Consider the following 144,179-nt stretch of genomic DNA (forward strand, 5'->3'; position numbering starts at 1 on the left):
GTAGTCGACCTTACGAGGGCTATTGAGTGTCGATAGAGGATCATCCACTCTCGGCATCATGAGAGGAATATCCCATGTGTTCTTGCTCAAACAAATCCCTGGCCAGGGTCATTCGGGTTGAGAGAGAAAGAGTTCTCCGGGAGAATCCGATTAGAGCGAGACTCGAGTAGAAACCGTATGGGTCTGACAGCACCATGCTCGATATACGGTCTCTGGGATATTAGATGGATGAAGGACTATAGGTACATGGTAATTGAGGACAGACAAGTCCAATGCATTGGATTCCCCTGTATTGTTTGGGGACTACGGCATAGTGGCATAGTACGTCCGTAGTCGATGAGTCGAGTGAATTATTACAGAGATAATAATTCACTGAGTTAGAAGGAGTTCTGACAGGTATGACTCACGGCCAGCTCGATATTGGGCCTAGAGGGTCACACACATATGGTAGGCATTGCGATGTGTAGAGGTTCGGATATGAGATATCCGACGGAGCCCTTGTCTTATTGGATGCAGATCCAATACCCACTAGGGAAGGACCCATTAGGGTTTGACACGGGATCTCTATAAATAGGAGGGATTCACAGCCTCATAGGCTAGAGTCTTTGCTTGCCTTTCCTATTCTCCTCTCCCTCTCCACCTTAGAGGCCTGGAGTTTTGAGGAGGGTCGTCGCAACCCTGCTGTGTGGATCACCGCTAGAGAGGAGGACGCTTGACCTCCTTCACCCTCTCCTAAGGATCTGCAAGGAAACAGGGATATACGATCTCCCTAGGTAACACAATCTCTATACGCAGATTTATGTTTTGCGGATTTTTGCACACCAATCTTCGCACGACGACGAACATTTTTTTGGGAATCGAGGATTTTTGTTTTCTTGTTCTTCCGCTGCGCATATGATGTCGCCCCCATGATTTCCCAACAACTTTAACACATTTAGTAAGACATATTAAGCACAAATATCATATTTTTCAATATATCTAATAAAATAATCAAAATTATGATTAAGTATATCATATTTACCATAAAATTTATCAATTTTATTAGATTTGATAATTTTAACATTTCTATTCAATTATCTCTTGACTTTATTTATATACATCTATAGTTATATCTTAATAGGTTATCTATAAAGGTGTAAAATATCTCTCTTCACTAAAACTAAGAACATGAGGTGACCTACATATATAGGTATATATAATCTCAAAGAGTTTATGAAACTATATTTTATTCTAATATTCGTTTAGAGTTTATAAAACTATATTTTATTTAAATATTTTATTACAAGATCATTGAAATATAATATTCATACTAATTCTGTATAAAACATCATATAGAATTAAAAAAATGATTTTTATTAAATTATAATGAGTTTACCTCCGTCAAAAGAAAATTAATATCCTAATAATTCTAGATAAAGAACTCAAATTTCTAGATTTGTAAGAATATAACATGCATTCTTAAAATTGTTGAATCTCGTATTTTGATGATGAAACCAATTGAAAGTGTTTATGATTTTATCTGCATTTTGAGTGATGTGGGATGCTTTGATTAGGATGAGACAATTAAAGCAGGAAGAATCATGTTGGCCAGAGGAAAACATGTCAAAAGATTGGACGTCGGGCTGGAGGATCGGTCGACGTATCGACAGAAGGCTTCGGGCATCAGGCCAAGAAGAGCAGATATTGCACCATGGATATTTGAGTTGTGGAGTCCACTAGCCAATTGGGCAATAGGCTGCAAGAGAGGACGATGCGTCGAAGAATCGAGCGAAGCGTTGAGGGACCAATGACATGCCAGACAACAAGATTAATGCTTAGTATTAATTGTCTAGATCAAAGTGTGTTTTACATGTGCAGGATTAACTACGATAGCAAGGCATGAAGCAAAATGAAGTCTCGGAGTCAAGGATGTGATTTCGTTGGGAGTTCTAGAGTTTGTCGTAAGTTCTGTCGAAATCAGTTGAGAAGTCTCAGAGCTTGCCAAAGAAGCTTGTCGGAACTTACCAAGAAGATCGTCGTGAAGTCCAAGAGCTTGCCGGGAGTCCGCCATAACATTGTCGAGAGATCGTCGGAAGTTCGCCAGAAGAAACCAAGACATAGGGACTTATTTAGCTTAGCAAATGTCTTCAGAATCATAGTTAGTACGTAATTGGGTTTGGATTTGGGCTAATCCAATTAGGGGCTAGCTAGGCCCATGTATGGATTGTGTTAGGCCCAATGAGAGGCCCAAACAGTGCCCCAAGAAGTGACATCGTCGTGGCACAGTCTTTGAGACCGTGTCAAACGGTGGAACCGCTAGTTTGGGTTGTTGTACCACCCCTGATAGGGTGCCAAGTGGTGGTACCGCCAGTCTGGGTGGTGGTACCACCTAGCACAGCCCCCCAAGTAGTGGTACTACCAGACTGGGCGGTGGTACCACCCAGTGCAGTGTCAGTGTCAGACTGACATTGGCGGTGGTATCGCCTGTGCTTGGGAAACCCGGGATGAGATATTTTTAGACTCCAAGTTTGAATCAACTTGAAGCCTATAAATACCCCTCTCATCTCTAGTTAAAGCACACAAGAACAGAGTATTCAAAAGTGAGAAAATGCTGTTGCAATCTCTTTAGAAATTCCCTCCTCCACTCTAACTTTAGAATTATGTAAGAGGAGTGTGAGTGCTTATAAGGGTTGTCTCATAAACCTGTGAAAATGAAAAGAGCGGTGTAAAAGGTGGTTGGTCTTTTCCTATTGAAGGAAGACCGATAATGGATGCCGGTGGCCTCAACGGAAGAGGAATCGGTGAAGTGGATATAGGCCACGACGACCGAACCACTCTAAAATCTGGTTTGCATTTCTTTGAGCAATTTACTTTATCTACAAACCTCCTTACTTGCTCTTTAATCCACTACTCTCTTATGTACGCTTTCAAAGTATTACCTTTTCGAAACGATTTTATGTTGGAAATGGTTTTAATCGAAACGAAGTTTTGAAGACGTGATTTTACCATAGCACTAATTCACCCCCCCCCCCCCTCTCTTAGTGCTGACCCCGATCCTAACAATTGGTATCAGAGCCTTGTGATTTCTCAATTGGTTTAACACCTACGAGAAATGACTCTTTTCGGCTTTCAAGAAGGTCACTCTCTCATTCATCCTCCATTTTTCAATGGGATATACTACACATATTGAAAAACTCGAATGAGAGTTTTCTTGCTTTCTTTAGATTTGAACTTATGGAACATTATCGAATCTGGTTTTCAAAGATCTTCTCTTTTAATGAACCATTGGAATGATTTGGAGAAGAAGGCTTTTTCTCTAAATGCAAAGGCTATGAATGTCTTATTTTGCGCCTTAGACAAAAACGAGTTTAATCAGGTTTCTACTTGCGAAACAGCTTTCAACATTTGGCATATTCTTGAAACCACTTACGAAGGCACAAGTAGATTAAAATATTCAAAAATTAATTTTTTAATGCATGATTTTGAACTTTTTCGAATGAAGCCAAATGAAACCATTGTTGACATGTACACCTGTTTTACGAATGTCGTCAATGGTTTAAAAGCACTTGGTAGAAATTTTTCGAATTTTGAACTTATAAACAAAATTTTACGTTCTCTTAATAAGAGTAAGGATCCGAAAGTAACCACAATACAAGAGGCTAAAAACCTAAACAATCTACCACTTGAAGAACTAATTGGGTCCTTAATGACATATGAAATGACTAATGTGGTACTTGACAAATATGATAACTACCTTCCAAAGGACAGGAAGGATTTCAGACTTAGAACACATGAAGATCACTCGAGCATAAACTCAAGTGATGGTGAACTTGAACTCACTAAGAAATTTAAAAAGTTAATGAAACAAAAATTAAAGAACAAAAAGAACACAACTACCTGCTTTGAATATAAGAAGAAGAATACAAATTGGGATGAATCGAGCTCCTCCGAAGATGAGGAGAAAATCAACAAAGGCAAGGTGGCAAGCTATGCCTTAACGACATTCGACGATGAGGAAATCAAAATGCCATTAATTTATTTTAAAATTACATGATGCTTTTAATGAGTTATTTCTAATTTAGTTTAATTATTTTTCTTGAAAATTACATGTTTAATAATGTAATAAAAATAAAAAAATTAGGATCATACTAGTAATTTTGAAAATAATAATGAAAATTACATGTTTTATGATAAATAAACAAATGATTTTGAATGCCTAATGAAATTATGCTTGATGTTTTAATGATGTAATAATGCAATAAAATGTTAGATTAGATATAAATCTAATACTTGTACACCTAACAAGATGAGTTTAAGAAGCATTAATGTGTATCTTGATGATTTTATGATTTTGATTGAAGATGATTTATGTTTAATGAAATCATGCTTGATGATTTTATACTATGCATGAGACTTTGAAGTTATTCATGATGAAATGTTGCTTTTTCGGTTTTAAACAAGATGGATGGTTTTCATACAAAAACTTGAAGATTTATGATTTGAAATCATGTTTAATAGTTTTATAATTCAAAATTATGCATGATAGTTTTGCAATCTTTTGAAAGTTCTTTTTCAGTTTTTTTAAACAATTGATGCATGTTTTTATTTGACATAAATGAAAAAGGACATGTATGAATGAAATAAATCACATGAATTGAAACAACTAAAAAGAGGAAAGGTTTCTCCTTGAAAATTTTATTTTTCCTATTTTATCATGTTTTCCAAAAAGGAGATTAATGAATCTATTTGTATCACTTTTGTGAATCTCTTGAAAATAATTTTGATGATTTGAATTTAAATGAGTTTCATCAAAATCATGATCTTGATTTCTTGGAATTACATGAGATTTCTTTTTCAAGATCTCTTCTTTGTACACCTATAATTTTTTGACATTTTATTTAAAGAAGAGATTTACTATATGAATCATGTCTTTTATAATTTAAGAGGTCTTATTTTTCATGATATGATGTCTTTGTATTTATGGCTTGTATGCCTTGAAATGATTTAGAATAATGCATGCAATACTATGATTTTTTTTTAAATTATGTGAAAATCAATAATTATAATTTTATGAAATGATACTCTAGAATGATGATTTGGAATCATGCAAGTAATGATGAAGGTTTTGAACATAAATGTTTGTATCATGTTTGATGATTTTACATTTTGAAATTATGCATGATGAGTTGAAGTGATGTTGGTTTAAATGTATGAATCAACAATATTTTTGTCAAATGAATCATGATTTTGTTGTGAATTCTTGAATTATAACTTGAGTCTTCTTTTTGAATCAAGATTGTTTCCTATCATGCTTTCTATTTTCAAAAAGAAGAAACTTATAAAAAATGATATATGATCTTTCGACATTCATTTTTGTTGTTTACCTTTGTCATGATTTGAAAATTATCGGAAAGGGAAAAAGATATGAAAAATTATAGTCTTCCTTTCTTTTTGACAATGACAAAGGGGGAGATAGCTAGCTTGCATAAGTCTAGAGAAGATGCAAACGTATTTCATGTAGCTTACTTCATGTAAAACATTCTCTTGCTAGCTTGTTATCTTGCATTTTGCTAGCTTGCACTTTGCAAAGGAAGCAAAAATAGCACTTCTCAAAAGAGAAGAAAGAGTTTGATATCTTGAACATCACTATCTTACTTATCTCAAGAAGCAAATATGCCAACTTGCATATCTTTAAATTTGCTAGCTTGCATGTTGTAAAACTTGCATATCTAAACCTTGATAGCTTGCATGTTCTAATATAATATAGCACTTGCTAAATTTTTGCTAGCCTGCATGATGATAAAAATGAAAATTATGTTTATCATGCAATGAGTTAAACTTATATTTCCAAACACATTGAAAGTTGCACTTCTCCTTTTTGTTGATGACAAAGGGGAAGAAGTATGATCATGTTATACATGATGACGTATTACAAATATTCTTGATGAAATTTGCAATAACTTGAATTCAGCTTGAATTCAAAATTCAATCAATATGACATATTGATAGGGAGAGTTAAGGTTAACTCCGTTATCGATTGGTTATCATTATCAAAAAGGGGGAGATTGTTGAATCTCATACTTTGATAATGAAACCAATTGATAGTGTTTATGATTTGATCTGCGTTTTGAATGATGCAGGATGCTTCGATCAGGATGAGATATGCTCCTCTTCACTCTTACTGTACACTAATATATCATCAAAGTAAACTACAATAAATATTCCAATGCATGGCTTAAGTATGTGATTTATAAATCTTATGAAAGTGCTAGGAGCACTAGATAGCCCAAATGGCAAAACAAACTATTCATATAAGCCTTCTCTAGTTTTAAATATTGTTTTTCACTCATCTCCGGGCCTCATTTTTATTTGATGATAACCACTCCTCAAATCAATTTTAGAGAAAATATAAGTATCACACAATTGATTAAGTAAATCATCTAACCTTGGAATAGGAAAACGATAGTCCACTATGATTTTGTTGATGGTGCGGTTGTCCACGCACATTCCCCAAGAACCATCCTTCTTAGGCACCAACAAGGCTAGAACCGCACAAGGACTCATGCTCTCCCGAATTAACCCCTTCATCACTAATTTATCAACTTGCCTTTGAAGTTCTTCATGTTCTTTGGGACTCATTCTGTAAGTCGCCTTGTTAGGAAGAATAGCCTTTGGAATAAGATTAATATAATGCTAGATGTCTCTCAAAGGTGGAAGGCCATGTGGAATCTCTTCCGGGATAACATCTTGAAATTCCTCTAGAATTGGTTTCATGATTGCCGGTGTCTCCTTATGTTATTCATTCTCCTCTACTACCACTAGAGCCATAACATGACCACCCTTTAATAATTCTCCTTTGCATTCACTATAAGATATAAAAGTGCTAACTTTCTTCTTTGGTGCTCTGATTTCGGAAGGTTGTAAGGGAGCTAAGATAATCTTCTTTTCATTCACCTTAAAAGAATAAGTATGTTTATAATCGTCATACAACACCCTTCTATTATAATGCCATGGTCTTCCCAACAGCAAATGACAAGCGTCCATAGGAGCAACATTACACCATACTTCGTCTTTATAATATTTGCCAATAGAAAATGAAACTAAACATTTTTAGTTACCTTGATGTCATTTTCTTTTTGCAACCAACATAATTGGTACAGATGTGGATGAGGGATTGTGTTCAACTTCAGCTTTTACACCATCCCTAAAGAAATCACGTTCTCAAAGCTGCCGCTGTCGATGATCACCAAGCACACATTGCTAAGAGAAGTGCATTTAGTGTAAAATATATTTTTTCTCACCCAACTTTCATCCTTGGCCATATAAGACACTTGTAAGCTATGTTACAATACAATAGACAAACCATAATATGCATAAGTAACCTTTTCCTCATCTTCATCATATTTTGGTTCATCGTCGGCTTCAAATTCTCCTCTATCACTATGATCTTCAACCAAAGTTACTGACATGGGAGTGTCTAATTTATTACAATATGCTCATATGGACCTTACTGATAATATGATATTTTTTTCAGTCAACAATATTACCTCATAATCTTCAACTCAACCCACTCAAATAAGACAGCTCATCAGCATATTCCCTGCACAAAGGTAAAGCTGTTTCAAGGTGCTTTTCTTCATGGCTAAGGAATGCATTAAAGGAGTTGGTTAGCAGTTGTAAAATACTTAATTTCGAAATTTCCTATGCATGAAGGGTTGTTTCATGCATTAGTATTTATTTTGGTGTTTAGGGCTTAGAGAGGACTTTAGAAACTGATGATATCATGGCAGAAGCTCTCTTCGAGAACTCCCTTAAACTCTGTATCTCTAGGATGCGTCCTTGAGTGGTGAGTCTTTTATTTTTCAGTTCTATATCCTCGTTTATAATCCTTGGGGTAGTGAATTTCTGTATCCCTTTGTGATTTAACTTGGTGGTGAACTATTTTTCGATCTTATTTAAGTTTTATCGTGAGTTCGTACCTTTTCTATTCAAAACACTCATTCCAGCAAATACAACTACACTGTGACTTTTCTTCAAAAGTTTGTTCCTTATCCACTATGACATTTTCTATCTGAAAAATTATTCCATCGATTTTCTTTCGAAATCCATTCTGCATTTTACCCTCCCCGGTATTAGTTACAATCCTCCTATTTGGACAATCTGAAGCAATATGCCTAAAATATGACATTTGAAGTATTTTCGACCACTTGGGGTAAAAGAATTATGTGTTTTTTTACTGCCAGTAGATTCTTCACCCTTTTCTTACACCTTCGATACCACCCTGCTTTGAACAGTAGGCTTGAAACTTTCTCCTTTTGTATATCCTTCTTTTGAACCATTCCGATAACTCTTTTCAAACTTCTGTTGTTTTTCAACCTTGAATAACAACTTGCACATATCATTTAAAGACCAATATGGCTGCAGTTGAACCAATTTAGCAATCTCATATTTTAGACCTCCTAAGTATCTTGCAATGGTTTGCTCTTCCGGTTCCATAAGCTCTCCTTTTAACATCAGATTATCGAATTTTGTAGTGTACTCCTCCACACTAAGATCTTTTTGCTTGAAATCATGGATTTTGAGAAAGATCTCTTGCCTATCATAAGAAGTAAATTCATTGAAATTATTTTCATGCTGTTTGTGTCTACTTCAAAGTTTTTCAATTATTTCATCTTTTTCTTGCAGACTACGCAACAATCTTCGTAGCTGCAGCCTCAACGATTCAACATCATCTTGATGGTCACTACCTTCACCAACAATATCTTTTCCATTCCACCTTGCAATAATTTATTGCCTTTAGCTCTGATACCAAACTGATACCGGTGTGATACAGAATGGGGGGGGGGGGGGGGGGGGGTAGGGGGGTAAAGTAGAATAGATGTTGAATGAAAACCGATAGTACAATTTTTCGGATAGAAAATGTATGAATTCAATAAAATAAAAAAAAAGCTCACCATGCAGTTCAAAATCACAAAGGGATACAGAAAGTTCACCACCCTAAGGAAATTAAACAAGGATACAAAATTGAAAATAAAAGACTCACCACTCTAGGAAGCATCCAAGGGATACAGAGTTTAAGCAATAACTCCAAGAGAGCTTCTACAAAATATCATCAGTTTCTAAAGTCCTTTCTAAGCCCTAAACACCAAAATAAGTACTAGTGCATAAAACAATCCTTCATGCATAGGAAATTTCGAAATTAAGTGTTCACAGCTATTAACCAACTCCTTTAATGCATTCCTTGGTTATAAAGAAAAGCACCTTGAAACAACTTTAACTTTGTACAGAGAATATGCTGATGAGTTGTCATATTTGAGTGGGTTGAGTTGAAGATTATGTGGCATCATTGCTGGATGAAAAAAATATCATATCATAATCAAGGTTCATATGATCATATTGTAGTAAATTAGACATTCCCATGTCATCCTTGGTGTCTCAAGTCTAAGGACCAAATATACCACTAGGACTATGGAATCGCTGTTTGATAATAAGACATCATCAACCATCCTGCATTCCGTAAATGGATCAATCAATGAACTCATTCCCCAATGAGCACATGTATTGTATCCCTAGTGTCCCCACATGAGCAGCTATGAGACCAACTGCATCCATCATATGGATGGGTATACAACACACTAGTCTATCAGGTTATCTCGATGTCCCACTCGAGCAACCTATGACCAGGATTATTTAGGATCTGTGTTTAAAGGTGAATCAATCTCATTATCATGATCTTATCACAATATGATTCCCATTACACTGATCCAAGGGCATCACAATATATATATATATATACATATATATATATGTATATATATATATATATACATATATACATGTATATATGTATATATATATACATGTATATATATATATGTATATATATACATGTATATATGTATATATATATACATGTATATATATATATATGTATGTATATATATATGTATGTATATATATATATATGTATGTATATATATATATGTATATATATATATATGTATATGTATATATATATATGTATATGTATATATATATATATACATATACATATATATATATACATATATATATATATATATATGTAATAAGTAATATAAAGTGATAAATTCTAAAATATAATGAGCAAAAAGACTACGTGTCAAGTCACATGTGACATCACTCACATGATTGGCTTGTTGGGCACCTATGACTAGCAATCTATCACTTAACCTAAAGTCAATCACCTATGTGTCTGATCCCCATCAGACCCCTGTGATGCTCAAAGACAACCTGAGAAAGCGGCTTTGTTAGTGGATCTACAATATTATCTTCGGATGGAACTCTTCCACTACTACATCTCCTTGGGTCATGATCTCTCTGATTAGGTGGAATCTTCTTAGAACATGCATAGATTTCTAATGAGACCTGGGTTCCTTCGCTTGAGCAATCACTTCGTTGTTGTCACAATATAAGGAAATTGGCTCCTCACTACTTGGCACGACTCCCAGATCTATGATGAACTTCTTCATCCAGACTCCCTCCTTTGCTGCCTCTGCTACAGTAATGTACTCTGCCTTTATGGTCAAGTCAGCAGTAGTATCTTACTTAAAACTTTTCCAATATACTGCTCCTCCATTTAAGGTGTACACATACCCCGAATTCGACTTACTATCATCGACATCGGACTGAAAACTCAAGTCCGTGTAGCCTTTAACCCTAAGGCTACTACCTTCATATATTAGTAAAAGATCCTTAGTCCTTCTCAAGTACTTAAGGATACACTTTACTACTTTCCAGTGCTCCAAGCCTAGATCCGCTTGATACTTGCTCGTGACACTCAAAGCATGCGCTATATAAGACCTGGTACATAGCGTGGCATACATGATAGACCCTATTGCTGATGCATAGGGTATCATATCCATATTCGCCCTTTCTTCAGGAGTCTTTGGGGACATACTCCTAGAAAGCGATATCCCATGTCTCATCGGTATGAGACATCTCTTGAAATTTTTCATGCCAAACCTTTTAACATTGGTGTCTATGTACCTGGACTGGGATAATCCAAGTATCCTCTTGATCTATCTCTATAGATCCGAATCCCCAAGATATAGGATGCTTCCCCTAAGTCCTATTGAATCTCGGATTTTGATGATAAAACAAATTGATAGTATTTATGTTTTGATCTGCGTTTTGAGTGATGCAGGATGCTTCAATCAGGATGAGACAATTAAAGCAGGAAGAATTATGTTGGGCCGGAGGAAAACATGTCAGAAGATTAGACATCGGGCCGGAGGATCGGTCGACGTATCAACATAAGGCTTCGGGCCATAGATTCGGGCATCAGGCCAAGAAGAGTGGATATTGCGCTATGGATATCGGAGTTGCGGAGTCAACTGGCCGATTGGGCAATAGGTCGCAAGAGAGGATGATGCGCTGAAGAATCAGACGAAGCGTCGAGGGACCAGTGACATGCCGGACAATATGATTAATGCTTAGTATTAATTGTCTAGATTGAAGTTTGTTTTTACATGTCTAGGATTAACTACGATAGCAAGGCATGAAGCAAAATAAAGTCCCAGAGTCAAGGATGCGATTTCGTTGGGAGTTCGGGAGTTCGTTAGAAGTCCGGACATTCGTCGGAAGTTCTGTTAGAACCAACTGAGAAGTCTCGGAGCTTGCCAAAGAAGCTCGTTGGAACTTGCCAAGAAGATAGCCATGAAGTCCAGGAGCTTGCTGGGAGTCCGCCGGAACATCGCCGAGAGATAGTCAGAAGTTCGCCGGAAGAAACTAAGACATAGGGACATGTTTAGCTTAGTAAATGTCTTAGGAATTATAGTTAGCACGTAATTGGGTTTGGATTTGGGTCAACCAAATTAGGGGATAGTTGTGCCCATGTAAGGATTGTGTTCGGCCCAATAAAAGGCCCAAATAGTGACCCATGAGGTGGCACCATCATGGCATAGTCTCTAAGACTATGTCAAGCGATGGTACCATCCAGACACAACCTCCGAGAGGCTGCAGGTGGTTTTACCGCCAGTTTGGGTGGTACTTGGGCCGTGATACCGCCCAATGCAGTGTTAGTGTTTGACTGACACTAGCGGTGGTACCGCCCAGCGCAGGCGGTGGTACCACCCGTGCTCGAGAAACCCGGGATGAGATATTTTTAGTCTCCAAGTTTGAATTAACTTGATGCCTATAAATACCCCTCTTATCCCTGGTTAAAACATACAAGCACAAAGAGTTTAAAAGTAAAGAAACGCAGTTGCAATCACTTGAGAAATCCCTCTTCTAGATCTAACCTTAGAATTCTGTTTAGGAGGAGTGTGAGTGCTTGTAAGAGTTGTCTCCTAAACCCGGTAAAAAGAGAAGAGGGGTGTAAGAAGGAGGTTGATCTTCGCCTATTAAAGGAAGATTGATAGTGTATGCTGGTGGCCTCGACGGAAGAGGAATCAGCGAAGTAGATGTAGGTCATGATGACCGAACCACTCTAAAATCTGGTTTATATTTTTTTGAGCAATTTACTCTAACTGCTGTTAGGACCCTTTTTTTGAGCTTTTGAATAATGTTTATTGAGTCTATTTAGTCCAATTGTTTATTGAATCAGTTTGGTTCAGTTAGAGTCAAGTAGAGGTTTATTTAATATTTATTTATTATTAGAGTTCAAGTCCTGATGGACTCCGGGTGAAACACTATAAATAGGGATGTAACTGCTCTTTTCAGTTATCTATGAAAAATATTATTCTGTCTTTTGACAAACCCTAGGAGGGCCGATCCCCTCGAAGCGATCAAGGAGGGCCGATCCTCTCGAAGTGATCATCCCCTTTCTCTTCTTCTTTTTTACGATAAGACTTAGGGTCTTATCATTTGGTATCAGAGCGACGATAAGACTTTAGGGTCTTATCACTTGGTATCAAAGCGACGATAAAACTTTAGGGTCTTATAATTTGGTATCAGAGCGGCGATCCTTGGCGTTCTCGCTGTAGGGTTGCCGTAGCTATAAAAAAAAAAAAGAAAAAAAATTTGTGTGAGGAAGGGTGAAGCTGACAACCACGAACCCCGATCCTCTCAACCAAGAAGGAACATTTGCGTCTTGGTTAGCGACCACTGTTGTCCCTTCTCCACCACCGTCGCTATTGCCCAGCCAGCAGTCGTCACCATCGCTGCTGCCCCCTTGCTGCAGTTATCTTCATCTTCAGGAAAAAAAAAAAAAGCCGCAGCCACCCCTGCTTCCGGCCAGCCCAGCCGCCGCCGCTGCTTCCCGCCCGAGGGATCACCACTGCCGCCACTGCCCCCACCCGGCCATCGACCTCTCCTCCTCGCTTCCCCATCTCACTCGAGCGAGAAGGACTGCCGGCGCTAATCACAGCCAGCGGACCACCCCATCGCCGCTTCTACCGTCGGCGACGCTGTCATAGTCCGCCATCGTGCTGCTCCCCCCCCCTTGGGTCGCAGCCGCAGCCGCCGGTTGTCACAGCCCCTCCTTGCAGCGGTTGCAGAAACAAAGTTCCTCTGTTGCCGCAGCCCCTCGTCGATCGCAGCCCGTCCTCCACCAGCCGCGCCTCCTCCAGCACTCCTCTTCCCCTTGAGCGTCGTCGTCGCCCAACCGACCCACCACCGCTGCCAGCCATCGTGCGACGACCGCCGCTCGCCTCCCAGCCGCCGATCCTCCTTGCTCTGCATCCGTAGTGACAGAAACAGGGCAACTCACCGTTGCCCTTGTTCCCAACCATGACACCGCCGACTCCTCCTTCTCCACCGCCGCCGCTGTTGTGGCTACTGACACTAGTTGCCCTTGCTCTGCATCCGTGACACCGGTTGCCCATCTGGTCGAAAGTGGCCCCTGCCTCCCCTGCTTTCGGCCAGCCCCACCGCAGCCGCTGCATTCCGGCCAGCGACCACCGTCACTGCTGCTCCCCGGCCAGCAGCCTTCCCTCCTTGTTGCTCCACCCTGCTTGAGCGAGAAGGGCCATTTCCCGGCCAGCGGACCAACCCCCTCGTCGTTTCTATCGTTGATGACGCTGCCCCAACCGCGCCACCATCGCTGCCTTCCCTTGGGTCGTAGCTGTAGTCGCTCGACCATCCCTGCTCGCGGCCATCAAACCAAGGCAACCACGACCGCTGTAGCCATCGCCGTTTCCTCATCCAGACGAGATCCCTCGGCGTCACCAACGCCTCCTTCCGTAGTGCAATAGAGACAAAGCAACGCTGCCTTCCATCAACACCATTGCAGCCACCGCAGCGGTGAGCCCTTAGCGGCGCTACCCCAGTCACACCATCACCACAGGTTGCCATCAACGTAGCCTCAGCCCCACTGCTCGGCGATCACCCCTTGGGTCGCAGCAGCTGTAGCCACATCGATGCAGTCACCTTCTAGCCCCGGCACTCTCACCTCACGCAGCGATAGAAACAGGGCAGCAACTCTTCCTCCAACGCAGTGACCGCAGCACTGCCCTCAACATCCACCTCCTCGGTAACTTCGCATCAATAGTGTTGATGCCCTTGACCGATTCCAAAAACATGAGTTGAGATTACAGATTTGCAGTCTTATGCAATGGCCACTAATAACTCGGTGAAAGCACAAATGGAAGCATTGGAAATCAAAATTGAGAAATGACTGTAAGAAACACTTAATGATTTCAAAAAGAGCCTACCGGAGAGCCTCAGCAAATTTCAACAAAATGGGGGCTCAAGTTCTACATTGCACAGATCTGAAAATACAGGAAAAGAGCCCCAAGATTGTGACACAAATTACTCACACATGAAGATGAAATTTCCGAGATAGAAAGATGGAGATCCGACCAATTGGATCTCTAAGGCAGAAATTTTTTTCCGTTTTCACAGAACCTCAGAAGAATCCAAGGTAGAAGTGGCCTCAATCCAACTCGAGGGAGATGCACTCCAGTGGTACGATTGGTATGAAACTTTCCACGGATTTCCTTCGTGGGAGTAGTTCAAAAGATGGCTTCTTGTTCGCTTTGGCCCATTCGAATATGAGAATATTGATTGCCAGCTCGCCAAAATTCGTCAGACTTCTATAGTGTTAGAATATCAGAGTAGGTTTGAAAGATTATCAAATCAAGCTAGAGATTGGTCAGACCGACAACTTCTAGATACATTTATTGAAGGGCTTATTCTAGAGATCCGATGTGAAGTTAAGGCTCGTCAACCCCGCACTATGATAGCTGCGATCTCATTTGCAGATCTACATGAGAAAAATATTTGCAAGGAAAGATCAGCAAGGGGTTTGTACTATGATAAAAAATGGAGTATAGAGCACCGATGTAAATAAGGGCAACTTCTGATGATTGAACAAATTGGAGAGGAGCCGAAAACAAAGAATGTGGAGTTCGATCATGAAGGTATAAATTTTAATAAAGATGTTGAACCTACTGTACATACAATGCATACATTAGCCAACTACTCTAACCCGCAAACTATGAAAGTTGCCGGAACTCTAGAGCATCAGCCTATTATAGTTTTGATTGATACTGGTAGCACTAATAATTTTATGGACAGTGAGACTGTTGAACGATTGGCCCACCACATTGAAGACTATGACAGATTCGAAGTAAAGATCGTTGATGGACGGATTTTCACTTGTGATAGCAAAGGTTCAAAGATAAAATTGATTATATAAGGTCAAAAGTTTCAAGCAACGATTACTACACTGAAAGACTAACCTGTTGCTTACACTATCAAAAAGTGGCTATTATACTTACTTGATCAACGGGTTGTGATGCGTTGCAGATAGTCTATGGCTAAAGTGCTGAAAGAGAAGCTCCTTGAGATTGATGCTACTTAGCCTTGAGGACAAGGCTGATTTGAAGAGGGAGGAACTGTTAGGACCCTTTATCTGAGCTTTTGAATAATGTTTATTGAGTATGTTTAGTCCAGTTGTTTATTGAGTCGGTTTGGTTTAGTTAGAGTCAAGTATAGGGTTATTTAATATTTATTTTTATTAGAGTTCAAGTCCTGATGGACTCTAGGTGAAACTCTATAAATAGGGATGTAACTGCTTCTTTTCAGTTATCTATGAAAAATATTATTCTATCTTTTGACAAACCCTAGGAGGCCGATCCTCTCGAAGCGATCAAGGAGGTCGATCCCCTCGAAGTGATCATCCCCTTTCTCTTCTTTTTTTTTTTTTATGATAAGACTTAGGGTCTTATCAATTGGTATCAGAGCGACGATAAGACTTTAGGGTCTTATCAACTACAAACCTCCTTACTTGCTCTTTACATCCACTACTCTCTTACGTACGCTTTCAAAGTTTTACCTTTACGAAATGGTTTTTCGTCTTAAATGGTTTTATCGCAACGAAGTTTTTAAACCGACGTTATTTTACCGCTGCACTAATTCACCAAGTCTTTAATGTAGAAGTATTTAATGCCAACCACTACTCTCTTAGTGCCAACCCCGATCCTGACAAGTCCTTCATGGAGAAGTATTTAGATAACCAAGTCTTTAATGTAGATAGTATTTCTACATCATTCCTAATGATCAGGATATCATCCACATATAACACAAAAAAGGTGATAGCGCTCCCACTTACCTTCCTGTACACACAAGGCTCATCTTCGTTCTTAACAAAGTCATAAGATCTGATTGCCTCATCAAATCTTATGTTCCAACTTTGGAAAGCTTGCTTTAGTCCATAAATGGATCTAAGCAACATACACACCTTATTTGGGTAGTCCTTGAACACGAATCCCTCGGGTTGTTTCATATACACCACGTCCTCAAGGTTCCCATTGAGGAATACGGTTTTCATATCCATTTGCCAGATCTCATAATAAACGACATGTGAGATAGTTATGTTACCTAGGAAGATCATATATCCTTAAATTCCTGCATATATGTGGGAGAGGATGAAGGAGATCAATTGTTCTCCTCTCTAGTGGTGATCCACATGCTAGGGACTGTGAAGACGCTCCTTGAATCACTGCCCAAATCTTCACATGCCCCAAATAAGGGTTGTTTGCTAAGGAGAAGAAGGGAGAGGAGAATAGGAGGTGATAACAAAAAAAGGCCTAGCCTATGGCCCTTTAGTTCTCTCATATTTATAAAGGCTCCCTATCAACTTAACCATAATGGATCTTGCCCTATTGGGTATTAGATCTTCATCCAACTAACCAAGTCTATTAAATTAGTAGATCTCTATCCAATAATCTCTTATTGGCTCTTATTGGATCTCATCCATAGGATCCATTAATTCAAGGGATTATTGGATATTCAATAAGATAGGGCTCCAGCGGATATCTCATATCCGAACCTATACTCGTCGCAATACCTACCAATTGTGTGTAACCCTCTAGGCCCAATATCAAGCTAGCCATGAGTCATACCTCTCAAAACTTTTTCTGGCTTAGTGAATTATTATCTCTATAATAATTCACTCGACTCATCGACTACGGACGTATTAGGCCACTATACCACAGTCCCCAAATGATATAGTTGAATCCACTCCATTGGATTTATCTGTCCCTAGTTACTATATATCTATAGTCCCTTATCCATCTAATATCTCAGAGACCATATACCAAGCTTGATGTTGTTAAGTCCATATGGTTTTTACTCGAGTCTCGCTATAACTGGATTTTCCCAAAGAACTCTTTCTCTCTCAATCCAAATTATTCGAAATCGAGGGCAATATCATATGCACAGCGAAAGAATAGAAAATAAAATCCTAGAATTTCAAGCAAAAAAAAAGTTTCATCGTCGTGCAAAGATTAGTGCGTAAAAACCCGTAAAACTGAAAAACTACATATACAAGGGAGATTATGTTACCTAGGGAGATCGTATATCCTTGAATTCCTATAGATCTATTGGAGAGGATGAAGGAGGTTGATTGTCCTCCTCTCTAGCGATAATCCACACGGTAGGGGCTGTAAAGATATTCCTCAAATTGCTGCACAATCCTTCTCGCTACATGCATCACGTAATCAAAAAGAGGCTATCCCTTCTTGCTGTCCACATGCCCCCAAATAGGGGCTGCAGATTGAGGAAGAGAGGGAGAGAGGAGAATAGGAGGTGGCAGCCAAAAAGAACCTAGCCTATGGCCCTTTGGTTCCCTCTGATTTATAATGACCCCATATATGTTAGTGAAATCTTGCGGGTGACATCACATGTGCAGCAGAAGAATAAACTGCGTATATAATATATTATATTACCTAGGGAGATCGTATATCCTTGTTTCCTTGTAGATCTGTAGGAGAGGGTGAAGGAGGTCAAACATTCTCCTCTCTAGCAGTGATCCACATAGTAGGGCTGTGACGACGCTCCTCAAAACTCTAAGCCTACTTTGAGGAGGAGGAGAATAAGAGAGGCAACCAAAGGCTCTAGCCTATGAACCACTGAATCCCTCCTATTTATAGAGGTCCCCTATCAAACCCTAATAGATCCTCCCCTATTGGGTATTGGATCAGCATCCAATTACCCAAGCCTCTTAGATTAGTAGATCTCTATCCAATAATCTCTTATGAGCTCTTATTGGATCTCATCCATATGATCCAATAATTCAGGGACTTATTGGATATCTAATAAGACAAGGGTTGTAGCGGATATCTCATATCTGAACCTCTACTTATCGCAATGCTTACCATACGTGTGTGACCCTCTAGGCCTAATATCGAGCTGGCTGTGAGTCATAACTATCAAAACTCCTTCTGGCTCAATAAATTATTATCTCCATAATAATTCACTTGACTCATCGACTATGGAAGTACTAGGCCACTACGTCATAGTCCCCAGACGATACAGGGGAATCTAATCCATTGGACTTGTTTGTCCTCAATTACTATGTACCTATAGTCCCTTATCCATCTAATATCCCAGAGACCGTATATCGAGCATGGTGTTGTCAGACCCATACGGTTTCTACTCGAGTCTCTCTCTAATCAGATTCTCTTGGAGAACTCTTTCTCTCTCAATCCGAGTGACCCTGGCCAGGGATTTGTTTAAGCAAGAACACATGAGATATTCCTCTCATGATGCCGAGAGTGGATGATCCTTTTTCGACACTCAATAGCCCTTGTAAGGTCGACTGCCACTCCCAATGACCAGCTGTACTAGATCTAGGACATCCAAACCTTTAAGTCTGGTATCAAAGAATGGAGCACGCATACAGGAGATCCTTGGTGTCTTAAGTCTAAGGACTAGATACATCACTAGGACTACGAAATTGCTATATGACAATAAGACATCATCAACCATCCAACATTTCATAAGCGGATTAATCAGTGAACTCATTCTACAATGAGCACTTGTACTATATCCCTAGTGTCCCCAAACGAGCAGCTATGAGACCAGCTGCATCCATCATACGGATGGGTATACAGCACACCAGTATGTCCGGTTATCTCGATGTCCCTCTCGAGTAACCTATGACCGGGATTATTTAGGATATGTTTTTAAAGGTGAATCAGTCACATTATCGTGATATCATCACAAACCGATTCCCATTGCACAGATCCAAGGACATCACAATATATATATATGCATATATGCAATAGTCAATATAAAGTGATAAGTGCCAAAATATAATAAGCAAAAAGATTTCATTTCAAGTCACACGTGCCATCATTCACGTGATTAGCTTGTTGGGCACCTATGACTAGCAATCTCCCATTTAAGCTAAAACCAATCGCCTATGTGTCTGATCCCCATTATCATCGGATCGAACTCTTTCCACTACTAAATCTACTCAGGTCATGATCTCTCTAATAAGTTGGAACCTTCTCAGAACACTTATGATGAGACCCGGCTTCCCTTATTTGAGTAATTGCCTCGTAGTTATCATAATATAAGGAATCAGCTCCTCCCTAGTTGGCTCGACTCCTAAATCTATAATGAACTTTTTCATCCAAACTCCCTCCTTTACTGCATCTGTTGCAGTAATGTACTCCGCTTCTACGGTTGAGTTAGTAGTAGTATCTTACTTGGAACTCTTCTAACATACTACTCCTCCATTCAAGGTGTACACAAACTCTGAATTCGACTTACTATCATTGACATCAGACTAAAAACTCGAGTTTGTGTAACCTTCAACCTTGAGACTACTACCTCCATATACTAGTAAAAGATCCTTAGTCCTTCTCAAATATTTAAGGATACACTTTATTGCTTTCTAGTGCTCCAAGCCTAGATCCGCTTGATACCTACTCGTGACACTCAGAGCATACGCTTTATCAGGCCTAGTACATAACATGTCATACATGATAGACCCTTTCGCTGAGGCATAAGGTATCATATCCATGTTCGTCATTTCTTTAGGAGTCTTTGGGAAAATACTCCTAAAAAGCAATATCTCATGTCTCATCGGTATGAGACCTCTCTTGAAATTTTTCATGCCAAACCTTTTGACAATAGTATCTATATACATGGACTGGGACAAGCCAAGCATCTTCTTGGATCTATCTCTATAGATCTGAATCCCCAAAATATAGGATGCTTCCCCTAAGTCCTTCATGGAGAAGTGTCTAGATAACTAGGTCTTTAATGTGGATAGCATTCCTACATCATTCCTAATGATCAGGATGTCATCCACATATAACACCAAAAATGTGATAAAGCTCCCACTTACCTTCCTGTATACACAAGGCTTATCTTCGTTCTTAATAAAGTCATAAGATCTGATTACCTCATCAAATCTTATGTTCCAATTTCGAAAAGTTTGCTTTAGTCCATAAATGGATCTAAGCAACCTGCACACCTTATCTGGGCAGTCATTGGACACGAATCCCTTGGGTTGTATCATATACACTTCCTCCTCGAGGTTCCCATTGAGGAATGTGATTTTCACATCCATCTGCCAGATCTCATAATCATAATGTGCTGCAATAGCCAATAGAATTATAATGGATTTTAGCATTCCTATAGGTGAGAAGGTTTCATCATAGTCAATACCTTGCCTTTGACGATACCCCTTAGCCACTAGCCTTGCTTTATAGGTCTCTACCTTTCTATCTACTCCGATCTTTTTTCTTAAAGATCCACTTACAACCGATGTGTATAATACCTTCGGGTGCATCAACTAGGTTTCAAAACTTGTTGGAGTACATAGAATCCATCTCAGAATTCATGGCTTCTTGCCACTTCCCAGAGTCTATACTCATAATAGCCTCCTCGTAGGTCTAAGGATCAATATCCTCAACATCTTCTCCTCTAATATGTCCCACATATCTCTCGAGAGGATGAGATACCCTGCCGAACCTATGTAAAGTGGAACTTGTGTATTAAGTACTTGAACAGACTCGAACTATAGAATGATGCTTCAGCTAGGTTCTCCAACCTCGCTCAACTCTATTATGCTCCCACTATCTTCGCCAAGAATGTGTTCCTTCTCAAGGAACACTGCTCTCTTGGCTATAAAGACCTTTTGGTCCTCGAGATGATAGAAATAATACCCATAAGTTTCCTTAGGGTATCCCACGAACTTACACCGCTCTTTCCTCGATTCCAACTTATTGGGTTTGTGTCTTTTAACGTGGGCAGGGTAGCCCCAAATCTTAACAACCTTAAGATCGAGCTTCTTCCATTTCCATATCTCATATGGTGTAGATACTATCAACTTAGTTGGAACTCTGTTCAGAAGGTAAGCTGTAGTCTCTAGGGCATATCCCTAGAATGAGATGAGTAGGTCAAGGAAACTCATCATGGACCATACTATGTCTAACAGCATAAGATTCCTCCTTTCAGACATACCATTGAGCTGAGGTATATAAGGAGGTGTCCATTGGGATAATATCCCATGGTCCTTGAGGAACTGAGTAAACTTTATACTTAAGTACTCACCTCCTCGATCTGATTGAAAAGTCTTAATGCTCTTTCCAATCTAGTTCTCCACTTCATTCTTATACTATCTGAATTTCTCAAAGGCCTTGGACTTGTACTTCATTAAGTATATATATTCATACCTTGAGAAATCATCAATAAAGGTAATGAAGTAGGAGTAACCACCAATGACATGAGTTAACATGGGTCCATATACATCACTATGTATGAGTTCCAACAGCTCAGTGGCTCTCTCTCTATAGTTCCACTAAATAGAGAGTTTGTCAGTTTTACATGAAGGCAAGGCTCACAAGTTGCATATGACTCATAATCGAATGGATCTAGATATCCCTTTAGCAACTTTTGAATCCTTCCCTCATGGATGTGACCTAGCTTACAATGTCATAAGTATACACTGTTCACCTCATCTCATTTTCTCTTAGACACACTTACATTCATGATATGTGGAGTAGTGTCTAATATAAATAAACTATTATGCAATGTTACTTTCGTGATGATCTCATCATCTAATAATATCGAACAACCATTGTTCTCAAAAACTAATTTATATCTACTAACTGTCAAACATGAAATGGAGATAATATTTTTGATAATATAAGGAACAAAATAACATGCATCTAATACAATAATAGCTCCACCAAGCAGATGTAGAGCGATCTCGCCAATAACTACTATAGTAACTTTTGCTCCATTGCCCATCTTGAGGTCCATCACGCCTCTCTCCAGTATCCTAGGCTTTGCCAGAACTTGCAACGAATTGTATATATGATAAGCACTACCAGTATCCAATACCCATGTGTTATCATAAGAGTTTGACAAATGGAGAATGATAATAAATGTACCTGAAGCTTTTCCAAGCTTCTGTTTCGCCCTCTCTACAAGGTACTCTTTGTAGTTTCTCTTCTAGTGCTCATCTTTGCCATAGTGGAAGCACTGGCCTTTGTTCTTTGTTGGGTCTTTCTTAACAACCTTTGCTTTACCTGGCCTACCCTTACCCTTACCCTTCTTAAGGGACTTTTCTGCTTTCATTTTCTTTCTGGTTTCACTAGTGTAGAGAACTGGCTTTTCTTTCTTGATAGTGCTCTCTACCTCCCTCAACATATCGAGGAGCTTTGGGAGAGTCACCTCAAGCTTGTTCATATTAAAATTCATTATGAACTGTGAAAAGGAATATGGTAGGGACTGAAGCACAATGTTCACACACAAGTTATCCTCTAGGACCATTCCTAGACCTGTGAGTTTCTCTATCCACTCAATCATCTTTAGGACATGGTTCTGAACTGGTGTCCCCTCAGTCATCCTAACGCGGAAGAGGCTCTTGGATATCTCATATCACTGAGTCCTTCCTTATTCCTCAAATAATTTGCGGACATGTAAGAGAATGGATTTGGCATCCATCTTTTCATGTTATCTCCGTAACTCAGGAGTCATAGAGCCCAACATATACTACTGAGCAAGACTAGAGTCATCAATGTACTTCATGTAGCAAGCGATCTCATCCTCGTTTGCCCCTCCTCGGGCGTAGGCACCACTATATTAAGGACGTATGTGATTTTCTCCCTCATGAGAATAATTCTCAAGTTGCGGAGCCAATCCGTATAATTTGGACCAGTGAGGCGGTTGACATCAAGTATGTGTTGAATCTCAGATTTTGATGATGAAACTAATTGATTGTGTTTAGATGTTTAACTGCATTTTGAGTGATGCAGGTCTACTCGATCAGGATTAGACAGTTGATGCAAGAGGAATTGACGTTGCGCCGGAGGAGATCACGTCAGGATATTGGATGGTAGAAGGCTTCGGACGTCGGGCATCGGGCCAAGGAGAGCAGAATTGCGCCAAGGATATCGGGGTTGCGGAGGTCAATCACCGATTGGGCAACAAGCTGCAAGAGAGGATGATGCGTTGAAGAATCAGACAAAGCGTCAACTAATGACGTGCCGGGCAACAGAATATCAATTCACGTTATAATAATTGTCTAGATCAGAGTAGAGTTTTAGTTTGTGTGTGCAGGAATAACTACGATAACGACAAAGACATAAAGCGAAACAAAGTGTCGGAGTCAAGTGCGAAGGATTCGTTGGGAGTTCGAGAGTTCGATGGAAGTCCGAAAGTTCGTCGGGAATGCTGCCGGAACTAGCCGAGAATGAGTGGGGAGCTTGCCGAAGGATTTTTCGGAAGCTCGCCGGAAGGTTCATGGGATGTTCACGGAGCTCGCCGAGAAAGATTGAAGCTTGCCGAAGAAGCTCGTTGGAACTCACCAAGATCAAATCGTGAAGTCTAGGAGCTTGCTGGGAGTCCGCAGAATGGTTTCCGAGAGTTTATCGGAAGACCACCAGAAGTTCGCTGGAAGCTCACCAAAAGAAGTCTTGACTTACAGACTTTGTAATAGCTTAGGAAATATCTTTAAATGCATAGTTAGCATGTTAATTAGGGTTAGGATTATGTGTTAATCCTATAACCCAAGTAGGGGCCAATTGGGCCCGAGTTCGGACTGGTTTGGGCCAAGTTTGGAGCCCAACCAGTGAGCTGAAATAGTGTAGGCGGTGGCACCGCTAGATTAGGTGGTGGCACAGCCCAGAACCCGAGAACTGAGAGGTGGCACCGCCCAGCACCCGAGAGGTCCGACAGTGGCAACGCCACCGACAGGCGGTGGCACTGCTAGCCTCGAAAACCCAAGAGAATTCAAAATTTTGAGCCCAAATTTGAATCCTCTTGGGGCATATAAATATCTCTCAATTCTTAATTGAGATCAGAACCTTTGAGAAGTAATAGTTTGAGATAAGAGCCTTAGAAAAGTCTTAGCAAGTCTTGTTTTTCAAATTGCTTGAGTGTTCACCTCCTCCCATCTTGTTGAAAAAAATTGTGAGAGTGTGAACCACTTGTAAAGGTTGTAAGAGGGGTATTAGTCCTTCCCCTTCAAGGAGATTTGCTAGTGGAAGTCGGGAGCCTCTTCGAAGAAGGCTTCGTAAGTAGATGTAAGTCATTTTGACCGAACCACTTTAAAATTGTTGTGTTCTCTGGTTTGCATCATATTCTTTCCATTTACATGCTGCAAACTACTTAGTCACTACGCTTCCATACGCTTCTAAGTTATCAAGCTTCCAAAATTGGTTTTCATCGATATTGGTTTTTATCATACGAAAGTTTTTTAAACCAACATTAGTTTACCGTTGCACTAATTCACCCCCCCCCCCCCTCTTAGTGCTGCTCCGATCCTAACAATTGGTATCAAAGCCACGATTTTCTACTTTGGTTTAACACTCAAATAGAAATGGCTCTTTACGGCTTTCAAGAGGGTCACTCTCTCATTCGTCCTCCCTTTGTCAATGGGACGGACTATACTTATTGGAAATCTCGAATGAGAGTTTTTTTACTTTCGTTGAATCTCGAGCTTTGGAATATTGTCGAAAATGGATTTAAAAAATCTTCTCTTCTGATGAGCGAATGGGATGAATCGGAGAAGAAAGTTTTTGCTTTAAATGCAAAGGCTATGAATGCCTTATATTGTGCACTTGACAAAAATGAATTTAATCGCGTTTCGATTTGTGATTCGGCTTTTGATATTTGGAGAACTCTTGAGGTCACTCATAAAGGCACTAGCCGAGTGAAAGAGTCCAAAATCAACATTCTTGTGCACTCTTACGAACTTTTTCGGATGAAACCAAGTGAGTCCATCGGAGACATGTACACCCGTTTCACGGATATCATCAATGGACTCAAAGCTCTTAGTAAAAGTTTTTCTAACTTTGAACTAGTCACTAAAATCTTAAGACCCCTTCCAAAAAGTTGGGATCCAAAAGTTACGGCTATTCAAGAGGCCAAGGACCTTAAAACATTCATTCTTGAAGAACTTATTGGGTCTCTAATGACCTACGAAATGAACAATATGACAAAATGGAAACTCGAGAACAATCTTCCAAAGGACAGGAAGGATTTGGAACTTCGGACAAATGAATACCACTTGAGCGATGACTCAAGTGATAAGGACAATGATGAACTTGAACTTCGAACACTAAATCTTAATAAGTTTATTCAACAAAAATCTAAAATAAACAATGAACTTGAATGGAGGAAGAGGCCAAAGAAGAGGAATGCAACCAAGGATGAATCAAAAACTTCCAAAGGTGAAATGACGAATTGGGCTTTGACGAGCTTCGACTACAAGGTAAGTAACTCAACTCTCTTGAATTATTTTGAAATTACATAATACTTTTCATGAGTTATTTTTAATTTAGTTTAGGATTAATTTTCTTAAAAATTACATGAAAATAAAAAAATTAGAAATCATGCTTATCATTCTAGTAATTTTGAAAATAATCATGAAAATTATATGTTTATGATAAACAAAATGATTTTGATTAAAAATGCTTTATGAAATATGATATCATGCCTAATAAATTTATTTTTTGAGGCTATGCATGATGATGATGAGTTTTGGGTAATTTATAGTTTATTGATTATTGATGATTTCCATAATGATCTTTTACGATTTATGGATTATCGATTTATACCATGATGAAAGTTGCTTTCGAAAATGATGCATGACTTTTGTATGCAAACTAAGCATGAAAAGATAGATTCACCTAAAAAGAAAAATGTATGACTACAACAAATAACAAATGATTTTGGTTAAAAATACTTTATACTCAATGAAACAATCATTGATGAATATGCTTTATGTTTAATAGTTTCTTTGGCTTATAAGCTCTATTATGATAAATATCTTGAAAATAAATGAAATCATGTTTCATTTGAAGTAATGCATAATGATGATGCTTAATGATGCATTTTTTGATTTGACATAAAAGTGACTTTAAAAATGATGTATGTTTTGATTTGACATAAATGAAATAGGCGTGCTTATAGGAAATAGTGAAGTATCATGCTTGACAATTGTATACTTAATGATTCATAAAGTTGTAATAAAAATATTAATATTTTAATACTATAATTTGATGATTTTATGCATGATATTGTAAAGTTATATATAATGATGCATAATGATGAAATTGTGTAATAAAAATATTAAACATTTTGAAACCATGTTTTAGTGTCATGCATATTGATAATGCTTAATGAATTTTGAAATTATGCATGATGAATCTTACGATTTATGGATTATTGATTTTTACCATAATCAAAGTACCTTATTGATCTTTGTTGTAATAAATCTTACTATTTCAGTTTTAAACATGATACATGTTTTTATTTGGCATAAATGAAACAAAATCATATGTTTTGAAACAATCGAAAAGAGGAAAACATTCTTGAAAATTATTTTGCTCAATCTTATTGATTTTGATGAATCCATTTGTATCATCTTTGTGAATCTCTTGGATTTTGATAATGATTTTGATGATTTAAATTTGAATAAATTTTTATCGAAATCATGATCTTGATCTCTTGAAATTTATAACATGAAATCCTTTATGAATCAAGATTGTTTTCTATCTAAAATGAGATTTGTTGAAATGTTTCATAGTCTTTTAGTATTCATGATCTTGATAATTATGTTTTGAAACTTTATGTAAACCAAGAATGTTCATCATGATTCTCTCTTTGAATATTTAAATAGGAGAATTTTCTAGATGAATCATGATTTTGATAATTGAATATTTGATGTGCATGAATTGAGATCTTGCTCTCCTACTATTCTTTTTGCTATTCACCAAAAGGAAGACTAATTTTAATAAACTATGATATGCTATATGAATTTTATTGCATTCATGAAGTAATATCTCATCACTAATTTTTGTTTATATTCCTTCATGTGATGATATGAATGTATGAAACACTTATGATATAATTTTTTATACAATTCCATGTATTCGTGAAATATTTATCTCATCACCCAATTAATTCCTCTTGATACTCCTAATGTGATAAAGTGAAATTATGCATGAAATACAAATGGGAAGAAGTTTTGATCATGCATGGTAGGATATAATTTGACAAATTGATACCATCATGATATGAAACATTTATGATTTGCAATGATGTATGCAATACTTGTGCCTTCTAATTATGATGTGATGTATTACATATGATGAAAATCATGATTTAAAATACTATGAGTTGTTGCTAAAATGATATATTATAAATATTGATTTAATGTTTTGTATCATGAATACTCAAATGATGAATGTTTGGTATCATGATCAAAATATTGACAAATAGTTAAAAATTTTAGTATCATGTATGATATCCTCATAATGTTGATCGATTTATTCAATATCGTGCATGAATGAATATAAGATTTTTGAAAATATACATATTCTAATTTGAAAATATGATGATGCACAAATAAGATTGATACTTACCTTTGTCATAATTGATGTAAAGGGTCTTCCCTTCTTTTTGACAATGACAAAGGGGGAGATAGCTAGCTTGCACAAGTTAAGAAGATGCAAAAACTTGATTGCTAACGTGCCTATCTTAAGTAACAAATATTGCTAACTTGCTTATTTCAAGAAGCAAAAGTTGTCTTCTTGAACATCACTATCTTGCCTATCTCAAGAAGCAAGACTTGCAACCTACACATTACAATAGGAAGCAATAATTGATAGCTTACACACTTCAACAAAAATGCTATCTTGTATTTGCTTTCGAAATTTTTGCTAGCTTGTATGTTGCAAAACTTGCTCACTTTTTCAAACACTTTGCTAGCTTGCACTTTGTAAAAGAAGCAAAAATAGTACTTCTCAAAAGAGAAGAAAGAACTTACTATCTTAAACATCACAAAAATTTGCTACCCTGCATGATGTAAAATTTGCTAAGATCATTATCTCAAAAGAGTTGCTATCTCAAAAAAAAAAAAAAGTGCAATCTTGCCTATCTCAAAATACAAAACATGCTAACTTATTACGGAAGCAAAATTGCTAGCTCAAACATTGCAAAGGAAGCAAAAATTTGCTCGTTTGCAACTTGCATATCATGAAAATTGCTAGCTTGTAGTCTAAAGAGAAGCAATTAGTTGTTATCTCAAGAAAAGCAAACATGCTAAACTTACACATCTTTAATTGCTAGATTGCATGATGATAAAATTTGATACTATGTTTTTCATGCAATGTATGGAACTTTTTATTTCTAAACACATAAGAGTAGGTACTTCTCCTTTTTGTTGATGACATAGGGGGAGAAGTATATTGATGACTTCATGCATTAAATTGAATATTTTATATATATTTGCATGATGGTTTAAATGTTTTTCATAACATGTGATGAATGTTACTTGGATTTGGGATAATCCAAGTGTTCTATCAATGACATATTGATAGGGGGAGTTTCGTTAAACACCGGGGAGTTAAGGTTAACTCCATTAGTCATCAATTAGTTGTCATCATAAAAAAGGGGGAGATTATTGAATCTCGGATTTTGATGATGAAACTAATTGATTGTGTGTAGATGTTTAACTACATTTTGAGTGATGCAGGTCTACTCGATCAGGATTAGACAGTTGACGCAGGAGGAATTGATGTTGCGTCGGAGGAGATCACTTCAGGATATTGGATGGTAGAAGGCTTCGGACGTCGGGCATCGGGCCAAGGAGAGCAGAATTGCACCAAGGATATCAGGGTTGTAGAGGTCAATCGTCGATTGGGCAACAAGCCTCAAGAGAGGACGATGCGCTGAAGAATCGGACGAAGCGCCAACCAATGACGTGCTGGGCAATAGACTGTCAATTCGCGTTATAATAATTGTCTAGATCGGAGTAGAGTTTTAGTTTGTGTGTGCAGGAATAACTACGATAACGACAAAGATATAAAGTGAAACAAAGTATCGGAGTCAAGCGTAAAGGATTCGTTGGGAGTTCGAGAGTTCGACGGAAGTCCGAAGGTTCGTCGGGAATGCTGCCGGAACTAGCCGAGAATGAGTGGGGAGCTTGCCGAAGGGTTTTTCGGAAGCTCGCCGGAAGGTTCGTGGGAAGTTCGCAGAGCTCGCCGAGAAAGATCGGAGCTTGCCGAAGAAGCTCGTTGGAACTCACCAAGATCAAATCATGAAGTCTAGGAGCTTGCTGGGAGTCTGCAGAATGGTTTCCGAGAGTTTATCGGAAGACCGCTAGAAGTTCGCCAGAAGCTCGCTGGAAGAAGTCTTGACTTCTGGACTTTGTAATAGCTTAGAAAATATCTTTAAATTCATAGTTAGCATGTTAATTAGGGTTAAAATTAGGTGTTAATCCTATAACCCAAGTAGGGGCCAATTGGGCCCGAGTTCGGACTGGTTTGGGCCAAGTTTGGAGCCCAACCAGTGAGCTGAAATAGTGTAGGTGGTGGCACCGCTAGATTAGGTGGTGGCACAGCCCAGAACCCGAGAACTGAGAGGTGGCACCGCCCAGCACCCGAGAGGTCCGACAGTGGCAACGCCACCGACAGGCGGTGGCACTGCTAGCCTCGAAAACCCAAGAGAATTCAAAATTTTGAGCCCAAATTTGAATCCTCTTGGGGCATATAAATATCTCTCAATTCTTAGTTGAGATCAGAACCTTTGAGAAGTAATAGTTTGAGATAAGAGCCGTAGAAAAGTCTTAGCAAGTCTTGTTTTTCAAATTGCTTGAGTGTTCACCTCCTCCCATCTTGTTGAAAAAAATTATGAGAGTGTGAACCACTTGTAAAGGTTGTAAGAGGGGTATTAGTCCTTCCCCTTCAAAAAGATTTGCTAATGGAAGTCGGGAGCCTCTTCGAAGAAGGCTTCGCAAGTGAATGTAGGTCATTTTGACCGAACCACTTTAAAACTGCTGTGTTCTCTGGTTTGCATCCGACTCTTGCCATTTACATACTGCAAACTACTTAGTCACTACGCTTCCATACGCTTCTAAGGTATCAAGCTTCCAAAATTGGTTTTCATTGATATTGGTTTTTATCGTATGAAAGTTTTTTAAACCAACATTAGTTTACCGTTGCACCCTCTTAGTGCCGCTCCGATCCTAATAGTATGCTACGTAAGGGATTTGAAAGCAATATTTTCTGAAAATAAAGATATAGCAGAAATGAATAACATGCAGATTTTGCAAGAAATAAACAATCAAGACATGGACTTCTATCTTAGTGTAATCTCGAGGGACTCGACCAACCACACTGAGCCCAAAAGGTAGGCAACTCTTGCCGATCACAACTCCTTGTGATTCTCATCCTATTCGACCTCCGAATCACCATGGTCTCGAGGGACTCGACTAACCATGATGCTCGGTTAAGTCAACACCATCGTTATAAGATAAGTCTGATTCGATGATATACCCTCGAGGGACTCGACCAAGCATACCATATCCTCAGGTCACCGGTGACATCTCTATGTCATAAGCAAGATAACGAATCGCGATATAGGTGAGCCTCGAGGGACTCGACAAACTCAACCTACATCGGGAATCGATCCCTACCTATAACGATGGAAGGCCACGTGGGTCAATCTAATTGCCTCACATTTATTGACTTAATATTATCGAGAGAGGGATTTTTATGATTTGGTCTCCTAATATGATATATCACACATATATATATATTTAATATATATCCACATTGCATGCAAATATATATACATATCTAGTAGGTGTATAAGCAATCACACCAGATGATCATGGACCACAACCTAATATGATCAGGCCTGAGCCAATAGGCCTAATCACTCACATCAAGATCTATGTGTGCAACAGTGCATCTCCATGCCCTGTGATTATTCGTCTCATCCTCGTCGGTTCCGTCGACATCTCGATGCATCTTCATGCATCGCGATCGTCCGTCTCGTGGGTCCCGCTATCATATCCACACTCCCGCTGCGCCTCCTTATGTGATTACAACTTAATCATAAGCACGTAGGCCTGACAATAAATGAGAAATATAATAGAGGCTCGCAGGCCCCAATAATAATAATCACAAGTACACACATCACACGGTCCATAATCATCCATCCATACATCATACATCACATGTATAAATCATTATCATGTACGACTACTAGATAATAATAAAAATAATAATCAATTAAACTTTTTAATTAATTAATATTTTTAAATCAAGGACATGTAGGGAATTTTTTTAATTATAAGGGGGTATTTTCATAATTTGGATAAAAAAGATAGAAATAAAATTTCTTAAATTTTGAGGGGCAAAACTATCTTTTGCTTAGAAAACCTAAGCCCCCTTTCTCCCTTTCCCCGGTTGCAGCCATCGTCGCCACCCTTCCTGTGGTAGGCTATGCGACGGAGGGCGGGGGTGCTGCCCTCGCTTGCGGGCGGCATGCCCGCTAGCGGTGCTGCCCCTACATGTGGGTGCCCCCGTGGGCGTTGCCACCTTTGCAGGCGGTTTTGCCCACGCGGCAATGCCCGCAAGCGGTGCTGCCTCGTCGGGCGATCGCCCCTAAGGGGGGTTTTGCTCGCGGGAGGAGCGGTCGCAGGCACCACTACCTTGCGGTGCCTCACCTCGCAGGAGAAGCGGCCGCAGGTGCTGTTGCCCCGTGGCGCCTCTGCCTGCGGGGTGCCAGCCCCACCGACTGCAAGCCAACTATAGGCACAGCGCTTGCACATGCACCGGCGCTGTGCTGCCTAGCTGCGGTTGCCGCTGAAGGTGGCTGTAGGCATGTAGATCGAGGGTAGCAACTGTTGTTGCCCTTTATTGCTTTTGCGTCAATGATTTTAACGTCAAAAGTTTCTCTAAAATAAAACACATGTAGTTCAAAACCAATCTATCGCACGAACAACTTGGCTCTGAAACCACTATTGATGAAATCTTGGGGGCAACATCACATGCATAGCGAAAGAACAAGAAACAAAATCCCCAATTTCCCAAAAAGATGTTCGTCATCAGGCAAAGATTGGTACGTAAAAATCCGTGAAACAAACTACGTATAGAATATATTGTGTTACCTAGGGAGATCGTATATCCCAGTTTCCTTGTATATCTCTAGGAGAGGGTGAAGGAGGTCAAGCGTCCTCCTCTCTAGCGGTGATCCACATAGCAGGGCTGCGACGACACTCCTCAAAACTCTAGGCCTGCTTTAAAGTGGAGAGGGGGAGGAGAATAGGAGAGGCAAGCAAAGGCTCTAGCCTATGAACCACTGAATCCATCCTATTTATAGAGGTCCCATATCAAACCCTAATTGATCCTCCCCTATTGGGTATTGGATTTGCATCCAATTACCCAAGCCTCTTAGATTAGTGGATCTCTATCTAATAATTTCTTATGGGCTCTTATTGGATCTTATCCAATAATCTCTTAGATTATTGGATCCAATAATTTAGTGGCTTATTGGATATCCAATAAGACAGGGGCTCCGGTAGATATCTCATATCCGAACCTCTACTCATCGCAATGCCTACCATATGTATGTGACCCTCAATACCCAATATTGAGTTGGTCATGAGTCATACTTGTCAGAACTCCTTCTGGCTCAGTGAATTATTATCTCAATAATAATTCACTCGACTCATCGACTACGGATGTACTAGGCCACTACGCCATAGTCCCTAAACAATATAGGGGAATCTAATCTATTGGACTTGTTTGTCCTTAGTTACCATGTACCTATAGTCCCTCATTCATCTAATATCCCAAAGACCATATATCATGCATGGTGTTGTCAGACCCATACGGTTTTTACTCGAGTCTTACTCTAATCAGATTCTTTTGTAGAACTCTTTCTCTCTCAATCCGAATGACCCTAGCCAGGGATTTGTTTGAGCAAGAACACATGGGATATTCCTCTCATGATGTCGAGAGTAGATGATCCTCTATTGACACTCAATAGCCCTCGTAAGGTCGACTACCACTCCCATTGACTGGTTATATTAGATCTGGGATATCCAAACCTATAAGTCTAGGACATCCTTAGTGTCTTAAGTCTAAGGACTAGATACACCACTAGGACTATGAAATCGTTGTCTGACAATAAGGTATCATCAACCATCCAGCATTCCGTAAACATATTAATTAGTGAACTCATTCTCTAATGAGCACCTGTACTGTATCTCTAGTGTTCCCACATGAGCAGCTATGAGACTAGCTGCTGTTAGGATCGGAGCGGCACTAAGAGGGGGGGGTAAATTTGTGCAGCGGTAAAATAACATTGGTTTAAAAACTTTCGTATGATAAAAACCAATATCGATGAAAATCGATTTTGGAAGCTTAATAACTTAGAAGCATATGGAAGCGTAGTGACTAAGGAAAGAAGTTTGTAGTATGTATATGGCAAGAGTAGGATGCAAACCAGATAACACAATAGTTTTAAAGTGGTTCGGTCAAAATGACCTACATCCACTTGCGAAGCCTTCTTCGAAGAGGCACCCAACTTCCACTAGCAAATCTCTTTGTAGGGGAAGGACTAATACCCCTCTTACAACCTTTACAAGTGGTTCATACTCTTACAATTCTTTTCAACAAGATGGGAGGGGGGGAACACTCAAGCAATTTGAAAAATAAGACTTGCTAAGACTTTTTTAAGACTCTTATCACAAACTATTACTTTGCAAAAGGTTATGATCTCAACTGAGAATAGAGGGGTATTTATAGGCCCCAAGAGGATTCAAATTTGGGCTCCAAAATTTAAATTCTCTTGGGTTTTCGAGGCTGGCGGTGCCACCGCCGGACCTCTCGAGTGCTGGGCGGTGCCACCACTCAGATCTCGGGTTCTGGACGGTGCCACCGCCTACACTATTATAGCTCACTGGTTGGGCTCCAAACTTGGCCCAAACTAGTCCGAACTCGGGCCCAATTGGCCCCTACTTGGGTTATATGATTAACACCTAATCCTAACCCTAATTAACGTACTAACTACGAATTGAAAGATATTTTTTAAGCTATTACAAAGTTCGTAAGTCAAGACTTCTTCCGGCGAGCTTCCGGCGAACTTATGGCGGTCTTCCGATAAACTCTCGGAAACCATTCTGCGGACTCCAAGCAAGCTCCTAGACTTCACGATTTGATCTTGGTGAGTTCCAACGAGCTTCTTCGGCAAGCTCCGATCTTTCTCGGCGAGCTCCGTGAACTTCCCACGAACTTTCCAAAAAACCCTTCGGCAAGCCCCCTACTCATTCTCGGCTAGTTCCGGCAGCATTCCCGATGAACCTTCGGACTTTCTTCGAACTCTCGAACTCCCAACGAATCCTTCGCGCTTGACTCCGCACTTTGTTTCACTTTATGTCTTCATCATTATCGTAGTTAATCCTGCACGTGCAAGCCAAAACTCTACTCCGATCTAGACAATTATTACAACGTGAATTGACATTCTGTTGCCCGGCACGTCATTGGTTGGCGCTTCGTCCGATTTTTCAGGGCATCATCCTCTCTTGCGGCTTGTTACCCAATCGGTGGTTGACCTCCGCAACCCCAATATCCTTGGCGTAATTCCGCTCTCCTTGGCCCAATGCCTGACATCCAAAGTCTTCGACCATCCAATATCCTGACTAGATCTCCTCCGGCGCAACGTTAATTCCTCCTGCGTCAACTGTCTAATCCTGATCGAGTAGACCTGCATCACTCAAATTGCTTTTAAACATCTAAACATAATCAATTAGTTTCATTATCAAAATTTGAGATTCAACAATCTCCCCCTTTTTTATGATGACAACTAATTGATGACTAACGGAGTTAACCTTAACTCCCCGGAGTTTAACCAAACTCCCCCTATCAATATGTCATTGATAGAATACTTGGATTATCCAAAATTCAAGTAACATTCATCACATGTTATGAAAAACATTTAAACCATCATGCAAATATATATAAAATATTCAATTCAATGCATGAAGTCATCAATATATTTCTCCCCCTATGTCATCAACAAAAAGGAGAAGTAGCTCTAGCTATTTTAAAAGATATACAAGTTTTTGTAACATGAAGCTAGATTTTCATAACAACATATAAGCACAAAAGCATCGCAAGATTCTTAAGTTCAATCATGGCAATTCTTTGCTTTTCTTTGCATGTTCTAACTAGCAAAAGCTTTCTCCCCTTTGTTTTTGTCGAAAAGAAGGGAAGAGTATAAGCTAGCCAACATTTGCCTTGAGCTAGCAATCTTTATCCCCCTATGTTATTGCCGAAAAGAAGAAGAGGTACCAAGGATTTAGACTTTTACATAAATTATGAATTTGCATCAATCAATATTTCAATCATCACATGATACATACAAGACAAATATGCAAAGAAATCATTTCATGAAGGATATCAATGTAAAAACTCACTAACGATCACATGAAACAATCGCAAATCATGATATCATTATGCAATACATTATGAGATGATAATTTATCATATCAATGAAAGATATCAATTGTTAAAGATATCAATTGCGATACATTAAAAACTTTATTGTGATGCTTTTAAGGATATCAATATATTTTTGATACAAAGCATGGCAAAAGCAATTTTGTTGCAAGTTTTCTAAGTTTTGTACTTTTTGCTTCTTTCGATAGGCACTATCTTTCTTCTCTTTTTGAGAAGTGCAAGCTTGCAAGTTTTACTTTCTTAGCATGCTAGGAAGTTTACTTTCATTTTCAATGCTCAAGCTAGTAAAACCTTCTCCCCCTTTATCAAAGTCAAAAAGAAAGGGAGGACTCAATGGCTAAAAATTTCAACCATTCAATAAGCTAAATATGCAAAGAATTCATGAACTATATCAATAAGGATCAATTCATGAATACCAAAGATATGATTCATGGTTTATTAAAATTCTTCTTAATAAGTTCACGATCAAGATTCATATAATTCATAATAAAGCAAATTGATGTACAATCATCACATAAGGCATACAAGGCAAAGAAATCTTGTTATTTCTATATTATGAAATATATGATATCAAGGCTCATGATTCATTTGAAAAGATATAGCACAAAGAGCAACTTGAAACATTCTTATCAAGATCACATTTTAAAATATTCCAAGTATCAAGTGTTTAGAGATAAAAAGTTCAATACATTGTATGAAAAAAATATAATATCAAGTTTTATCATCATGAGGTGTAGCAATTAAAGATGTACAAGTTTAGCATTTTTGCTTTTCTTGAGATAGCAACTGTTTGCTTCTCTACGAGCTAGTAATTTTTATGATATACAAGTTTTACTATATACAAGCTAGCAAATTTAAAGATTTACAAGATAGCACATTATCAACTCTTTCTCCCCCTTTGTCATTGGCAAAAGGAAAGGAAGATTCAAGTCATGAATATCAAAATAATAATTTTATCATGAATATTTCATCATTGCGTGCATCATTATCATACGTTAAAGTATTGCATACATAATACCAAATCATCATTCATATTATTTCAATCATTGTTTCAATTATCACAATAACTCATCATGCACAAAATGTTGTTAGGATCGAGAGCACTAAGAGGGGGGGGGGTGAATTAGTGCAGCGGAAATCTTACAGCGATTTAAAAATGAAAGCTGCGTTTGTCCGATAAAAAACGATTTCGATATAAAAGTAGAATCACAGTGCAGTTTGTGTCTAAGCGCAGTTTGCGTCTAAGCGCAGTTTGCGTCTAAACACAGTTTGCTTCTAAACACAGTTTGCGTCTAAGCGCAGTTTGCGTCTAAACACAGTTTGCGTCTAAGCACAGTTTGCGTCTAAGTGCAGTTTGCGTCTAAACTCAGTTTTACGTCCAAACGCAGTTTTACGTCTAAACGCAGTTTTACGTCTAAACGCAGTTTTGCGTCTAAACGCAGTTTTACGTCTAAACGCAGTTTTGCGTCTAAACGCAGTTTTACGTCTAAACGTAATTTTACGTCTAAATGTAGTTTTGCGTCTAAAAGTAGTTTTGAACCTTGAAAAGCGTTTTACGTAGAAAGCAATTTGCAGTTATAAATGGAATCCGAATGTAAGCGTAAGCTGCAGTGTGAAGATCGTACGAAAACATGATTTACGTTTGAATGCAGATTCTGAAAGATCAGAGCTTAGAAACTTGTTCGTAAAGGCGCAGAGGGCAGTAGCAATGTAGGAGGTTTGCAGTAATGATAAAGTGCTCAAAGTAAAAGCAAACCAGAGATTTAGAGTGGTTCGGTCAGTCTTGACCTACTCCACTTTTGGCTTCCTCCTCCGACGAGGTCACCGACGTCAACTAGCTGCCTTCCTTCAATGGGCGAAGGCTAACTGCCCTTTTACAGTTTCTCTCCTTTTAACAGGCTCAGGAGACAACCTTTACAGATCCTTTCTCTCCTCTCTTTACAACTCAAGACTTGAAGAACAGAAGGAGGAGAACTTTAGGACTTTACACAAATTTGAGCTCTTAGAATCACTGAAAAGATCAAGAATTCGGTGTGGATCTATGTTTTTTCAGTGCTGAATGGGTGGGGTATTTATAGGCCCCAACCCAGTTCAAATTTGGAGCTCAAAACGATCAAATCGATCAAATCCCAGAATTCTGGGATCAGGCGGTTGCACCTCTTGACTGGAGAGGTGGCACCGCCTGGCAGAGCTCGAAGACTGAGCTCAGGCGATTGCACCTCTCTGCCAGGGCTCGAAGACTGAGCTTGATGGTTGCACCGCCTGGCAGAGGTCGAAGACTGAGCTCGGTGGTTGCACCGCCTGGCAGAGCTCGAAGTCGGAGCTCGGTGGTTGCATCACCTGGCAGAGCTCGAAACTGAGCTCAGGCTGATGCACCTCTCTGCCAGAGCTCGAAGACTGAGCTCGGTGGTTGCACCGCCTGGCAGAGCTCGAAGACTGAGCTCGGTGGTTGCACCGCCTGGCAGAGCTCGAAGTCTGAGCTCGGTGGTTGCTCCGCCTGGCAGAGCTCGAAACTTGAGCTCTGGCGGTGCTACCTCTTGACAGAGGAGGTTGTACCTCCCAGTCTAGCTCGAAGACTGAGCTCTAGGCGGTTGCACCGCCTGGCTGGGGCGGTTGCACCGCCCAGTCTAGTTGGGAGACGCAGCCCTGGCGGTTGCACCTCCTGGCTTGGGCGGTTGCACCGCCTGGTGCAATCAGGGTCCGAATGGTTCGCTCCATTCGGCCCAATTTGAATCTTTTCAGGGGCCTAAATGCCCCAAGATTAAGCTAATGGGATCACCTCCCATTTTCAAGCTTAATCATCGTGCTAACTACGATTAAATCTAAGACAACTTCTGCAGCTTTGCTCCGATGCGTCAATCGCTTCTTCTGGCGAGTTTCCGGCGAACTTCCGTCGATCATCCGATAAACCCTCGGTGATCCTTCTGCGGACATCCGGCATACTCCTGGACTTTGCGACGATCCACTTGGCGAGTTCCGACGAGCTTCGCTTGGCAAGTTTCTAGACTTCTCGGATCTGTTCTCGCTGAACCTCCGACGACCGTCCGAACTTCCGTCGAACTCTCGAACTCCCAACGTGATCATGAACTTGACTCCGGCGCAACTCCTGCTGCTTGTCTTACTCTCATCGTAGTTAATCCTGCACACTTATCTCAACACATAGATTAGATAACAAATGACAATTGACTTCATCATCAAAATCCGAGATTCAACAATCTCCCCCTTTTTGATGATGACAATCAATTGATAATGGAGTTATCCTTAACTCCCCCTATCTATATGCCATAGTTGAGATAAGTCAACCTTGAATTCAAGTGATGTATTGATAAGTTAGATCAGTTAAACTTATAAATGCTCCCATCATAATACCCATCATGATGTATCTCTTCAAGAATGATGTCAAGGCACGACATACATCATCAAGTTTGTATGATAGTGTTTGTAACTATTCATCATGTAATCATATAAAGCTACGAAGGACTTTTACATGATGCACACATTTGAGATTTTCTAGCAAGTTTGCATTTACTTCACAAGATAGAATATCAAATCAAGACATGATGCAAACTATAGCACATGTTCACATATCTCTTGGTGATGCAAGGATGGCATAACTATAACATTGTTTATAGCATCACTCAAGTATTTGCAACTATGACATAGACATGATGCAAACTATAGCACATATTCACATATCTCTTGGTGATGCAAGGATGGCATAACTATAACATTGTTTATAGCATCACTCAAGTATTTGCAACTATGACATAGACATGATTATGGCAGTTCGGCTATGACATAGTGTTTATCAATTCATATGTTTCTCCCCCTTTGTCATCAACAAAAAGCACGATAGCATTATCAAGCACATAAAGGAAGTCATGACACATATAATACTTTGAATATCTCTTTATTGTTTGTTGCTTGAAGGAGGAAAGTCATTTTTCAAAAAGTTTTCATAAGAGTGTACAGGAAAATCCCATTTTTAGCACTCAAACCGAAAAATGAACTTCTTACATGCATTTGGTTAAAAATATTTGTCACATAATTTGTAACATGTTATTTGATCAAGCGATATCAAGGCATGTAATAACATCCGAAAAATAGTTTTAACTAGTTTAAGTATTCGGACACATCAACATTCCTAATTCTCTTCTTATATAATCAAATTGTTCTTCACATAGGGGTTTTGTAAAGATATCAACTAGTTGATGTTTGGTATCAATAAACTCTATGGTTACATCATGATTAGTGACATGATCTCGTATAAAGTGATGTCTAATATCAATGTGTTTTGTTCTTGAGTGTTGTATAGGATTTTTAGTTAAGCATATTGCACTCGTGTTATCACATTTAATGGGAATATCTTTAAGATTCACTTTGTAATCTTCTAAAGTGTTTTTCATCCATACAACTTGTGCACAGCATGCACTTGCTACAATGTATTCAGCTTCGGTTGTTGATAGAGCAACCGAGTTTTGTTTCTTAGATGACCAGGATACAAGGGCATGTCCTAAAAATTGACATGATCCTGATGTGCTTTTTCTATCTAGTCTACAGCCAGCGAAGTCCGCATCAGCATAAGCTGTTAATTCAAAATTTTCTGATTTTGGGTACCATAATCCTAGATTGGTAGTTCCATTAAGATATCTGAGTATTCTTTTGACTGCTTTGAGATAAGATATCTTAGGGTCTGATTGAAATCTAGCACAAAGTCCTACACTGAACATGATGTCTGGTCTGGTGGCAGTGAGGTAAAGTAAACTTCCTATCATACCCCTATAGGTTTTTTGATCGAAGCTTTCTCCATTCTCATCAATTTCTAACTTAGTGGAGGTGCTCATAGGAGTGTCAATGGCTTTTGAATTATTCATTTTGAACTTCTTTAGCAAACTCACAGCATATTTGGTTTGACTAATAAAGATGTCATTGCTTAGTTGTTTGATTTGTAGGCCTAAGAAGAATGTTAACTCTCCCATTAGACTCATTTCGAATTCACGACTCATAGTTTTCGCAAAGGATTCACAAAGAGATTCATTTGTAGAACCAAAGATAATATCATCAACATAAATTTGAACAATGAGAAAATTGTTTTCAAAGTTCTTGATGAATAATGTAGTATCAACCTTGCCTTTTATGAAATTATTTTCAATAAGAAAAGAACTAAGTCTCTCATACCAAGCCCTAGGAGCTTGTTTTAAACCATAGAGAGCTTTAGTTAATCTAAACACATGATTAGGGAGACTATTATTTTCAAATCCAGGAGGTTGTTCAACATAGACTTCTTCGGAAATAAAGCCATTAAGAAAGGCGCTTTTAACATCCATTTGAAACAACTTAAAATTATTACTGCTAGCGTAGGCAAGGAGCATCCTTATGGCTTCCAATCGTGCCACAGGAGCGAAGGTTTCTTCGTAATCGATACCTTCTTCTTGGTTGAAACCTTTGGCCACTAATCTAGCCTTGTTTCTAACCACGATACCATTTTCATTTTTCTTGTTTCTGAAGACCCATTTAGTACCAATAACTAGATGGTCATTTGGCCTAGGAACAAGCTTCCACACTTCATTTCTCTCAAATTGATTTAATTCATCTTGCATTGCGATAATCCATGAATCATCTTTCATGGCTTCATCAACGCATTTGGGTTCAATTTGGGAGAGAAAGGCGGTATTTGCACAAAAGGTTTTAAGAGAAGATCGTGTTTGAACTCCCTTTGATGTGTCTCCTAAGATTAGCTCCTTAGGATGAGCATCTACATACTTCCAATCCTTGGGTAAGGAAATCTGAGAAGTGGATGCATCCAAGTTGCTAGTTGGAGACGGGGTCTCGTTTAAATTTAAAGAATCAAAATTAACATCATCGTCAAGATCATTTTTCGTGATTTCAGAAGTCTCATTGAAAACAACATGAATGGATTCTTCAATAATTAGAGTTCTTTTATTAAAGATACGAAAGGCTTTAGAAATTGTAGAATAACCAAGAAAGATTCCTTCATCGGATTTAGCATCAAACTTTCCTAAGTTGTCTTTTTCATTCAAGATAAAACATTTACACCCAAAGACTTTGAAATATGAAACGTTGGGTTTTTTATTGTTCCATAACTCATAGGGAGTTTTGGTTAGTAGAGGTCTCACTAGAACTCTATTTAAGATATAGCATGCAGTATTTACGGCTTCGGCCCAAAAATATTTGGGTAGGTTATGTTCATTCAACATGGTTCTTGCCATTTCTTGTAAATTTCGATTTTTTCTTTCTACAACTCCATTTTGTTGAGGGTTTCTAGGAGTAGAGAAATTATGGTTGTATCCATTGAGTTCACAAAATTCTTGGAAATCATGGTTTTGAAATTCACCACCATGATCACTTCTAATTGACGAAATCATAGAACCTTTCTCATTCTGAACGAGTTTGCAAAACTTGGTAAAAGATCTAAGGCATTCACTTTTCTGTTTTAAAAAGTAAGTCCATGTGTATCTGCTATAGTCATCTATGATGACGAAAGCGTATTTGCTACCTCCTAGGCTTGATGTGGAGATGGGTCCGAACAAGTCCATATGGATCAATTGTAAGGGCCTAGAGGTGCTTACTTGATTTTTAGATTTGAAGCTACTCTTAATTTGTTTACCTAATTGGCAGGCATCACATACATTATCTTTGATGAACTTGATATGAGGAATTCCTCTTACAAGTTCTTTGGATGATATTTGAGTGATTAGCTTCATGCTAGCATGACCTAATCTTCTGTGCCATATCCAAGTATTCTCATTTAAAGCAGAAAAACATGTTTCATTACATAAATCATTGATGTCAATAGTGTATACGTTATTTTGTTTTAATGCAATCATAGATATGTTTTTGTGAGGTTTTTCAATGACGCAAGCATTAGATTCAAATCTGATAATATATCCTTTATCACACAATTGACTAATGCTCAGGAGGTTATGTTTTAGACCATCAACTAGCAAAACATCTTCAATAGAGAAGTTGGATTTGTTACCTATGGTTCCTTTGCCAATGATTTTACCCTTGTTGTTGTCTCCGAATGTGACATATCCTTCGTTTATGCTAGTGAGCTTAGAGAATTGGGATGAATCTCCGGTCATATGCCTTGAGCATCCACTGTCAAGGTACCATCTCTTGCTCCTAGCTTGCGATGGTTTAGTTTTCTACAAGAAAGGATGATGTTTAGGTACCCATTTGCTTTTGGGTTCCTCACAAATAGATCTACATTTTTTATCATGTTGCATAGAATTTGTCATGAACCCAAATCAATTTGTTTGGACTCAATTTCCTGAATGGACAATAATGTGTCCTGTGTCCAAACTTGCAACAAAAGTTGCATTTGCTTCTAACATGTAAGATGGGGCCTTTTACAAAGGTAGTTGGATTTTGGTGAGGACTCCTCAGAAATCCAATCCCACTTTTTTTGGGAGCATGACCCTTGTTTGTAAGGATCATGTTTAATGACTTGCTACCAACCTCGAATTTCTTCAAGGTGTCCTTAAGTAGCAAGTTTTCTTTTTGACAGATTTCTAGATCATGACATTTTATACATGAATTTAAACTATCATGATATTCGATTTTAACTTATTAAAATCACAAGTAAGACTATCATGTACCTTTTTTAGCAATTTGTATTTTCTATTTATAACTTTGCATTCATCAAATAAATCATGGAAGGCATTTAATAATTCATCGAAAGATAAATCAGCATCTAATAAATCTGTTACCTCCTCTCCGATGGCCATTAAGGCGTAATGAGCAACTTGCTCGGTGTTGGACTCCTCTTCTTCAGATGCGCTCGAGTCATCCCATGTTGCTTGAAGAGCCTTCTTCTTTGATGTTCTTCTTTTGACTTGGGGACAATCATTCTTGTAGTGTCCCGGCTTTTTACATTCGTAGCAGATCACTTGGTCCTTCTTGGGTTCAAGTTTATTTTTCACATCGTTTTTAAACTTGTTTCTTTTGAAGAATTTCTTAAACCTTTTTGTCAAAAGTGCTAAGTCATCATCACAGTCCTCATCACTTGAGTTTTCTCTCAAGTGGCATTCAGAAGTTTTCAGTGCCATATCCTTCCTGTTCTTTGGAAGGAAGTCTTCTTGCTCTTCATGAGCTTTGCAAGTCATTTCGTAGGTCATTAATGACCCGATTAGTTCTTCAAGAGGGAAGTTGCGCAGATCTTTTGCCTCTTGAATAGCAGTGACTTTAGGATCCCAACTTTTAGGAAGGGATCTTAGTATTTTATTTACGAGTTCAAAATCCGAAAAACTTTTTCCGAGTCCTTTTAGACCGTTGACGACATCCGTGAAACGGGTAAACATGTCGCCAATGGTTTCACTCGGTTTCATTAGGAAAAGTTCAAAAGAATGCAGCAACAGATTGATTTTTGACTCTTTCACTCTACTTGTGCCCTCGTGGGTCACTTCAAGTGTGTGCCAAATATCAAATGCAGTTTCGCAAGTTGAAACACGATTAAACTCGTTTTTATCAAGTGCACAAAATAAGGCATTCATAGCCTTTGCATTAAGAGCAAAAGCCTTCTTTTCCAACTCATTCCAATCGATCATTGGAAGAGAAGACTTTGAAAATCCATTTTCAACAAGGTTCCACAGTTCAAAATCCATAGAAATAAGAAAGATCCTCATTCGGGTCTTCCAGTAAGTGTAGTCCGTTCCACTGAACATGGGTGGACGTGTAATAGAATGCCCCTCTTGGTTTCCGGCGTATGCCATCTCTCTTGGGTTTTAATCCTTTAGAGAGTTAACCTTGCTCTGATACCAATTGTTAGGATCGAGAGCACTAAGAGGGGTGGGGTGAATTAGTGCAGCGGAAATCTTACAGCGATTTAAAAACGAAAGCTGCGTTTGTCCGATAAAAAATGATTTCGATATAAAAGCAGAATCACAGTGCAGTTTGCGTCTAAGCGCAGTTTGCGTCTAAGCGCAGTTTGCGTCTAAACACAGTTTGCGTCTTAGCGCAGTTTGCGTCTAAACACAGTTTGCGTCTAAGCGCAGTTTGCGTCTAAGCACAGTTTGCGTCTAAGCACAGTTTACGTCTAAGCGCAGTTTGCGTCTAAACTCAGTTTTACGTCCAAACGCAGTTTTACGTCTAAACGCAGTTTTGCGTCTAAACGCAGTTTTACGTCTAAAAGCAGTTTTACGTCTAAACGCAATTTTACGTCTAAACGCAGTTTTACGTCTAAACGTAATTTTACGTCTAAATGTAGTTTTGCGTCTAAAAGCAGTTTTGAACCTTGAAAAGCGTTTTACGTAGAAAGCAATTTGCAGTTATAAATGGAATCCGAATGTAAGCGTAAGCTGTAGTGTGAAGATCGTACGAAAACACGATTTACGTTTGAATGCAGATTCTGAAAGATCAGAGCTTAGAAACTTGTTCGTAAAGGCGCAGAGGGCAGTAGCAATGTAGGAGGTTTGCAGTAATGATAATGTGCTCAAAGTAAAAGCAAACCAGAGATTTAGAGTGGTTCGGTCAGTCTTGACCTACTCCACTTTTGGCTTCCTCCTCCGACGAGGTCACCGACGTCAACTAGCTGCCTTCCTTCAATGGGCGAAGGCTAACTGCCCTTTTACGGTTTCTCTCCTTTTAACAGGCTCAGGAGACAACCTTTACAGATCCTTTCTCTCCTCTCTTTACAACTCAAGACTTGAAGAACAGAAGGAGGAGAACTTTAAGACTTTACACAAATTTGAGCTCTTAGAATCACTGAAAAGATCAAGAATTCGGTGTGGATCTATGTCTTTTCAGTGCTGAATGGGTGGGGTATTTATAGGCCCCAACCCAGTTCAAATTTGGAGCTCAAAACGATCAAATCGATCAAATCCCAGAATTCTGGGATCAGGCGGTTGCACCTCTTGACTGGAGAGGTGGCACCGCCTGGCAGAGCTCGAAGACTGAGCTCAGGCGATTACACCTCTCTGCCAGAGCTCGAAGACTGAGCTTGATGGTTGCACCGCCTGGCAGAGCTCGAAGACTGAGCTCGGTGGTTGCACCGCCTAGCAGAGCTCGAAGTCTGAGCTCGGTGGTTGCATCACCTGGCAGAGCTCGAAACTAAGCACAGGCTGATGCACCTCTCTGCCAGAGCTCGAAGACTGAGCTCGGTGGTTGCACCGCCTGGCAGAGCTCGAAGACTGAGCTCGGTGGTTGCACCGCCTGGCAGAGCTCGAAGTCTGAGCTCGGTGGTTGCTCCGCCTGGCAGAGCTCGAAACTTGAGCTCTGGCGGTGCTACCTCTTGACAGAGGAGGTTGCACCGCCCAGTCTAGCTCGAAGACTGAGCTCTGGGCGGTTGCACCGCCCAGTCTAGCTGGGAGACGCAGCCCTGGCGGTTGCACCTCCTGGCCTGGGCGGTTGCACCGCCTGGTGCAATCAGGGTCCGAATGGTTCGCTCCATTCGGCCCAATTTGAATCTTTTCAGGGGCCCAAATGCCCCAAGATTAAGCTAATGGGATCACCTCCCATTTTCAAGCTTAATCATCGTGCTAACTATGATTAAATCTAAGACAACTTCTGCAGCTTTGCTCCGATGCGTCAATCGCTTCTTCCGGCGAGTTTCCGGCGAACTTCCGTTGATCATCCGATAAACCCTCGGTGATCCTTCTGCGGACATCCGGCATACTCCTGGACTTTGCGACGATCCACTTGGAGAGTTCCGACGAGCTTCGCTTGGCAAGTTTCTGGACTTCTCGGATCTGTTCTCGCTGAACCTCCGACGACCGTCCGAACTTCCGTCGAACTCTCGAACTCCCAACGTGATCATGAACTTGACTCCGGCGCAACTCCTGCTGCTTGTCTTACTCTCATCGTAGTTAATCCTACACACTTATCTCAACACATAGATTAGATAACAAATGACAATTGACTTCATCTTCAAAATCCGAGATTCAACAAATGTAAAATCATTTAACATGATACAACCATTTATTTTCAAAATATTTATCACTATTTTCATGTATGATAATAAAGTATTCATGATACAAATTATATGCATATATCATCACAATAAAAACCAATTGCATGCATAATTTCAAATCATAAATGTTTCAAATCATGATGATATTAACTTGTCAAATTTCATCCTACCATTCATGATCATAACTTTTCATCAAAACAAATTAATGAATATTTCATGTATTCATATCATCACATAAGGAATATCAAGGAGAAAATAATTGGGTGATGAGATAAACATTTCATGAATACAAGGAATTACATAAAAATCATACCATAAAATATTAGAATATGTGAATACCAAAAGACATGATTTCTTTTTGAAAAGCCTCCTCATAAATAATCAAAGGAAAATCTTAGGAAATCAAATAATAAGAGATTTTTAAATCAAATTTTAAGTCAAGAATTTTCAAAAAAGATATTCTCTTTAGTAAATCACAAAAGGAAACATAAGAGAAAAAGATTTCAATTCATGCATAAGAACACTTATGATTCATATTGAAAATTTTTTCAAAATGTAAAAGAATAAAGAGTAAGAAATCTTGATTCATAAAGGATTTCATGTTATAAATTTCAAGAGATCAAGATCATGATTTCGATAAAAAATTATTCAAATTTAAATCATCAAAATCATTATCAAAATCCAAGAGATTCACAAAGATGATACAAATGAATTCATCAAAATCAATAAGATTGAGCAAAATAAATTTCAAGAATGTTTTCCTCTTTTCGGTTGTTTCAAAACATATTATTTTGTTTTATTTATGCCAAATAAAAACATATATCATGTTTAAAACCGAAAGTGTAAGATTTGTTACAACAAAGATTAATAAGGCACTTTCTTTATGGTAAAAAATAATAATCCATAAATCACAAGATTCATCATGCATAATTTTGAAATTTATTAAGCATGATCATTATGCATGACATAAAATCATCAAGATACACATGCATGGATTAATCCTAAGCATTATCACATATCATATAATTATCATATCTAATGTTGCATACATCATTCAACTTTTCAAAACATAACATGCATGAAACCTTAGCAATATACTTTTTATGATCAAATTTTTAATTTTTCAAAGATGCTGAAAAGAAAAACATGATATAATTTTTAAAAAATAATTTTTTATTTCCTATTCCTACTATCTAAATTAAGCACTCATGAAAAACTTCAAGTAATTTCAAAATAATTGAAGAGAGTTGAGTTACTTACCTTGTAGTCGAAGCCCGTCAAAACCCAATTCGCCGTTTCACCTTTGGAAGTTCTTGATTCATCTTTGGGTGCTTTCCTTTTCTTTGGCCTTTTCCTCCGTTCAAGTTCATTGTTAATTTTAGATTTTTGTTTAATGAACTTATTAAGATTTAGTGTTCGAAGTTCAAGTTCATCATTGTCCTCATCACTTGAGTCATCGCTCAAGTGGTATTCATTTGTCCGGAGTTCCAAATCCTTCATGTTCTTTGGAAGGTGATTTTGTTCATCATGTTCATCATGTGCATTGTGCACCATTTTATATGTCATCAATGAACCAATTAGTTCTTTAAGTGGAAAAATATTTAAATATTTTGTTTCTTGTATTGCGGTTATTTTAGGATCCCACCTTTTTGGAAGGGATCTTAAGATCTTGCTTACGAGATCAAAATTCGAAAAATATTTACCAAGAACTCTTAGATTATTGATGACATCCGTGAAACGGGTATACATGTCGCCTATAGTCTCGCTTGGTTGCATTCGAAAAAGCTCAAAATCATTCAATAAAATGTTAACTTTCGAGTCTTTGACTCTATTAGTTCCCTCGTGTGTGATTTCAAGTGTTCGCCAAATATCAACAGTCGTTTCACACATAGAAATCCGATTGAACTCATTTTTGTCCAAAGTACAAAATAAGGCATTCATAGCCTTTGCGTTTAAAGAAAAATACTTCTTCTTGAAGTCCGACCATTCGTTCATCAATTTAGAGGGAAGTTGAAAACCGTTTTCAATGATATTCCATAAATCCAAATTCATAGAAATCAAGAAAACTCTCATTTGAGTTTTCCAATAAATGTAGTCCAATCCATTAAACAACGGTGGACGAAAAACCGATAAGCCCTCTTGAAAGCCATAAAGAGCCATTTCTCTCGGGTGTAAATTTGAAATGAGAAATACCGGGCTCTGATACTAATTATTAGGATCGGAGCGGCACTAAGAGGGGGGGGTGAATTTGTGCAGCGGTAAAATAACATTGGTTTAAAAACTTTCGTATGATAAAAACCAATATCGATGAAAATCGATTTTGGAAGCTTGATAACTTAGAAGCGTATGGAAGCGTAGTGACTAAGTAAAGAAGTTTGTAGTATGTATATGGCAAGAGTAGGATGCAAACCAGATAACACAGTAGTTTTAAAATGGTTCGGTCAAAATGATCTACATCCACTTGCGAAGCCTTCTTCGAAGAGGCTCCCAACTTCCACTAGCAAATCTCTTTGTAGGGGAAGGACTAATACCCCTCTTACAACCTTTACAAGTGGTTCACACTCTTACAATTCTTTTCAACAAGATGGGAGGGGGTGAACACTCAAGCAATTTGAAAAACAAGACTTGCTAAGACTTTTCTAAAGCTCTTATCTCAAACTATTACTTTGCAAAAGGTTATGATCTCAGCTGAGAATAGAGGGGTATTTATAGGCCCCAAGAGGATTCAAATTTGGGCTCCAAAATTTGAATTCTCTTCGGTTTTCGAGGCTGGCGATGCCATCGCTTGTCGGTGGCGGTGCCACCGTCGGACCTCTCAGGTGTTGGGCGGTGCCACCGCTCAGTCCAATAGTGCCACCACTCAGATCTCGGGTTTTGGGCGGTGCCACCGCCTACACTATTACAGCTCACTGGTTGGGCTCCAAACTTGGCCCAAACCAGTCCGAACTCGGGCCCAATTGGCCCCTACTTGGGTTATAGGATTAACATCTAATCCTAACCCTAATTAACATGCTAACTATGAATTTAAAGATATTTTTTAAGCTATTACAAAGTTCGTAAGTCAAGATTTCTTTCGGCGAGTTTCCGGCGGTCTTCTGATAAACTCTCAGAAACCATTCTGCGGACTCCCGGCAAGCTCCTAGACTTCACAATTTGATCTTGGTGAGTTCCAACAAGCTTCTTCGGCAAGCTCCGATCTTTCTCGACGAGCTCCGCGAACTTCCCATGAACCTTTCGGCGAGCTTCCGAAAAACCCTTCGGCAAGCTCCCTACTCATTCTCGACTAGTTCCGGCAGCATTCCCGACGAACATTCGGACTTCCGTCGAACTCTCGAACTCCCAACGAATCCTTCACGCTTGACTCCACACTTTGTTTCGCTTTATGTCTTCATCGTCATCGTAGTTAATCCTGCACATGCAAGCCAAAACTCTACTCCGATCTAGACAATTATTACAACGCGAATTGACATTCTTCAGCGCATCATCCTCTCTTGCGGCTTGTTGCCCAATCGATGGTTGACCTCCGCAACCCTGATATCCTTGGCTCAATTCCGCTCTCCTTGGCCCGATGCCTGATGTCCAAAGCCTTCTACCGTCCAATATCCTGACGTGATCTCCTCCGGCGCAACGTTAATTCCTCCTGCGTCAACTGTCTAATCCTGATCGAGTAGACCTGCATCACTCAAAATGCTTTTAAACATCTAAACATAATCAATTAGTTTCATCATCAAAATCTGAGATTCAACAGCTGCATCCATCATATGGATGGGTATACAGCACATCAGTTTGTCCGGTTACCTCGATGTCCCTTTCGAGTAATCTATGATCGGGATTATTTAGGATCTGTGTTTAAAGGTGAATCGGTCTCATTATCGTGATCTCATCACGATCCGATTCCCATTGTACAGTTCCAATGACATCACAATATATAGATGCATTTATGCAATAGTCAATATAAAATGATAAATGCCAAAATATAATAAGTAAAAAGATTCTGTGTCAAGTCACACATGTCATCACTCACGTGATTAGCTTGCTGGGCACCTATGGCTAGCAATATCAACTTAACCCTAATGGATCTTGCCATATTGGGTACTGGATCTCCATCCAACTACCCAAGTCTCTTAAATTAGTGGGTCTCTACCTAATAATCTTTCATTGACTCTTATTGAATCTTATGCATAGAATCTAATAACTCAGGGGCATATTGGGATCCAATAAGATATGGGCTTCAGCAGATATCTCATATCCAAATCTCTACTCATCACAACACATATCATATCTGTGTGACCCTTTAGGCCCAATATCGCGCTGGCAGTGAGTCATACCTGTTATAACTCCTTCTAGCTTAATGAATTTTTATTTTCATAATAATTCACTTGACTCACTGACTACAAACAAACTAGGCCACTACGCCGTAGTCCCTAGACGATATAGGGGAATTCATTCTATTGGACCTATCTTTCCTTAGTTACCATGCATCTATAGTCTGAGTGTCAGATTGGAAATTGAAGTTTGTGTAGCCCTCAACCCTAAGGCTACTACCTCCATATATTAGTAAAAGATCCTTAGTCCTTCTTAAATACTTAATAATACACTTTATTGCTTTCTAGTGCTCCAAGCCTAGATCCGCCCGATACCGACTCATGACACTCACAACACGTGCTATATCAGGACTAGTATATAACATAGCATACATGATAGATCCTATCACTGAGGCATAGGATATCTTATATATGTCTGCCTTTTTCAAGAGTCTTTGAGGACATACTCCTAGAAAGCGATATCCCATGTCCCATCGGTACGAGACCTCTCTTGAAATTTTTCATACCAAATCTTTTGATAATGGTGTCCATGTACTTGGATTGGGATAAGCTAAGCATCCTTTTGAATATATCTCTATAGATCCGAATCCTCAAGATATAGGATGCTTCTCTTAAGTCCTTCATGGAGAAATGTCTTGATAACTAAGCCTTTACTATGGAGAGCATTCCTATAATATTCTTAATTATTAGGATGTTATCCAGATATAGCACCAAGACATTGATAGCGCTCCCACTTTCCTTCCTATATATATAAGGCTCATCTTCGTTCTTAATGAAGTCATAAGATCTGATTGCCTCATCAAATCTTATGTTCCAAATTCGAGAAGCTTGCTTTAGTCCATAAATAGACCTAAGTAATCTACACACCTTATTTGGAATTTCTTTAGACACAAATCCCTCAAGCTATGTCATGTACACCTCCTCCTTGATGTTGCCATTAAGGAACACGATTTTCACATCCATATGCCAGATCTCATAATAATAGTATGCTGGAACAACCAATAGAATTCGGATGGATTTTAGCATAGTTACGAGTGAGAAGGTTTTATCATAGTTAACACCTTACCTTTGACGTTACCCCTTAGCCACTAGCCTTGCTTTATATGTCTCTACCTTTTCATCTACTCCGATCTTCTTTTTGAAAATCTACTTGCAACCAATGGGTATAATACCCTCGACCGCATCAATTAGGTTTCAAACCTTCTTGGAGTATATGGAATCCATCTCTGAATTCATTACTTCTTTCCACTTCCCAAAGTCTATACTCATAATAGCATCTTCGTCGGTTTTGGGATCAATATCCTCAATATTCTCTCCTTTGATATGCCCCACATATCTCTCAGGATAATAGGGTACTCTATTATACCTACATAAAGTATGAACTTATGTACTATATAATTGAATAGACTCTGGCTATGGAATAGTGCTTGAGCTAAGTTCTCTAACCTCGTTCAACTCTATCACACTCTAACTATCTCCACCAAAAATGTATTTCTTCTAAAGAAAAATTGTTCTCTTAGTTACAAACACCCTTCGATCCTTGGAGTGATAGAAATACTATCAATTGTTCATTATGTTTATTGGTTTACACATTGAAGTTGACCGGGCTGACTAATGTTTATTGAGCCACACGTGATGTCTGTCTTTTTTTTATTTTTTTATTTTTGATTAATCATGAAAAATACTATATACATGTTTTTTTGCATCTACCTCTTCCCTATGATGTGATCACACGATATCAACATAATGATCCCTATTATTATTTTTGTCCCCGCAAGATACCAATTATTTGTACCACTCATATTGTTCATGTCCCAAAAAGGTACAAACTATTTGTACCCAGTCATATTGTTTATGTCTCATCAAACTACCAATTATTTGTACCCTATCCTGTTGACTGTCCTGCTAGCTCCATGGTGAAAAATAAGTGTGATATTGTCGAGGTCCACTATTGTCGAGGTCCACTTTCTAAAGATGTACTATAAAGACAAAAAAGAAATAGCGCTGTTTTAGGTTTGATTTTCCATTTTAATCTCAATCATAGGGTTAAGTGATCCTTATGGTTTAGATTGCATACTTCTCCATAGTTCAGATCATATCTCGCTCTAAATTTAAGATTATCTTTATTACTGTTCTTCAAAAAACAGTCTTTGATTCACTTATTTTTATGGTTTTTAAAAATTATAATTTGATAGGGCATATTCTGGCAACCCGCCCTCCAACCACTATTCATAACCACATCAGTATCGAGGTCAACATAACAAACCACGTCCCCCTGGTCAACGTCGCCCCGCAAAGGTTGGGATGGCGCTGATTGAGTATGATGTCGCTCCACAAAGGTCAGAACGATGCCGACCGAGCACAGTGTCGCCTTGCAAAGGTTGGGACGGCGCCGACCGAGTACAGCGCCATCCCGCAAAGGTCGGGATGGCGTCGACCGAGTACAATGTCGTCTTGCAAAGGCTGGGACGACGCCACCTGAGTACAACGTCGCTCCGTAAAGGTTGGGACAACACCAACCGAGTACAACACCATTGTTCGATGCCATAACATTGATGACGCCCAATATCTACTCAAGGAGTAAGCCCGTCACTCGACGGGTTGGCAGCCATAAATATGACAGCTATGGCTGGTCCCCAGGTAGAGGGATAAAAACCCATCGCGAGGCCCGCGATGGGGGGATCTTTTTTTGCTTGTTTTCCACTCGGTTCTAACAAAACCTTTGGAGGGGTCAAGTCAAGAAACCCCCTTCCCGACCTGACCTCTGTGCAGGAACAGGCGATAGAGAGGAAGGCAGCCGACCAAAGGGGAAGTCTCTAGATCCCGAAGCCGAAGTCCAAGCACGACCCCACCAGACGATGCCTCCTGCTGCCCGAGTGTCGACACGGACGATCTTACGCACCCAGGACCGAACCAAGCCATGCCGACCCCTCAGCCATGGTGTAAAGGATCTTGATTATTTTGACGCTAGAAGGAGGGCCTAATGTCGCAAGATCATTCCCAACCGAGCAACATGGTCGAACACTTGGGCAATGAGCGCCTCCCGACCCACTCAACTCTTGGGTTCGGGGAGCAACTTCCACCTCCCCCTAAGTAGGAGGTGAACGGCTCCATAGCGACCCTGGGGCACTATTGGCGACTGTTCACTGACTCGAGGTTGTCGCCCCTAGGAATGGCTACTGCTCAACCTTCCATCTCCGCTAAGGCATTCCTCAGCCTAACACACCAAGTTCAAGCTTTCGGGGGATGATGCAAATTATCATTCCCCTTGTTTCTCACCTTAGACAACTCCCGACACTCCCGCCAATGCCACAGCGGGAGTCACCGCCCCCTGCTCCCATGCAGCCTCCACCCTCTCCTGCACCGCTCCTGGTCCCCAGATAACCCACGATGATGAACATCGCCTCGTCGCCTGATCGACAATTGAGTTTGAGGCCAATCCCCGTGCATAGAGCATGGAGCGTCCGGCACCCCTGCTCCAGCAGTCCCGAGCCCGACACACTATCGTCTGACTTGACAGATTCTCTTTTAGCATAGTTGTGCTCGGTGAATCGACGTCTAGACGAGGTTCAACGTGAGTTTCATATGTCCAAAGAAGAGCTTGGCGAGGCTTCTTCAGGAGGATCACCCTTCACACCTAAAATCCAGGACAAGCCAGTCCCTCTAATCTTTCGCCTCCCTATTCTTAAAGCCTATGACGACAGCTCCAACTCGACGGAATATGTCACCGCTTTTGAGCCCAGATGGCCTTGTATGGCACTTCAGATGCCCTCATGTGTAGGGTGCTTCCCACATCACTCCGAGGCCTAGCTCGGATGTGGTACAACCGACTCAGACCGGCCTCGATCGCCTCCTTCGACCAGTTGGCCAAAGAGTTCGAGCTCAACTTCCTGGCCATCATGTGACTAAAGTTGTTTGTGGCTCTACTCCTCGGTCTCAACCAAAAGGACGACGAGCCACTTTCTCATTTTGTGACTCGTTTTGCTACTAAAATATGAGGGTTACCCGATGCTCATCCTACTTTGATAATGCAGGTGTTCTTAATGGGACTCTAGCCCAAAAAGTTCTCCTAGTTGCTGGTGGAGCGGCCACCGATGGCTATCCCCGAAATACTTCAATGTGCCAACTAATACATAACCGCCGAGGCATTGATGATGGGAAAGCACGAGAAGCATAAAAAGGCCGCGAGCAGAACCAACCCGAGGGCAAGCTTCAGTGCCACCAAGAAGGAGGATCGACTGACCCAATGCCCCACTCTTGAGGCATCCCCTCCCGCCATTGAATTTCTCCAGGATGGAGATATTCTTGCCGATCAGGGAGAAGAGACTCTTAAGGCCCCTAACCCGATGAAGTCCCCATGAGAGCTCAGAGACCACTCGAAGTACTATCGGTTTTATTGCCACTACAGACACGACACTGAGGAGTGTCGCGACTTGAAGAACCAGATCAAAGAACTCATACGCTGGGGGCACCTGGGTTACTACATTAGGAGGTCGCGCGAATTGTCGCCCCGTCCATCAGGCCTGGTCAAAAATAGATTGATATAATCAACAATAGCTCAGCATCAGGTGGAGATAGCATGGCAGGGCGGAAGGCTTATGCCCGAGCAATCGTTGAAAAACATCTGAGGCAACCATAAGTGCCCGAGATCACCTTCTCGGCAGGAGAAACCGAGTACCCTGAGCATGACGACGTGTTGGTCATTTCGACCAAGATTACCAATGCTCGGGTTAAGAGGATCATTGTGGACATCGGGAGCTCCGTTGATGTCTTGTACTTTGACGCTTTCTGAAAACTCGACCTGGCCAAGGAAGACCTTACCCCGATGCAATCGACGCTTACTGGATTTACAGGTGATTCCATTTCATCCCTCGGCACAACCATCCTACCAGTCACCCTAGGCGAAGACCCATAGACCAAGACGGTCATGATGACCTTTATGGTAGTGGAACTCTCCTCGGCATACAACGCCACCCTTGGCCGACTGACCCTCAACAAGCTCAGGGTGGTCATCTCCACATACCACCGGGCAATAAAATTCCTTACCCAGGTAGGGATCGGGGAAGCAAGGAGCAATTCTCGGGAGTTCTGACAATGTTACCTGGCGGCCATCACATTACCTAAGAAGCTGAAGCGCAAAGTAGTGACCCTACTTGAGCCACGTCCTCAGTGGGCCTAAGATGCGATATCAATCGGTGGAGAGATTGGCTTTAGCACTCGTTCAGATAGCCAAGAAGCTGTGACCCTACTTCTAAGCCCACTTGATCAAAGTAGTGATCGACCAGCCACTGTGACAAATCTTGTCCAAATTTGATGTGCCCTGATGGATGCTCAAGTGGTCAGTCGAGCTCAAGGAATTCCACATATAGCACATCCCGAGGATGGCCATCAAGGCTCAGGCAATCGCTGACTTCATCTCGGAACTTACTCCCCTTGAAAGCAGTAACAACAAGCGCATCGAGTAACAGTGGAGCTTGCATGTCGACAGCTCAGCAAACGCAAAAAGGGGCGGGGTTGGCCTCATCCTAAAATGTCCCAACGGCAGGTCGTTTAGTCACGCACTCCACTTCCAATTCAAGGCCACCAATAACGAAGCCGAATACAAAACACTCCTGTCCAAGCTGAAAATGGCCCTCGAGCTCCAAATCAAAGACATTGCGGTTTTCACCGACTCCCAACTGGTGGTCGGCCATATCAATAGGGACTATGAGCTTGGGATGCTACCATGTCAAAATACCTATCCGAGGCAAAGAAACTCACTAGCTACTTCGCCATAACAAGGGTGCCATGGGGGCAGAACACTCAAGCTGATGCCTTGGCAAAGTTTGCCTTGGGTGAAAGCACCAAACTACCTCCAGAAGCCTAGTAGCTTCCTTACCCAACAATCACTATCAAAGAGGTGGCCATGATCGATACAACCCTGACGTGGGTACAAGAGATCCTCCACTACAAAAGAGACAAGACACTACCAACCAACAAGGCAGCCTCCCGACAGCTTTAGCGTAGGCAGGTATGGTATTACGAGATAAACAGATGACTCTATTGGAGGTTGTTCACCCAACCGCTCTTGCGTTGCCTGGATCCCGCAGAGGCCTGGTTAGTTTTAGCCGAGGTCCATGAAGGGATCTGCAGGGAGCACATTGATGGTCGGGCCCTAGCCTTCAAAGTCCTCCAACAATGATATTACTGGCCGACCATGCGTCGAGATGCCATAGCATACGTACAGCGATGCCGATAGTGTCAAAGGCATTCTCGAGCACCACATCAACCCGCGGTCCCGATAACCCCCTGGATAGCACATGGCCCTTCGTGCAATGGGGGATGGACCTCCTCAGTCCCTTCCCACCGGCCTCAGGGTAGCAAAAATTCCTCATCGTTGGAGTGGATTACTTCACCAAATGGGTGGAGGCTGAACCGCTGGCGTCCATCACCGAGAAGTAAGTCGAAGGATTCATATGGAAGAACATTATTACCTGATTCAGCATCCCCAAAGGCATCATCACTGATAATGGCACATAGTTCAACAATGAAAGGTTCAAAAGATTCTACTCGGGCTACGGGATACAATTGAGGTTTAGATCGGTAGCCCACCCACAAACCAACGGCCTATCCGAGGTAACCAACCGGGCGATATTAGAAGGCCTGAAGAAAAGAATCATGGGAGCTCAGGGCACCTAGGTTGACGAACTCCCAAGTGTACTGTGGGCCTCCCGGACAATGCCAAAGATAGCCATAGGGGAATCACCTTTTAGCTTAACGTTTGGTATCGAGGCCGTGCTTCCACCCGAAGTGGTCTTTCCGACTCCACAGGTCGAAAACTTTGATGATATCGCATCAAAGAGTGGGCTACGAGCCGGCCTAGATCACATCGAAGAATGGAGAGCCGATGTGCACCTCCGAGCCTTCTCTTATAAAAGAGACATCGTGAGACTCTACAACCGAAGGGTATGACCTCAGTCGATCAAGCTCGGTGATTTAGTCCTACGAAAGGTCGAGGTCAGTGACCTGACTCACACCCAAGGCAAGCTGGCTCCAAGCTGGAAGGGCCCTTACCAGGTAGCAACGATGGTCTGAGATGGTACTTATCGCTTAGCGATGCAGGAAGGATGACCCGTGCCGAGGACATGGCACATATCAAATTTAAAGAAGTTTAATGTCTAAAAAGCATGTCGGGTAGAAGCCCTATCGCCAAAGGAAAAGAAGAAAAAACATGCCAAAGTGGGAAAAGGAGTTTCATTAATAAAGAAAAATTACACCACCCGACTGGTCACGGCAGACAAGACAAAATAGTAGCAAGCGACCATCAAAAAAAAAATAAAAGGGAGACGCAGCCTAGGCCTCGGGAAGATCCATGTTGTCATCAAAATGAACTTCATCGGACATCTTGACGTTGTCGTCCTTGGGAAGACAAGAGAAGGGATCTTCATCAAAATGAAGTTTGGGAAACTGAGCCCAAAATCGTGACACAACGACTCGGTATCCGTATTTCATGCGTGACCTATCCCGACCTCTGCAGCCCAAGCTGAAACCCGCGGGACTCCTTGTATTCTCCAATCAGCTTTTTGTTCCTTGTAGGGGTCGCTTGGGTTTCCTTCGCGAGAGCCTCCTCGGCCTTCTTCAATGATGCTCAAGCCTCCTCCAAGCTCCGGGATAGGTCCAGCAGTTCGCCTTCCATTGAGCGAACCCGTCTGTGGGACTCTATCAGTTGTTCCCGAAGACCCGCCTGCTGTTGCCCAGCATTCTTAAGTTCCAGCTTTAGCCATGCAACCTCCCCCTCCAAGTTGGTCGCCCATTGTTCAGCCATCGCCCCTGCTTTTAGTTCTTCGATTTGACCACGGATCTCGGCAATCTTATCGTCCAGACTATTGATTATCCAACCAACGTCCTGGACTTGGTCCACAAGTGCCATGTAATAATGCTAGTTCTATGCAAAGAAGTAATCAAGAGTAAGTAAAGAAGGCCAACCGAGAACCGAAAGGGAAAAAGGTATCTATACCCAGACTAAAGACCTAGTAGCCTTCTTGATCAGCACCTCAGATGGTGAACTGTATAGCTGTCTAGTAATGTCTGGGATGAGTGCCCCCCAGACATAAGTTGCTAAGGCCACACCATCCATCCAGACTCAGCTCCCGAGGGTCAATCCCAGCCAATGTATCTCGAGGAGGTCGGACACTTCCCCTTCGGGTAGCTCCCCCATAAAAAGAGCCTAGGAGGGCTCATCCTTGGTATGGGCTCAAGTGCGGCAGAGATCACGCACCATGACAGGTCGGGCTACTTTGACATCCTTGACCTGCCCACTCCCGACAGCCTCCCCCCATGGGTAGGTTCATGAGACTGCTCCCCTGGGACACCATCGGCTTTGGCAGCGAACATTTGAGCCGCGATAAACTCGAGCATTTTTTATGTCCCGATCTTCGGTTTCTTACGCCGATGGTCAGGTTCAGAGTTCCTCGACCGGTCTGAGTCTCCCACAGACTTTGCGACAGGATGGTTAGAAACCGAAGAAGCTCGGGGCTTCCCCCTTAGTTACTTGAGATTCATCATATCTGCCCACGAAATTAAAAAGTTATCAATAACGCCAAACAACGACAAAACAACTAGAAAAAAGGGGGATTGGCCTGAGCCATACCCCGGGGAGCCAGGCTAAAGCCGACCTTGACCAACCACTCCTTGGTCATGTCCCTGACAGCCTAGGAGGTAGAGAGAATCTTCTTCAAATGCCCTAGCTGCTCGTACTCATCGTCAGACAACCCGAGGCAGTTATTATTGATCACCCGAGCTGACCATCTGAGGCTAAACCCCCACCCCCCGACTATAGCTAACAAAAAAGTAGCGGCTCTTCCACCATTTGTTATTAGAAGGCACCCCGCTCACCCCAAAATCGTCGCGAGATGATAGAAAATAGCCACCAAACCCCTTAGAAAGACGGAAGCAAGACATGAAAGGAGATTGGGTCGGGGTGATAACTACTCCTTGGCATTCCCTGAGGAAAGCCACCATATACCTCCATGAGTTCAGGGCCATCTGAGATGACGAGATTCGCCACCAAGAAAGACAAGCCTTGACCACCGGGTGTGAAGGAAACCTAAGCCCGACCTCAAGGGCATCAAGAGTTAGTCCAAACCCACCCAGGAACGAGTTGTATGCTTGTTGCCCAAACCGAGGGGCATGTAACTCGTATTCATTTGGGATACTACAGCGATCCCTGACGCGGCCAAGCAACGCCGTAGTCACGATAGAATCAAAGTTGTGTAGGGATTTCATGATTTCCAAGGCCCGAATGACTTTCTCGCTCATAGGAGATGCCCCACCCGATGATGGATCACTACAACCTTGGACCCCGACCTACCAGATGAAGAAGAAGAAGAAGAAGAAGAAGAAGAAGAACTAGTAAGTGACCTGAGATATTTACCGACCAAGGAGGAAAGGGGGAACAGGGGCCCGAAGCACCGTAGTGGACTTAGCAAAAAACTAGTAAGCGAATAGAGAGAAAGGGAGGGGGGCTTTATAGGGCAAAGTCCCACCAACCGAGGCAACCCTTCACCTCCCCCCATAAGGCAAGCGATCGCTCCCCTCGCTATAATGACCCCTAAAGAAACACAAGTCCCAAAGCAAGCATTCCCGCTAGGGCAGAAGTCGGTTACCAGGGTGGAAGTTTCTTGCCAAAACTACAAGGCGAGAAGACTCCCGTCCGATTAATTTAGGCCGCAAGCAAAGCAAGGTCTCTCGGTCACATCAGTATTTAGTGCCCGAGTCATATCGCTCGATCACATCAGTCCTACAATGCCCGAGTCGTATTGCTCGGTCACATCAATTGTTAGTGCCTGAGTCATGCCGCTCGATCACATTAGTCCTACAGTGCCCGAGTTGTGCCGCTCGGTCACATCAATCGTTAGTGCTTGAGTCATGATGCTCGGTCACATTAGTCCTATAGTGTTCGAGTCGTACCGCTTGGCCATATCAGTCTTTAGTGCTTGAGTCATGCTGCTCGGTCACATCAGTCCTATAGTGCCCGAGCCATGCTACTTGGTCACATCAGTCTTTAGTGCCCGAGTCATGCCGCTCGTTCACATCAGTCCTACAGTGTCGAAGCCATGTCCCTCGACCACATCAATCTTTAGTGCCCAAGTCATGATGCTCAGTCATATCAGTCCTACAATGCCCGATACTTGCTGCTCGGTCACATCAGTCTTTAGTGCCCGAGTCATGTCGATCAATCACATCAGTCCTACAGTGTCCAAGCTGTGTCGCTCAACTACATCAGTCTTTAGTGTCCGAGTCATACCAATCAGTCACATCAGTCCTACAATGCCCGAGCCATTCTACTCGATCACATCAGTTCTACAGTGCCCCCGAGCCGTGCTGCTCAGTCACATTAGTCTTTAGTGCCCGAGTCATGCCGCTCAGTCACATCAATCCTTCAGTACTCGAGTCGTGCTACTTGGTTACATTAGTCCTTTAGTACTTGAGTTGTGCTGCTCAGTCACATTAGTCTACAGCACCCAAACTATGCCTCTCGGTTATACCAATCTTCAATAACCTAAGCCATGATACTTAGCTATATCGATCCTTTCGTATCCAAGCCAAGGTGCTTGCCAGCTCTAACTGAATTGTTATGCCCAATATCAAGCAACGTCGCTCATCCAGTCAAAATCCCGACATTCATCCCCAACAAACCCTATCTACGACCAATCCTCGTTCTCAGAAACCCTTGGCCGACCACCGGCCATAACACTAATCGTTACACAGGCAACCTGACTTATGAGACCACACCGCACCATGCACCAGGCCCCTCGGAGAGCAACCCAGTGCAAGCTGCTCTCTAAGGAGGGGAGAGAATGATATGACACATTCTACTAACCTGCCCTCCAACTACTATTCACAGCCACATCAACATTGAGGCCAACATAATAGACTACGCCCCCCTGGTCAACACCACCCCGCAAAGGTCGGGACAACGCTAACCGAGTATGACGCCACTCCGTAAAGGTCAGAACGACATCGACCGAGTACAGCACTGCCCCGTAAAGGTTGGGATGGCGCCAACCGAGTACAGCGCCGCCCCACAAAGGTTAGGACGGCGCCGATCGAGTACAATGCCATCCCACAAAGGTCGGGACGGTGCTGCCTGAGTACAGCATTGCTCCATAAAGGTTGGGACGGTACCGACCGAGTACAACACCGCTATTCGACGTCATAATACTAAGTGATTACCGAAAGATTTCCTCTGATAACAGAGAGATTTTCTCAATTGCATAGCAGATGAGATTTCATCAACTACATGAGGAAATCTCTCTGCTCAGTTAAAGAAATATTCTCTTTCGCCATGTATAAATAGACTTCATATGATGCTAATTGAAATGTGCTTTTCTCTTTACCTTTACAATTTCATTCTTTATTCTCTCATTTTATCATGGTATCAGAGTCGCTTGCCTAGAGCAAGCTCTCTTCTCATTGCTGACTCATCACTGTTGCTTCTTCACCTCCGATGGCAAAAGAAAAGGCTATCTACTACTGCTTTTCCATCGTCGGTGCAACAAATCTTTCCTCCTCGGTGGTGACAACTATCTTCTCCACTGCCACTCTATGCCAACGTCTGTTCCCTTCTGCTGCGGCATCTCTAGTGCTACGCTCACTAGCACTGCCCCACCTTTCTTCCTCGCTGTCTATCAGCGCCTCCCCTCCTCAACAGTGAAGAACTCTTTGTCAACAGATCTCGATTGAGATCTATTGCTGCTTCTCTTCCTCTGGCGGTTGCAATTCTCTAGTCGTAGGCTGCTCTCTACTGCCCAAATTCCCAACTACAGAACTACTGCACAGAGATCTACAGCTTTACACAATTCACAAATCTTCTCCTTCAACGAAGACCTCATTTGCCAACAACCCACCTTCTTCTCCTTCAACGAAGACCTCATTTGCCAACAACCCACCTCATGTGACACTGATCTACACCAACACCTCTTCCTCCCTAATCATTGTCATCGCTACAGATTTCTAGTTGCTCCCACATTTTGGTACATATTCTCCATATGTCCTCATCATCTACCTTTGATGCTCTAATTACTGTTCCCATAGGGAACCACAATACTTTCCTACATATAGACCTTATCTCCATAAATGCAACAACCCTTATCCCTTCAAATTATCCAACAGTGGCAACTACGCATCCTGGCGTGCTCAATTCTTTAATCTATTATTTGGCTATGATCTTCTAGGCTATGTCGATGGCTCTCTTCATTGTCCACCAACGATGCTCAACATCCCAAGCGCACCTAGTCTATTACCAAATCCGGACCACAAACTATGGTTACATCAGGATTGTCTCATCCTTCAAGTAATTCAGGTATCGGTCGTTGGTTCCCTCGCCCCACTCATTTCTTCATGTGACATTGTTGCCGAAGATTGGTGCAAGTTGCAAACTACCCTGGCCAATCGTTCGTGCACTCGCATGCTTAGTCTTCTATCCAGTCTCATGAAGATAAAATAAGAGGGAAGTACTATTGCTGATTATCTACACAACATAAAGATTATCATCGATAACTTGGCCTTGATAGGTCATTCCCTCAATGATGAAGAAGTTACTATATGATCTTTAGAACTTGTCTATCCATAACAACTATAGTGGAAATGAGGATATCATCATCGATGATAGTAAATGAATTCCTATTACTCATACTGGTTCCACTCTACTTAATTCACCTACCATAACTTTTACACTCGATGATGTTTTGTGTGCATCTCACATTAAACAAAATCTCATTTTTGTTTCTTAATTTTGCAAACAAAATAATACCTTTATTGAATTCTTTCCTAATTCTTTTCTTGTCAAGGATTTGAGCACGGGGGCATCCTTGGTCCAAGGTCAAAGTAAAGACAATGTCTATGAATGACTGTCAGTTCCACAAATAAACCAGCCCATTGCTTACTCAATTGTAGCTCCAATTGATGTGTGGCATCGTTGTCTCGATCATCCCTCTCTCTCTATCCAAAATAAATTACTTTCTCGTTATTCTCTTCCTACTATTATAAATAATAGCGTTCTTACTTCTTATAATGCTTGTCTTAGTAATAAAAGTCATAGACTCCCTTTTGGTACTTCCTCCATATCATGTTCTACACCATTTGAAATTATCTATACTAATGTTTGGGGCCCTTCTCCCGTCACTTCTTTTGACAAATTTAGATTTTATGTTATTTTTGTAGACTATTTTACTAAGTACATATGGATATACCCTCTTCATCATAAATCAGAAGTTTCTACAATCTTCACCAACTTTAAAAAGCTGGTTGAAAACTTCTTTCAATCTATAATTAAAACAGTCTACTCTAATGGTGGAGGTGAATATCAAGTCCTCACTTCCTACCTCTCAACCTATGGCATCCAACACCTTAAGTCACCCCCACACACTCCTCAATTAGTTAGCTCTATTGAACGTAAACATCGATATATCGTAGAAACTGGTCTCACACTTCTACATCAAGCCTCCATATCAGCAACCTTTTGGTCTGCTGCCTTTCAAACTGTCGTCTACCTTATTAATCATCTGCTCACTCCAGTTCTCCAATACCAGTCTCCATTTGAAAAATTATTCTCCAAATCCCCAAACCTTTAAAAACTCAGAATATTTAGTTGTTTATGTTATCTGTGTCTTTGTCCCTATGCCCCACACAATTTAGCGTCACGATCTAAACCTTGCATCTTTATAGGGTATTCTCTTGAACATAATGCCTTTCGGTGCTACGAACCAAAAACTCAAAAGGTCTTTATTTCACGTCATGTTGTTTTTGTGGAGTCTACCTTTCCATTTCAAAACAATGAGTCTTCTATCATGTAGGCCACTCCAACAAATATACATTACTGGAGTATACCATCGATCCCCTCGGATGAACCTCTTCCCACACCATCTAGTCCTTTTCTTAAAGATCCACACTCCTTTGTTCTCCCGGTTCAACAGCTTCCCACTCCCTCCATTCCTTCTCATCTTCCTTCTTCACAAGCCTCCCCTACTACTGACATAATATCCTCAGCATCACAATAACCTTCTTTACCTAGTACCACTAATGTATCTCAGCCTATCTCGACCCCTGTCGACGCCTCTCCACCACCCATACCAATAACACAACTTCCAGTTCCTAGACATCAAATGAAAACACGCTCAAAAAGTGGTATCTTTAAACCACGTCAGGTTCTCGACCTGCATGCTATCACCAAATCCTCTCCCAAGACCAGTGAACCCACCACAATTACTCAAGCCCAAAAATCTCCTCACTGGCGTAAAACCATGTGTGAAGAATATGATGCTCTTCTCTATAACTCCATATAGACTCTTATACCTTTTCATCCTACACAAAATATCATCGGGTGTAAATGGGTCTTCCGAATTAAGTGGAATCCCGACGGGTCCGTTGCTCGATATAAAGCACGATTAGTAGCCAAAGGGTTTTATCAACGACCTGGAGTTGACTTCACAGAGACTTTTAGTCCTGTAGTTAAACCTATAACAATTCGGCTTATTCTAAGTTTGGCCATCTCCAGAGGTTAGCACTTACGATAACTAGACGTTAACAATGCTTTTTTATAGGAGACTCTAACTGAAGATGTCTTTATGTAGCAACCCCCTGGCTTTGTTCATCACCAGTATCCGAGACATATCTGCAAATTACAAAAAGCCATTTATGGACTCCGTCAAGCTCCAAGAGCTTGGTATACTGAACTTGGATCGTTTCTGATATCAATTGGCTTCATCAACTCCAAGTATGATACCTCTTTATTCCTCCGACAATAATATGAAAATACAATATATCTTCTAGTATATGTAGATAATATTATTGTTACAGGTAATGATCCCTTGGAGATTCAGACATTTTTAAAGAAATTGGCTGATCGATTCTCCCTCAAAGATTTAGGACCCTTAAGCTACTTTTTGGGAATGGAAGCAACATTTACATCCTCATATCTCCTCCTCTCACAGAGAAAGTATATTCAAGACTTATTATCAAAGATAAATATGCAGGATGCGAAAGAAGTTGCTACTCCTCTCTCTACTAGTGAATCACTCAAATTATGTGATGGCAGCCCTACCACGGACTCAACTCAATACCGATAAGTACTTGGCTCCTTATAGTACTTAGCTCTGACCCGTCCAGATATCTCATTTGCAGTCAATAAATTATCTCAATACATGCACCAGCCTTCGACTATACATTAGTCTACGGTTAAACGAATTTTGCGGTATCTTAAAAGGACCCTTAATCATGATCTCTTTCTTTGCAAAACCACTCAACTTCATCTCCATGCCTTTGCTGATACTGATTGGATGGGAAACTTTGATGATAGAACCTCCACATCATGGTAGGTCATCTTTCTTGAGTCTAATCCAATCAGTTGGAGTTCTAAGAAGCAAAAGACAGTGGTCCGGTCTATAACTGAAGTTGAATATCGTGCTATTGCTACCGCTATTGCTGAACTTAATTGGGTCATAAATCTCCTCAAGGAACTCAAAGTCAGCTCTACCCATACTCCTATAATATATTGTAACAATGTTGGAGCTACCTACTTATGTGTCAATCTAGTGTTCCACTCACGCATGAAACACATTGCCATCGATTTTCACTTCATGCGAGATCAAGTTGTCAGATATCAACTTCGTGTCTCTCATGTCCATATAGCTGATCAACTAGCAGACTCACTCACGAAGCCTCTAGCTCGCAAACTATTTTTGTTGCATCGATCCAAGATCGGTATCTTGATAGGAGCTCGATCTTGCGGGGGCATGATAACCGAGAGATTTTCTCTGATAATAGAGAGATTTCCTCAACTGCATAGCAGATGAGATTTTCTTAACTGCATGAGGAAATCTCTCTGCTCAGTTAAAGAAATATTCTCTTTCATCTTGTATAAATAGACTTCATATGATACTAATTGAAATGTATTTTTCTCTTTACCTTTATAATTTCATTATTCATTCTCTCATTTTATCACTAAGGACGCCCAATATCTACTCAAGGAGTAACCCACCATTCGACGGGTCGGTAGCCATAAATATGATAGGTACGACTTGTCCCCAGGTAGAGGGATAAAAACCCATCGTGAGGCCGACAATGGTGGGATCTTTTTTGGCCCATTTTCCACCCAATTCGAACAAAACTTTCGGAGGGGTCAAGTCGGGAAACCCTCTTTCTGACCCCGACCTGTATGCAAGGACAAACGATAGAGAGGAAAGCAATAAGATAAAGGGGAAGTCTCTAGATCCCGAAACCGAAGTCCAAGCATGACCCCACCAGACGACGCCTCCGGTAGCCCGAGTGCCGACGTAGACGATCTTGCGCACCCGGGACCGAACCAAGTCATGCCGACCCCTCAACCACGGTATAAAGGATCTCGATCAAATTCAAAAGTATAACCTAAGACAATAGATATTGAAACCATTAGTATCAGACATTTATGACTGCGGTTATAAAAAACCTAGGAAGCCTTATCTGCAGCGTAGTCACTGTTGTTGTAGTATAGGGTTCATTGTCATGGTCATTATTTTCTCTCAACTACTTGACCCAGGTGGTCGGCTGTCTTCGTCTGCAACACGTAATTCTCGTCATTTTTATTTTTACGATCAATCATGGACTCTACAATAGAACTACACCACCACCACCTCTCCGTGCTCTTAAACATGGAGCCATCGGCTGCAACAAATGCCTGCGTAGTAGAAGTTCTCCACATGGCTTCGGGCGGTAATGACAACGATAACCAGGTATGTGCAGCATTCCACAGCTTCATTTCGATGAGTGCTGTGGGATTCATCTCAAAACATGGAAGAAACCCACCTTGGATCTCTTTATTCACGGAACTAAATGGAACCCAACTGCATGTCCGTCTAGATACACACAAATGTTATAAATGCATGTATGATTTGCATATCCTTCTTCGTATCTGAATTCACTTGTTCAAATATGAACATATTCCAAAATGCTAAACTATCTTGAACAACCTGAATTATATTATTTGATCTTCTAATTACACTTTTAACATGATGAGAGATGCCAAGAGTCTTTTGTGATCGAATATATTTGAGACTAGAAAACAAATTCTAAGATAGTTATGAATTAATAATATTTTATAGATATGAATATTGAACTATTAAAAAATAATATATACAAAAAAATTATGTGGTTGAGATGAGAATATTAAGATGAGTGTGTGGAGTTATTAGAAAAGAAAAAAATATTTTATTCATGAATAATCAGGTATCGTTTTGATGGAGGATACTATGAGATAAAATCATCTAAGATGATATGAACATATACTTACGAAACCTTTGGATGTGATAATAAAAAAATATGAAATGATTAATGTTAGTGACATAAAAAAAGATAGAGGATGACCTAAAAAGATTTTAATATAAATTATAAATAAAAATTCAAGCATTCTAAACTTAACTAAATATATAATTTTTTACATATCTGAGGTAAAAGATGCATGTAGTTGGGATTAGTCATTGATCTTTCTAACTGCACTATATGTTCTATCTGTAGTTCTTTTACATATAACATTTCTTTAAGGAATTAACATGATCTGCATGTTTTAGTTCTTTAATTATAGGTACAGTTTATAAACCATCTCAATAACAATAAAACCTATATGAACCTTTCAAATTAAGTTTATTATCACCTTTGGAAAATTTGAAAATTGGTCCTTCTCACTCTGCAATTTTAACCCCTCCTTCGCTAAACTATGAGAAGAGATTAAAAACTTCGATAACTTCCAAGTAACTAGACTTAGCAAATGATATATATATATATATATATATATATATATATATATATAGGGGATAGGGAACAGCTAAAACCTACACAAGAATCCACACAAAGTATTAGCTAATCAGCAAATCCTACATAGTTTTATTTACTTTAGTAATTGGCAAGAGATATGTGTCTATTTCAAAGATTATTATATCTAAGAAAACGGATATTTGTCAATAGTAAAACCTCAATGGGCATCCGAACAATTTTCCTCTCAGAGCTAATGTAACAAAGTAAAAAATATAACCTCATTGCTACCCTAACACTTCTCTCTTTAGCAAATGTAAACTTTCTCATAAACAACATCATCCCATAACAGATAAAAATTTGTCAAAAAACAACATCCGTTGCATATATGATTCATTTAATGTTTGACTTGCATTGTCTAGTGACTTGACCATAGAAGTCTTATTGCACCATGATGCTCCCAAAACTAGATCAAATGTCTATATTGGATATAAGCTGGTCATTATGAAGACTCCTAATATAACATTTTAATGGTAATATTTTATTCATGTCAAGCTCACTCTTCGACTATTTTCAGCAATTGTAATGTCAAAAACAATCAGAAATACAGATAAGAAGAAGAATACGAATATCACTTTTTTAGATAATTTCTTTTATTATGGTTAGTATTTGGCTAAATTTTCTTATTTAAAATGTTTCAAGTAGACTAACATGGTCGTTTCACATGGCATGATTAGGTTTTGGTGGAAGGGAACTCACGCGTGAAGGTGGTCGTACTAAACAGACCTCAAAAATATAATGCTCTTTCGTATCAAATGGTATGTGCATTCCTTACTATAAATCTAAATGAGCAAGGCTAGTAAAAGGTTTTCCATATGAAGATTTTTTGGTAAGAGATATTTAAGAAGGTTTGAAACTTGTTAACACTATAGGTGTAGCATTCGCATTCAATAAGATATGACAAACTTAAATTACCATACAAGTTTATTTCAAAATCACACATCTAGATATGAAGATACTAATACAAAAACACTAATGATGTTGAGTATGCAATTTTGAATATTTTGGATAAAATACTTTCACAAAAGCGCAGGTATTATTAAGCATAATAACTTGCAATCTATTGGACCCAAGATCTAGAATCCTTTTTTGGCTCTATATCATCTCTCCTCTTATTATATCTAAAGTATTACATTAGCTCTCTATTTATAGAGGGTTAAACCCAAAGTTTTATATTAACCATGATAAAGATTTATATTTTAGATAAAACTCCTAAACTAAAATATTATCTAATTATAAAGTTCAAGTTAATATTTCAACGTTATCTCATCAATTAAACTTTGTAAAAAAAAAAAAAAGGTTATTGCAATCTCCTTCCATGTTGTCATGTTGTGCAACATCTTTTGAATTATCTGAATTTTGAGATACAATCCATAATAATTATTCATATACTGGATTAGTCATATCTGTCTTGATCAATTATATAATTTTATTATGTCAAACCAATCTTATTAAATTTATTGAACTAATCTTTTAGGTTTTTTAAGTCATTATTTAAATATAAAGTCAATTTGATCTACATAATCACCGGCACAAATATTTAGCTCATTCATGATGAAAAAGTTTATCTAACATTATAACATATGAATCTTGAATATTAATACTCTTAATGTCAATAGTTTTATCGTCTTTTGAATCTCTAATGATTGACTATGTAAATTTTCTTTTTGTATAGGCAGGTAAACATACTTTTATACTTCCAATTAAAAATAAAATCAATGTCATCAACTATAATTTCCCTGTCAATGATATTACAACCTAAATCTTGTTTTTGCATGATCTAATTTCTTCAATCTTAATATAATTGGAGGAATCTATCATACCTAATCAGGCCTCTTCTTTAACTTCATCTGATTAAAAAACTTGACTTTTTTTTCTATTGATACTTTGATTTACATTCAGATAGTATCGTAGAATATATATATGTTTTATAATTTTTTGTAAGAATGATTAGGCTACTTATCATATCTTAGCTAGAGATCCATGAAATAATAATTTTATCTAATATTACTTAAGAGATAAAATTTATGATATTTTATCTTCTTTTTATTAAAAATTAACTCTTCCTTTTATTCTTTGGGGAATAATTTAATCTTTATCCTCATTCATATCCTTACAACCATCGAAGATAATTTCTTTTAAACATTCCACTTTGAGATAAGTTCACATAATTTTTTTTTTTTTTTATCTCTAGCAATCTTTTTTAATCAAATCAAGTAATAATGAGATCTAAAATAACTTATATAAATTATTATCCGTACCTTCAATCTTCTCTTTTGAAGTGATAGATTAAAAAGTTTGTTAATCTTCCTCTATCAATTCGTCAACGTCTTTTAAACATTCCACTTTGAGATAAGTTCACATAATTTTTTTTTTTTTTATCTCTAGCAATATTTTTTAATCAAATCAAGTAATAATGAGATCTAAAATAACTTATAGAAATCATTATCCGTACCTTCAATCTTTCTCTTTTGAAGTGATAGATTAAAAAGTTTGTTAATCTTCCTCTAATAATGAGAAAGTTTGTTAATCTTTCTACTGTTATAATATAATCTATTGATTATATTCTTATTCTTGTTATCTCCTTCTTCGATTGTCATCAATATCAAATCTCCTCTTCGTCAATGTCATCATCAATTCTTCATGATCTTTTTTTTTCCTCTTTCTAATAGTATCTCTCTCCTTTGTTTTCTCTTACCTTGATTTTCACTCTCCATAATTTTCTATCCCGAGGTTTTTTTCTCTATTTAGTTTTCTCTCTAGTAGGTTCTCTCTTTTAGGTTTTCTCTCTATAATTTCCCCCACTATTAATCATTTTTATTTCTCCTATTTCTCTCTCCAATAGGATCTCTCTAACAGTATCTTTAGGATTAAATGTTAGAATTAAACCATACTATGTTAGATTTCAAACTCACAAAATAGAAGAGGAGAAAATAAAAATGGAAGACCTTTATAACTTGAATTGAGGTGCTCCCTAGCATCCCTTTCTTCCTTGGTGCACACATCTCTCTTGGGGATTGCTCCTTCTTTCTATTTGATTTTCTCTCTATAGTTTCTCTCTTTAATAGGACCTTTAACAATGCTCTAATGTCATATTGAAAGATTTTTTGGAGTGGTGGTGGACATCAAAAAATTATAGAGAAGACCTAGAAAGGAGAAAAATAAAGAAACTTGAAAAATAAAAACTTTTCTTAAGTATAATAACTTACAATCTATCGAACCCCTATTTTGAATCTCTTTTATCTCATCTTTCCTCATATTGTATGTTAGTGCACTATTTGTAAAGGGGTAAACCCAATATCTTGATTTATCTTATAATATTCAAACACCATATACATGTTAAGATGAATTGTGAGTGAGCAAAGAATATATATTCATTATTATAATATTTTTTTAGAGAGAACAGATAAACTTAAACTAAACAAAATACAATTAATTTGTTAGTTTTACTTCACTGATTTACTTAACTAGCAAGCTTGAATTGGCACCTATGAATTAAAATCATTCAAATATAAATTACATGCCATCTATTTATTTTATGATATCTTGATCTCATTTTATTGATCTGAGGTCTTTGTCCTTTCTTTTCTCTTCCTTTTTATAGGTTTTGCAGTTAACAAAGGAACTTAAAGACTTTGAGACGAATCCTGAGGTTAATTTTGTGATTGTAAAGGTGAAATCACATTCACATGTCCTAAATATTTATATGATTATATCAGGAATTAAAAGTTTTAGGATTCATAGTAGGTAAAAAGCATATTATTTATTAAATTTTTTATTTACATGTCTACGTGATGTTTTGAGTGCAACCAATGATCCTTTATGGAAATTAAATATAGACTTGATAATTCTTTTGTATTAAATGTTGTACGTATTTTCATTTGAAGTTATCCCATCTAGTGTTGCCCAGTTTGTGGGAGTTCTACTATTTAGACATCAAACATTGGTCATCGTTAAGATTAGATGTGGCTACGTGTAATCATGATTCATGTTTTGATAAACTCTCCTGAGCAATTAATAAAATTACAATAAACTTGTTAGATGAATATTAAATAAGATTTGAAATTAAACATTGCATCAACATATCTTACATCTTTATCTTTTAGATGCCTTGGGAGAAGGTCAAGACAGTTTGTGCAATCATATAGCTATCATATGCAAGTAATTATATCTTGTAACTCTTTCTACTTATAATATGGACTAAGGATTTGATGGGTGTCTTAACTATATTTTGAATGAGTAATTTAGACTTAACAAAATTAACAAGTCAATTTTATCTCTTTCGATCAAATCATGATAATTAGTATCGATGCTAACATAATAGTGAGAAATTCAAGTAGAAAAAGACTAGTTATAGGTAGGGTCAGAGGATGCAGGACTATGTTATGATCTAATTCTAAACTATGTTAGACCTCGACGAGGACAAATCATTAAGTTAGAGAGAACGCTTATGTGAACAAAAATTATAACACTCAATTTGGTCCCACATGAGAAGTAATTAACTTGTGAAAGTTTGACGAGCAAATTTAAATATTTTGGACCAATAATTCAGACTTAACAAAATTAATGAATCAATTGTTCCATCAAACTAAATTATGACTATATCCTTGTGAGAGTGTGAGAGGAAGTTAAGGCTATAATATGACTTTACAAAAAGATGAAACGTTCGTACAGAATCATCAATGAGGATCCTTCAGATAAAATCACAATAAAAATTAAAATAATTCAAAGACCACAAAATTTGAGACCATATGTTTTCCGAACCCTAGCGATGGCAGAGGATCGTCCAATTATTAGGCATGGTGAGTGATTGACCGTAGGATGAGGATTGAATTTTAGTTATATGCTATTAGGATCATGAGCACTAAGAGGGGTGGGGTGAATTAGTGTAGCTGAAAAAATTACGTCTTCAAAAATCTTGGTTGTGCTAAAACCGTTTACGTTGAAAATCGATCTCGAAAATATAACTTGAAAGTATTCGTTTATGAATTGAAGGCAGTAAGCACTTAAAAAGGTTTGAAGTAAGGTAATAGCAACAATAGAAAAGCAAACTAGATTTTTAGAGTGGTTCGATCAATCTTGATCTACATCCACTTTTAGCTTCCTCCTCCGACGAGGTCACCGACGTCCACTAGAGGCCTTTCTTCAATAGGCGAAGGCCAATCACCTTTTACACCCCTCTTCTCTTTTTACCGAGTTTAGGAGATAACCCTTACAAGCACTTCTCATCTCTAAATAGAAATCTAACGGTTAGATTTAGAGGAGAGAATTCACTTATTATCGCAATAGCGTTTTCTCTCTTTTAATCTCTCTATGATTGTGTGCTTTAATCAGAGATTAGAGGGGTATTTATAGGCTTTAAGTTGATTCAAACTTGGAGCCTAAAACTTTCCCATCTCAGATTCCTTAGGCACGGGCGATACTACCGCCTACATTGGGCGGTACCATCGCCCAGTGTTAGTCTGATGCTGACATTGCCCTTGGTAGTACCACCGCCCAGGCCTGGTGGTACCACCGTATGGGGGGTAGTGCTAGGCAGTACCACCGCTCAGACTGACGGTACTACCGCCTAGCACCCTACCAGGGGCAGTACAACTGCCCAGACTAGCGGTACCATCGCTTGACACAATCTCAAAGATTGTGCCATGACGGTGAGACTTCTTGGGGAACTGTTTGGGCCTCTTATTAGGCCCAATATAGTTCTTACATGGGCTTAGTTGGCCCCTAATTGGGTTCGCCCAAATCCAAGCCCAATTACATGCTAATTACGAAATCCTAAGATATTTGCTAAGTTAAACAATTCCCTATGTCTATTCTTCCGGCGAGCTTCCGGTGATCTTCCGACGAACTTCCAACGATCTCTCGGTAATGTTCCGACGGACTCCCGATAAGCTCTTAGACTTCTTGGTGAGTTCCGACGAGCTTCTCTGGCAAGCTCTGAGACTTCTCGGCTAGTTCCTCTAGAACTTCCAACAAACGTCCGGACTTCCGACGAACTCTCAAACTCCCAACATAATCGCGTCCTTGACTCCGGGACTTCATTTTACTTCATGTCTTGCTATCGTAGTTAATCCTACACATGTAAAACATACTTCGATCTAGATAATTAATACTAAGCATTAATCAATTTGTCCAACATGTCATTGGTCCCTCGACGCTTCGTCCGATTCTTCGGTGCATTGTCCTCTCTTATGGCCTATTGCCTAATCGGCAAGTTGACTCCATAACTCCGATATCCTTGGCGCAATATCTGCTCTTCTTAGCCTAATGCCTAAATCCATGGCTCAAAGCCTTCTATCGATACATCGACTATTCCTCCGGCCCGACGTCCAATCTTTTGATATGTGTTCCTCGGCCACAACATGATTTTTTTCTGCTTTAATTATCTCATTATGATTGAAGCATTCTGCGTCACTCAAAACATAGATTAAAATATAAACACATATCAATAGGTTTCATCATCAAAATATGAGATTCAACAATCTCCTCCTTTTTTATGATGACAACCAATCGATGACGGAGTTAATCTTAACTCCCGGAGTTTAAACAAACTCCCCTATCAATATGCCATATTGATAGAAACTTTTGGATTCAAAAATCCAAGCAACATGTCATGATCAAATCATACATGACATCAACATACTTCTCCCCCTTTGTCATCAACAAAAAGGAGATGTCCAACTATTCATGTGTTTGGAATATAAGTTCAAATCATTGCATGAAAAACATAATATCAAGTTTTATTATCATGCAATTTGAAGCTAGAAAATTTAGCAATTGTTACATTATGCTTATAACATTCAAGCTATCAAGTTGTAGATATGCAAGGTAGTACAACATATAAGCTAGCAAATTTAAAGAAGTGCAAGTTGGCATATTTGCTTTTCTTTGTGATGTGCAAGATAACATTTCTTTATAATGTTCAAGATAGGAAGTTCTATATCATATAGGCTAGCAAAAAAAAATTTCCATCGTGCAAGATAGCTTTCTTATTGAAGTGTGTAAGCTAGCCATTCTTGTTTCCTTTAGCAATGTGCAAGTTGCCGGTTTTGCTTCTTGAGATAGGTAAGCTAGTGATGTTCAAGATCTTCTCTTTTGAGAAGTGTCATTTTTACTTCTTTTTCAAAGTACAAGCTAGCAAAATTTTACATTACTTTACATCATACAAGCTAGCAAGATACAATGTTTTACATGAAGCAAGCAAACAATTTGGCAAGTGTTACGTTTGCATATTCTCTTTAGATGTGCAAGAAATTAAGTAAGTTTTTACATTTTCTTGACTTGTGCAAGCTAGCTAATTTGCTTTCTAGCATGTTTTGCTTCTCCTTTATCATTATCAAAAAGAAGGGAAGACCGTTTACATCAGTTTTCAAATCATGAAAAAAGAAAATAGCAAAGATGAAAATTCAAGTCATTAATGTCAAAACAATTATTTTATCATGAATATTTCATTATTGCATGCATCATTATCATAAGTTAAAGTATTGCATGCATAATACTAAATCATCATGTATATAAAATATAAAATCATCATTACATGCATGATTCCAAATCATCATTCTAGATTATTATTTCAGAAAATGATAATTATTGATTTTCACATTATTTCAAGAAATCATAGTGTTGCATGCATTTTTATCTAAGGGAAAAATTATAGTGTTGCATGCATCATTCTAAAGCATTTCAAGCCATACAAGCCATAAATATAAAGAAATCATGTCATGAAGGATAAGACCAATTAAATACCAAAAGACATGATTCATAAATAATTTCTTAAAATGTAAGAAGTCATGGTGAACGATATTGATTTACATAAAGTTTCAAAACATAATTATCAAGATCATGGTTAGTTTTATAGATCTCCTCTTTAGTAAATGCTAAAAGGGTCTTTAGTAAATGGTAAAAGGGAACATAGGGTACAAAGAAGAGATCTTGATTCAAAAAATTCTCAAATAATTTCAAAACATCAAGATCATGATTTGAATAAAACTCACTCAAATTCAAATCATTAAATCAAAATCATTTTCAAGAGATTCATAAAAATCAATAAGATAGAGAAAAATAATTTTCAAGAATAATGCTTTTCTCTTTTTAGTTTGTTTCATACAAGCATGCCTTTATCCTTTTTATGCCAAAAATAAATAAATATCATTAATCGTTTAGGATTGAAAAATAAATTTTGTCATAAAAACCATCAAGATCAATAAACCATAAATTACTTGAAAATCATCATGCATAATTTTGAAATTTATTAAGCATGATCATTATGCATCATTACATTATTTCATCAAACTTAAAGCATTTTCAATTAAAATCATTTTGTTTGTTTATCATAAAATATGTATTTTCATGATTATTTTTAAAATCATTAGAAAGGTAAGCATGATCCAATTTTATTTTTGCATATTCATTAAACATGCAATTAAAAAAAATTAATTTTCTTAAACTAAATTAAACTAAATTAAAAATAAGTCATGAAAAGCATTATGTAATTTCAAAATAAACTAAAGGCGTTTTGATTACTTCAACGTCAAAAGCTGTTAAAGCGTAGTTTACCACCTCGCCTTTATTGATTTTCTCCTCGTCTTCGGAGGAGCTTGATTCATCCCACTTTGTGTTCTTCTTCTTGCATTCAAAGCAAGTAGATGCATTCTTTTTATTCTTTTTAAGTTCATTTTTAATTTTTTATTCTTGTTTTAAAATTTTTATTGAAAGTTCAAGTTCACCATCACTTGAGCTTATGCTCGAGTGGTCTTCGATTGTTCTTAGTCCGAAATCCTTCCTGTCCTTTGGAAGGTGATTCTCAAGTTCTTTACGTATATTGCACGTCATTTCATAGGTCATCCATGACCTAATAAGTTCTTTGAGAGGAAAATGGTTCAAATCTTTTGATTCTTGTAAAGCTATTATTTTTGAATCGCAAGTCTTATTAAGAGAACGCAAAATCTTGTTTACAAGTTCAAAATTCGAAAAACATTTGCCAAGAGCTTTTAAACCATTGACGATATCCGTAAAACGGGTGTACACGTCAACAATGGTTTCGCTCAGCTTCATTCGAAAAAACTCGAAATCATATATTAAAAAATTAATTTTTGAATCTTTAACTTTGCTAGTTCCTTCACGTGTGATTTCAAGAGTGAACCAAATATCGAAAGCCATTTCGCAAATAGAAACACGATTAAACTCATTTCTATCTAAGGTGATAAACAAGGCATTCATAGCTTTTGCATTTAGAGAAAGCATCTTCTTCTCCAAATCATTCCAATTGTTCATTGGAAGAGAAGACATTTCAAATCCGTCTTTGACTATGTGCCATAAATCAAAATATAATGAAAGCAAGAAAACTCTCATTCAAGTTTTCCAATAAGTGTAGTCCATCACATTGAAAAAGAGAGGACGAATGAGAGAGTGACCCTCTTGAAAGCCGAAAAGAGCCATTTCTATTTAGGTGTTAAATCAAATTAGAAAACCATGGCTCTGATACCGGTTGTTAGGATCAAGAGCACTAAAAGGGGAGGGGTGAATTAGTGTAGTGGAAAAAATTATGTCTTCAAAAGTCTTCGTTGTGATAAAACCATTTACGTGGAAAACTGACCTCAGAAATATAACTTGAAAGCATTCGTTTATGAATTGAAGGCAGTAAGCACTTCGAAAGGTTTGCAGTAAGGTAGTAGTAACAATAGAAAACTAAACCAGAATTTTAGAGTGGTTCGGTCAATCTTGACCTATATCCACTTTTGGCTTCCTCCTTCGACGAGGTCACTAACGTCCACTAGAGGCATTCCTTCAATAGGCAAAGGTCAATCACCTTTTACACCCCTCTTCTCTTCTTACCAAGTTTAGGAGATAACCCTTACAAGCACTTCTCCTCTCTAAACAGAAATCTAACACTTAGACTTAGAAGAGGGAATTCACTTGATCGTAATAGCGTTTTCTCTTTTTTAATCTCTTTGTGCTTGTGTGCTTTAATCAAGGATGAGAGGGGTATTTATAAGATTCAAATTGATTCAAACTTGGAGCCTAAAACTTTTCCATCCCGGGTTCCCTAGGCACGGGCGATACTACTACCTGCGTTGGGCAGTACCACCGCCTAATGTCAGTCTGACGCTGACACTACCCTGGGTGGTACCACCACCCAGGTCTGGTAGTACCACCGCCTGGGGTGTAGTGTTGGGTGGTACCATCGCCCAGACTGACGATACCACTGCTTGGCACCTTGCCAGGGGTGGTACAACCGCCCAGATTAGCGGTACCATTGCTTGACACAGTCTTGAAGACTGTGCCACGACGATGAGACTTCTTGGGGCACTGTTTGGGCCTCTTATTGGGCCCAACACAGTTCTTATATTGGCCTAGCTAGCCCCTAATTGGGTTGGCCCAAATCCAAGCCTAATTACGTGTTAACTACGAAATCCTAAGACATTTGCTAAGCTAAACAAGTCCCTATGTCTATTCTTCCGACGATCGTTTGACAAACTTTCGACGATCTCTCGGCAATGTTTCGGTAGACTCTCAGCAAGCTCCTAGACTTCACAATGATCTTCTTGGCGAGTTCCGACGAGCTTCTTTGGCAAGCTCCGAGGCTTCTCGACTGGTTCCTCTAGAACTTCCAACGAACGTTCGGACTTTCGACAAACTCTCGAACTCCTAATATAATTGTGTCCTTGACTTCGAGACTTCATTTTGCTTTATGCCTTGCTATCGTAGTTAATCCTGCATATGTGAAACATACTTCAATCTAGACAATTAATACTAAGCATTAATCAAGTTGTCCAGCATGTCATTGGTCCCTTGACGCTTCGTCTGATTCTTCGGCGCATCGTCCTCTCTTGCGGCCTGTAGCCCAATCAGCCAGTTGATTCCACAACTCTGATATCCTTGGTGCAATATCCATTAGCCCAATGTCCCGATCCACAGCCTGAAGTCTTCTGTCGATACATCGACCTTTCCTCTAGCCCGACGTCCAATCTTCTGACATGTGTTCCTCCGGCACAACATGATTTTTTCTATTTTAATTGTTTCATCCTGATCGAAGCATCCTGTATCACTTAAAACAGAGATTAAAATATAGACACATATCAATTGATTTTATCATCAAAATCCAAGATTGAACATATGCTACATGGCAACGGTGTTAGGTTCCAACCCATATATATATATACTATCATCACTTACCGATGATGAAACTTTCCTTAATTTCTTGAGATTCGTGTAAATGAAAGGAGATAAAACGATTATAGGCAGAGAGATGCAACAGCAGGCCCCGTGGTTGGTCAGCTCATACTTAACCAGTGTAAAATTTTGTATCTTTTATATTGAAGTGTGTGTGAGTCACTATTGTCTTTATGTTCACCCAATTTCCCTAAATTCATGTTGTGTGAGCCTAGCAAGACTAGGAAGGCTTTTAATTTGTGATCATTTCTTTGAGTGTGCAGGCAATTGGGAAAACATTTTGTGTTGGTGGTGACGTTGTTGCTTATTTCCGTTACTTAACAATAGGTACTTGAGCTTCTGCTTTGATAAGAAACATATGATGTATGATCGCCGCAACATGTAGTAGTCTAAGAGAGAATACTTGAGGCCCATCAAAATGTTAACAAGTGATATTATAAATAACAGGTCACTGGACTTTTGGAGCTCAGGTTTACAAAAGGCAACTCATGTTGAATTATCTCATAGCAAAATACAATAAACCTCAGGTCAGTAGTATTGAATTCTTTCATGCTACTTGAAGGATTATCATATATTTTTCTGAAAAAGATTCATCCAAAAAGTACTTCATATAGTCCATGTCACAACCTATTTTGGATCATAACAAAATCTATTTTATTGTATATCTTTTTTGTTGATTCCATTATCATATTTGGTTAAGGTGTTTTTAATTAATGGGGCTACCATGGGAGGTGGGGCTGGACTTTCCATGAATGCAAGATACAAAATTGTTACAGAAAATACGGTATTACTTTATATCTACATAACATCAACTGAATATATAGCAGACATATGTTATCATTGGAAATTAATTATTGTCTCAGTTGTTACTATCAGGAAATTTATGGATTTTGTAGGTATTTGCTATGCCAGAAGCAGCATTAGGTCTTTTTCCAGATGTTGGCGCATCTTACTTTCTGTCCAGGCTTCCTGGATTTTTCGGTAAGGCTTATGACTTGAATAATTCATGTGAAGATTAAAATATGAATAAATTAAATATTCAGTTACCTCATATAAATAGCAGAACTCAAGTGGAATAAATGAAACTTTCTGTATATCAGTAACATTTGAAATCAAAGTTACAAAGTTTCCCTACCTAAAATTATATTCTCGTTCAAGCCGCCTTATAATTGTCAATATATAGAAAAAGTTAAATAGGTTTAATTATGTGACATTGAAATTTTCAATTAAGTAATAATGATAATAATTGTGTACATTTTGATATTAAAATAATCTTATAATGCTTGGAAACTTCTTAGAATTGTGTAGTTTTGGCGGCATTTCGGGAATAGCTTTGATATGGCTGAACTGAATTAAATGAGTGACATGTGAACCTCCAAATCGTTAACCACTAAGATAGAACCTTAAACAGTAGGGACTAAATTAGCATATGAACACCTTTTCTTGGTAGACTTCGTATATACAAGTTGTTGTTGGCAGACGTGCCAATAACAAGTGGGATCTTAGTATTAGGAACGTACAAGAATTTAATACTTTTATTTAAAAGTTCATGATTTCATCTATAGGAGGTCATATGGAATTCTATTCCATATGATTGTTACGAGTAAGAAACAAATGCAATATTCTAAATCCCGTGAAAGAAAACAAAATGTCAAAGAAACTAAAGGAGATTCATAGCAGCTAGCATTGATTGATTGGTTATTGATATATATTCTTTAATAGTTGAGAGGCTCAAACATAATAGTAACAACTAAAGACGAAGAGGGGAGATTAAAACAAGATAATTTGGACAAAGAAAAGAAAGAGGGGTTTCTCTCAAAATTTATTTACTAAAAATCTAATACAACTCACTTATTTTCAACACACACAGAGAAGGGTATATAGCATGATTTTATACCGTCCAGGGGAAGATTCTCAAAATAATGTATCACAATTAATCTCATAGGCACTGAATTATTTCCATCTATTGAATATCAAATTCTAATTTAATTTACTATTATGAATGCAAGCAAATTTAATACTCTAATATTCTTCCCCACTTAAACTTCTCTTTTATATACCAAATTTCATCCATATATATATATATATATATATATATATATATATATATATATATATATATATACTTCAACTTTTAGGAGCTTTGTAAGAAGCTCCGTCACTTCTTCATTTGTTTTTAATATTAAGTAGCTCTATGTCATTGTCCTTGACATGCTTTTTTATCATATGAAATCTTGTTTTGATGTGCTTGGACCTCTTATGGTATATTAGATTTTTAGCTAAGATAATAATTAATTTATTATCAACATAAATCTTGATTGAGTTCTCCCATGACACATTAAGTTTTTGGAATAATCATCTTAGCCAAAATATATGACAAATACAATAAGATATTGCTGCATATTTCACTTCAAACTTGATAGAACAACAATAGATGATTTTTTGAAGACCTTGTGAATGCAGCTCCAACAAAACCTATAAATCCAATTATACTTTTTTTTATTGTCTTAACTTTTGACCTAATTTGTGTCATTATATCTAATAAGCTCCAATGATGATGAATAAAATATCCTATAGTCAACTTTTTCTTTAATATATCATAAAATTATTTTGGTGGCCTTTAAATGAGATATCCTAGGATCTTTTATATATCTACATATTAAGCCAACTCTAAACAATATAGCATGTTGAGTGCATATCAAATATCTTAAGCATCCAATAAAACTTTTGTAATAAATTGGATTAAGTTGTTTGCCTTTCCCTTTCTTAGTTAGGTTGGTGTTACATTCAATAAGTGTATCAACTGGTTGATAATCCTGTATAGAAAACTATCGTCAATATTTCTTTAGGATAGCTACTTATGAAATAAATGTCTCTTTATTTTTTTGTTTGACCTTTGATGCCCAAGAAGTCATGAGGCCTAAGTCCATCATCTCGAACTTATGAATGCTTGAATTCTTCGATCATAGAAATTGTTGCCTATAAATATTAGTGCATCTACATATAGATATATAAATAAGAAATTTTCATGACTATTAATTTTCATGTATATAACATGTTTATAAGGACACTTACAAAAACTACTTTGGGTAAAATATGTGTCAATTCAAGAATTTCATACTCTTGATACTTGTTTAAGTTAATAAGGAGCTATAATTCTCCCTGAATTATTAGATCAAGGGGTTATTACATATAATCCTCTTCTTGAAGATGTCCTTTGAAAAATGTTGACTTGATATCCATGACTTCACATTTTATTTAAGTTGTTAAGGAGATGAACAATCTTGCTATCTCCATTCGAGCTACTAATATAAATATTTTTTCATAGTTAATCCCATATTATTGCTTGTATCCTTTTATCACTAGTTGAGCTTTATGCTTCTTCACTTCTTCTTTTGCATTGTCTTTATTTTGAATATTTATTTGACTTTAATTGTTTTGTGCTCTTTGGAAATTGTAGAAAGTTATCATGTATTATTTTTGTTAATAGCATGTATCTCTTCATTTATAGCATTTCTCTAATTTTTTATTTTATATTCCTCTTCAAAGGATAATGGATCATAACCTCTAAAATGATAAAATAAAAAAACCTCATCATTATTAGTATCAATTTTTCATGTCACATCATATATCTCTTGGATCGCTTTGGTCCTTATAATTCATATGTTATGATTTATATTCTAACTTGTTTTCATGACACCTCCCAAGAAAGGTCTTCTCCATTTACTTGTATTGTTTTAATTTTCTTTTGAAACAATATTTTATTTTGGTGGTTCTTCATTATTCTAATTCCATATTTGTTTTTCATCAAAATCAACATTTTTTAACATCACAATTTTCTTAGTGATAGGATTATATAATTTTTAGTCAATAGAATTCTCATCATAACCCAAGAAAATACATTTTCAACCTTTATCTTCAAATTCATCCTTCTTTCTTATGGTATTTTGTAATAAGCAACACATCCAAAAAATTTTAGATGGTGCTTATGCAAGCTTTGTGCCTCTTCTGGTGTAACATTGTTAATTATTTTTGTTGAAAACCTACTTAGTAGGTAAACCACACAAACAACATCTCCTCACAATTCTTTAGGAGTCTTTTTTTTAAAGCATATTTCAAACCATATAAAAAATAATCCTATTTTTTTCTTTTAGAAACTCCATTATGTTGAGGTATATAAGGCATAGTGCATTGAGATATAATTTTATTTCTTTATAATAACTTCTAAATTTATTTGATATGTAGTTACCTCTTTTGTTCTTAAACATTTTAGCTTATAGTCATTTCATGTCTCAACCAAGTTCTTAAACTCTTTAAAGTTACTAAATACTTTTTTTAATAAATAAAATCAAGGTTTGCCATTATAATCATCTATGAGGGTAAGAAAATATATATTTCAATCACTTGATATAGGACTAATAGAATCATATATATTCGAGTGCAGCAAATCAAGCCATTGCCTTGCTCTTCTTATTTGTATAATCTTGAATACTCTCCTCTATTACTTGCTTATGATGTATATCACAAAGCTTCAGTAGATGCTCAATCTTTGGCAAACTGGTCATCTTGTTATTCTTCTCCAAAAGTTTTAAAGCCTCAAAATTTAAGTATTCATATTTAAGATATAGTATAGAATCATCTATAATATTAATATTTAAATAATTTATTTTGTTAGTATCCAATTATAATAGAAACATTATGTTCTTAGTCATTTTCATATAAGAGACTAAAGTCTTATCCTTATCATGAATAGAAAGAGATAAATCTTTTATTATAAAATCATATTCTTTTTCAAGCAACTGATCCAAGCTTTAAAAATTATTCTTCATATCAAGAATATGATAAACATCTAAAATGCATACTTTGCTTCCAATCATTGAGCTGCCTCTTATTAGTTAATGTGTCAAATCATTAAAAGTAATATTGTCAGAATAATTTATATCAATTTTGGCAAAGAGTTCTTATGTGATTGGAAGTAGCACTATCTTTCAAATCATCATTAGCTATTGGTAGAATAGGGTTATCATTCTTTTCTTTTGTATTTGTAAAATTTATATTTTGACCACATTATTGGTATTATAAAAGAATTCTACAGAACAATGGCCAAATTTCTTGCAAACATAGCATGAATTTGAGTTTTGCCATACCTCCCAATTTGGTTTGGATCTCAATCTCAACCACAGCCTCAGCCTCTTTGGCTTGTGTTGTCTCTTTCATTTTGATTGTTTTGTGCTTCCTTAGTAGGTTGACCTGTTGCTCTTCCTAATTGCCATGGCCCTCTACCTCTTTGAGACCTTGGTTCTACTTTATTTTCAAGTGCAAGTTTGGTTTGTTGGCTTGCTCCAATGACTTATTTTCTCCTCTACTTATAAGCCTTGGTTTATATGATTGAAGAGAACCTACTAGTTGTTACAAAGATATTTTCTCCTCTACTTGTAAGTTTTTGGATTCTTTAATTGCTATGAAAATAAAATAAAACTTTGACCCTAAAGATCTTAAAAAAACTTTCATTACATTTTCATCATTTATTCTTATTTGGTGAATAATAGAAAAAATTTTATAGAAATAATTAGAGATAGATTTAAAGGTACCTTGTTGTAGTTTTTCAAATTCATCTCTTAAAGCTTGTAGACGAATCTTTTTCATCTTGTCTATGTTGAATCTCGGATTTTGATGATAAAATCAATTGATGGGTTAATTGATCTAATACATATTATTAAAGTTAAGTGTGCAGGATTAACTACGATAGCCTAAAAACATAAAGCAAGAATACCGGAGTCAAGTTCGATGGATGTTTGAGAGTCCGAAGATTCGTCGGATATGCTATTGGAACCAACCAAGAAAGATCGGAGACTTGTCGGAACTTTCGGAAGTCTGCCGAAGAGATCGTTATAGGTTCGTTGAGATCACCGAGAAGGCTCGGCTACTCGTTGAATTCGTCACAAGATTGGAAGCCTGCTGGGAGTCCACCCGAAGAAACCCGAGGGCATATCAGAAGTCTGCCGGAAGATCGCCGGAAAGCTCGTCGAAACAAGACTCGACGTTTGCCGGTTAAAAACTTACTTAGGATTATATTTTTAGGTATGTAGTTCATAGGTAATTAGGGTTAGGATTAAAGTATAATTCTATATCCTGGTTAAGGGCCAACTGAGCCCAAAAGTGACCTGGTTCGGGATGGACTTGAAGCCCAACTAGAGATTAGTAAGGATGGGCGGTGGCACCGCCCAGCACCCGAGATCAGGTGGTGGCACATCCACCGACAGGCAATGGCACCGCCAGTACACCATCTAACATTGATAGGCGGTGGCACCGCCACCGATAGGCAATGGCACTGCCAGTCTCGGAAACCCAAGAGAATTTAAAATTTGGAGCCCAAATTTGAATCCTCTTGGGGCCTATAAATACCCCTCAATTCTCAGTAGAGAATACAACTTTTGAAAAGCAATAGTTTGAGATAATAGCCTTAGTAAAGTTTTAGCAAGTCTTATTTTCAAATTGCTTGAGTGTTCACCTCCTTCCTTTTGTTGAAAAAATTATAAGAGTGTGAACCACTTGTAAAGGTTATAAGAGGGGTATTAGTCCTTCCCCTTTAAAGTGATTTGCTAGTGGAAGTTGGGAGCCTTATTGAAGAAGGCTTCGCAAGTGGATGTAGGTCATTTGACCGAACCACTTTAAATTGGCGTGTTCATTTAATCTGTGAGTACTTACCTTTCTGCAATCATTTTTGGTTTTTTACTTTACTCAAGTTATAATCAAAGCGAAATCTCCTTGCATTTTATGGAATCATTTTCGAACTTACAAATTTTAATCCGCTATACTAATTCACCCCCCCCTCTTAGTGCCGCTCCGATCATAACAATTGGTATTAGAGCGAGGCTCAATCTCATATTTGGTTTAATACCCAAGAGACATGGCTTACTCCGGCATGCATGAGAGTCATTCTATCACACGTCCACCTATGTTTAATGGGTCATATTACACATATTGGAAGACCAGTATGAGGATCTTCCTCATTTCTATGGATTTTGAGCTTTGGACTATTGTCGAAAATGGATTTTAAAAATCTTCTCTTCCGATAAGCAAATGGAATGAATCGGAGAAGAAAGTTTTTGCTTTAAATGCAAAGGTTATGAATGCCTTATTTTGTGCACTAGATAAAAATGAGTTTAATCGTGTTTCAATTTGTGATTCGGCTTTTGATATTTAGAGAACTCTTGAGGTTACTAATGAAGGTACTAGCCGAGTGAAAGAGTCCAAAATTAACATCCTTGTGCACTCTTATAAACTTTTCCGAATGAAACCAATTGAGTCCATCCGAGACATGTACACTCGTTTCACGGATGTCATTAATGGACTCAAAGCTCTTGGTAAAGATTTTTCTAACTTTGAACTAGTAAATAAAATCTTAAGATCTCTTCCTAAAAGTTTGGATCCAAAAGTTATGGCCATTCAAGAGGCCAAGGACCTTAAAACATTCCCTCTTAAAGAACTTATTGAGTCTCTAATGACCTTCGAAATGATGTGTCAGGATCATGACGAACTCGAGAACCCCCTTCCAAAGAACAGGAAGAATATGACACTCACATCATAAGAAGATAACTTGAAAGGAACATCAAGTGATGAGGACAGTGAAAATGATATTGCACTTTTGACTAAAAAAATTTAAATTTTTTTAAGAAAGAACAAATTTAAAAATAATACCAAAAACAGACTTGAATATAAAAAGGACCAAGTGATATGCTATGAATGCAAGAAGCCGATGCATTTCAAAAATGAATGCCCCCAAGCCAAGAAGAAGCAATCGAAGAAGAAAGTTCTAAAAGCAACTTGGGACGATTCAAGTGATTCCGAAAGTGAAGAAGCTAGCAACAAAGAGGAGGCAAACTTCGTGCTAATGGCTTTAGGAGAAGAGGTATGTGATTTAATTAATGAAGATTTATCTTTTGAAGAACTCTCTATCGCTTTTCATAAATATTTGATAAATATAGAATTATTAGTAAGAAGTTAAATATTTTAAAGAAAGAGCACGTCTTACTACAAAATAAGTTTGATAGTCTTCAAACTCCTCCATGCTCTAAGTGTGAGCATTTAGAAGCAATAAAAAATGAAAATTTGCTACTTAAAGAAACCTTAAACAAGTTTAAGGTCGGTAGCAAAGGATTAGACATGATCCTTGCAAATAAGGGTCACGTCACAAATAGAAGTGGAATTGGATTTGTAAAAGGACCACATCAAAATCCTACCACTTTCATAAAAGGACCTACATTGCATGTTTCATCTTATATGAAATGCAATTTTTGTTGCAAATCCAGACATATTGCCTACAAATGTCTATTTAGGAAAATTAGTCCACATAAATTAATATGAGTTCCTAAAGGAACTATAAAAAATTCAATAATGAATAACAAAATTAGTGGATCAATTTTTGAGGCACCCAAAATCAAATGGGTACCTAAAAATCATCCTCTTTTGTAGACAAACCCACAAGCTAGGAGCAAGAGATGGTATCTCGATAGTGGATGCTCAAGACATATGACTGGAGATCCATCTCATTTCTCTATACTCACTAGCAAAGAAGAAGGGTACGTCACCTTTGGAGACAACAACAAAGGCAAAATCATTGGCAAGGGAACCATAGGTAACAAATTAAGTTTTTTATTGATGATGTATTAGTTGATGGATTGAAACATAATCTCTTAAGTATTAGTCAATTATGCGATAAAAGTTATATCGTTAGATTTGAATCAAATATGTATATTATTGAAAAACCAAACAATAACATGACTATGATTGTATTAAAATAAAATAATGTCTACACCATCTATCTTGATGAACTAAGTAATGAAATGTGCTTCTCTGCTCTAAATGATGATTCTTGACTTTAGCATAGGAGATTAGGCCATGCAAGCATAAAAATAATATTTAAGATCTCATCTAGAGAATTAGTACGAGGGATTCCAAATATGAAGTTTATTAAGGACAAAGTATGCGAGGCATGTCAACTAGGTAAACAAATAAAAACTAGTTTCAAACCAAAATATCAAATTAACACCACTAGACCATTACAATTGATCTATTTAGACTTATTTGGACCAATTGACACAACAAGTCTAGGAGGAAGCAAATATGCTTTTGTAATTATGGATGACTATACTAGGTACTTGGACCTATTTCTTAGTTCACAAAAGTGATTGTTTCAAGTGTTTCTCAAAATTTTGTAAACTCACTCAAAACGAAAAAGGCTTCATGATTTCATCAATTCGGAGTGATCACGGTGGCGAATTTCAAAATCGTGATTTCCAAAATCTTTGTGAAGTTAATGGATACAATCACAACTTCTCCACTCTAAGAAATCCTCAACAAAATGGAGTAGTTGAAAGAAAAAATAGAAACCTATAAGAAATTGCAAGAACTATGTTAAATGAACATAGTCTACCTAAGTATTTTTGGGCCGAAGTCATGAATACATCTTGCTACATCATGAATAGGGTTCTAATAAGACCGTCTTCATCAAAAAATCCCTATGAATTATGGAATAACAAAAAACCAAATGTTTCTTATTTTAAAGTTTTCAGTTGCAAATGCTTTATTTTGAATGAAAAGGATGCCTTAGGAAAATTTGATGCTAAATCCGATGAAGGCATCTTTCTTAGTTACTCTTCCGTTTCTAAGGCTTTTCGTATTTTTAATAAGAGAACCTTAGTTATAGAAGAGTCTATTCATGTAGTTTTTAATGAAATTTCTGATTTTAAAAAAAATAATTTTGATGATGATCTTGGTTTTGATAATTTAAATTTAAATGAACCCCCTCCTCAAAATAGCAACTTGGATGCATCTTCTTCCGAAATTTCCTTACCCAAGGAATGGAAGTATATGGATGCTCATCCAAAGGAGCTAATTATAGGAGACACATCAAAAGGGGTTCAAACTCGTTCTTCTTTTAAGAATTTTTGTGCTAACGCTGCCTTCCTTTCTTAAATCGAACCAAAATGCATTGATGAGGTCTTAAAAGATGATTTTTGGGTCATTGCAATGTAAAAGGAATTGAACCAATTTGAGAGGAATGAGGTATGAAAGCTTGTTCCTAGACCTAGTGACCATTTAGTCATTGGTACTAAATGGGTCTTTAGAAACAAGCAAGACGAATGTGGTATCGTGGTTAGAAACAAGACTAGATTAGTGGCCAAAGGTTTCAACCAAGAAGAAGGTATCGACTACGAAGAAACCTTCGCTCCTATGGCAAGATTAAAAGCCATTAGGATGCTCCTTGCCTATGCTAGTAGTAATAACTTTAAACTATTTCAAATGGATGTCAAAAGTGCCTTCTTGAATGGTTTTATTTCCGAAGAAGTATATGTCGAACAACCTCCCGGATTTGAAAACTCTCTTCTTTCTAATCATGTATTCAAATTGACTAAGGCTCTCTATGGCTTGAAACAAGCTCCTAGAGCTTGGTATGAAAGGCTTAGTTCCTTTCTTATTTTAAATAATTTTACCAAAGGCAAGGTTGATACTACATTGTTTATCAAACACTTTGAAAATAATTTTCTTATTATACAAATTTATATTGACGATATTATTTTTGGTTCTTCGGATGAATTACTATGTGAATCATTTGCCAAATGTATGAGTCATGAATTTGAAATGAGTTTAATGGGTGAATTAACTTTCTTTTTGGGATTACAAATCAAACAACTTAGTGATGGTATATTTCTTAACCAATCTAAATATATATTAGAATTGTTAAAATGATTTAACATGAATAATTCAAAAGCGATAAACACCCCTATGAGTACTTCGACTAAGTTAGATATGGATGAAAATAGTGAAAATTTCGATCAAAAAATATATAGGGGAATGATATGTAGTCTACTCTACCTCACCGTGACTAGACCGGACATCATGTTTAGTGTAAGATTGTATGCTAGATTTCAATCTAATCCTAAATTATCTTATCTTAAGAGTGTTAAAAGAATATTTAGATATCTTAAAGGAACTCTAAATTTAGGATTATGGTATCCAAAATCTGATAAATTTGATTTAATAGCTTATGCAGATGCTGATTTTGGCGGATGTAGGATAGATAGAAAAAGTACATCCGAAACATGCCAATTTTTAAGACATGCACTTGTTTCTTGGACTTCCAAGAAACAAAATTCAATTGCACTATTTACGACGGAAGCTGAATACATTGCTGCAAGTGCATGCTGTGTACAAGTTGTTTGGATGAAAAATACATTAGAAGACTATGTAATTCACTTGAAAAACATTCTCATAAAATGTGATAATACAAGTGCCATATATCTTACCAAAAATCTAATTCAGCATTCTAGAACTAAGCATATAGATATTAGGCATCATTTCATACGCGATCATATCCTTAACAATAATGTCGTTCTAGAATTTATTGACACAAAGTATCAATTAGCAGACATTTTTACAAAAGCCTTATATGAAGACCAATTTGAATTCATTAGAAGGGAACTAGGCATGTTAAATTGTCCCTGAAAATAAGCTTGTTTGAATATATTTTTCAAAAAATATCTCATCCTTGTTCCGTTCTTTTGTGGATTTGATTTCATCCTTCTCTTTCGATTCCAAATGATATATTAAAGTACAACCCAATATCTCAACCTATCTTGAGTTGATGAAACACCTCTAAAAATCAAAAGGTGGGAAGAAAGAATTTTTTCTTCTCTTCCGCGGCATGCTAGCGGTGACACTGTCAGAACCGGCGGTAGCACCGCTTGAGCGCTCGGGCGCCAGGCGGTGGCACCACTCGTTTTGGCGGTGGCACCGCCCGAGAGCCCCTTTATAAGCCGAGGGGTTAGGACCGGCGATGACACCGCCCCCTACCCGTGAGAAACTACCTCAAGCTCTCCCACAACCTCTCTAAACCTTCATTCCAGCATTTAGAAGCCTTGGAGTGGGATTCTTATTGGTCCAACCTCTCCATCTTCCAAGAGATTCTCAATAAGGTAAAATCTGAAATCTTTCCACTCTTCTCATTATTTTACCTACTCTTTACAGTTTCATCTATCATCTTGTCTAGATAATGGCTCCTAAAAGATCAAAAGGGAAAAGGGTTGAAGGAGATTCATATGACTAAGACCTTTTTAGATCCAAAGAAGTAGCTCTTAGGTTTCCAAACTTCGAAATAAGATGTATCCATAAAGGTAAACACGTTGATCTCAATGAACTAGGAAACCTAGAACCCATTAGGTGGTTTGCACATCTAGATGTCCTACCTCTGCTACAAATAAATGAACCAATTTATCCTAGGTTAGTTAGGCTATTTTATACAAACTTATATGTGGATAATGATAGCCTAAGTACTTACTAACTAGGAACACAAATTAGAATTTTTGATAGTACTATTTGTGAACTAATTGGAATCACCGAAAAAGATAGGGGTTGTTATTTTAGAGGTAAATGAGATGTCAATATAATTGGAGCAACTTACTCCGAAACCATCGAAACTATTTTTGCAAATCCGAACCTCGACATAATACCCAAGAGTTGCGACCACTTACTGCCCTTTAACTCTAAAATCCTTCATCATATCATAACAAGCATACTATTCCCTAAGCAATTTCATCTTGATGAAATGAGTCAAATAGAAATAAGCACCATGTATTGGATTATGACCGATCAATATAATTATTTTGGATACTCAATCCGGCAACACATGCAGGATATTATAGCTAAAGACACTATGTTGCCAAATGGAGGGTTAATCACTCGATTCCTACTTGCCCATGACATTTGTATCCCACCCGATGAAGAAATAATTCAAAGTGATCGGTATAACATCATCAATAGAAATCTGCCTAAAAGACTTCGGTGCACATTTAGCAATGGTATATGGGTTAGGCAACCTAAAAGGACTGATCCAATTCTCCCACTAGTAGAACACCCCGAAACATCAATTCTTAGAGGAAATGAATCTCCTCCTCCTAGTCCCTTTGGCGCAACACCTTCGGCTCTTGTTTCAACTTCCGAAGAACTCATTATGGCAGAATTGTATCAGATCAAATCGCAGCAAAAATAAATTCAAATCCAGCAAATTGAAATTTTGAAGGAACTACAGATAAATGAATCAAAAAATAGATGTCATATATCAGCACTGTGGCTTACCTCCTAAGGATTAATCGATGTAGTTTCTTATTATGTTCCGATTACTCTTAATGTCAAGTTAGAAGTTTGTCATCTTCTTTTGAACAAAAACTGAACCTTTGTTTGAGATGTATTATTAAATTCTAGATAATTGTTGATTTGTTTTGGAATCTGGATAAATATTTCTTGCGAGATTAATTTTAAATGATGAATTTTGTATGATTAATCTTAATGCTGAATTCTTTTTCTAATAATTTTATGATCACAAATTGTGTGCTTCAAATCTTATCTCCTTTTTTTTTGTTGATGACAAAGGGGGAGAAGTGATGACTTATACGTATTATGACTTAATAAAAATGACTTATGCACATCGATAGCATGACTTATATGAATTGCAAAAGCTTGTCTTATATGCCTTGTAAAATCTTTAGGTATATCGCAAGTTCTCAGATTGGTTGATCATATGAAATCATGCCTCACATTTATATCATGAAATTTATGTTGAAAATTTTTATCTCTCGTCATAGTAAAAATTGTCTCCTATCATTTGACTTGAAAATGATTTTCAATAGCTGGAAATTATGAGAAATACGAAGTTTCGTATTTGCTCATGCTTAATAAGATAACGATAAGTTCAACGGTTAGAACTTATTGATTTATGCTTGAATTCAAAGGGATGAAATTCAAGTATTTTTATCTTCTCATAATATGGCATATAGATAGGGGGAGTTATGTTTAACTCCGTCATCAATTGATTGTCATCATAAAAAAGGGGGAGATTGTTGAATCTCGGATTTTGATGATGAAATCAATTGATGTTAAGTATGCAGGATTAACTACGATAGTCTAAAAACATAAAGCAAGAATACCGGATTCAAGTTCGATGGATGTTTGAAAGTCCGAAGATTCGTCGGAGATGTTGTCGGAACCAACCAAGAAAGATCGGAGACTTGTCGGAACTTTCGGAAGTCTGCCGAAGAGATCGTCAGAGGTTCGCAGAGATCATCGAGAAGGCTCGGCTACTCATTGAATTTGTCACAAGATCAGGAGCCTGCTAGGAGTCCGCCGGAAGAAACCCGAGGGCGTATCGGAAGTCTACCAGAAGATCACCGGAAAGCTCGCTAGAACAAGACTCGACGTTTTGTCACGACCTTAGCTGGTTTTTCCTAAGGCGTGCGGCACCCTCGCATGTCCGTCCGCAAAGGTCAGCCTCCCCGAAGCCTCCCATTGTCCCATAGGACCAACAAAAGAGAGAACGGGTTAAAGAGAACGCCTCAATCGGGATCCACAAGCAAACATGTCCGAAAAACACTTCATAGACAATGCAAATTATAAACAGACTTTACAAGCTCTGAATAGTTGCACAACAAAGGGTAAAATGGTCCATTACAGACCGAAAAGCTCTCGCACGTGTCCACATGACACAACCTTTATTTACAAGCCTAAAGAGACCACCAACACAACTAACATGGGACTATTTAGCCTTCGGCCGCCCCTCTACCTGCTGTACAAGTCATGAACATGCCAAAAGACAACGGACAGACATAAGCATTACATCCAACATCTTGTTTAGAAGTTTGTTCGTTACATTCTCCCCCACTTATCCCTTCGACGTCCTCGTCGAAGCCTTTGTGAACACTACAACTCTTCGCCTTTGCTGAGTCTTCAATCTTCTACTCCAGCTGCAATGCGCCTCCTGGCTCCCAACTACTCTCCGCTGCTGTTTCTGAGTAGTCAAACCTTTGATCCGCCATGCTGCTTCAACTCGCCAATGACTCTAACTCTGGTGTGGGGTTGGCTGAGTTGTATTGATCCTCGTTGATTCCTGCGGATCCACCAAATGAAGGAAAAGACCATCCTTACTACGCCAGTCTCTCAAAATTTTCACATGCTGCTTGAACTGGGTGGATGCTTGTTGGAGCTTTAACTAGCATCGCCTCGCAAACTTCTGAAGTTTTGGGTCCTTCCTCCACAAAATCTGCTCATTGACTCTTTTTTCAGTTAGTTGTCACATCCAAGTAGGTTTGCATCACTTCCGCTTTCGATTGGCATTTCGTTGGGAAATGAGGCGGACAATCTACTCTCAGTAGCACTGATCACTGTTGGTGAGGATTTGACAACTATTGTCTTCCATTATCTTCGAAGGGTCTTTGAACTTGTGCAGCGCTCCTCTACTGGATAGATAAGAGAATTGGGGTACTCAGTTTCGCCCATTCTCTTAAGAGTTGAGAAGGCAAAAGTTACTTGACTTCGCCCGCCTCCTCGAGGTTATACTTCATGCATCGAGCTGGTTACTGGCCTTCGCCTGCTCTTTGCTCACACTTCTGAAGCACTTGAAGTGTTTGCACTCCTTACGTTGAGTTAGCTACTGTGATTCACCTTCTCAATGTCATCGAACTTCTAGAATGCGGGAAGTTTTCACCCCAACTTGGAGTAATTCTCTGATAGATGAGGTCGCCTTTGGGATTGTACCGTCTTCTCCATCAACCCTGCCGCCTACTCCACTGAGTAGCAAAGGTACAGCACCGCATACTGCCTGCTTCGTTCCTTGGTCGTGCACTCTTGCATGACCCGAAGTCCTTCACTTACGGCTATCTTGATGAGAAACTTGTTGACACCAGTCTTACGAAGTTTCTTGGCCTCTGCCCTTCAGCCTTATCTCGGTACTTGGAGATTGCCTCTGCATGCTCCACCTCCTCGGCCCCTTTCACGACCAAGCGCTCTCCCTCCGTGAGAGCAAGGGATCAAAGACTTGCACGGAAGTCTCGCCTCTGCGGTACCATGGCGCTGCCAAGCCCATGGCCCTACTATCCGTTGCCTCGCCTCTGTATCCCTTTTCTTCACAATCAGTAGAGATGTCTCCGTGGCACTCCTTTGAGTCCAACTCCATTCTAACTGACGCTTGATTTTGGGTAGCTAAGTCCCTCTGGACTCGTCGTCGCTTCCTCGCCCCTTCGACCCCCTGCGTCAACACCTTTGTGTTCTCCAAGCAGTCCGTTTGGTCGATGGAAAGACAGACTGCAACTCCCATGCATGGCCTCTGCCATCACGTTGTAGAGTTTGCACCGATTCTGTTCTCCTTAGCTTCCTTGGTAGCAACGTTCGCTTACTCGACCTTGTCCTCTGACTTGTCGGGCTCCCTTAAGCGAATATAAGCTCTGGAGCAGTCCAACTCTCCAGCTGCTTCGATCATACCTCTATATGATCAAGTCCCTCCCATGGAACTCACTGGTACTTGCATTCGAACTTTTCCCTTGGTGGAACACAGCCCCCATATGCTGATGACCATTGCAGTACCATGGCCTTCACTCCTTGAATCCATAGCTCTTCTTGCTGTCGTGTTGTTCACCGAAGTGGAGCTTCCAGTAACTCCCGATCATACCTCCATATGATCTTATCCCTCACAGGACCGATTGTGTGTATCGCATTGCCACGAACTGTTCCACCACGATCCGCTGCACCATGTCGCCTCCTGGTGACATCTCCATTGCATTCTGATCCTTGTGGAATAAACTCGAATTGTGAACCCTCCATGTGTGGCCTCTGCCAATACATCGCAGGGTCCCTTCCACCTTCGATTTTGTTCGCTCCTCTGGCAATCGATCTTCATCCACCCACTCCTGGGTCACACCTAGATGAAGCACCACTCTAGGACAATCCGTCGCCTAGTAGCTCTCGAAGTCCACCGACTTCACTGATCTGTGCACCATTGTTTGGATCCTGGGCCTCTGCCCCTACCAGCACAATCTTCGCTGCGCACTGCTTCCTTCATAGCAACTTGAATGGCAACACTGTGGCATATTCTTCAAGAGTACCCGCCTCTGCATCCTCTTGCCCCGTGCTAAGGCCTTCTGAACCCAACTTCGCCTCCGCAAGTTGAGTCGCCTTAGTTCCTCCATCAAATGCTCTTCTGAGTTAAGGTGCATGTGCCGCGAAGCTCCCTTCGTCTTTGGCACCATGCAAGATAAGTCCGCTCCGTCAGGATGAAGGACTCATGGAACAACATGATCCTACCCTTGCCTCTGCAAGAGTTCATGTCTTTGACCTCTGTCTAAGGAAAGCACTATGCTTCTGCTCCATGTTCCAACTTCTCTGCTGGCTCCCTTCGGGCGGCTTGGGTACTTCGCCAAGTTACACCCAAGTTGCTCCGCTCCTCGTTTTTGCATTGAGTCGATGGTGTTGAATCTCGGATTTTGATGATGAAGTCAATTGTCATTTGTTATCTAATCTATGTGTTGAGATAAGTGTGCAGGATTAACTACGATGAGATTAAGACAAGCAGCAGGAGTTGCCCCGGAGTCAAGATCATGATCACGTTGGGAGTTCGAGAGTTCGACGGAAGTTCGGACGGTCGTCGGAGGTTCAGAGAGAACAGATCCGAGAAGTCCAGAAGCTTGCCAAGCGAAGCTCGTCGGAACTCGCCAAGTGGATCGTCGCAAAGTCCAGGAGTATGCCGGATGTCCGCAGAAGGATCACCGAGGGTTATCGGTTGATCGACGGAAGCTGGCCGGAAACTCGTCGGAAGAAGCGATTGACGCATCGGAGCAAAGCTGCAGAAGTTGTCTTAGAGATAATCGTAGTTAGCACGATGATTAAGCAGGAAAATGGGAGGTGATCCCATTAGCTTAATCTTGGGGCAATTGGGCCCCTGAAAAGATTCAAAGTGGGTCGAATGGAGTGAACCATTCGGACCCTGATTGCACCAGGAGGTGCAACCGCCCCAGCCAGGAGGTGCAACCGCCTGGGCTGTGGGGTTGAGAGGTGCAACCGCCCCAGCCAGGAGGTGCAACCGCCTGGGCTGTGGGGCTGGGAGGTGCAACCGCCCCAGCCAGGAGGTGCAACCGCCAGGGTTGCAAGGCTGGGAGGTGCAACCGCTCCAGCCAAGAGGTTGCACCGCCAGAGCTCAAGTTCCGAGCTCTGCCAGGCGATGCAACCACCAAGCTCAGTCTTCGAGCTTTGGCAGAGTGGTGCATCAGCCTGAGCTCAGTCTCGAGCTTTGCCAGGTGATGCATTCACCAAGCTCAGTCTTCGAGCTATGGCAGAATGGTGCATCAGCTTGAGCTCAGTTTGGAGCTCTGCCAAGTGATGCAACCACCGAGCTCAGATTTCGAGCTCTGCCAGGTGATGCAACCACCAAGCTCAGTCTTCGAGCTCTGCCAGGTGATGCAACCATCGAGCTCAGTCTTCGAGCTCTGGCAGAGAAGAAGCAATCGGCAGAGCTCAGTCTTCGAGCTCTGCCAGGCGGTGCCACCTCTCCAGTCGAGAGGTGCAACCGCCTGATCCCAGAATTCTGGGATTTGATCGATTTGATCGTTTTGAGCTCGAATTTTGAATTGGGTTGGGGCCTATAAATACCCCACCCATTCAGCACTGAAAAGACACAGACCCATACCGAAATTGTGATCTTTTCTGTGATTCTAAAGAGCTCAAAAGTGTTGTAAAGCCCTTGAGTCTCCTCCTTCTGTTCTTCAAGTTTTCAACTGTAAAGTGAGGAGAGAAAGGTCTGTAAAGGTTGTCTCCTAAGCCTGTCAAAAGGAGAGAAACTGTAAGAGGGAAGTTTGGCCTTCGCCCATTGAAGGAAGGCACCTAGTTGACGTCGGCAACCTCATCGGTGGAGGAAGCCAAAAGTGGAGTAGGTCAAGGCTGACCGAACCACTCTAAATCTCTGGTTTGCGTTTATTTTCGAGCACTTTATCATTACTGCAAACCTCCCTCATCACTACTGCTCTCTGCGCTTTCACGAACAAGTTCTAAGTGCTGTTCTTCCAAATCTGCATTCAGACGTAAACTCGTATTTTCATACATTACAGTTTACGTTTACGTTTGATTCTGCAGATCTGTTTTCCGTGCTTTTACGAACGAGCTTCCTTGCAGTTTACGCTTACATTTTCATCCTATTAATAACTGCAATCTGTCCTCTACGATTTTACGAACGAGTTTCAACATTTAGACGTAAAACTGCATTCAGACGTAAATCGGCTTTCTTCGCTCAATCATCAGATTTCAGTTCACGTTTACGTCTTGGTTTCAACTGCATACTGCCTTCTGCGAGTATACAAACAAGTTTCAAAGTTTAGACGTAAATCTGCGTCTAACTGCGTTTAGACGTAAATCTGCGTTTAGACGTAAAACTGCGTTTAGACGTAAAACTGCGTTTAGACGTAATACTGCGTTTAGACGTAAATCTGCGTTTAGACGTAAAACTACGTTTAGACGTAAAACTGCGTTTAGACGTAAATCTGCGTTTAGACGTAAATCTGCATTTAGACGTAAATCTGAGTTTAGACGCAAAACTGCGCTTAGACGCAATCTGCGCTTAGACGCAAAACTGCGCTTAGACGCAATCTGCGCTTAGACGCAAACTGCACTTAGATACAGACTGAGAATTTGCTTTTGCATCATAATAGTTTTTGAACAAACGCAGCTTTTGGTTTTTAATTTATTATACGATTTCCGCTGCACTAATTCACCCCCCCCCTCTTAGTGCTCTCGATCCTAACAATTGGTATCAGAGCAAGGTTAACTCTCTAAAGGATTAAAACCCAAGAGAGATGGCATACGCCGGAAACCAAGAGGGGCATTCAATTACACGTCCACCCATGTTCAGTGGAACGGACTACACTTACTGGAAGACCCGAATGAGGATCTTTCTTATTTCTATGGATTTAGAACTGTGGAACCTTGTTGAAAATGGATTTTCAAAATCTTCTCTTCCAATGATCGATTGGAACGATTTGGAGAAGAAGGCTTTCGCTCTTAATGCAAAGGCTATGAATGCCTTATTTTGCGCTCTTGATAAAAACGAGTTTAATCGTGTTTTAACTTGCGAAACTGCTTTTGATATTTGGCACACACTTGAAGTGACCCACGAGGGCACAAGTAGAGTGAAAGAGTCAAAAATCAATCTGTTGCTGCATTCTTTTGAACTTTTCCGAATGAAACCGAGTGAAACCATTGGCGACATGTTTACCCGTTTCACGGATGTCGTCAACGGTCTAAAAGGACTCGGAAAAAGCTTTTCGGATTTTGAGCTTGTTAATAAGATACTAAGATCCCTTCCTAAGAGTTGGGATCCTAAAGTCACCGCCATTCAAGAGGCAAAAGATCTGCAAAATTTCCCTCTTGAAGAACTAATCGGGTCATTAATGACCTACGAAATGACCTGCAAAGCTCATGAAGAGCAAGAAGACATCCTTCCAAAGAACAGGAAGGATATGGCACTTAAAACTTCTGAATGCCACTTGAGAGAAATCTCAAGTGATGAGGATTGTGACGATGACCTGGCACTTTTGACAAGAAAGTTTAAGAAATTCTTCAAAAGAAACAAGTTTAAAAACGATGTGAAAAATAAACTTGAATCAAAGAAGGACCAAGTAATCTGCTATGAATGTAAAAAGCCGGGACATTACAAAAGTGATTGTCCCCAAGTCAAGAAAAGAACAACAAAGAAGAAGGCGCTCCAAGCAACATGGGATGATTCGAGCGCATCCGAGGAAGAAGAATCCAACACCGAGCAAGTTGCTCATTACGCCTTTATGGCCATCGAAGAGGAGGTAACGGATTTATTAGATGCTGATTTATCTTTCGATGAATTATTAAATGCCTTCCATGATTTATTTGATGAATGCAAAGTTATAAATAAAAAATACAAGTTGCTAAAAAGGGTACATGATAATCTTACCTGTGAGTTTGATAAATTAAAAGTCGAACATCATGATAGTTTAAACTCATGTATCAAATGTCATGATTTAGAAACCATACAAAAAGAAAACTTGCTGCTTAAGGACACCTTGAAGAAATTCGAGGTTGGTAGCAAGTCATTAAACATGATCCTTACAAACAAGGGTCATGCTCCCAAAAGAAGTGGGATTGGATTTGTGAGGAGTCCTCACCGAAATCCAACTACCTTTGTAAAAGGCCCCATCTTACACGTTCAACACCAAACCAAGTGCAACTTTTGTTGCAAATCTGGACACAAGACACATTGTTGTCCATTCAAGAAAATAAGTCCAAACAAATTAATTTGGGTTCCTAAAGGAACCATGATAAACTCTATGCAACATGATAGAAAATATAGATCTGTTTATGAGGCACCCAAAAGCAAATGGGTTCCTAAAAATCATCCGTTCCTATAAAAACATTAAAAGTCTAGGCCGGAGCAAGAAATAATGTTCTGCTCCTTGACTCTCAATGGTCATAAAATCAAAAAGGAACTCGCAACGCTTAAGTAACAAGTGGAAGCTATGAAATCACAAATACGATACAATTAGAAACATATGATATCCAAATTCACATACCCCTGATCTTCAAAACCTGTTCATCTACGAATTAATTCTTGTAGAAACTAAACATGTCATAAAAGGGACACCAAACAAACATTCGTATGCACCTTAAAAGATCTATCTTACAAAGAGCTTCTTCCTTAAATGAAAATTCATACGAAATCATGTAACAAACATCAATTGCTCTGAAACTCTCCTCAAGGCAAAGGCTCCCTAAATCAAAACATCCTAAAATGCTCACCTGCTGCAGGCGGTGGCACCTCTCCAGCTGGCGGTTGCACCTCCAGCCTTCACGGGTTGCCAGAGGTTGCACCGCTCCAGCCAGAGGTGCAACCGCCAGCAGCTCTGCCCCCTTAAAATCACGCTAGGGCCGGCTAAGGAACCGACCCCAACTCACCCCCATTCCCTCCTCTACTCTTCCAAGACTCCTCCACTCCCACTTCACTCCTCTAAGCCTTCCAAATACCTCCCATTTCGGAGCAAAACATCAAGAATCCTTCCTTCTCTTGAAGATTTCACAAAGGTACTTTCTAAGAAGCTCTTAAAATTCTGTTTTGTTCTTCACTTACTTTAGCTCATCATCATCCCTCTAAAACAGCAGTAGTAATGGGATCTAGAAGATCCTCAAGGGACAAGGGAAAGAGGAGAGTAGTAGAAGAGTTTGATCTCTCTCTTTTTGATTCCAAAAACCATGCTGAAAAATTTCTCTCCTTCGAACTAAGAAGCATCAATAAGAGAAAATATGTAGATCTGAATGAACTAAGAGATGTAGAGACTATCCATTGGTTTGCAAACCTAAATCTACTTCCCATTTTGCAGATCAACGAACCCATTTATCCTAGACTAGTTAGATTGTTTTATAACAATATGCAAAAAGATGATGAAGAAAGGATATCAACCTATCTATTAGGACAACACATTTCAATCACTGATAGATTCATTTGTGATATAATAGGTATTCCCATGAAAAGCATAGGACTTTACTTTAAAGGATCATGGGATGAAAATACTATTGGAACATCTTACGTTAACGCCTTAGGAACAATCCTTGCCAATCCTAACATAGAATCTATTTCTAAAAGTTGTGAACATCTAATGCCCTTTAACACTAAGATACTTCATCATATCATGACTAGTATAATTCTTCCTAAGCAATACCATCATGATGAAGTGAGTCAATTGGAATTAGGAATTATGTACCTAATTATGAAAGAACGTGACATTTGTCTTGGCTATCTGATCCAACAAAACATGTTGGAATTATCTACAAAAGATATGATGCTCCCATATGGTGGAATTATTACTAGAATAATGAAAGCTTACGACATTCAAATACCACTAGAAGAAGAAGTAATGAAATCAGATAGATACAGCATAATAAACAAAAATCTACTTCACCGACTAAGATGTCACTATAGAAACGGTAACTGGGTAAGAATGCCTAGAAGAACTAATCCCCCTGAACCTAAACCTGAACCAGAGCCGGAAACCCCAGTCTTTAGGAGTACCCACTCTCCTCCAATCTGTCCCTTTGAGGAAACACATCCGGTTGAGCAAACTCACACATCATCCATCGAAGATATCGGGATTCGGATGGACCGATTTGAGCAACGACAAGAACGGCTTGAACTTCGACAAGATCAAATCCTAACCGAGCTACAACAAATCCATCGACAATTTGACTCTTTATTTAAGCACTTTAATCTTCCACCTCATGAATAAGCTTGTATAAACATCTGATGTTTTTGATATGACATGTTGTAAACTCCTTATGTTATTCATGAAGGACCTTGTCTTTATGGTTACCTGATATGCTGTACATATGTTACCCTAATATGGTTATCTTTGTCTGTGTAAGCATATTTGCAAACATCTCTTATTGTTTATCTCGGTTTTTGCACTGAAACTAAAAAGGTTTAAAAGCCTATGCCTTGAAAATATGAAGCAACATACCAATGTAAGTTGATAAGTCAGCAGTATGACATTGATATGGTAGCTATTGCTGATATGATTGCTATCATGCCATGTATCAAACAAAAATTTGCATCATATGAGCTGATATCTTACCATGTGATGCAATGCTACACTTGCTGAAATAAAAATCCTGCTATGCAATATGATATAATGCTGCACTTGAAATAATTGTGTTACTACATCAAAATTATTCGAATGCTATTACTATTACATGCCTTGACAACGCTTGATCAAATAACATGTTGCAAATTATGTGACAAATATTTTTAACCAAATGCATGTAAGAAGTTCATTTTTCGGGTTGTATGCTAAAAATGGGATGTTCCCGTACACTCTTATGAAAACTCCTTGGAAAATGACTTTCCTCCGTCAAGCAAAAACAATAAAGAGATATATGCGTCATGACTTCCTTTATATGCTCGATAATGCTATCATGCTTTTTGTTGATGACAAAGGGGGAGAAAAATATGAATTGATAAACACTATGTCATAGCTGAACTGCCATAATCATATCTATGTCATAGTTACAAATACTTAAGTGATGCCATAAACAATGTTATGCCATCCTTGCATCACCAAGAGATATGTGAACATGTACTATAGTTTGCATCATATCTTGATTTGATATTGTGAAGAAAATGCAAACTTGCTAGAAAATCTCAAATGTGAGCATCATGTAAAAAGTCCTTCGTAGCTTTATATGATTACATGATGATTGGTTACAAACACTATCATACAAACTTGTTAATGTATGTCATGCCTTGACATAATTCTTGAAGAGATACATCATGATAGGCATCATGATGGAAGTATTGATAAGTTTAACTGATCTAACTTATCAATACGTCACTTGAATTCTTAGGTCTTGAATTCAAGGTTGACTTATCTCAACTATGGCATATAGATAGGGGGAGTTAAGGATAACTCCTTTATCAATTGATTGTCATCATCAAAAAGGGGGAGATTGTTGAATCTCGGATTTTGATGATGAAGTCAATTGTCATTTGTTATCTAATCTATGTGTTGAGATAAGTGTGCAGGATTAACTACGATGAGATTAAGACAAGCAGCAGGAGTTGCCCCGGAGTCAAGATCATGATCACGTTGGGAGTTCGAGAGTTCGACGGAAGTTCGGACGGTCGTCGGAGGTTCAGAGAGAACAGATCCGAGAAGTCCAGAAGCTTGCCAAGCGAAGCTCGTCGGAACTCGCCAAGTGGATCGTCGCAAAGTCCAGGAGTATGCCGGATGTCCGCAGAAGGATCACCGAGGGTTATCGGTTGATCGACGGAAGCTGGCCGGAAACTCGCCGGAAGAAGCGATTGACGCATCGGAGCAAAGCTGCAGAAGTTGTCTTAGAGATAATCGTAGTTAGCACGATGATTAAGCAGGAAAATGGGAGGTGATCCCATTAGCTTAATCTTGGGGCAATTGGGCCCCTGAAAAGATTCAAAGTGGGTCGAATGGAGTGAACCATTCGGACCCTGATTGCACCAGGAGGTGCAACCGCCCCAGCCAGGAGGTGCAACCGCCTGGGCTGTGGGGTTGAGAGGTGCAACCGCCCCAGCCAGGAGGTGCAACCGCCTGGGCTGTGGGGCTGGGAGGTGCAACCGCCCCAGCCAGGAGGTGCAACCGCCAGGGTTGCAAGGCTGGGAGGTGCAACCGCTCCAGCCAAGAGGTTGCACCGCCAGAGCTCAAGTTCCGAGCTCTGCCAGGCGATGCAACCACCAAGCTCAGTCTTCGAGCTTTGGCAGAGTGGTGCATCAGCCTGAGCTCAGTCTCGAGCTTTGCCAGGTGATGCATTCACCAAGCTCAGTCTTCGAGCTATGGCAGAATGGTGCATCAGCTTGAGCTCAGTTTGGAGCTCTGCCAAGTGATGCAACCACCGAGCTCAGATTTCGAGCTCTGCCAGGTGATGCAACCACCAAGCTCAGTCTTCGAGCTCTGCCAGGTGATGCAACCATCGAGCTCAGTCTTCGAGCTCTGGCAGAGAAGAAGCAATCGGCAGAGCTCAGTCTTCGAGCTCTGCCAGGCGGTGCCACCTCTCCAGTCGAGAGGTGCAACCGCCTGATCCCAGAATTCTGGGATTTGATCGATTTGATCGTTTTGAGCTCGAATTTTGAATTGGGTTGGGGCCTATAAATACCCCACCCATGCAGCACTGAAAAGACACAGACCCATACCGAAATTGTGATCTTTTCTGTGATTCTAAAGAGCTCAAAAGTGTTGTAAAGCCCTTGAGTCTCCTCCTTCTGTTCTTCAAGTTTTCAACTGTAAAGTGAGGAGAGAAAGGTCTGTAAAGGTTGTCTCCTAAGCCTGTCAAAAGGAGAGAAACTGTAAGAGGGAAGTTTGGCCTTCGCCCATTGAAGGAAGGCACCTAGTTGACGTCGGCAACCTCATCGGTGGAGGAAGCCAAAAGTGGAGTAGGTCAAGGCTGACCGAACCACTCTAAATCTCTGGTTTGCGTTTATTTTCGAGCACTTTATCATTACTACAAACCTCCCTCATCACTACTGCTCTCTGCGCTTTCACGAACAAGTTCTAAGTGCTGTTCTTCCAAATCTGCATTCAGACGTAAACTCGTATTTTCATACATTACAGTTTACGTTTACGTTTGATTCTGCAGATCTGTTTTCCGTGCTTTTACGAACGAGCTTCCTTGCAGTTTACGCTTACATTTTCATCCTATTAATAACTGCAATCTGTCCTCTACGATTTTACGAACGAGTTTCAACATTTAGACGTAAAACTGCATTCAGACGTAAATCGGCTTTCTTCGCTCAATCATCAGATTTCAGTTCACGTTTACGTCTTGGTTTCAACTGCATACTGCCTTCTGCGAGTATACAAACAAGTTTCAAAGTTTAGACGTAAATCTGCGTCTAACTGCGTTTAGACGTAAATCTGCGTTTAGACGTAAAACTGCGTTTAGACGTAAAACTGCATTTAGACGTAATACTGCGTTTAGACGTAAATCTGCGTTTAGACGTAAAACTACGTTTAGACGTAAAACTGCGTTTAGACGTAAATCTGCGTTTAGACGTAAATCTGCATTTAGACGTAAATCTGAGTTTAGACGCAAAACTGCGCTTAGACGCAAAACTGCGCTTAGACGCAATCTGCGCTTAGACGCAAAACTGCGCTTAGACGCAATCTGCGCTTAGACGCAAACTGCACTTAGATATAGACTGAGAATTTGCTTTTGCATCATAATAGTTTTTGAACAAACGCAGCTTTTGGTTTTTAATTTATTATACGATTTCCGCTGCACTAATTCACCCCCCCCCCTCTTAGTGCTCTCGATCCTAACAGATGGTGGCCCTCGCGCCCACCATTTCACGGGTCAGCCCTCCCTTGAGTCCGATCTCCACATCGACTCCAAGTGTACCTTCATAAGTTGCTTTAGGTCGCTCCCCCACTTGATCTCGCAATGCATCCACCAATGCATTCTCTCAAGCGAGATCATGCGACAACTCCTCACCGCTTGCTCAGTCCATCGAGCTTCGTGAAGTTGTTGTTTGTGAGGTACTCCTCCTCAACATGTGAAGTCCGTCTCACATGATTCTCCCTCTGGAGTGCCGAGACTTATCCATCCTAGATAACTGTCCCGTTGGAGCAACATCTCTCTTCGTTTCGGAGACCACCATCCCCTTGGACTACTCCGATCTACTGAACAAACTGTGCATTGTTCTGCCTCTTGCAAATGCACTTGCTAGATTGCGCCTCCACATCAATACAGCCACCGCCGCCCCCTCAAGGCCTAGCAACATGCTAAACTCGTTGCACACTTCAGCCTCCTCCGGACGTATCCTTTGCATGCCGAAGAGAAAGTTTCAATGCTCCATGGCGCCGAGTCTCGACCGCCTTGGGATGGCCACGAACATTCCATCGTCCGCATACAAGCCCATGCATGAGTACCAAATTCTTCGAGTTAGCAATTCCCCTCACTTCTATGAGCTTTGCATAACTCTTTTGGTCGTTGAGCAACTCATTCCATCTTGGATGGTCTCATTCTTGCCAAGCGCCTCGCCTGCCTAGAGCACCATCAAGTATAGTTGTCAACGTTGAGCCGTAGCTCAAACTCAGCCATCCCAACCTTTGTGCGCTCCAAATTCTTCCAAGCTTGCCTGTTCTCGTGGTGCCTCTTGCGCGAAGGGTTGGCCATTCCTCTGAATGCCAATCTCAGATGCTCGCTCCTCTTAGCGACTCTTTTCCCTACATCTCCATGCCCGTTTTCCCTCAAACGGTCGCGCTTTGCTGACTGCCCTCAACGCAGCCCCGCTAGGTCCCCCACATTTGCATGTCAAGTGTTTCTATGAGTGCTTGTCCCGCTCTGATACCATAATGTCACGACCTTAGCTGGTTTTGCCTAAGGCGTGCGGCACTCTCGTGCGTCCGTCCGCAAAGGTCAGCCTCCCCGAAGCCTCCCATTGTCCCATAGGACCAACAAAAGAGAGAACGGGTTAAAGAGAACGCCTCAATCGGGATCCACAAGCAAACATGTCCGAAAAATACTTCATAGACAATGCAAATTACAAACAAACTTTACAAGCTCTGAATAGTTGCACAACAAAGGGTAAAATGGTCCATTACAGACCGAAAAGCTCTCGCACGTGTCCACATGACACAACCTTTATTTACAAGCCTAAAGAGACCACCAACCCAACTAACATGGGACTATTTAGCCTTCGGCCGCCCCTCTACCTGCTGTACAAGGCATAAATATGCCAAAAGACAACGGACAGACATAAGCATTACATCCAACATCTTGTTTAGAAGTTTGTCCGTTACAGTTTGTCGGTTAAAAACTTACTTAGGATTATGTTTTTAGGTATGTAGTTCACATGTAATTAGGGTTAGGATTAAAGGATAAACCTATATCCTGGTTAAGGGCCAACTAGGCCTAAAAGTGACTTGGTTCGGGACGGACTTGAAGCCTAACCAGAGATTAGTAAGGATGGGCGGTGGAACCACCGGATTGGGCGGTGGCACCCCCTAGAGCCTGAAGTGTTAGGCGGTGGCACCGCCAAACTAGGCGATGGCACCGCCCAACACCCGAGATCAGGCGATGGCACTACCAGTACACCGTCTGACAGACATTGACAGGCGGTGGCACCGCTAGTCTCGAAAACCCAAGATAATTCAAAATTTGGAGCCCAAATTTGAATCTTCTTGGGGCCTATAAATACCCCTCAATTCTAAATAGAGAATACAACTTTTGAAAAGCAATAGTTTAATATAAGAGCCTTAGCAAAGCCTTAACAAGTCGTTTTCAAATTGCTTGAGTGTTCACCTCCTTCCTTCTTGTTGAAAAAATTGTAAGAGTGTGAATCACTTATAAAGGTTGTAAGAGGGGTATTAGTCCTTCCCCTTTAAAGTGATTTGCTAGTGGAAGTTGATAGCCTCATTGAAGAAGGCTTTGCAAATGGATGTAGGTCATTTGACCGAACCAATTTAAATTGGCGTATTCATTTAATCCGTGAGTACTTAACTTTCTGCAATCGTTTCTGGTTTTTTACTTTACTCAAGTTACAATCAAAGCGAAATCTCCTTGCATTTTATGGAATTATTTTTGAACTTACAAGTTTTAATCCGCTACACTAATTTACCCCCCTCCTCTTAGTGCCGCTCCGATCCTAACAGTCTACACCACCAAATGTTCTTTGTAAAGTATCCCATGCCTCTTTAGATGTCTTCAATGGAATAATAATCTTAAACATGGCTTTATCAAGGCTTTGATATATTGATATATTGTGAATAAGACCTCCTTCTGTCTTTCATCTTTGAGTCATTTTATTACCTTTTTATCCAAGCACCTAGAAGTGTCTTTATTTATATGCATCATAAATCATAGTTTTTTAGATTTGTATTGGGAATACACTCAAAGACATGAGTTGACTTGGCTCTAATGCCAAATAAAGGAGGAAGAAAAAAGATTAGAATAAGACAATTTGGATAAGAAAAGTGAGGTTTTCCTCAAAATGATTTATTAAAAACTTGAGACAACTCACTTGTATTCAGCATACACATAGTGATGTACTTTATATTGTCCAAGCAAAGTTTCTCAACACAATGATTTATTCTCATAGGAGGAAAATCCAAATGAATTCTTCTCATATTTTGAGTATCGAATTCTAATTTAACTTGTTTACTACCATGCAATGAGCTTGTTTTGTAGATGTGAACAAGTTTAATACTCTAAAAATATAAATCTTCTTTTCTTATTTTACTATTTACTTGGTTTTATCATATACCTAATCGTCAACTTCTTTCAGGGGAATATCTTGGCCTTACCGGTGCAAGATTGGATGGGGCTGACATGTTAGCTTGTGGTCTTGCAACTCACTTCGTTTTCTCAAAGGTAGTGTGTTCTTTTTTTGTCTCAAAGATTACTTCAGCTTTCAACTAAAATCATTTTAATTCGAACTTAATCAACTTACAAGAAATTAATTAATCATATAGATTATATGCATTTGTCACCATATGAACAAATCAATGCTCTACTTTAATTTAAAAATTCTATAATTAAAAAAAAGAACATGTATCTCCATTTTGAGCGAATGAAAACTGTCTAATTGCTTGCCAAAAAAGTCGTTGTTTCAACATAAATATATATGGGTATCTAGACACCATACAATGAACTTTCATACTTCAATGATCCTATTATACATATACGTTAGTGAAGTAATTCACCCCGTGAAATTGTTTAGGGGTGATGTGATCTCATGACATCGGTAGACTGCACAAGGACCCACATATTATTTTGAGAGGTAACACCCTCGAAAAATTTTAGAGCTGATTCACTCCACCTTATTCTTAGAACTACAAAGTAAAAGACTATCTTTCTAAATGATTTTGTTCAACATCTAAATGATTTCAATCAAAAGTGTTGCAAAAAATTCTCACTAAAATTAACAAACTGCATGAAAAAATCAGAATTATAGCAAAATCTCATGTTGATGTTTCTTTTCTAATAAGGTATTGCACTATAAAGTATTCATTAGACAAAAGCCTGTTTCAATAGGCTATCTACCCTTGCAAGGCAAGAAGTAATTATATCATGTCATAAAAAAGGTTGATAAACATGAGCACAATGTTCAAAATTCCATCTTGACTCAAAAGATATCCAGGTTGAGTGAAACCGAAAACCTAATTAAATTCGAGACTCTATATATGTTCTTATATAATTTTGTATATATTATTATAATCATTTGGTTGATTACTTTTATGTACACATACATGCCTAAAAGTTTAACAATCATGACGTTAAAGGGATTATAATATATGAAAATATTATTCGTTCCTCCATAAAAATACAAAAAAGATCCTTACTCGAACGTTGATGAGTTAATTTGTAGAGTTTTGAGTTGACTCAATCAGCTCTTCGCTATCCATGGATTGAAAAATATAATAGAGATATGATAGTTTTGACAGTGGTAGTAGTTTGGTCAGATGTTATAACTATGTAAACCAATAATAACTCAACAAATAAGTATGATTGTTGAGCAGGACCTGCCTTTGCTGGAAAAATCATTATATGAAGTCGATACGGCTGATCCAATTATAATCCAAGGAATCATCGCCAAGTATGTGCAACAAACAACTCTCAAGGAAGAGAGTGCTTTTCGAAGGTGACTCATCATTTATCAATCTGCCTCCATGAAAATCTAAAATTATTATGTTCTTGAATGGCATGTGTTGATTAAAAAAAAATCATTAATTTAATTTGTATGAGTCTGATTGTTTATGCCCATATCATTTTATCTGTTTTTTTGGTAAAAGTAAGACGTCTATTAGAAAGTCCTAAACAAAAATGTCTTTTACAAACGTAAAACAAATGTCCAAAGAAGAGACTCAACTGACACAAATATCAACAATGTATCACAAATTCTGTGATTATCTTCGGCCTAAAGCACTGCTTATCTTTAACAGTCCCTCCTCCTCAGTTGTAAAGAAAGTGTACACAAATATCAACAATATATATAGGAAAATGGAACTTTCCTATATGTATATTTTTTTAATAGATAAATTGTTCTTGGATTCTTTGTTATCACACAGCAAGATGACTAGTGTGGGAATATTTGTAGGCTAGATGTCATCAACAAGTGTTTCTCAAAGCAATCGGTGGAAGAAATCCTATCTTGCTTGGTAAGCAGTTAACTTGATCATTTAATTTTCCTCCAAAATTGTTGTCATACATAACTGTGCATCACATGACATATCATTCATAGTTTATCTAGAGACTGTTTGTTAGCTAGCTAGTGCAACATGATGTAGGAACAACAGGTCACAAGTCCAAATGAAAAGTGGATTACTACAGCAATCAAGTCAATAAAGACGGCGTCACCGATAAGTCTTAAGCTCTTCCTTTTATCGGTATAAGGTTTTTCTTTTTTCTCCATTGGTTTGAAGAAGTTTTAGAATCACAAGATATTATTGTTATATTATTAACTTGTCAATCTTATAAAACTATGTTTCATCATGAGAAGATCAGGAAAGGACGGTCAGAAGATCTTGAACAATGCCTGATTCGAGAATACAGGATGAGTTCTCATGTCCTTCGACGAACAGTGAGCAACGACTACTCCGAGGTTTCTTGAAGAAATTGTCAACGCTGACCATGAAATTTTCTTTCTTTTTTTGTGAATAGCAAAATCCTAATGTTACATGTTCGAATGCAGGGAGTCAGGGCAAAATTTCTGGATAAAGATAACAATCCAAAGGTAACAATATCATTTTTCTTTTTCTAAATTTCATCAGCATCCAATCGGAAGGCACTACAGAAGATATTCACCCTATTATTTTTGAATCATGACAGTGGGAACCTTCAAAGTTGGAATTGGTTAGCAATGAGATGCTGAAGAAATATTTGACCAAGTTAGATGAAGATGAAGCGTGGGAAGACCTCCAACTTCCTTCCGAACATAGACACACCAACCCACGCATAGCTAAACTGTAGGGAGCCTCGAGTCCTTGATGATGGAAATTGGCTTGTTGCAAGATGCACTTCTGTTTAGATGATAATGAACCAATGAAGGATCAAGTTAGTGCTCATGTACTATTTATTTTTCAAGCAAAACAAATTTTCTACTAGCTCAAAATTCTATTACAACCAGCACCTGCTGATTAAAATAGAGTAGAGATCATAGCCCATCTAACCAATGATGCTTTCAAAAACCTGTAACTCTATTACATTTGGCAAAATTAACAACTAGTTGGCACACTTGTTTCCTTCTCTAAATACATGTACAATAGAATACTTCAATAAATTTTGCATTAAGTACAAAACATCTATATGATGTTGATCAACTTTCATGTAGATTTGTTCTCCAGAATCTTAACCATCGAGGTAGCATCCATTTTGATCACCAGTTTAGTGATCGCTTCCCTTGGGATACACTGAAGGCTCCTTTCGATAGCCTTAAGTTAAATATAATAGTATCCTCCATCCTCTACAAAGTAGTGACTCGTAAGCAAACAAGTAACCTCACTATTCTCAAGAAGAAACCCACCTTCCCCTTCTTTAGATTCATGTACAATGAGTCATTAATATTAAATATAATTAAGCCATCATTAGGAGGAAACCATCTAACTAGGATATGACAAATCCCCAAAGTAATTCCCTCAAACTCTAAATAGGTATCATTACCAAAAAAAAATAAGTAATGCCCTTATATACCATACTAATATAAACAGATTTTTCTTTCTTAAAACCCATCATATTATGGGTATTCTAGATCAACCAATACGAGTACAGACTAAGGCTCTAAGGATCATAGCATCTTACTTGGTTATATTATCTACCTTACTGTGCCATTATCCAATATGTCATTGGTCTTTATATTTTTATTATAAGTACAGTTTAGTTCATTATACATTATTAGCAAATACATAGTTATTGAATAGAAAATCTTATGAATCCCATCAAAGTCCACACAAAAAATATTGATGCAACTATTGATATATGTAAGTGTTTTTACATCCTATACTTTGATTCTGTTTCATTTATTTATTTATTTATTTTCTGTTGGCACTGCATGTTACCGGCGAGCAAACTGAAGTAAACGCTGGTGATTGATGCTATTGATATATGTTCTGTTAATTCTGTCAGATTTAAAATTTTGCAGAATTTTTTCAGACGTTATGCATTTTATGTTGTCCAAAAGATGAGCAATCTAATTTTTATGGATTAGAGGAACTGTTTGATCTTGCTCACTAATGTATTTAGGCATAGCATCAGATGGCTCATTGGAGGGAGTTCAGGTCTCATTGTACTATAAGCATTCCATTGCTTGGGAAGTACAACAATATCATATATCACTCTCTTCTTTTTTGTATCATTTGAATAATACATGTGCCTAAATTGATCAAATATGTGTTTTTTTTTCCTCGATAAATGAACTCTCTGAAACCGAATGAGGAAATATCAATCAAGCCTTTATTTATTAAGTAGAAACCCATCTCTAGGATATACTTTGATGTTTATGCACTACTATTGCCTCATAGGCTATCAATTTCCAGATGATTCATTGTCTCTTATATTTTTAGCTAAGTAACTATGAATCCTAAGCCTCCACCTTAGAGGTATTTTTGATTTGGATAACTTGTGGATTGTATTGTAACAACATAATCTTTTTAAGGTTCCTAAGCCCGAACTAAAAGATTTTTTGTTTTTTAATGGTCCTTTCTCATGTTGTAGGGATCTGATATAGAAGTGACTAGATATCAATAAATTTATTATTTTTATTAATTATTTTTTTCTTTACAATTGTGCTTTTACTAGTTAGTTAATATAAATATATGATGGCAAAATAGAATTAGATTGATTGGTCCATTTTTTATTATACAACAAGGCTAAGCTCTAGGCTTATGATGTAATATTTGGATTTGGTTGTTGCGATGCTATCAGACTCTCTCCAAGCCCGAACTTGGAGTGAATTGAAGAACACATGCACCGAAAGGCCAACTAGAGGACTATAACAAGGTCTTGATGAGTCCTACATAAGGGTCTCTTTGTAGACTTTAAATGATTCCTAGGTTAATTGAAGAACACATACAGCAAAAGCGAAATGCTTATCTTAGATTGAAAAACTAGGTCACTATCTTCCAACTGGCTAACTCTGTTATATGGGGTGCTAATTCTAACATTTCTTGATAAGGGCTTTGTCCAAGTAAAGGCAACAAGTTTTTTAAGAAGCCTAATCCTACTACTATAACTTGTATTTTTATATGATAAGGGAGCCTGCAAGTCTCAAAAACTCATTTGGATTTTTGACTATTCTATTTTCAGGATAATTCAATTTTTATATTTGATTAATCATTTTAGAGTTTTGGAGAGGTTAATCTCAATAAATTGATGCGAAAGTCATATAGCTCCGGTAATATAGTCTATTATTGGAGAGTTGTCTATTATTTTGGGGGCTAATTATATATTACCTCTTGTAATTAGTTATCTTTAACATCTTAGTCCTTATACTTTTAAAAGTTAAATTGAGATATCTATACTTATCAAAATAAAATATTTAACTTTATTTTTTCTCATGCCATCAATTTTATTGACGGAAATACTATAAGGTTTACCACGGAGCACATGTTTACTTTACCTCACTTTAGTTTATCACTGAGTATATATGATATTTTCATCAGTAAAGTTAACAACATGAGGAGAAACGATGTTAAATATTTTATTTTCATATGTAAAGAATTCTAATATAATTTTTGAAAGTATATGGATTAAGATGCTAGAAGTAACTAATTACATAACATAATATGTAATTAGCCCTTATTTTGGCCTACACTAATATTGGTTGGGGTATGATATATCATTTGCATCCTTACTGCTCAAGGATTTTATTGTTTAAAGTTGAACTAGACTCCACAATGGTGGGGATTCTTGCATGAACTATCCTACGTGGTTTATATGATTTTGATATTGTTTCCTTTTATTATTTATTAATACTATTTTATAAAGACTAAACTTGTAGATTGGGTAGCAAATTTTGGCTAGAGTTAATAATTTGTGATAATTTTTAGATGGAAGGGTCATAGGAGAAGAGATTATTGAACTCTATTGAGTTAGCAATAGTCTAGTAGAATGGGTAATTTTATGTTCTGCTCATCTAATTCTATGTTATATCATTGGATGCTAGTGTAGATAGGAACTTGTGAAAGTGACCTCTTATATCATTTTTAAATTTATGAAATAAGAATTAATTAATATATATGGACTCATGTTTAGTGTATAAAATGTATTGGGTAGTTACATGCATTCTATATATTGTCACGAACTTAGCTGGTTTTTCCTAAGTTGTGCGAAACTCTTGTATATTCGTCCGCAAAGGTCAACCTCCCCGAAACCTTCCATAGTCCATTAGAACCTACAAAAGAGAAAACGGGTTAAAGAAAGTATTTCACTCGGGATTCACAAGCAAACATCTTATAAAACACTTCACAATCAATGTAAATTACAAATAGACTTTACAAGCTCTGAACGGTTGTATAACAAAAGGTCAAAATAGTCCATTATAGATCGAACTTCTCTCACAAGTGTTCACATTATAACTTTTATTTACAAGCCTAAAACGACTATCAAACCCAATTAAAATGGAGCTTAAGCTTTCAACTGTCCCTCTATATGTTCTACAAAGCATGAACAAATCAAAAGACATGGACATACATAAGCATTACGTCAAACACTTCATTTATAATTTTGTCTATGACAATATGTATCCCCTAATTAAATATTTATAATATTATTTTAATATAAATTTTAAAGATCAGTCGGATGTTGTCCAAAGTTCAATCTTCTGATTTTCATTCTTTAATCTTATCTTCTAATATTTTTGTATATATTTCTAAAAGGAACAAGCTAATTTCCATAAATAACATGGGAAAATATGTCTCTCCTATGCTTGTTGCTTGCCAAATGAGATACTTTTGATAAGTGTCCATAATTATTTCCGTTTCCAGATTTTACTCCTTCAATTAGGTGAGGCATCAAAAGTTAAAGCTTCCATCTAAATTAAATTTGACAAAATGGGGCAGAAATTGTTTTTCTAACATAAAATTGAATTGAAGACGGAAAAAATTAAAGAAAAGAAAATTAAGTGACTCATGTGAGCCTGTCATAGGATGAGTACAAAAACATTAAAACATCGCCACATCCAACACACAAACTTGAGCTTTGAAAGCATGAAGAAATCTCTTCGTGGAAGCACTCCACTCAAGGTTGGAGCTTCAGCCACCTTAGGCCCCTTGCCTACAGTTGCTAAACCTTCGTGATTCAGGATTTGTGATACAAGGATCTACAGACTTTGGCAGACTGATACGTGCATATGGAGGGCACACATCGGTCTGCCTTTAGAACAGAACACTGGAGGTCAAATCCATGTTTTTTAATTACCTATACCTCCCGCTTCTCACCAGCATGCATAATAAGCCTGTCCACTCGCCACCTGTCTTTCTCACCAGCATGCATAATAATCTCCTCCTCCTCCTCTCTCTCTCTCTCTCTGTCTCTCTCTCTCTCTCTTCTTATCCTGCTCGTTCGCTTGTTACTCATGTTCTCCTACTCTTTCCTTCTTCTCCTCCTTTCACTATAAAAATAATCATTGAATATTTATAAAAATTCTCACTAAAATTTTAAAATTATCACTAAAACATTAATGACAAAGTGAGCTACCATCGGCCTAAAATTGTGTGATTAAAAATTTTAGTAAAAAAAAATTACATCCTTGTCACTAAATTATAACTTTTTGTGGTCAATACATTTAAGTTTTGTTACTAAAATTATAAATTGACAAAATAATATTTTTTGTGACAACATTTAATGATGAATGATTCTGGCACTAAAATTCCTGACTAAAATTTTTTGTGACAACAAGTTAAATCTGTCACTAATTAAACAAAAAGAATAACCATAATTAGTGACAAGCTGACATATCAGTAAAAGGTTTAGTGACAAACTAATTAGGTGTCACTAACAAATTATCTTGTCAATAGTAATTTTCTTGACAACCTATTAATTTTTAATAATTCTAAAATCACACCAAAATATTCAACAACTTCAAAATAAAATAGAAAGTTCTCTAACACAAGCACACTAACACAGAAAAAGTTGCATAACATCACTTTTGGATACGATGATAGTGTGTTTATAGATTAGATAAAAAAAAATTTAGATGATATTGAAAGGTATGATAGATCTATCAGTATTTGATTTTAGTTTCTAAAATTAATTTTTTTTATATAATAGTGGCATAATCTTAGTTTTTATGCTTCAATTGATATTAGAGCTAAATTTTTTGAAATCAAATATCTTATATCTATTTATTAGTAACATTCACTTACGAAAATGTGTTATTTTATTTTGATTTATAATGCTTGAATAATCCGTGTGTATTGACAATCTGTTTTTCTATATAGTCTGTCGTATTACGTATTTACATGCGATATGAGGTTCTATGTATTTGATTGATGGACCACTATCGATAGCTTATCGTCGACGATAATATTGTTGAGGATGATAACCTTCGATGGTTGCTAGTCCAATCACAGACAATAGTTACATATACAACATACGTATCGTGAGGTTCCACAACTCTGCATTGTATGTGACAACTATAATAGCACTGTTGTTTATGGCGACTAGGGCAACTGCAAAAGCATTGCTGCATGCGACAATTACAGTCACTACTACCTGTATAGCAAAGCTGATACGACACCATCTGTGGCTGCGGCCAGCATCAATTTGGATGCTTAAGGCTAACGGTTGCATTGGATAGAAGATGCGCACAGCCACGCCATGATGACCATGGGGTTAACCGGGTGACGCATGCGCACAATTGTGCATGGGCATGATAGCACAACACAGCACGTGTGCACAAAGTCATTGGTTGGCAATATAAGTATTGCCACCGTTGTGGGCAGTGCTTAGACGGTGGCTGCACATTATGGCAACCACATGCCTCGCGCAATAGCCACCAAAGGGGAATTAGAGCTTTAGTTTTAAAATTATAATTTTACCCCCTAAGAAACTATGTAATTCTATTATATATCCTACCAAAATTATAGTTTTACCCTTTAGAAATTAAAATTTTCTAACTTGTATCCTCAATTATAAAATTTATCGATTAAGTTTTGATCGAATCTAGCGAAAGTCAAATTTTAATTAATTTTTTTTATCAACTTTAATTTTTGACTTACCTAATTGGACTAACGTTTGGCTAAATTGTAGACATGTCCAATTAAATAGGGTTGACTAATCTAATTTAAGATTTTATATGAAATTAAAGAAAATATAAATTATGATCTTCTTTTATCATATGACATATTTTTACATGTGATAATTAAATTATAATTATTATTTTTGGGTATATATTTAGTTATTCATATGTGTACCTTTAAGATTGTAAAATACTATTTACTTGTCACATAAAGATATGATTTATATTGTATAATGATTATAGTTATCATATGAGTCTTTTATTTATGATAATTAATATTTAATAATTATTATGATTATTATGTTATTATTATTAAACTATTTTGATATAAATTAAATTAAAGAAAACTTAGTGAATATTGTTTATAACTTATATCCCTAAGTTTTATTTGACTAGTAGATACCAAAGTAACCTTAGATAATAGGTTTATAGGATATAAATTATAATAAATATTTTATCATTTGTATGATATTTATATTTTATATTACTGAATTAATCTTGTAGTTGGCCTAAACCAATAACTTATAAAATAATATAAAAAAATTAATCTGAAATAATATTAAGAAAATAATATTTACAATGACACATATAATTAAGATATTTAGATAATCTCAAAGGAGAATCTACTTCGAATAATCATGTGATGGGTAGGATGATACTATTTTGGATATCCTTATAGTTTAGAGTTATATACCCAAAAGTAGCAACAATATTATGTAAGGATAGTATTAGTCTTCCATAAATAATTTTGAGTGAACACTATATATGTCAATATTTCACCCAAAAGTGAAATATGAATTATATCAATAATTTATAATATCTTGAAAATTCAAATCATTAATGTTGTTTTATATTTTGTAATGGTATTTTTCTAAACACTCATATAGTGTTCATGTACTTTTTTATTCAAATTATTCAGAATGGTTAAAGCATGTGCAGTTTATATTAGGTATATTAGATCTTGACTTAGCATTATTTATTGAAAGACTCGTAGACTCAACCTCTAAGCTCAAGAACGAGGGACTCAACTTTCTCATAGAGTTTTCACACTCTAAATCCCAAGTTTTCATTCTCTTTTCTTGTCTTTACTAAGCAGGAAAGAGTGGAGTATTTATAGGCCTAAAATGGATTCAAATTTGGAGCCAAAATAGCCTCATCTTGGGTTTCCGAGATACTGACAGTACCACCACTAGTATTGGGCGGTACCACTACTACTACTAGGCAGTACCATCACTTGCTAGACTAACAACTAGTAGTATCATCGCTTGTCAGTCTGACACTAAGCAGTACCACCGCCCAATCTAGTGGTACCACTACTTGACATAGCTTGAGAGACTGTGTTTGGGTAGTATCACTGTCCACTCTGGGTGGTACCATTGCTAGATCTTGCTACAGGTCACTGAATGGGCGAAACAGCATGTCCAATTCAGCCATAATTCAAGCCCAATTGGCTCATAATCCAGTTGACATTGTTACACCCAAAACCAACTCAATTAGACATAACTAACACGATCTAGACACATACAATTACAAGCATGAATTATATGTTGTCTGTCATGTCATTGGTTTATCCAGTGCTTCGTCCGATTTTTCGGCGTATTATCCTCTCTTTCAGCATATTACCCAATCGGTATATTGACTGTCGTAACTTATGATCTCCTTGGCATTGTTGAATCTTAGATTTTGATAATAAAATTAATTAATAAAATTATGATATAAATATATGTTTGAATGACGTAGGACTAACCTCGATCGAGGAAGGGCAATTCTATTAAAATAGGAAGAATCAAACGTTGGGCCGAAGTGAAACATGTTAGAAGATTAGACGTCGGGCCAAAAGGACTTTATACCATGAGTTCGGGTATCGAGCCGAAGGAATGGACATTGTGCTAAGAAGATCGAAAGTTGCGAGAGTCAAAAGAGAGGACGATTAATCAATACATCGAAAGAGAGGACGATGTGCTGAAGGGTCGAATGAAGCGTTGGATGAACCAATGATATACTGAACAATATAAGATTCATGCTTGTAATCGTATGTGTCTAGATCGAGTTAGTTAGGTCTAATTGAGTTGGTTTTGGTTGTAATCATGCCAACTTAATTAGGGGCCAATTGGGCCTGAATTATGGCTAAATTGGACCTATTATTTAGCTCATTTAGTGACCTAGAGCATGGTTTGGCGGTGGTATCACCCAAACATAATCTTCCAGACTGTGTCAAGTAGTAGTACTGTTAGACTGGGCTATGGTACCACCCAGTGTTAGTATGTCAAGAGGTGGTACTGCCCAATGTCAATTTGGTAGGGGTGGTATTGCTAGTACCCTGAAAACCTAGGGATTTGAATTTTGGCTCTAATTTTTGAAGTCATTTGGGGTCTATAAATACCTCATAAATTCCTGTTAAAGTTTAGAGATGATTCTAAGGGAGAGTGTGAGGGAAACTTTGTAAAAAGGGGGTGTAAAGGTTTTCTTCTAAGCCTATCAAAAAGAGAAAAAGTTGTAAAAAGGTAATTGGTTTTTGCCCATTAAAGGAAGTCCGTTAGTGGATGCCGGTAGCCTCAACAGAGGAGGCATCAAGAGTGGACATAGGTCACGATGATGAACCACTAATGAGATGTTACATTATCCCCAACTCAATTAGCTTAACGTCCTCGTCAAGGCCCGACATATCCCAGATCGAACCCTAGCATTGTGAGGATTAACTCAGTGGTGGCTCCACACCGTGATGAGTTCTCTGACTCCATCCACGGGTAGCTCATTCCTACTCGTAGAGAACTCCATCCACGGGTAGCTCATTCCTACTCGAGCCCTCTCACCCTACCCAAATACTAGGTCGGCTCTGATACCAAATGTCACGACCCGGGTCTGATGAGCCAACTGTCCAATAACTCCATTTTGGTCCTTGCAACCGCGGACCAAAATACTTAACCGGGATTTAACGTAGTACACTCATCAGGCCCTTATAAGCTAATCATACACATTCCCCACTTCCGATGTGGGACTAATGGGATGTTACAGGTGTGCCTTCTCTTCTTTGTAATTTACTTACTTTGAACTAATTTACATCTTCATCACTCTCCTACGAACATCTTTAAGCTTGAACGTCTTTCCGATATGGTTTTATTATATGAATTTTCACAATCGACATAGTTCTCCAAAAGTACTAATTCATCCCCCTTCCTCTTAGTGCCAATTTTGGTCCTAACAGTTGGTATCAAGGCCACGTTCTTCTCGTTTGATTTAACACCCAAGAGAAATGACTTTTACTAACAATCAAGATGTTTTTTCTATCACTCGTCCTCCTATGTTCAATGGGATGAACTACATATATTAAAAAACTAAAATAAGAATTTTCTTACTTTATATAGATTTTGATTTATGGAACATTGTTGATAATGGTTTTGAAAAGTCTTCCAAACCAATGAATGAATAGAATGATTTGGAGAAGATAACTTTTTCTTTGAATGCTAAAGCGATGAACGTTTTGTTTTGTGCTCTAGATAAAAATGAATTTAATCGGGTTTCTATATGCAAAACTGTGCATGATATTTGGCATACACTCAAAATCACACATGAAGGCACAAGTAGAGTTAAAGAGTCTAAAGTCAATCTTTTGATGTATAGTTTTGAATTATTTTGAATGAAGCCAAGTGAAACTATTGTTGACATAGACATTTATTTTAGGATGTTGTCAATAGTTTGAAAGCTCTTAGCAAATATTTTTATAATCTTGAACTCGTAAACAAGATTATAATATCTTTTCTAAAAAGTTGGGATCCAAAAGTAAACGGTAATACAAGAAGCAAAGGACCTAAACAATTTTCCACTTGAAGAACTTATCGAGTCTTTAATGACCTATGAAATGACTTGTATTGAATATGATGAATATGAGAACTACCTTCCAAAGAACAAGAAAGATTTGACATTTCGAACAATAGAAGACCACTCGAGTAAAAGCTCAAGTGATGATGACATAGAACTTTTGACAAAAAATATAAAAAGTTCATGAAAATGACTAATTCTAAAAATAAACTTAAAAATGACACAACAACTTACTATAAATCAAAGAAGCTGCCAAAGAAGAAGAAAGGATTCAAGGTGTCATGAGACAAATCAAGTACATCCGAAGATGAGAAGTAAACCAACAAAGGCGAGGTAGCGAACTATGCCTTAATGGCTCTCAACGACGAGGTAAGTGACTCAAACGAATCTTATTTACCTTAGATGAATTACTTAATGTCTTTCATGATTTGTTTGATGAATATAATTTAGTTGGTAAAAAATATAAATGATTAAAAAAGGGTCATACTTCTCTTTCTAATGAATTTGAAAATTTTAAAAATGAGTTTGATAAATGCTTGTTAACAACTTGCATTAAGTGTGAAGAATTAGATTCACTTAAAAAATAAAATTGTGTATTAAAATATGTTAGGATCAAGAGCATTAAGAGGGGGGGGGGGGGGGGGGGGTGAATTAGTGCAGCGGAAATCTTTCAAAGAAATATGATTGAATTTCGAATGTAAGCATAAACTGAAATATGATATTCGTACGAAAAAATAGATTTACGTCTAAACACTGATTCGGAAAATACTGAACTTTGAAACACGATCGAAAAAACACAAAAGGCAGTAAGCTATTGAGGAGGTTTGCAGTAAAGATAATCTGCTCAAAGAAAATGCAAACCAGAGAACTCAGCGATTTTAGAGTGGTTCGGTCAAGCTTGACCTACATCCACTTCTGGCTTCCTCCTCCGACGAGGTCACCGACGTCCACTAGAGGCCTTCCTTCAATAGGCGAAGGCCAACCACCCTTTTACAGATTCACTCCTTTTGACGGGCTTAGGAGACAACCCTTACAAACTTTTCTCTCCTCTCTTGAAAGATCAGAACTTAGAAGAAAAGAGGAAGAAGAACCTTTAACTTATACAACACTTTTGAGCTCTAAAAATCACAAAGTAAGATCAGTATTTTGGTGGTTTTTCATTGCTCTTTCATTGCTGAAAGTGTGGGGTATTTATAGGCTCCAAACCAGTTTGAATTTGGAGCTCAAAACTGTCATTTCCCGTAACTTCGGGGTCTAGCGGTTGCACCGCCTGACAGAGCTCGAAGACTAAGCCTCTGGGCGGTGCCACTGCTTGGTAGAGCTCGAAGACCGAGCTCAGACAGTTGCACCGCTGTCAGAAGCGGTTGCACCGCCCAGTCTCGCTCAGAGACTGAGCCCTGCGCGGTGCCACCGCCGACTCAAGCGGTGCCACCCTTGGGTCCTAATGGGCTGATCCATTCGGCCCAATTTGGGTCTTTCAAGGGCCCAATTGCCCCTAGATTAAGTTAATATGATCACCTCCCATTTCTAACTTAATCATCGTGCTAACTACGACAATTCTTAAGACTTTTACTACAGCTTGCTCTGGTGCGTCAATCGCTTCTTCCGGCGAGCTTCCGGCTAACTTCTGGCGAACATCCGACGGACCTCGAGCGACGCTCCTGTGGACTTCCGGCAAACTCTTGGACTTGCGACGATCCACTTGGCGAGTTCCAATGAGCTTCTTTCGGCAAGCTCCTGGACTTCTCGGATTTGTTCCCGCAAAACCTCCGACGACCGTCCGGACTTCCGTCGAGCTCTTGAACTCCTAACATGATCATAGTCTTGACTCCGGTGCAACTCTTGCTGCATGTCTTACTTTCATCGTAGTTAATCCTACACACTTATCTCAACATATGGATTAGATAACAAATGACAATTAACGTCATCATCAAAATCCGAGATTCAACAATCTCCCCCTTTTTTATGATGACAATCAATTGATAACGGAGTTAACCTTAACTCCCCCTATCTATGTGCCATAATTGAGATAAGTCATTCTTGAATTCAAAGCCTTTGAATTCAAGAGACATACTGATAAGTTAAAATCATTTAACCTTATCAATACTCCCATCATGATTCCTATCATGATGTATCTCTCTAAAAATGATGTATGATGTCAAGGCTTGACATCCATTTTCAACTTTCAAATATGAATTTTGTAATGATTGCAGTTCATCATATGGTAAGATATCAACATGTAAAGTTTTGAAGTAAGGTTTTGATATCTTAACACGATTCACACATTTCATAGCATTCATTCATATACTTCATATATCTGCTTCTTTCAACATAATATCGTATTCGTAGCATCAATTCATATTATTAATTCATATACTTCTCCCCCTTTGTCATTAACAAAAAGGAGAACGAAATAAACAACTACATGTGATGCCATAAGTAGGTTCATGTCATTTATAGGATACAAACATCACAAGAAAAACATGACATGGAGATAGCTTTCATTACTTCTTCCTCTGGTGAGCTTACTCGAATGAAGTTAAAAATTGATAAGATTTTAAAGCATACTTCATTTTTACAAGGATTAAGATATGTGTGTGAATCAAATCCTTGTACGTAAACTATTTCTCTAAAGAAATAAGAAGGAATCATCAAGTTTATTTCTCAATGAGAATATTTTTCACATGATAAGTCTAAAAGATATGCATTTGCTGGTTGATTCTTTTTTGTCAAGAATTAGTGATGTGAATCAAAATCCGAAAGAGAATAATGTATTCATGAAATCCGATTGGAACTAAAAATTTAATTTAACACTTTCATGCAATCGGACAAGACTATACAATCATGAAGATATGCTCATTGTTATGGAAATTTTGTATTAATTTCTAACATGTTATTTTAGGCATGTAATGACAATTAAGTAATTTGATCATTCAATCAATAAAATCTGAATAATAATTTTAACAAATTTATGCATTCGGACACATCAACATGGCAATACATCAACATCATGGTATCAACATTATGGCAATACATCAATATTATGTCACATGACACATCAATGTCAAGGCTATTTCTCTTTCACATTCATCATTGAAACCAAGACACAAGGTTTTCAAAGTTGGTATTATAGAAACATTTAATATCAACATGAAATCTGACAATGAGTAATAAGATTGAGCAATGTAACCCTGCACATTCTTGCATCAAATAACCATAAGGCATTATGATCAAGGTGAGTAATATAAAGAGTTTACAACAATATAGTTGTTACAACAAGGGGTTACTGTGTCCACTTATACAAGCTTTATTCAGGAGGTGAAAAATTAAAGTGCCTAAATAAAGAGTCAAATTGTCGATGAATTAGCTACAGTTCAGATAGAATTTGATCTTGTCGGTGTTCAAGCTGATCTTATCTTTGTTCAAATCGGTCCATCCGAATCTCAATGTCTTCAATAGATGATGCATGAGCTTGCTCAACTGGATGTGTTTCCTCAAAGGGATAGATCGGAGAAGATTGAGTGCTCCTAAAGACTAGTGTTTTGGGTTCTGGTTCTGGTTGAGGGTGATCGGTTCTTCTAGGCATTATAACCCAATTATCATTTCTATAAACACATCTTAGTCGATGAAGTAGATTTTTATTTATTATGCTAAACCTATCTACTTTCATCACTTCTTCATCGGGTGGGATTTGGATATCGTAGGCTTTAAGGATTCTAGTGATTATACCACCATATGGAAGCATCATGTCTCTCTTGGATAGTTCTATCATGTTTTATTGGATGAGGTATCCAAAACAGATGTTATGTCCTTTCATGATCCAATACATGGTTCCTAACTTCAATTGACTTACTTCATCATGATGATATTATTTAGGGAGAATGATGCTAGTTAGGATATGATGAAGTACTTTAGTGTTTAGTGGTAGTAAGTGTTCACAGCTTTTAGGAACTATCACTAAGTTGGGATTACCGAAAATTGTTCCTAAGGCTTCAACATATGTTGTCCCAACTGTTTCATAGTCCCATGATCCTCTAAAATAAAGTCTATTTTTCACGAGAATGCCTATCATGTCACAAATGAATTTATCTGTAATGGAGATGTGTTGTCCTAAGAGATAAGTGGACACTCTTTCTTCTTCATCTGCATGTAGATTGTTGTAAAACAGTCTAATAAGTCTTGGATAGATGGGTTCACTAATTTGTAAAATAGGGAGTAGATCTAGTTTGGCAAACCATTGGATTGTCTCTAAGTCTCTTAGTTCATCTAAATCTACATGTTTTCCCTTATTTACGCTTCTAAATTCAAAGGAGGAAAATTTTTCAGCATGATACTTTGAATCAAAGAGGGTAAGATCAAAATCTTCCACTAATCTCCTCTTTCCTTTGTCCCTTGAGGATCTTCTAGAGCCCATAACTATTATTTGAGAGGATCGTAATGAGCAAGAGTAAATGAATCAAAAACAGAATTTAGAGGGCTCTTGGAGAATACCTTAAGTGAGATCTTCAAGAGAAGGAGAGATTGTTGATCCTTTGCTTCGAAACGGGGAGGATTTGGGATGCTAAGAGAAGAGAAATGGAGGTGGAGAAGCTTTGGAAGAGTAAAGAGGGGAAGGGAGTAAGTTGGGGTCGGTACCACCGCCGGCCCTAGCTGGTTTAAAAAGGGGCAGGTTTGCGGGCGGTTGCACCGCTGGCTGGGGCGTTGCAACCTCTTGCAGCCCATGACAGCCGGCGGTGCTACCGCTGGCTGGGGCGGTGCCACCGCTTGCAGGCAGTGATCACTTGTTTTGACTACTGTGTGGTCTGTTTTGAATGTTTTTTACTTGAGAAGAATTTGTATTTATAGAGCAATCAACTTTTCGTAATTATGTAAGAATTTTCATTTTAAGATGAGAAATTTTGTATGATCAAGATAGATCTAGTGACGCGCATACTCCACTTCAAATGTCGTATGACAGTTTATCCATATTGGTAAGCCTTGCAAGTTCATGACAAACTTTGCTTACAAAACGTAAGTTCATGATATAGTTGGATTTGAAAGTAACGAACAAATCAATTTGATGGGTTCGAAAATCCAAAGAATATGTGAAGGTAGAATCATAGGTTTCCAATTCTGAGAAATCAAATTTGTTTGTATTGCTCTTGTCATTTTAATTTTCTAATCCTCTTTTTGTTATTTAGGCCAGGGAGCATCGCATGTTCTTTTCGGATCTCGGGTTATGAATATCGAGAATCCAAAGAGCATGATATTATTTCTTGCTCCCAACTTAGGATGGTTTACGTTTCTACAAGACAGGATAATTTTTAGGTACCCATTTACATTTTGGTGCATCAAAAATTTATCTATATTGTTTGTCATGTTGCATAGAGTTTATCATGGTTCCTTTAGGAACCCAAATCAATTTGTTCGGACTAATTTTCTTGAATGGACAATAATGCGTTTTGTGTCCATGATTGCAACAAAAGTTGCATTTGCTTTAGTGTCGAACATGTAGGATGGGGCCCTTTATGAAGGTGGTTGGGTTTTGGTGAGAATTTCTCACAAATCCGATTTCACTTCTTTTGGGAACGTGACCCTTGTTTGTAAGGATCATATTCAAAGACTTACTACCAACCTCAAATTTCTTCAAGGTGTCCCTAGGTAGCAGGTTTTCCTTTTGGATAGTTTCAAAATCATGGCATTTTATACAGGAACCTAAACTATCATGATATTCAGTTTTCAACTTATCGAAATTACAAGTAAGACTATCATGCTCCTTTTTCAACGATTTGTATTTTCTACTAATAATCTTGCATTCATCAAATCAATCATGGAAGGCATTTAATAACTCATCAAATGATAAATTTACATTAATTAAATTTGTTACCTCCTCTCCGATGGCCATTAAGGCGTAATAAGCAACTTGCTCGGTGTTGGACTCCTCTTCTTCGGACGCGCTCGAATCATCTCATGTTGCCTTGAGCGCCTTCTTCTTTGGTGTTCTCTTCTTGGCTTGGGGACAATCACTCTTGTAGTGTCCCGGCTTTTTGCACTCATAGCAAATAACTTGGTCCCTTTTGGGTTCAAGTTTATTTTTTGTGTCATTTTTAAACTTGTTTCTCTTAATGAATTTTTTGAATTTTCTTGTTAGAAGTGCCAAGTCATCGTCACAATCCTTATCACTTGAGTTTTCTCTCAAGTGGTCATCTAACGTTCTAAGCGCCATATCCTTCCTGTTCTTTGGAAGGATGTCTTCTTGCTCTTCATGAGCCTTACATGTCATTTCATAGGTCATTAATGACCCGATTAGTTCTTCAAGAGGAAAATTGCTCAAATCTTTAGCCTCTTGAATAGCAATGACTTTATGGTCCTAACTCTTAGGAAGGGATCTTAGAATCTTATTCACGAGCTCAAAATCCGAAAAACTTTTGCCGAGTCCTTTTACACCATTGACGACATCCGTGAAACGGGTGTATATGTCACCAATAGTCTTGCTCAGTTTCATTCGGAAAAGTTCGAAAGAGTGTATCAAAAGATTGATTTTTAACTCTTTCACTCTACTTGTGCCTTCGTGAGTCACTTCGAGTGTATGCCAAATATTAAACGCGGTTTCGCAGACCGAAACATGATTAAACTCATTTTTATCAAGCACACAAAATAAGGTATTCATAGCCTTTACATTTAGAGCGAAAGTCTTCTTCTCCAATTCATTCCAATCGATCATTGGAAGAGAAGATTTTAAAAAACCATTTTCGACAAGATTCCAAAGTTCAAAATCCATTAAAATAAGGAAGATCCTCATTCAGGTCTTCCAATAGGTGTAGTCCGTCCCATTGAAGATGGGTGGACGAGTAATAGAATGGCCCTCTTGGTTTCCGGTGTATGCCATCTCTCTTGGGTTTTAATCTGTTTGAGAGTGAACCCCGCTCTGATACCAATTGTTAGGATCAAGAGCACTAAGAGGGGGAGGGGGTTAATTAGTGCAGTGGAAATCTTTCAATGATTAAAACTACGTTCGTACGATAAGAGCGATTTCGATAGAAAACCAGATTTGTAAATCGCTTTAACTTGTGATCAAGCAAAACGCAACTAAAGCAAGTTTATGAATGCAGTTTATAGATATGATTGAATTTGGAATGTAAGCGTAAATTGAAATATGATATTTATATGAAAAAATAGATTTATATCTAAACACCGATTCGAAAAATACTAAACTTTGAAACACGATCATAAAAGCGCAAAAGGCAATAAGCTATCGAGGAGGTTTGCAGTAAAGATAATCTGCTCAAAGTAAATGCAAACCAGAGAACTCAGCGATTTTAGAGTGGTTCGGTCAAGCTTGACCTACATCCACTTTTGGCTTCCTCCTCCGACGAGGTCACCGACGCCCACTAGAGGCCTTCCTTCAATAGACGAAGGCCAACCACCCTTTTACAGATTCACTCCTTTTGACGGGCTTAGGAGACAACCCTTACAAACTTTTCTCTCCTCTCTTGAAAGATCAAAACTTGGAAGAAAAGAGGGAGAAGAACCTTTAACTTATACAATACTTTTGAGCTCTAAAAATCACAGAGTAAGATCAGGATTTTGGTGGTTTTTCGTTGCTCTTTCATTGTTAAAAGAGTGGGGTATTTATAGGCCCCAAACCAGTTTGAATTTGGAGCTCAAAATTGTCATTTCCCGGAAATTTGGGGTCTGGCGGTTGCACCACCTGACTGGGGCGGTTGCACCGTCTGACAGAGCTCGAAGACTGAGCCTCTGGGCGGTGCCACCACTTGCCAGGGGCGGTTGCACCACCTAGCAGAGCTCGAAGATCGAGCTTAGGCGGTGCCACCGCCTGACTAGGGCGGTTGCACTGCCCAGCCAGAGCTCGGAGACTAAGCTTAGGCAGTTGCACCGCTGTCAGAAGCGGTTGCACTGCCCAGTCTCGCTTAGAGACTAAGCCTTGGGCGGTGCCACCACCAACTCAGGCGGTGCCACCTCTGGGTCTGAATGGGCCGATCCATTCGGCCCAATTTGGGTCTTTCAAGGGCCCAATTGCCCCTAGATTAAGTTAATGAGATCACCTCCTATTTCTAACTTAATCATCATGCTAACTACGACAATTCTTAAGACTTTTACTACAACTTGCTCCGGTGCGTCAATCGCTTCTTCCGGCGAGCTTCCGGCTAACTTCCGGCGAACATCCGACGGACCTTCGGCGATGCTCCTACGGACTTCCGGCAAACTCTTGGACTTGCGACAATCCTCTTGGCGAGTTCCAACGAGCTTCTTTCGGCAGCTCCTGGACTTCTCGGATTTGTTCCTGTAGAACCTCCGACGACCGTCCGGACTTCCGTCGAGCTCTCGAACTCCTAACGTGATCATAGTCTTGACTCCGGCGTAACTCTTGCTGCATATCTTACTTTCATCGTAGTTAATCCTGTACACTTATCTCAACATATGGATTAGATAACAAATGACAATCGACGTCATCATCAAAATTGAGATTTAACACAATAAATGTTAGAAAATTTTAAAATTTATAGAAAATCTTTAAACTTGATTCTTGCTAATAAGAGTCATGTTCATAAAAAAGAAGGAATCGGTTTTATGAGTAATTACACTCAACAAAAGCCAACTACTTTTATTAAAGGACTCACATTGCATGTTACCCCTAAGGTTAAGTGTAATTTTTGTGGTAGATGTTGCCATTTTGCTTTTAAATATTCTTTTAAAAAGTATGACTCACATAAATTGGTTTGGGTTCTTAAAGAAACCATGATTGTCTTAATGCCAAAAATTAAAATAGGTAGATCCAACCATGAGGGACAGAAAGCTAAATGAATACCTAGAACAAACCCACCCTTCTTGTATACATATCTACAATCGAAAGCTATGAGCAAAAATAAAATTTTGATTGTGGATGCTCATGACCAGATATCCAAAATATTTCATAAAGCTCACTAGCTGAAACAATAAAAGAAAAAGCATTAGAATTAGAATTATTGATAACAAATCCTTTTATTAAAGATGTTATATTGTTTAATGTGTTATACAAGGGCATGCTTGTATTTGTAATGATTTTTGTGATGATTTTCTATTTTTTGATTTTAAATGATGATGCATATTTTGATTTGGCGTAAAAAACGTAGGTATGCATTTTTCTTGAAAATATATCTAAAGCTTTTCAATTTTTCAACAAGTTATTCTTAGTGACGAATTTATTTTATGCTATCTCTTGAATTAAGAAAGTAATTTTAATGATTTGACAATTTGAATTTGAATGAGTTTTTATCCTAATCATGATCTTGATTTCTCAATATTTGATACTTGATATATTTTTGAATTAATATTTCTTATTTGATCTCTTATGTTTCTTTACTAAAGAGAAGTTTTATTTATATCATAATCTTGAATTCTTGAAATTCTAACTTGAGATTTTTTTTAAATTATGATCTTGACAACTTGAGATTTCTTAAGCATGAATCGAGATATTTTATTTGTTCTCCTATGATTCTTTTTGCTTTTTACAAAAGAGGAGTTTTATCCAAATCATGATATTGATTCCTTGATAATTATAACTTGAGATTTTTATGAATCAAGATTGTTTAATATGATTCTTCTTTTCACTATTTGATTTATCCAAATGAATCATAATTTTTTCTCTTGATTTTTTGATATTTGATTCACAACTTGAAAGTTGTCTTATTACTACTTTGTATTTATGAAGTGTATATCTTATCACTAAATTAATTTTTCTTGTTATCCTTTATGTGATGATTTGAAAATTAATGTAAAGGGAAATGAATTATACCATTGTATTATTCCCCTCTTTTTGACAATGACAAAGGGAGAGAAAAAATTGCTAGGTTAAGAAAAGCAAAACTTGTTAGCTTGCTCATCTCAAAAGAGAAGCAAAGATTTTTAGTTTGCATATTGTTAAAGGAAGCAATAATTGCTAGCTTACACCTCAATAAGAAGCAAAGAATTACTAGCTTGCAATCTCAAGCAAAAGTGTTATCTTGCCCATCTCAAGAAGCAAAACTTGCAAACTTGCACATTGCAAAAGGAAGCAAGAATTGCCGGCTTGCACACTTCAATAAGAAGCAAAAATTGCTTTCTTGCACATCTCAAAAGAGAAGCAAAGCTTGCACATATTAAAACTTGCTAAGTTTGCATGTTCTATAGTGAAGTAGAACTTGCATGTTTAAAAAATATGCTAGTTGCACATTTTTCTTTTTGTTGATGACAAATGGGGAGAAGGTATGATAATTTGAATCATGCATGTTACTTTGATATTTTGAAATTATGATTATGCATGATGCATGTAATGATAAAATACTCATGAATTCATAGGTTCTTTCAATATGACATATTAATAGAGAGAGTTTAGTTTAAACTCCATCAATTGGTTGTTGTCATCATCAAAAAGGGAGAGATTGTTAAATCTTGGATTTTGATGATAAAATTAATTAATGAAATTATGATCTAATATGCATTTGAGTGATGCAGGACTAACCTCAATTAAGGAAGGGTAATTTGATTAAAGTAGAAAGAATCAGATGTTGGACCAAAGTAGAACTTGTTAGAAGATTAGACGTCGGGTCGGAAGGACTTCATGCCATGAGTTTGGGCATCGGGTCGAAGGATCGAACATTGCACTAAAGAGATCGAAAGCTATAGGAGTCAACATGCCGATTGGGAAATACATCGAAAGATAGGGCAATGCATCGAAGGATCGGACGAAGCGCTAGACGAATCAATAACATGTCGAACAATATAAGATTCATGCTTATAATTATGTGTCTTGATCGAGTTAGTTAGGTCTAATTGAGTTGATTTTTGGTGTAACCATGCCAACTTGATTAGAGGCTAATTGAGCTTGAATCAGGGTTGAATTGAGCTCGTTGTTTGGCCCATCCAATGACCTATAACAGGGTCTGGCAGTGGTACTGCCTAGACACAGTCTCCTAGACTATGTTAGGCAGTGGTACCACCTAGTGTCAGTGTGTCAGGTGGTGGTATTGCCTAATGTCAGACTAGCAGGCGGTGGTACTGCTAGTACCCCGAAAACTTGGGGATTTGAATTTTGGCTCTAATTTTTGAAGTCATTTGGGGTCTATAAATACCCCACAAATTCCTGGTTAGGCATAGTAAGAAAGTAGAACAAAACTCTATAATTCTAAAATTGTAAACCCTTGTAAAGTGTAGAGTCACTCCTCCTAAAGTTTAGAGACTATTCTAATAGAGAGTATGAGGGAAACTTTATAAAAAAGGGGTGTAAATGTTTTCTTTTAAGCTTGTCAAAAGGAGAAAAGAGTTGTAAGAGGGTAGTTGGCCTTCAACGGAGGAGGAACCGGGAGTGGACGTAGGTCACGATGATTAAACTACTATAAAATTAGTATGCCTTCTCTTCTTTGCTATTTACTTATTTTGTAACTACTTTAGATCTTCATCACTCTCTTATGAACACCTTTAAGCTTGAATGTCTTTTCGATATAGTTTTGCGTATGAATTTTCACAATCGACATAGTTATCCAAAAGCACTAATTCACCCTCTCCCCCCCCCCCCCCCCCCCCTCTCCTCTCTTAGTGCCAATTTCAGTCCTAACAAGCACAATGTCTGATCCTTAGACTCAATGCACAAACTCATGTCATGAAGTCCTTCTAGCCCAACATCCAATCTTCTGACATGTTCCACTCCGATCCAATATCTGATTCTTCCTACTATAATCAAATTACTTTTCTTGATTGAGGTTAGTCCTATGTCTCTCAAACACATATTAGATCTTAACTTCATCAATTGATTTTATTATCAAAATTTGAGATTCAACAACCTCCCCCTTTTTGATGATGGCAACCAATTGATGATGAAATTTAAACTAAACTCCACTTACCAATATGCCATATTGAAATAAGGTATCATTTCATAAAATGATAACTGTTGACTTTCACATCATTGCATGTATTATAAAATCATGAGTATTGCATGAATCATTCCAAATCATAAATATTTTAAATCACCATGGTATCAAAATATCAAAGTATTTTACATCCTACCATGCATGATCATAACTTTTCATTGTATGCATCTGTTAAGAAATTTAGGGGCAACATTATATGTGCAACAAAAGAATATTAAAAAATAAAATCTTTAATTTCTCAAAGATGTGTTCGTCATCGTGCGAAGATTGGTGCGCAAACACTATCAAACTTAAAACTATATATATGAAAGATTGTATTACCTAGGGAGATCATATATCCCTGAATTCCTACAGATCTTTAGGAGAGGGTGAAGGAGGTTAAGTGTCCTCCTCTCTAGTAGTGATCCACATAACAGGGCTGCGATAATGCTTCTCAAAACTCTAAACCTACTAGTTGAGGAGGAGAAGGGGAGGAGAATATGAGAGACAACTCAAAAAGACTCTAGCCTATGAACCATTGGTTCCCTCCTATTTATAGAGGTCCCTTGTCAACTTAACCCTAATAGATCTTGTCCTATTGGGTATTGGATCTCTATCCAACTACTCAAGCCTCTTAGATTAGTGGTCTTTATCTAATAATCTCTTATTGGCTTTTATTGGATCTTATCCATATTATCCAAGAATTCAAAGGCTTATTGGATATCCAATATGATAGGAGCTTCGGCGAATATCTTATATTCGAACCTCTACTCATCGTAATGCCTACCATATGTGTGTGACTCTCTAGACCCAATATCAAGCTAGCTATAAGTCATACCTATCAGAACTTCATCTGGCTGAGTGAATTATTATCTTTATAATAATTCACTCGACTCATCGATTGCAAATATACTAGGTCACTACGTCATAGTTCTCAGACGATACAGGGGAATCCAATCCATTCAACCTATTTGTCCTCAGTTACTATATACCTAAAGTCCCTCATCTAACTAATATCCCAGAGACCGTATACCGAGCATGGTGTTGTCATACCCATATGATTTCTACTCAAATCTCACACTAATTGGATTCTCCTAGAGAACTCTTTCTCTCTCGATCCGAATAACCTTGGCTAGGGATTTGTTTGAGCAAGAACATATAAAATGACACTGAGAGTGAATGATCCTCTATCAATACTCAATAGTCCTCCTAAGGTTAGCTACCACTCTCGATGATCGGTTGTGCTAGATTTGGAACCTCCAGACCTATAAGTCTGGTATCAAAGAATGGAGTACTCATATAGGACATCATGGGTGTTTCAAGTTTAAGGACCAAATACACCACTAGGACTACGGAATCGTTGTTTGACAATAAGGCATCATCAACCATCTAGCATTCCGTAAGCGGATCAATCGGTGAACGTATTCTCCAATGAGCACTTGTATTGTAACTCTAGTGTCCTCACACGACTAGCTATGAGACCAATTGCATCCATCATATGGACGGGTATACAACACACTAGTCTATTCAGTTATCTTGATGTCCTTCTTGAGTAACCTATGACTAGGATTATTTAGGATTTGTGTTTAAAGGCGAATTGATCTCATTATCATGATCTCATCACAATCCGATTTTCATTGCATAGATCCATAGACATCACAATATATTCCAGAAATAGGTAATATAAAGTGATAAAATTTTAAATAATAATAATAAGCAAAAAGACTACGTGTCAAGTCATACATACCATCACTTAAGTGATTGGCTTGTAGAGTATCTATGACTAGCAACATCATCATAATATCATGAGCTTTGCATGTATCATAAAATCATGAGTATTTCATACATCATTCCAAATCATAAATATTTCAAATTATCATGGTATCAAAATAACAAAGTATATTATATTCTACCATTCATGATTCAAATCTTAAATCATCATGACTTCTCTCCCTTTGTTATCAACAAAAAGGAGAAAAGTACAACTAGAAATTTTTGAAAAATAATGCAAGATAACAAAGTTTTTAAAAAATTAGCAAGTTTTACATCATTTTAGAATATGCAAGCTAGCAAGTTTTTCTCTTTGAAATGTGTAAGCTAGCAAGTTTTCTTCTCTTTGAAATATGCAAGCTAGCAATATTTTGTCCCCTTTTATTATTGTCAGAAAGAAGGAAAGAATATAGTATTATAATTCTTTTCCCTTTACATCAATTTTTAAATCATGACAAAGATAAATAAAAAAGATAAATTTACATCAATATTTCAATCATAAAAAATAAAAGATCAAGTCATGAATACCAAAAGACCATATGTCTTTTTTTGACAAATCTCTTCTTTTGTAAATAGAAAGAATGATAGGAAACGATCTTGATTCAAAAAGAAAACTCAAGTCATAAGATTCGAGAAATCAATATCATGATCTAAAAAATGTATAAGAAGAATTTATGCATTTAGGAGATGCCTAAGTTTAACATTCAAGCTAACACTCTTTGCTTCTCTTTTGTAATATGCAATCTAACAATTTTTCTCTCCCCCTTTTGTCATTAAAAAGAAGGAAAGAATACAATGATATATTTTTTTTTTTTACATCAATGTTCAAATCATAACATAAGATATATAAACATAAATATAACTAAGTCGTACATAATGAAACTCAAGTTATAAATATTAAAAAGTCAAGTGATATATCATGGTTTATTTGGTTAAGTCATAGTAAAACGAAAGAATCACAGTAAATGATCTTGATTCATAAAAAAAAATCTCAAGTTATAATTTCAAGAAATCAAAAGAAACCATGATTCATATGGATAATTCTCCTCTTTAGTAAATAGCAAAAAGAAACATAGGAGAACAAGAAGAGATCTTGATTCACATAAAAGATATCTCATGTTGGAAAAATCTCTTTAAATTATAAATCATTAAATCATCAAATATCAAAATCATTTTCAAGAGATTCAAAATGACATAAATAGATTTATCAATCTCTTATTGAAAAATCGATAAGATAGAGATTGAGAAATTTTCAAAAAATGCATTCCTCTTTTAGTTTCAATTTATGTGATTGATTTCATACAAGCATGTGTAAGTCTTTTATGCTAAAAACCATGCATCAACATTTAAAACTGGAAAACAAGTTTCATCTTGACAAAGATCAATAGTATAACACATTGAAAAATAAAACATCTTCAATCAAAGGATTTGTTACCAATAATTCTAATTCTAATGACCTTTCCTCTATTATTTTGGCTAATGAGCTTTTGAAGTATTTTAGATCTCCGGTCATATGCCTTGAGCATTCATTATCAAGATATCATTTTTGCTCCTAGCTTTTGATTGTAGATATTTCTACAAGAAAGGTGGGTTTGCTATAGGTACCCATTTGATATTGGGTCCCTCATGTTTAGATCTACCTATTTTGTCTTTTGATATAAAGTTATGTATGGTTCCTTTAGGAACCCAAACTAATTTATGCAAACTATGCTTATTGAATGGATATTTATATGCAAAATGTCCACACCTACTATAAAAATTACATTTATTTTCAAGGGAAACATGTAATGTGAATCCTTTAACAAATGTTGTTGGCTTTTGTTGAGTGTTACTACTCACAAAGCTGATTTTTTCTTTTCTACGAACATGACTCTTATTCGTAAGAATCATGTTTAAAGATTTGCTACTAATTTTAAAATTTTCTAATATTTGTTTTAGTAACAAATTTTCCTTTTTGCATGAATCTAATTCTTCAAATTCAATGCAAAAGGTTAACATACAATTATTATGCTCATTTTTAAATTTTTAAATTTACTAGAAAGAGTAATATGATCTTTTTTTAATAATTTATAATTTTTACTAACTAATTTAAATTTATTAAATAAAGCATCGAATGCATCAAGCAATTCATTATAAGTTAAAAGAGTTTTGGTTGAGTCATTTACCTCATCATTGAGAGTCATTAAGGCATAGTTTTTCACTTCGTTTTCATCGGTTTGCTCCTTATATTCGGATGCAGTTGATTCATCCCATGTCACCTTGAATACTTTCATTTTCTTTGGCAGCCACTTTTTTTTAAGTTCAGTTTTGTTTTTAGTTTCTTATTTTATAATTTTTTTTGAATTTTCTTGTGAGGAGTTCAAAGTCATCATCCCTTGAGTTTTTGCTTGAGTAGTCTTCTTTTGTTATAAGTGTCAAATCCTTCCTATTCTTTGGAAGATTGTTATCATGTTCATAATGTGCCAAATATGTCACTTTATAGGTTATTAAAGATCCGATAAGTTCTTCAAGCGAAAAATTGTTCAAGTCCTTTGCTTCATGTATTGTCGTTACTTTTGGATCCTAACTTTTTGGAATGGATCTTAAAATCTTGTTTACAAGTTTAAGATTAGAAAAATATTTGCCAAGAGCTTTCAAACTATTGATGACATCCATAAAACTAGTATACATGTCAACAATAGTTTCTCTTGGCTTCATTTGAAATAATTCAAAATTATGCATCACAAGATTTATTTTAGACTCTTTAACTCTACTTGTGCCTTCATGTATAATTTTAAGAGTATGTCAAATGTCATGTGTAGTTTCACAAATTGAAATACGATTAAACTCATTTTTATCTAAAGCACAAAATAAAGTGTTCATCGCTTTAGCATTTAAATAAAAAGTCTTCTTCTCGAAATCATTTCATTCATTCATTGGCTTGGAAGACTTTTAAAAACCAAATTCGACTATATTCTATAAATTGAAATCCATAGAAAGTAAGAAAACTTTTATACTTGTTTTACAATATGTGTAGTCCATTACATTGAACATAGGAGGACAAGTGATAGAGTAACCCTCTAGATTATTGGTAAAAGCCATTCTTTTGGGTGTTAAACTAATTAAAAAAACTTGGCTATGATACCAATTGTTAGGACTAAAATCAGCACTAAGAGGGGTGGGGGGGGGGGGGGGCGTGAATTAGTGGTTTCGTAAAAATTATGTCGATTCAAAAATCTCAATTGACAAAGCCCATATCGAAAAGATGAGTTTAATTTGAAAGTATTCGTAAGCATAGTGAATAAGTAAATCAGTTTACTATTTGAATGAAAAGCATAAAGTAAATGCAAACTAGATATATAGTAGTTTGGTCGTCGTGACCTACGTCTACTCCCGATTCCTCTTCACTTGAGGCCACCGGCTTCTACTACCGATCTTATTTCAACGAGCGAAGATAAACTACCCTTACAATTCTTTCTCTTTTTGATAGGCTCTTGAGAGAACTTTTACACCTCTCTTTTATAAGGTATCCCTTACACACCCCCCTAGAACAACATCTAAGCTCAAGGAGAAGGGACTCAACTTTCTCACAGAGTTTTCATACTCTAAACCCCAAGTTTTCATTCTCTTTTCTTGCCTTTACAAGTAGGAAAGAGTGGGATATTTATAGGCCCTAAATAGATTCAAATTTGGAGCTAAAATGGTCTCATCCTGGGTTTTCGGGGTACTGGGCAGTACCACCGCCTGCTAGACTAACAACTGGTGGTACCATCACCTATCAATCTAACACTAAGTGGTACCACCACCTAGTCTGACACTGACACTAGGTGGTACCACCTCTTGACACAGTTTGGAAGATTGTGTCTGAGCGGTACCATCGCCCAATCTAGCGATACCACCGCCTGTAATAGTTTGGGAGACTATGTTTAGGTGGTACCATCTGTTGGAAAATCTTTGGGGGTGACATCATATGTGTAGTGGAAGAACATAAACAAAATCCCCTATTCCCAAAGAGATGTTCGTCATCGTGCGAAGGTTGGTGCTCAAAAATCCACAAAACTCAAAACTTCGTATAGAGTAGATTTTGTTACCTAGGGAGATCGTATATCCCTAAATCCTTGCAGATTTCTAGGAGAGGGTGAAGGAGGTCAAGCGTCCTCCTCTTTAGCAGTGATCTACACAGTAGGACTACGACGACGCTCCTCAAAACTCCAAGCTTACTTTGAGATGGAGAGGGGGGGGAGCGAATAGGAGAGGCAAGCAAAGGCTCTAGCCTATGAACCACTGAATCCCTCCTATTTATAGATGTCCCCTATCAAACCCTAATGGATCCTCCCCTATTAGGTATTGGATCTGTATCCAATTACCTAAGCCTCTTAGATTAGTGGATCTCTATCCAATAATCTCTCATGGGCTTTTATTTGATCTCATTCATGGGATCCAATAATTCATGGGCTTATTGGATATCCAATAAGATAGGAGCTCCAACGGATATCTCATATCCGAACCACTATTTATCACAATGCCTATCATATGTGTGTGACCCTCTAGGCCCAATATCGAGCTGGACGTGAGTCATACCTGTCAGAACTCCTTCTAGCTCAGTGAATAATTCACTCGACTCATTGACTACAGACGTACTAAGCCACTATGTCGTAGTCCCCAAACGATATGGGGGAATCCAATTCATTGGACATATCTATCCTCAATTACCATGTACGTATAGTCCCTCATCCATCTAATATCCCAAAGACCATTTATCGGGTATGGTGCTGTCAGACCCATACGGTTTCTACTCGAGTCTCACTCTAATCGGATTCTCCTGGAGAACTCTTTCTCTCTTAATCCGAATGATATGGCCAGGGATTTGTCTGAGCAAGAATACATGAGACATTCCTCTCGTGACATCGAGAGTGGATGATCCTCTATCAACACTTAATAGCCGTCGTAAGGTCGATTGTCACTCCCAATGATCAGTTGTACTAGATCTGGGATATCCAAACCTATAAGTCCGGTATCAAAGAATGGAGCACTTATACAGGACATCCTTAGTATCTCAAGTATAAAGACTAGATACACCATTAGGACTACTAAATCGCTATCTGACAATAAGGCATCAACAACCATCCTACATTCCGTAAGCGAATCAATCAATAAACTCATTCTCAAATGAGCACCTGTACTGTATCCCTAGTGTCCTCACATGAGCAGCTATGAGACCAATTACATCCATCATATAGAGGGTATACAACACACTAGTCTGTCTGATTATGTCGATGTCCCTCTTGAATAACCTATGACCGGGATTATTAAGGATCTGTATTTAAAGGTGAATTGATCTCATTATCGTGATCTCATCACAATCTGATTCCCATTGCACAGATCCAATGACATCATAATATATACATGCATATATGCAATAGTCAATATGAAGTGATAAATTTTAAAATATAATAAGTAAAAAGATTCCATGTCAAGTCACACGTGTCATCACTCATGTGATTGGCTTGCAGGGCACACATGACTAGCACCATCTGTTGGGAAATCTTGGGGGTGACATCATATGTGCAGAAGAATAGAAAACAAAATCCCTAATTTCCCAAAGTTTTGTTCATCGTCATGCAAAGATTGGTGTGCAAAATCCGCAAAACAGAAAACTACATATAGTAAAAATTGTGTTACCTAGGGAGATCGTATATCCCTGTTTCCCTGCAGATCTCTAGGAGAGGGTGAAGGAGGTCAAGCGTCCTCCTCTCTAGCGGTAATCCACACAACAAGGCTGCAATGATGCTCCTCGAAACTCCAGGCCTACTTTGAGGTGGAGAGGGGGGGGAGAATATGAGAGACAAGCAAAGACTCTGGCCTATGAACCACTAAATCGCTCCTATTTATAATGATCCCCTGTCAACTTAACCCTAATGGATCCTCCCATATTAGATATTGGATCTTCATCCAACTACCCAAGCCTCTTAGATTAGTGGATCGCTATCCAATAATCTCTCATGGGATTTTATTGGATCTCGTCCATGGGATCCAATAATTCAGGGGCTTATTGATATCCAATAAGATAGGGGCTTCGGCGAATATCTCATATCTGAACCTCTACTCATCTACTCATCGCAACACCTACCATATGAGTGTGACCCTCTAGGCCCAATATCGAGTTGGCTGTGAGTTATACCAATCAGAACTCCTTCTAGCTCAATGAATTATTATCTTCATAATAATTTACTTGACTCATCGACTACAGACATACTATGCCACTACGCCGTAGTCCCTAGACGATACAAGGTAATCCAATCCATTGGACCTGTCTTGTTAGGATCAAGAGCACTAAGAGGGGGGGGTGAATTAGTACAGCGGATAAAAATGTCAACTTCGTAATCTCTCATACGATAAAAAATGTTTCCGACGTAAAATTGATTTCGGAAACTTAGCTTGAAAGCATACGTAAATGTATTGAAGGCAATAAGCTATTGAAGGGGTTTGTAGTAAGGTAATAGTAGGAAACAAAATGTAAACCAAAGAAGACGGGAGTTTATAGTGGTTCGGTCAATCGTGACCTACATCCACTTCTTTGATTCCTCTTCCATCGAGGCCACTAGCATCCACTAACGATCTTCCTTTACTAGGCAAAGATCAACCTCCTTCTTACAACTCTCTTCTCCTTTTACCAGGTTTAGGAGACAACCCTTACAAGCACTCACTCTCATTTCTTAAATAGAATTCTAACACTTAAGCTAGAGGAGGGAAATTCTAGATATTGCAGCAACGTTTTCTCTCTTTTAATCTCTCTATGCTTGTATGAATTAACAAGGGATGAGAGGGGTATTTATAGGCCCCAAACCAGTTTGAATTTGGAGATCAAAACTGTCATCTCTCGGAATTTCGGGGTCTGGCGGTTGCACCGCTTGACAGGGGCGGTTGCACCGCTTGGCAGAGCTCGGAGATTGAGCCACTAGGTGGTGCCACCACTTGACAGGGGCGGTTGCACCGCTTGACAGAGCTCGGAGACTGAGCCTCTAGGCGGTGCCACCCCCTAATAGGGGCGGTTGCACTGCCCAGTCTCACTCGGAGATTGAGCCCAAGCGGTGCCACAGCCTGACTAGGGCGATTGCACTGCCCAACTTTTCTAGGAGACCATCTCCTGGGCGGTGCCACCGCTGACCTTGGCGGTGCCATCGCCTAGCAGGAATTTTGTGTTAGGATCGAGAGCACTAAGAGGGGGGGGGGTGAATTAGTGCAGCGGAAATCTTACAGCGATTTTAAAAACGAAAGCTGCGTTCGTTCGATAAAAAATGATTTCGATAGTGCAGTTTGCGTCTAAGCGCAGTTTGCGTCTAAGCGTAGTTTGCGTCTAAACACAGTTTGTGTCTAAGCGCAGTTTGCGTCTAAGCACAGTTTGCGTCTAAGCGCAGTTTGCGTCTAAACTCAGTTTTACGTCTAAACGCAGTTTTACGTCTAAACGCAGTTTTACGTCTAAACGCAGTTTTGCGTCTAAACGCAGTTTTACGTCTAAACGCAGTTTTACGTCTAAACGCAGTTTTACGTCTAAACGCAGTTTTGCGTCTAAACGCAGTTTTACGTCTAAACGTAATTTTACGTCTAAATGTAGTTTTGCGTCTAAAAGCAGTTTTGAACCTTGAAAAGCGTTTTACGTAGAAAGCAATTTGCAGTTATAAATGGAATCCGAATGTAAGCGTAAACTGCAGTGTGAAGATCGTACGAAAACACGATTTACGTTTGAATGCAGATTCTGAAAGATCAGAGCTTAGAAACTCGTTCGTAAAGGCGCAGAGGGCAGTAGCAATGTAGGAGGTTTGCAATAATGATAAAGTGCTCAAGGTAAAAGCAAACCAGAGATTTAGAGTGGTTTGGTCAGTCTTGACCTACTCCACTTTTGGCTTCCTCCTCCGACGAGGTCACCGACGTCAACTA

At 38.3% G+C, this 144,179-nt stretch overlaps 1 protein-coding gene across 1 annotated transcript; it reads left to right on the top strand.

The window, feature by feature from the left end:
- Positions 1-69,830: 69,830 nt before the first annotated feature.
- Positions 69,831-112,625, top strand: LOC103981866 (3-hydroxyisobutyryl-CoA hydrolase 1-like). Its single transcript, XM_018825019.2, has 14 exons — positions 69,831-69,850; positions 70,720-70,723; positions 72,649-72,717; positions 80,480-80,543; positions 80,664-80,743; positions 80,917-81,000; positions 81,113-81,197; positions 109,861-109,946; positions 111,095-111,216; positions 111,673-111,733; positions 111,863-111,961; positions 112,075-112,176; positions 112,267-112,308; positions 112,404-112,625. The coding sequence occupies exons 1-14, from the start codon at positions 69,831-69,833 to the stop codon at positions 112,542-112,544; spliced, it is 1,059 nt and encodes a 352-aa protein (XP_018680564.2). The 3' UTR covers positions 112,545-112,625.
- The last annotated feature ends 31,554 nt before the right edge of the window (positions 112,626-144,179 follow it).

The sequence above is a fragment of the Musa acuminata genome, chromosome BXJ3-4, assembly GCF_036884655.1.
Source record: "Musa acuminata AAA Group cultivar baxijiao chromosome BXJ3-4, Cavendish_Baxijiao_AAA, whole genome shotgun sequence".
Taxonomy (NCBI): domain Eukaryota; kingdom Viridiplantae; phylum Streptophyta; class Magnoliopsida; order Zingiberales; family Musaceae; genus Musa; species Musa acuminata.

Coding starts and splice junctions, on each gene's coding strand:
- LOC103981866 (XM_018825019.2), top strand. CDS start 69,831: ATGAGCAAGGCTAGTAAAAG. Junction 111,734..111,862: donor AAGAAATCCTATCTTGCTTG/GTAAGCAGTTAA, acceptor AACATGATGTAG/GAACAACAGGTCACAAGTCC. Junction 112,309..112,403: donor ATAAAGATAACAATCCAAAG/GTAACAATATCA, acceptor GAATCATGACAG/TGGGAACCTTCAAAGTTGGA.